General features: G+C 42.4%; 31 non-coding genes across 31 annotated transcripts; 28 read left to right on the top strand and 3 right to left on the bottom strand.

Annotated features, from left to right (window-relative positions):
• Positions 1-49,861: 49,861 nt before the first annotated feature.
• On the bottom strand, positions 49,862-49,934 carry trnak-cuu (transfer RNA lysine (anticodon CUU)). The gene has a single exon. It is a non-coding gene; the product is annotated as a tRNA-Lys (tRNA).
• Positions 49,935-53,912: 3,978 nt separating this feature from the next.
• Positions 53,913-53,985, bottom strand: trnak-cuu (transfer RNA lysine (anticodon CUU)). Its single transcript has one exon. It is a non-coding gene; the product is annotated as a tRNA-Lys (tRNA).
• Positions 53,986-57,664: 3,679 nt separating this feature from the next.
• On the top strand, positions 57,665-57,737 carry trnav-aac (transfer RNA valine (anticodon AAC)). The gene has a single exon. It is a non-coding gene; the product is annotated as a tRNA-Val (tRNA).
• Positions 57,738-61,745: 4,008 nt separating this feature from the next.
• trnav-aac (transfer RNA valine (anticodon AAC)) lies at positions 61,746-61,818 on the top strand. Its single transcript has one exon. It is a non-coding gene; the product is annotated as a tRNA-Val (tRNA).
• Positions 61,819-63,795: 1,977 nt separating this feature from the next.
• On the top strand, positions 63,796-63,868 carry trnav-aac (transfer RNA valine (anticodon AAC)). The gene has a single exon. It is a non-coding gene; the product is annotated as a tRNA-Val (tRNA).
• A 1,975-nt stretch (positions 63,869-65,843) lies between these two features.
• On the top strand, positions 65,844-65,917 carry trnav-aac (transfer RNA valine (anticodon AAC)). Its single transcript has one exon. It is a non-coding gene; the product is annotated as a tRNA-Val (tRNA).
• A 1,950-nt stretch (positions 65,918-67,867) lies between these two features.
• On the top strand, positions 67,868-67,940 carry trnav-aac (transfer RNA valine (anticodon AAC)). The gene has a single exon. It is a non-coding gene; the product is annotated as a tRNA-Val (tRNA).
• A 1,943-nt stretch (positions 67,941-69,883) lies between these two features.
• trnav-aac (transfer RNA valine (anticodon AAC)) lies at positions 69,884-69,956 on the top strand. The gene has a single exon. It is a non-coding gene; the product is annotated as a tRNA-Val (tRNA).
• A 1,977-nt stretch (positions 69,957-71,933) lies between these two features.
• On the top strand, positions 71,934-72,006 carry trnav-aac (transfer RNA valine (anticodon AAC)). Its single transcript has one exon. It is a non-coding gene; the product is annotated as a tRNA-Val (tRNA).
• A 1,977-nt stretch (positions 72,007-73,983) lies between these two features.
• On the top strand, positions 73,984-74,056 carry trnav-aac (transfer RNA valine (anticodon AAC)). The gene has a single exon. It is a non-coding gene; the product is annotated as a tRNA-Val (tRNA).
• A 1,977-nt stretch (positions 74,057-76,033) lies between these two features.
• trnav-aac (transfer RNA valine (anticodon AAC)) lies at positions 76,034-76,106 on the top strand. Its single transcript has one exon. It is a non-coding gene; the product is annotated as a tRNA-Val (tRNA).
• A 1,977-nt stretch (positions 76,107-78,083) lies between these two features.
• Positions 78,084-78,156, top strand: trnav-aac (transfer RNA valine (anticodon AAC)). Its single transcript has one exon. It is a non-coding gene; the product is annotated as a tRNA-Val (tRNA).
• A 1,977-nt stretch (positions 78,157-80,133) lies between these two features.
• trnav-aac (transfer RNA valine (anticodon AAC)) lies at positions 80,134-80,206 on the top strand. Its single transcript has one exon. It is a non-coding gene; the product is annotated as a tRNA-Val (tRNA).
• Positions 80,207-82,183: 1,977 nt separating this feature from the next.
• On the top strand, positions 82,184-82,256 carry trnav-aac (transfer RNA valine (anticodon AAC)). Its single transcript has one exon. It is a non-coding gene; the product is annotated as a tRNA-Val (tRNA).
• A 1,977-nt stretch (positions 82,257-84,233) lies between these two features.
• trnav-aac (transfer RNA valine (anticodon AAC)) lies at positions 84,234-84,306 on the top strand. Its single transcript has one exon. It is a non-coding gene; the product is annotated as a tRNA-Val (tRNA).
• Positions 84,307-86,288: 1,982 nt separating this feature from the next.
• trnav-aac (transfer RNA valine (anticodon AAC)) lies at positions 86,289-86,361 on the top strand. The gene has a single exon. It is a non-coding gene; the product is annotated as a tRNA-Val (tRNA).
• Positions 86,362-88,338: 1,977 nt separating this feature from the next.
• On the top strand, positions 88,339-88,411 carry trnav-aac (transfer RNA valine (anticodon AAC)). Its single transcript has one exon. It is a non-coding gene; the product is annotated as a tRNA-Val (tRNA).
• A 1,977-nt stretch (positions 88,412-90,388) lies between these two features.
• trnav-aac (transfer RNA valine (anticodon AAC)) lies at positions 90,389-90,461 on the top strand. Its single transcript has one exon. It is a non-coding gene; the product is annotated as a tRNA-Val (tRNA).
• A 1,977-nt stretch (positions 90,462-92,438) lies between these two features.
• On the top strand, positions 92,439-92,511 carry trnav-aac (transfer RNA valine (anticodon AAC)). Its single transcript has one exon. It is a non-coding gene; the product is annotated as a tRNA-Val (tRNA).
• Positions 92,512-94,488: 1,977 nt separating this feature from the next.
• trnav-aac (transfer RNA valine (anticodon AAC)) lies at positions 94,489-94,561 on the top strand. Its single transcript has one exon. It is a non-coding gene; the product is annotated as a tRNA-Val (tRNA).
• A 1,977-nt stretch (positions 94,562-96,538) lies between these two features.
• On the top strand, positions 96,539-96,611 carry trnav-aac (transfer RNA valine (anticodon AAC)). The gene has a single exon. It is a non-coding gene; the product is annotated as a tRNA-Val (tRNA).
• Positions 96,612-98,579: 1,968 nt separating this feature from the next.
• On the top strand, positions 98,580-98,652 carry trnav-aac (transfer RNA valine (anticodon AAC)). Its single transcript has one exon. It is a non-coding gene; the product is annotated as a tRNA-Val (tRNA).
• Positions 98,653-100,629: 1,977 nt separating this feature from the next.
• Positions 100,630-100,701, top strand: trnav-aac (transfer RNA valine (anticodon AAC)). Its single transcript has one exon. It is a non-coding gene; the product is annotated as a tRNA-Val (tRNA).
• Positions 100,702-102,678: 1,977 nt separating this feature from the next.
• On the top strand, positions 102,679-102,750 carry trnav-aac (transfer RNA valine (anticodon AAC)). The gene has a single exon. It is a non-coding gene; the product is annotated as a tRNA-Val (tRNA).
• A 2,308-nt stretch (positions 102,751-105,058) lies between these two features.
• On the top strand, positions 105,059-105,131 carry trnav-aac (transfer RNA valine (anticodon AAC)). Its single transcript has one exon. It is a non-coding gene; the product is annotated as a tRNA-Val (tRNA).
• A 1,977-nt stretch (positions 105,132-107,108) lies between these two features.
• trnav-aac (transfer RNA valine (anticodon AAC)) lies at positions 107,109-107,181 on the top strand. Its single transcript has one exon. It is a non-coding gene; the product is annotated as a tRNA-Val (tRNA).
• A 1,977-nt stretch (positions 107,182-109,158) lies between these two features.
• On the top strand, positions 109,159-109,231 carry trnav-aac (transfer RNA valine (anticodon AAC)). Its single transcript has one exon. It is a non-coding gene; the product is annotated as a tRNA-Val (tRNA).
• Positions 109,232-111,208: 1,977 nt separating this feature from the next.
• On the top strand, positions 111,209-111,280 carry trnav-aac (transfer RNA valine (anticodon AAC)). Its single transcript has one exon. It is a non-coding gene; the product is annotated as a tRNA-Val (tRNA).
• Positions 111,281-113,625: 2,345 nt separating this feature from the next.
• trnav-aac (transfer RNA valine (anticodon AAC)) lies at positions 113,626-113,698 on the top strand. The gene has a single exon. It is a non-coding gene; the product is annotated as a tRNA-Val (tRNA).
• Positions 113,699-115,675: 1,977 nt separating this feature from the next.
• On the top strand, positions 115,676-115,748 carry trnav-aac (transfer RNA valine (anticodon AAC)). The gene has a single exon. It is a non-coding gene; the product is annotated as a tRNA-Val (tRNA).
• Positions 115,749-138,620: 22,872 nt separating this feature from the next.
• On the bottom strand, positions 138,621-138,693 carry trnai-uau (transfer RNA isoleucine (anticodon UAU)). Its single transcript has one exon. It is a non-coding gene; the product is annotated as a tRNA-Ile (tRNA).
• Between the last annotated feature and the right edge of the window lie 5,486 nt (positions 138,694-144,179).

Genomic DNA, 144,179 nt, shown 5'->3' with positions numbered 1-144,179 from the left:
ATTCCTGCCATCCCATGTATCAGTCTGGTGAATCTTCGCTGCACTCCTCCCATGGCAAGAATGTCCTTCCTCAGGTAAGGCGACCAAAACTGCACACAATACTCAAGGTGTCGTCTCACCAAGGCCCTGTACAACTGTAGCAAGACATGCTTGTTCCTGTACTCGAACCCTCTTGCTACAAAGGCCAACATACCATTTGCCTTCTTAACCGCCTGCTGCACCTGCATGCTTACCTTCAGCGACTGGTGCACAAGAACACCCAGGTCTCTGTGCACTTCCCCTTCTCCCAATCTATTGCCATTCAAATAATAATCTGCCTTCCTGTTTTTGCCTCCAAAGTGGATAACCTCACATTTATCCACATTATAGTGCATTTGCCATGTTTCTGCCCAATCACCCAATCTGCCCAAATCGTACTGGAGTTTCACGACATCCTCCTCACAGCTTACCCTCCCACCCAGCTTTGTGTCATCTGCAAATTTGGAGATATTACATCCAATTCCCTCGTCCAGATCATTAATATATATTGTGAACAGCTGGGGTCCTCGGACCGATCCTTGCGGTACCCCACTAGTCACTGCCTGCCACTCGGAAAACGACCCATTTATTCCAACTCTTTGCTTTCTGTCCGCCAACCAGTTCTCTATCCAAGTCAATACCTTGACCCCAATCCGATGTGCCTTAATTTTGTACGCTAATCTCTTATGTGGGACCTTATCGAAATCCTTCTGAAAGTCCAAATACACCACATCCACTGGTTCTCCCTTATCTATTTTAACAGTTACATCCTCAAAAATTTCCAGTAGATTAGTCAAGCATGATTTACCTTTTGGAAATCCATGTTGACTTTGTCCGATCCTGTCACTGCTTTCCAAGTGCTCTGCTATTACATCTTTTATAATAGATTCCAGCATTTTCCCCACTACCGATGTCAGGCTTACCGGTCTATAATTCCCCGCTTTTTCTCTACCACCTTTTTTGAATAGCGGGGTAAAATTAGCTACCCTCCAATCCATCGGTACTGTTCCAGTGTCTATCGATTTCTGGAAGATGATCAGCAATGCATCTACAATTTCTAGGGCCACTTCCTTAAGTACCCTGGGATGTAAATTATCAGGCCCTGGGGATTTATCGGCCTTCAGTCCCATTAATTTTCCTAACACCATTTCCCTACAAATACTGATTTCTTTCAGCTCCACCCTTTCATCAGGCCCTATGTTCCCTGGCACCTCTGGGAGGTTATTTGTGTCCTCCTTTGTGAAGACAGAACCAAAGTATGAATTTAGTTGGTCTGCCATTTCTTTGTTTCCCATTATACATTCCCATGATTCTGACTGTTAGGGACCTACGCTTGACTTCACCAATCTTTTTCTCTTCACATATCTATATAAGCTTTTACAGTCAGTTTTTATGTTCCCTGATAGCTTACTCTCATATTCTATTTTCCCTTTCTTAATTAATCCCTTTGTCCTCCTTTGTTGAATCCTAAACTTCTCCCAATCCTCAGGATTACTGCTTTTTCTGGCCAATTTATATGTCGTCTCCTTGGATCTTATGCTATCCCTAATGTCCCTTGTTAGCCACGGTTGAGTCACCTTTTTTGTTTTATTTTTATGCCAAACTGGGATGAGCAAATTCTGTAGCTCATCCATTCGGTCTTTAAAGGTTTGCCATTGCCTATCCACCGTCAACCATTTGAGTGCCATTCCCCAATTAATCCTACCCAACTCGCTCCTCAGACCATCGTAGTTTCTTTTATTTAAATTGAGGACCCTAGTCTCTGAGTCAATTACTTCATTCTCCATCTTAATGAAGAATTCGATCATATTATGATCGCTCAGACCCAAGGGGCCTCGTACAACAAGATTGCTAATTAATCCTTTCTCGTTTCATAATACCCAGTCTAAGATGACCTGATCTCTGGTTGGTTCCTCGACATATTGGTCCATGAAACCATCCCGTAAACACTCCAGGAATTCCTCCTCCACAGTATTGTCACTAATTTGGTAGGCCCAATCTATATGTAGATTAAAGTCACCCATGATGACTGCTGTGCCCTGATTGCACGCTTCTTTAATTTCCCTTTTAATGCCATCCCCAACCTCTGCCTTACTGTTGGGAGGTCTATATACCACTCCCACTAATGTTTTTTTTCCCTTAGTTTTTCTCAATTATACCCATACAGATTCCACATCATCAGAGCTAATGTCCTTCATTACAATTGTATTAATCCCTTCTTTAACCAGTAATGCTACCCCACCTCCCTTTCCTTTTTGCCTATCTTTCCTGAATATCGAATACCCCTGGATGTTGAGTTCCCAGTCTTGGCCATCCTTGACCCACGTTTCCGTAATCCCAACCAAATCATATTTGTTTACCTCTATTTGCGCAGCCAATTCATCCACCTTATTACAAATGCTCCTCGCATTTCAGCTGTTTTACCAATGACCTTCCCTCCATCATAAGGTCAGAAGTGGGGATGTTTGCTGAAATTGCACACTGTTCAGCACCATTCGAGACTCGTCAGATACTGACGCAGTCCGTGTCCATATGCAGCAAGACCTGGACAACATTCAGACTTGGGCTGACAAGTGGCAAGTAACATTCACACCACACAAGTGCCAGGCAATGACCATCTCCAACAAGCGAGACTCTAACCATCTCCCCTTGACATTCAATGGCATTACCATCGCTGAATCCCCCACTATCAACATCCTGGGGGTTACCATTGATCAGGAACTGAACTGGACCAGCCATATAAATACTGTGGCTACAAGAGCAGGCCAGAGGCTACGAATTCTGCAGCGAGTGTCTCACCTCCTGACTCCCCAAAGCCTTTCCACCATCTACAAGGCACAAGTCAGGAGTGTGATGGAATACTCTCCACTTGCCTGGATGAGTGGAGCTCCAACAACACTCAAGAAGCTCGACACCATTCAGGATAAAGCAGCCCGCTTGATTGGCACTCCATCCACTACCTTCAACATTCACTCCCTCCATCACCAGCACACTGTGGCTGCAGTGTGTACCATCTACAAGATGCACTGCAGCAACTCACCAAAGCTCCTTCAACAGCACCTTCCAAACCCGTGACCTCTTCCACTTAGAAGGACAAGGGCAGCAGACGCATGGGAAGATCACCACCTACAAGTTCCCCTCCAAGCCACACACCATCCTGACTTGGACCTGTTTCACCGTTCCTTCACTGTCGCTGGGCCAAAATCCTGGAACTCCCTTCCTAACAGCATTGTGGGTGTACCATATGGACTGCAGCAGTTCAAGAAGGCGGCTCACCACCATCTTCTCAAGGGCAATTAGGGATGGGCACTAAATGCAGGCCTAGCCAGCGACGTCCACATCCCATCAACGTTCATCAGCAAACTCAGAAAGACAAATAAATAGAAAGATGTGTTTCTCAGCCCTGGTGGCAAAGGTGCAATGGATGTTAATCCAAATAAATCCCCCGTGAGATTCAGTTTGCATCGGCTTCCTTATAAAGTTTGTATTTGAAATGTGTGAGAAAAGCGTAAAATTATGAAAATATTCCGATGGCCCGTACAGGGATCGGACCTGCGACCTTGGCGTTATTAGCACCACGCTCTCACCAACTGAGCTTACCGGCCACAATGCGCTCGTGGGCAGGCTTGAACCCAGGCTGGGAAATATGTCATTCAGGCTTAGACTGGCTGACCAATTTACTGCACAAACTTTGAACACACCACGTCGCTTAAACATTGTTCCTATATACAACTGGGCAGTGTGTAAATCGAAAGTAACTGTAAAAGAGCTCTTTAATCTAACAAACCTCATTCTAAAAATGATTATCGCACCACCGCTGAACAGCCCCTCCCTCAGTCCCGGAATAAAAAGAGTCGGCGAGACCCCGACTCGATTCGAACCTGCAGCGAGCGGTTGGAGCAGGATCTAACGAGTAAAATGCGGCTTTTACTTGCATTTCCTTTGGGAGACGCCCGTGTGAGAATGGAAAATCTCCCCTGATTCGCTCCTCTTATAGTGAAGGAGGTGACTATGATTAAAAGCTGCCAAAACACGGGATCGAAACAGGGACCTTTAAAACGCTCTCCCAACTGAGCTATTTCGGCTTCACAGCAAATTAAATATTCTGTCATTCTTTCGGAGGATTTTCTAACCCCGGGAGGAATTGCCCCTCTCGCTCATTCCTCACTTCGGGCAATGTGACCCGACCAGCTCTCGGAGCTCAGGTTGTGTTAATGTAAAGCTGGAGTGTTGATAAAGATACAAAGCTGACACAGCACGGGGGACCTCACCGTGTTGTACACAGCGTGAAATGCAGTGAAATGTTCAAATAAAGTTACAGAGCAGAACACATGTGTAAAATTCCTTGTTCTTTTCTCCGCACTGATGGGTTGTGAAGGGAGAGACGGCCGAAGTCTCACTGAGCCGCTCTGATCACGAGACAAGGTGAAATTATATCAAATTCAATCTTCAGCAGCGACATGCTGGAGAGAGATCAGAGTCCCGAATCAAGAGTAATGTTCGGATACTAATGTTGAATCTCATTTATATCAAACTCTCCTTGAATTCTCTGCTGGGGGATTCAGAGGTGGGGATCGCCTGTGAAATCAGCTGAAAACATTGAAATGACAATGAAAGTTACATTTTTTAATTTGCACAAGTAAACAGAGTCTGGACAGTTGCTATCTTGCTCTCTGTGACCTGAGGTTTTATCTCGGTAATCTCTGGCTTTAGTATATGTTGTAATCAACTTTTCAGCCAGTGTCTGTGGCGCAATTGGTTAGCGCGTTTGGCTGTTAACCGAAACGTTGGTGGTTCGAGCTCCCCCAGAGGCAGTGCATTAACTTTTTCCAGTTTTTCAAAATGTGTATTTTGGCTGCAAGATCGTGGGTTAAACTGTAGCACTGGGTACAATATCGGTGAGTATGAGATTATCCACTGGGATCCAAGAAAGCCATTCCGTAACATTTTCTTAATGGTGACAGACTAATCGGAACATGAGGAGGCCATTCAGCCCCTCAGCCCTGTTCCTTCACTCAATTAGATCCTGGATAATCTGTATCTGAGCTGCATTGGCCCGCCTTGGTTCCATATCCAGTTTCACCAGTTCGGAATGGTCTCATTATTAGGTGCGCCTGGTGCCGCTCCTGGCCTGCTCTTCTACACATCTCACTGAGCCAGGTTTGGTCCCATGGTTTGAGGGTAATGGTGGAGTGATATGCCCGACGAGATTGTGGTTGAATACAATTATGCTGCTGCTGATGGCCCAGAATTGCACAGAGCAAATATACGTGTTTTAAGAGATTTTATTTTATTCATATTTAACCACAAAACTAATTAACTTTTTCATGTTAATTCATTTTTAATGGGGAATATTTTACAAAATGTTTCCGCCCCAACCTGGTGGAACCGGAGACACTCAATGTTTTCAAGGGGTGACTGGATAGGCACTAGAGGGAAATAAACTTGCAGGGCTACGGGGAGAGAGCGGGGAATGGGACTGACTGGGTTGCTCGACAGAGAGCCGGCACGGACTCGATGGGCCGAATGGCCTCCTTCTGTCCTGTTTTGACTCACTGATCTTGAGCCAAGCTGAAATGATGTCAAGTTAAATCTTCAGCAGCAGGTATGGTGCTGAGCCCCACACAGAACTGAAAATGCCCAGGCTCCATGCCCGGCCTGTTGTCTCTCAGTTTCTCACTCAGTGGGCTACTGAGCAATACAGGAAGGGCTCAGGCCTAATGAATATCTTAATGCTCAGGTTAAGTTATCACTGCCCAGGCACTCTCTGATTCCAGTCTTGCACACGTTGCTAAGTTTCAAATGTTGCATTTTTCTCACTGGCAATAAATTGATTGATAGCCGTGCTCTGATCAGCTAAGTTTGTTAGGGAGATGTAGTGGGAAAGAAGATACATGGAAGACTATTGATAACTGTGACTGTTCTGACACTGTGAGCTGCAGTTAAATGTAGGCAACATGTAAAGTGTCTTGTTCCAAATGTTGATAGAAAGGTCTAGTCATTTCCTGATGACTTTGAAACAGCAGGCATTGTGCAGCAGGCAAGGAAGTGTATTTTGTGAAATTCAGATTACTTCCATGCCAGGCAAACTTTTGGTACAAAATGACATTTTTCAGGTGAGAATACAAAAGACGTGTTCAGGAAACCACAGCACCAGTTGCGGGTAGGCATCCACTTGAAATCTATTTCCGTCTGTGCTTTTCTAAGAGAGAGAGAGAAAAACCTTGAGTATTGTGTGCCATTTTGGTCGCCTTATCTGAGGAAGGATGTTCTTGCCATGGAGAGTGCAGCAACGATTCACCAGACAGATACCTGGGATGGCAGGAAAGACGTATGAGGAGAGATTGGGTTGATTAGGCTTATATTCGCTAGAGTTAAGAAGAATGAGAGGGGATCTCATTGAAACTTATAAAATCTAACAGGACTAGACAAACTAGATGCAGGAAGCATGTTCCCGATGGCGGGGGATTCCAGAGCCAGTGGTCATAGACTAAGCATAGGGGGTAAGCCAATTAGGACTGAGATGAGGAGGAATTTCTTCACCCAGAGAGTGGTGAACCTATGGAATTCTCTGCCACACGGGGCAGTTGAGGCACATTCATTAAATATATTCAAGAAGGAGTTGGATATATTTCTTGAGGCTAAAGGGATCAAGGTATATGGGGAGAAAGCAGCGACAGGGTAATGAATTTGGATGATCAGCCATGATCTCATTAAATGACAGAGCGGGCTCGAGGGGCCGAATGGCCTACTCGTGCTCCGATCTTCTATGTTTCTATGAAACATACAGAGAGAAGCTGTCGGGGAATTGAATACTCACCGCTATACTATCAAGGACGTGGTAGAGGAAGTAGTTATGCAGTGTTTGTGACAAATGCTCAAACACACACAGACACAGACATGTGTCTCTTTGTGTGTGTATGTCTCAGATATCCATCTGAGTTTCATTGATTTACGGAGGCTTGCATTACATTGGAAGGCCATTCGGCCCATCGTGCCTGTGCTGTCTCTTTGAAAGAGAAGTCGTGCTTAGTCCCAAACCCCAGCGATTTGTGCGTAACCCTGTTAATCTCATTTGCTCTGTCCCTCTCTCCCTCCTCCGTGCCCCACACAAAAGGGAGAGGGAAACTATGCTAATGAGGAAATGTTGCAGGAAATTGTTATACATTTCTTCATATGCCAGTACATCTTTTAAAATTCATTTAGTTATTTTTTTCTGTTCAAAAAGGAGCATTTTAAGGTGATGTCCAACGGTTTATAATGGGGAATGTTAAATATCATCTGCCCTGTCGGGGAATTGAACCATCGGTCTCACGCATGACATCTTTCATAACCATATTAACATATAACAGAATCTGTCAGAGTAACAGTCCAGCTGTGAATAGAGTGAGAAAGAGACGGACATAGAAAGAGCAATAGACAGAGCGAGAGACAGATAGAGACAAAGAGAGAGCAACAGACACATAGAGCGAGAGCCTCGGTTTGAAGTCTCAGAGTGGTCCCAGGGATGAGAGACTTCAGTTATGTGGAGAGACTGGAGAAGCTGGGATTCTTTTCCTCAGACGGTTAAGAGGAAGTTTAATAGAGGTTTTCAAAATTTCAAGGGGTTTTGATAGAGTAAATAAGGAGACACTGTTTCCAGTGGCAGGAGGGTTGGTAACCAGAGGACACCAATTGAGGATAACTGTCAAAAGGACCAGAGGGGAGATGAGGAGAATTTTTTTACGCTGTGAGTTATTCTGATTGGGAATGCACTGCCTGAATGGGTGGTGGAAGCAGATTCAATAGTAACTTTCAAAAGGGGAATATTGATAAGGAGAAATTTGGAGGGCTGTGAGGAAAGAGCAGGTGAGTGGGACTAATTGGAGAGCTCTTTCAATGTAACAGTGCAGACTTGTTGGGCCGAATGGCCTCCTTCTGTGCCGTATCAATCTATGATTCTATGGTCTATGTCTCTCTCCACCCTTGTGTCAAAGGTGCAATGGATGTTCATCCAAATAATTCACCCGTGAGATACGGTTTGGATTTGTTCCCTTATAAATTTTATATTTCAAATGTTATGAAACACCGTAAAATGATAAAAATATTCTGATGGCCCATGCGGTGATCAAGCCGTTGCTGAAGAGTTCATTAGATTCTTTTCTCAAAATCAACAATATTACCGTCTCCACCATTATACTTTGTCTCAGCTTGGTCTCATCCTTAACTTCAGCTTGCCCACTTACCCCTCTGCTAAGCCTCGGTTCTGAGCAAATCACACAGCTGCCTTGATGGCAATCGGTTCACAAATCTCTGCTTCTTTTTCACACTGCTCATAGCAGCTTGTATTGCAGTCCTGCCAGGTAAAATGTGTATAATCTTCGCAAGGCAATGCTGCACGAAAGAAAAACAATTGTTAACTTTTTTCGAGAGTACGAAGTGCAATGCGTGCGTTTCAAGAAGCACTGCTTTCAATTTCAAATATTTTGCCAGCCGAATGCTGCTTGCAAAGAAAATGTTTAGCAATCTGCTGTGCAGTCAAACGAAGCACTGGACAACACACATATTTCTGCCCCGCTTATTTGGAACTGGGAATGAGAGGTTAAGTCTATCATCTGATGTCGAGAACAATAAATCAATCAGCACTGATTCAGGCAGCAAACGGTCCAGTAACCGTGGTTGATATGCAGATGTCAAGCTCGTATGTCCCAAATTTGCAGCAGCTGGGACAAGAATTTAGATTCCACCGAGATTTGAACTCGGATCACTGGATTCCGCAGTCCCGAGTGCTCACCATTACACCATGGAACCTTTGCTGAAGAATTTATTAGATTCTTTTCTCAAAATCAACAACATTACCATCTCCACCATTATACTTTGTCTCGGCCTGGTCTCATCCTTAACTTCAGCTTGCCCACTTGCCCCTCTGCTCAGCCTCGGTTCTGAGCAAATCACACAGCTGCCTTGATGGCTATCGGTTCACAAATCTCTGCTTCTTTTTTGCACTGTTCACAGCAGCTTGTATTGCAGTCCTGCCAGGTAAAATGAGTATACTCTTTGCAAGGCACTGCTGCACGAAAGAAAAGCTATTGTTAACTTTTTTCGAGAACACGAAGTGCAATGCCTACATTTCAAGAAGCACTGCTTTCAATTTCAACAATTATGCCAGCCGAATGCAGCTTGCAAAGAAAATGTTGAGCAATCTGCTTTGCAGTCAAACGACGCACTGGACAACACACATCTTTCTGCCCCGCTTATTTGGAACTGGGAATGAGAGGGCAAGCCTATCATCTGATGTCGAGAACAATAAATCAACCGTCATTGATTCAGGCAGCAAACGGTCCAGTAACAGTAGTTGGTATGCAGATGCCAAGCTCGTATGTCACAAATTTCCAGCAGCTGGGACAACAATAAATCAACCATCATTGATTCAGGCAGCAAACAATCCAGTAACCGTGGTTGGTATGCAGATGCCAAGCTTGTACTGTAAGTGTTGGGGGCTTCTTTAAACTGGTTTAAAGTAAATTTCCTGGTCTTGCAGCCTTTGCCTGCCATCAGGCCAATTCCAATAAAACCAATTTTAAAACAGCGGTACCGAATCGCTACCCCTCCTTTAGTTCTGAGTGGAGGAACTGATAATTAATGATATTAAAATGGAACATGTCGTTTGGATGAGAGAAAAAAATCAAGTTTTATTAACTAAATAAACTACAATCCAAAGAATAAACTATACCACACGAACACATTAATTACATTAAAACTATATAACAGGGGGGTTGCAGACGGCGAAAACAAGGGATAAGATAACTACAATGTTATTTAAACAAGCTTAGCAATTACCCTCAAATCAGCACCCCAAACTCCTGCTAGGTTACCTTGTTGAGGAGTCGGAACACCCTGCTCACCTTTGGTCCAGCGAAGTAAGAGAGAGAGATAGGTTCTCAGCTGCTATCTTTTTCCTGGTGAGGCCCCTGCTGTTCTGCCTTGCAAGGGCTGTGAGCAAAATTCCCCACCCAAAGGGTCCAATACACAAGAGAAAGCTGTGATTGGCTAACTCAAAGTGGTTAGACTGGGTTAATGTGCCTTCCGGAGCTCCCTGGGCTGAAACAAAAGAATGCAACAGCCTTTTTGTCCAGTGCTGGGTGATTTAAAACCCATTCAATTGTTAAACGTTTCCCATTCAAGGTACAAAAGTCTCTTTTGCAGTTTAGATGTATCCACTCGATATACAAACAAATGCTAATAGCATTCAATTGCGTTGTAAACAAAGCATTGTCCTTTGTCTTCAGCCATGTGGTGACCGCCAATTTTATCCCTGGAAATTTATAAGCACAACGCCCAGGGATTCCTTAATCAAAAAAAATTGATCTTCAGAACTGTAAATTATTGCGAATTCTTACAGTATGTCCCAAATTTCCAGCAGCTGGGACAACAAAAATACAGGCTTCATCGAAATTTGAACTCAGATCGCTGGATTCAGAGGCCAGAGTGCTCACCATTACACCATGGAACCGTTGCTGAACCAATCATTACATTATTTTCTCAAAATCAACAACATTACCGTCTCCACCATTATACTTTGTCTCGGCCTGGTCTCATCCTTAACTTCAGCTTGCACACTTGCCCCTCTGCTAAGCCTCGGTTCTGAGCAAATCACACAGCTGCCTTGATGGATATCTGTTCACAAATCTCTGCTTCTTTTTCACACTGCTCAGAGCAGATTGTATTGCAGTCCTGCCAGGTAAAATGTGTATAATCTTTGCAAGGCAATGCTGCACGAAAGAAAAGCAATTGTTAACTTTTTTCGTGAATACGAATGGCAATGCCTACGTTTCAAGAAGCACTGCTTTCAATTTCAACAATGAAGACAGCCGAATGCAGCTTGCAAAGAAAATGTTGAGCAATCTGCTGTGCAGTCAAACGAAGCACTGGACAACACACATCTTTCTGCCCCGCTTATTTGGAACTGAGAATGAGAGGTTGAGCCTATCATCTGATGTCGAGAACAATTAATCAACCGCCATTGATTCAGGCAGCAAACGGTCCAGTAACCGTGGTTGGTATGCAGATGCCACCTTGTATGTCCCCAATTTCCAGCAGCTGGGACAACAAGAATTCAGGTTCCACCGAGATTTGCACTCAGATCACTGGATTCAGAGCCCAGAGTGCTCACCATTACACCATGGAACGGTTGCTGAAGAATTAATTTGATTCTTTTCTCAAAATCAACAACATTACCGTCTCCACCATTATACTTTGTCTCGGCCTGGTCTCATCCTTAACTTCAGCTTGCCCACTTACCCCTCTGCTAAGCCTCGGTTCCGAGCAAATCACACAGCTGCCTTGATGGCTATCGGTTCACAAATCTCTGCTTCTTTTTCACACTGCTCATAGCAGCTTGTATTGCAGTCCTACCAGGTAAAATGTGTATAATCTTTGCAAGGCACTGCTGCACGAAAGAAAAGCAATTGTTAACTTTTGTCGAGAATACGAAGTGCAATGCCTACGTTTCAAGAAGCACTGCTTTCAATTTCAACAATTATGCCAGCCGAATGCAGCTTGCAAAGAAAATGTTGAGCAATCTGCTGTGCAGTCAAACGAAGCACTGGACAACACACATCTTTCTGCCCCGCTTACTTGGAACTGGGAATGAGAGGTTGAGCCTATCATCTGATGTCGAGAACAATAAATCAACCGTCATTGTGTAAGAATTCGCAATAATTTACAGTTCTGAGGATCAATTTTTTTGATTAAAGAATCCCTGGGCGTTGTGCATTTAAATTTCCAGGGATAAAAATGGCTGTCACCACATGGCCGAAGACAAAGGACAATGCTTTGTTTACAAAGCAATTGAATGCTATTAGCATTTGTTTGTATATCGAGTGGATACATCTAAACTGCAGAAGAGACTTTTGTACCTTGAATTGGAAACGTTTAACAATTGAATGGGTCTAAATCACTTAGCATTCTGGACAATAGGGCTGTTGCATTCTCTTTTGTTTCAGCCCAGGGAGCTCCAGAAGACACATTAACCCAGTCTAACCACTTTGAGTTAGCCAATCACAGCTTTCTCTTGTGTATTGGACTCTTTGGGCGGGGAATTTTGCACACAGCCCTTGCAGGGCAGAACAGCAGGACCTGACCAGGTATAAAGATAGCTGCTGAGAAGCTATCTCTCTCTCTTACTTCGCTGGATCACAGGTGAGCAGTGTTTCTGACTCCTCAACAAGGCAACCTAGCAGGTGTTAAGGGGTGGTGATTTAAGGGCTTTGCTAAGATCGTTTAAATAACATTGTAGCCATCGTATCCCTTGTTATCGCCATCTGCAACCCCCTGTTTTATAGTTTTACTGTAATTACTGTGTTCGTGCGGTATAGTTTGATATTTTGATTATAGTTTCTTTTAGTTAATAAAACTTGATTTTTTTCTCTCATCCAAACTCCGTGTCTGTTCTAATATCAATAATTATAAGCCCTGCAGTCAGAACTGGAAGGCGGGGTAGCGATTCGAAACCGCAGTTTTTAAATTGGTTTTATTGGAGTTGGTTGAGTGCAGGCATAGGCTGCAAGACCAGGAAAATTACTTTAATCCAGTTTAAAGAAGCCCCAACCCTTACAATGGCGACCACGGGCAGGACTGCAGGCCGTTTTTGATATGATGAGTGGTCTGGATCTAGAGAAAGCATCAGTTATTGTCTTTCTTGCTTTCAGTCTGTGGGCAGCCCTACGGAAGGTAGTGGCAGTGTGTAAGCTGACCTATCGGGGTATAGGTGGCTGGGATAGGAAGGGTGAGATGGGAGAGCAGGAGGAGTTTAAAGAGGCCAAGAATCGGGAGTCCCAGTTTGAGACATGCCAGGCATTTATAGAGCGCCTGGTGCAGGAAGTCACTGAGACCAGGGAAAGTGAGATGAGACTGCGGAAATAGAATGCCCGCCTCATCTCAGAAGTAAAAGAGAAGGAGGAAAGGTTTAGGGAAGTAAGGACAGCTTATAAGCTGGCCTGCGCCCAAAGGTTTAGTGAAACCATCCCACAGGCAGCATCCATAACGGGGCTGGATAGGCATTTAGAGATCCCAAGCCTGCAGCCCACAGCTCCGAGTTCTGAGGAGCCCTGGCAGCGAGGAGGGGTGGACAATGGGGTGGTAGGAGAATACCAGCAGGTCCCGCTAGGCAGGCGGGGACCAGGACCAGTGTACCCCCTCCAACAATGGAGGTGCGGTCCACCCGTGAGGAGTGAGCCTGAGAATAGGAATCCTCAGCCCACACCAAGTTCGAGTTCACAGGCAAGCACTGTGGCTTGTGTGGAGGGAGGAGCCATTCATGTTCAGAGTAAGCTGTTTAAGCCAGGGAACAGGGAAGGAGAGTTCTGGGACCCCTGTAGAGGAGGTCCAGTGGCAGAAATCCGGGACAAGGGAGGCACACAGGGGATAGTTTTGGCCCCAGAAAAAGAGCAGGTCCAAAATTTCCCAGTTAAAGCCACCTGGGTGAGGAAACATGAGTTTGCTGTCCATGCAAGTTCAAGTTCACCGCCTGTAAAGAGAGGCACTGTGGCCTGTTTAAAGGGGCCAGCTTCCCAGCCCGCTTCTAGAGTGGTCCCCCCCATGAAGTGGGACCCTGCGGGGGCAGGGATAGCAATCCCTCTTGCAGGATACATAGGGAGGGAGCTGACACCAGGTTTTAAACATGGGGAGGAAACTTTCCAGCCACCAGCAGCGGGTGGTGAGAGTATACCTGCCCCCAGCGCAGGAGTAGGCAGGGAAGAGCTGACAAACCCAGAGAGAGATTTGCACCGGCAGGCTGCCAGGTACATTATACAGTGCGGGCTATTTGGACATGGGGGAGAAGGTTCCCAGCCAGCTCGGGCTGTGACCCAAGCTCAGGGTCCGCCAGCCAATGTTTCCCCCAGAGAGACACCCCTCAGAAGGTCTCAGCGGGTGCCCCAGCCTAAGAAAGCATGGTCACGCACTTTACAGTGGAGTAGGGTGGTCTCCCGAGCCAGGGAGTAGCCAGAGAACAGAGGCCCACACTCAACAGCCATAAGCTGCGAGGGACCAGAGACAGGAGGCAGTCCAGTTTCGCTGCAGCCAGCAGCAATCTGTGACAGTGCCAGAGATTAGTCTGGCCGTTCGGAGATGGGCGGCATCTGTATTATAGCTATGTGTGTGTATATATCGTGCTTTTAAGGTGTATTTTAAGTTTTGTTGATTTAACTAGTTTTAAGTTAAAGTGCAAAGAGTTTAAGTTTACATGTGTGCCAAATGTTTGTATTTTTGGTTCGAGGTCGAGAGACCCGACCATGTCTCCAGCTAAGGCAGTAGTCAGTGAGACCTGGCTGCATGTCCCTTTTAAGTTTTTGCAGGAGATGGGAAAATAAAGCAGTCAGGTTCGCCCAGCCCAAGCTGGACATCGAATGAAGATACGGAATGTTGGGGATCATCCAGGAGACCCCGCAGCGATCTTCGGGAAAAACCGGACAGAGTCCAGAGGAATATACCTACTCCCCCTACGGGGAGGAGATGGCCTCAGCTGGGTGGGGCACGGCCCCCAACCCAGCACTATCCTGACCGAAGTTCACTTGCGGGAGACCTCGCTGTTGAGGAGTCATGATGGGGAAGCGTGGGCACCTGGTGATAGCGACGCGTTCCTCGGTGGTGGGTGGTGATGGCCCGGTAAAGATCGTATAGAGGAGGGGGAGACCCAAGAGTCACGTGGGTGCGGTCGGGAGAGGGAGGAACTCACCCGGGGGCCCACAGGCAAAGAGGATATGTGTGGCTGGGAAGGATTAGTGGGTGGCCGGATCAGTGTGGGCCCAGGGAGAGCCGCCACACAGCCACCCATCATTTTCTGCAGCCAGTGGAGGGAAGATGGGAGGGGGAGGGACTGGGAGTCATGAGATCCCATACACCCCAGTCTCGGACTGTGCCAAGTTAATTTTAAACGTGAGGAGTACCCCGCCTCCACAAAGCGACAAGGGAACCGTTCGGGGCTGGCGGAGCAGGCTGGTCGGTAAATCCATTCTGCCTGTTTTAAAGTTTAAGACGATCAAAGCGGGGTGGAAGGCACTTTTACTGCCCGAGTGAGAGGAGCAATGCCCACTCGAATCTCGTGACCCATCATCGGCACGTGATGATCGGGCTTCATTTAAGCATGTTGTTTAATGATTTTTTTGTATTTTGTGTTGCAGCCCCAAGTTGAGCAGAGGCGTAGGCTCCTCTCCGTGCTTGGGACCAGTTTGTGACAACTCCAAGTTGAGCAGAGGCGTAGGACCCTCTCCGTGCTTGGGATCATTTTGATTACATTGCGTAACTAAGATTGCAACATTTTGTAATAACTTATGATGAAAAAAAGTGACTGTAAGTTTCGTTTACACTGTATAATTTTACAAGCGTGTAGGGGTATGAGACCCCTTATTGAGAACTGAAGTATCTGTAAGATGCCCACCGTACCATAGTTTTTTTCTTGAATTTAAGGGGAATAGACGGGACGGGGATCAGTGGCAGGTAGCTATTAGGTAAATACAGGGGATGGTTGTTTGTGAGGGGTCAGAAATTATTGCTCATTTCTTCAAGAGGATACTACAAGCAAGCTGGAAGTATCCAAGGGCGGACTGTAAGAATTTGCAATAATTTACAGTTCTCAAGATCAATTTTTTTGATTAAAGAATCCCTGGGCGTTTTGCTTTTAAATTTCCAGGAATAAAAATGGCTGTCACTACATGGCCGAAGACAAAGGACAATGCTTTGTTTACAAAGCAATTGAATGCTATTAGCATTTGTTTGTATATCGAGTGGACACATCTAAACTGCAGGAGAGACTTTTGTACCTTGAATGGGAAACGTTGAACAATTGAATGGGTCTAAATCACTTAGCATTCTGGTCAATAGGGCTGTTGCATTCTCTTTTGTTTCAGCCCAGGGAGCTCCGGAAGACACATTAACCCAGTCTAACCACTTTGAGTTAGCCAATCACAGCTTTCTCTTGTGTATTGGACTCTTTGGGCGGGGAATTTTGCACACAGCCCTTGCAGGGCAGTACAGCAGTACCTGACCAGGTATAAAGATAGCTGCTGACAAGCTATCTGGCCTCTTACTTCGCTGGATCACAGGTGAGCAGAGTTTCTGACTCCTCAACAAGGCAACCTAGCAGGAGTTAAGTGGTGGTGATTTAAGGGTATTGCTAAGACTGTTTAAATAACATTGTAGCCATCGTATCCCTCGTTTTCGCCGTCTGCCACCCCCTGTTATATAGTTTTATTTACTGTAATTACTGTGTTCGTGTGGTATAGTTTGATATTTTGATTGTAGATCTTTTAGTTAATAAAACTTGATTTTTTTCTCTCATCCAAACTACGTGTCTGTTTTAATATCAATAATTATAAGCCCTGCAGTCAGAACTGGAAGGTGGGGTAGCGATTCGAAACCGCTGTTTTAAAATTGGTTTTATTGGAATTGGTCTAGGAGCAGGCAAAGGCTGCAAGACCAGGAAAATTACTTTAAACCAGTTTAAAGAAGCCCCAACCCTTACAATTGATTCAGGCAGCAAACCGTCCAGTAACCGTGGTTGGTATGCAGATGCCAAGCTTGTATGTCCCAAATTTCCAGCAGCTGGGACAACAAGAATTCAGGTTCCACGGAGATTTAAACTCGGATCGCTGGATTTAGTGTCCAGAGTGCTCACCATTACACCATGGAACCGTTGCTGAAGAGTTCATTAGATTCTTTTCTCAAAATCAACAACATTACCGTCTCCACCATTATACTTTGTCTCGGCCTGGTCTCATCCTTAATTCAGCTTGTCCACTTGCCCCTCTGCTAAGCCTCGGTTCTGAGCAAATCACACAGCTGCCTTGATGGCTATCGGTTCACAAATCTCTGCTTCTTTTTCACACTGCTCACAGCAGCTTGTATTGCAGTCCTGCTAGGTAAAATGTGTACAATCTTTGCAAGGTACTTGTGGTGTATGTGCCTTTAAGAGCCCCCTGTGTACTGTAATGCCGGTAATGGCCACTCGGGCTATATAAGCCTGTATATTGTCTTGTATCTGTTAGTTCACCTCCAGACTTTGTTCAGTAACCACCTGTGAAACCAAATACTGGCTTCCGTGTCTCCATTAACACACGGATACAACAGTGGTGACGAATTGGAAACGGACTTACCTGCAGTTCGGCAGCACCTCAAGGAGATCGAATCCTCAGACGAAAGTCGAAGAAAGGCAAGAAAGAAAAAAAAAAAAAAAAAATCTGTGGTTTCAGCAGCTAGCCCAGCTGGTGGCAGGTACTGCAATAATCCTTCCTGGGCGGCGGGCTGGGGCTCCATCGGCTGGTTCTGCAGCAGGGCCGAGCAGCGAATGCGGACGCAAACAGAGAGAGAGGGGGGGAGCACTCGGGAGACGGCCGGCGCTGCAAAGCAGGTCGGTGTTTGGACCAAGCAGAGGGAGGGAAATGTCCCAGAGAGTCTGGCGGGAACGAGTCTCCACCTGTAAATAAAAACCACGGAAAACAGCGTTGTCAGCAGCAGCAGCGGCGGGAAAGCGCGGGAAGCGCCATTTTTTTTCTGCAGGGAAGAAAGGAAAGGGCGGGAGGCGCCATTTTTTTTTCAGGATGCCTAAGGCTGGCAATATTAATGCTATCGATAACGATACAGAGGATTGGACCTCATATGTGGAAAGAGTGGAGGTATATTGCACAGCAAATGATATAGAAGATGATAAAAAGGCATCAGTACTTCTAAATCTAATGGGCGCAAGGACATACGGGCTGTTACGAACCTTAGTCACTCCAGCCAAACCAAAGGACAAGAATTTTAAGGACATTGTTGATACCCTACAGGAGCACTTAAACCCAACACTGCTGCTGATAGCGGAACGATTCAAATTCTTCAAGAGGAATCAGCACAAGAATCAAAGTAACGCTGATTACCTCACCGAATTAAGGAAGCTATCAAAGCACTGCCAATTCGGGACAGGACTGGTACATTCTCTTCGAGACAAATTCGTCTGCGGTCTCCTAAGTGAAGGAACACAGAAAAGGCTACTTTCTGAAAAAGATTTGACACTGCACAAGGCTTTCAGTATGGCTGTATCATACGAAGCAGCCGCAAGAGGAGCTGCAGAGATACAGCAAAAGCCACAGGACTTCGGCACCCATGAAATGACACAGGGTTTTGAGAGATGTTATCGCTGCGGCAGATCCACCCATGACCAGAGGGACTGCTGGTTCAAGGACAAAGCATGCAGGCAATGCGGAAAGATTGGACACATTGCACGTGTATGTCGATCTGGACACAAAAAAAATCCATGGACAGGAAAAAAGTCAATAAGGAAAAGTAAAGAAAGGTACAAATGATGATGGACAGTAGCTCCGAAGACCAGAAGAGCGATAGCAACTCCGGAAACAAGAGACTAATCAGTCTCAAATTACATAATGTAATTGCCAAAGAAGATTACCAGACGATTTGGGTTACCCTCACGATAGCGGTGTCCCCAGTTAAAATGGAGCTAGATACAGGATCAGCTCTGACCATCATAAGTCGACGGGATTACGAGCGGCTATTTCCGCATATACCTTTGAAAGACACATCCATTATCTTGATAACATATACGGGGTAGAAAGTATACCCCAAAGGGAAAATAAGGGTGCCTGTTGTATACAACGGCAAGGAAATACAGAAGTTGTATTTATACGTTCTGCAAGATGGTGATCCACTGCTGTTGGGACGTGAATGGATCAGGAAGATATGTTTAGACTGGCACTCCATTCAGGCACTGACGGTGACCAGTAAGAAAAAAAATGACGATGATGTCATACCTGAACGATTAAAAGACATCTTGGCCAACGCCAAGGAAGTGTTTCCACAGATACTAGGAACCTTGAAAGGCATCACCGCCTCAATAAAAGTGGAAGATGCGGCAATTCCCAAGTTTTTTAAGGCAAGGCCGGTGCCATACGCAATTCGGCCAGCAGTCGAGGCAGAGCTGGAGAATTTGGAAAAGGCAGGCGTATTATCCAAGATAGATTGGAGCGAGTGGGCAACACCCATCGTCCCGGTCATGAAGAAAACGTTGAATAATGATAAATCTGAAGAACAGAGAAAAATTCGCATCTGTGGGGACTTCAAGGTGACTGTAAACCCGGTCCTTCACATGGTACAGTATCCTCTTCCGAGGATAGAAGATATTTTTGCCTCACTATCCGGAGGGAAACGTTTTACCAAAATTGACTTGGCACAGGCATATCTACAGATGGAGGTTGAAGAGGCCTCTAAAAAGAATCTCACGATAAATACACACAAAGGCCTGTACCAGTACAATCGACTGGTTTTCGGAGTAGCATCAGCTCCAGCTATCTGGCAAACAGATATGGAGCAAGTCATCCAAGAGATTCCGGGGGCTCAATGCTACCTAGACGACATCCTTGTAACAGGAGAAAACGACAACGAGCACCTTGCCAATTTGGATCAGGTGCTCACTAGGCTGAGAGAACGGGGCCTATGAGCAAATCGCCCCAAGAGCGAATTTTTCCAGAAACAACTATCATATTGTGGCCACATAATTAACGAGGAAGGGTTGCATAAGTCACCTGAAAAAATTGAAGCTGTCATAAAAGCCCCAGCACCTGAAAATGTCTCACAATTAAGGTCGTTCCTGGGATTGATAAATTACTATCATAAATTTTTACCGAACTTGTCAACTCTTCTGCACCCTCTTAACGAACTGCTACAAACGGGAGTAATTTGGAAATGGAGCGAAGATTGGAAACGTGCCTTCCATAAATGCAAAGGCTTGATCACGTCCAAGGAAGTTTTGGCTCATTACAACCCATCACTGCCAATCAGACTGGCGTGCGATGCATCCCCTTATGGCATAGGAGCGGTATTATCGCATAGATTCCCTGATGGCTCGGAGCGGCCGACAGCTTTTGCGTCATGCTCATTGAACTCAGCTGAGCGTAACTATGCCCAGATCGACAGGGAAGCACTCAGCCTGGTATGGGGAGTGAAGAAATTCAACCATTACCTACACAGACACAAATTTACCTTGTTGACTGACCATCAACCCCTCATCTCCATATTCAACCCTAAAAAGGGTGTTCCCATTATGACAGTGCAAAGGCTACAGAGGTGGTCCCTTTTCCTTGGGGCACACCAATATGACATAGAATACAAAGGATCAAAACAGCATGGGAATGCTGACGGTTTATCGCGCCTACCATTGCCCATGGTAGAAGAGGCACCTACAGTAGACCCAGTGGAGATGTTCCACTCAACCATAGTGGAATGTCTACCAGTAACAAATTCTGCCATTGGAAAGGAAACGAGAAATGACCCGACTCTCTCACGAGTCTACGATTTAACGGTGAAGGGATGGCCAGCACATGGCGAACCACTGTTGCCAGCATTCTCGCAAAGAAGAGAACAGCTGTCAGTGTGCCGAGGAACCTTGATGTGTGGATCCAGAGTGGTGATTCCACCCAAACTCCAGGATAAAGTGCTAAAGGAGCTTCACGAGGGGCATCTGGGTGGAGTGAAAATGAAGAACCAAGCCAGAGCGTTTGTGTGGTGGCCAGGTATCGATAGAGACATCGATGAAGTGACCAAGAGCTGCCTAGGATGGCAGAAGGTCCAAAACGCCCCACCACAAGCCCCTCTACATCCATGGGAGAGGCCCTCATCTCCATGGCAAAGGGTACACATCGACTTTGCTGGTCCATTTATGGGCTCAATGTTCTTAATCACGGTTGATGCACACTCCAAATGGCCGGAGGTAATAAAGATGTCCTCCACCACCACGGAAAAAACCATCACAGTATTAAGGACCATATTTGCCAGGAATGGGCTGCCTGAACAGATCTGTTCTGATAATGGACCGCAATTTGTGTCCGAAGAATTCAGGAATTTCTTAAAAAACAATGGGGTTAAGCATTACACGTCCGCCCCATACCATCCCGCCACCAATGGATTGGCTGAAAGGTTTGTCCAGACCTTCAAGAAGGCCATAAAGGCCATGGGTAATGAAGACATAAAACTTCAGCATAAGGTAGATAACTTCTTGTTTGCATACAGGAATGCAACACATGTGGTTACAAACCAAACTCCCACTCTGATGTTCTTCAATAGAAGCCTAAGATGCCGGCTGGATTTGATCAAGCCAAACATCAGAAGGGACGTGGAGAACGGACAATTTCAAGGCATGAATGAAAGGCCAACTAGAACCTTCCAGATAGGTCAACAAGTTTTGGCCCGGGAGTACCGTACCGAGAAATGGCAGCCTGGAACTATTTGCACATGACTAGGACCACTGAAGTATACCGTGGACATTGGAGAAAGCATAATAAGGCGCCATGCTGACCAGATCATAGAGTCATCCGAAAAGGGACAACCTACACCACAACTCTATACGCCTAATGATGAAGCAGAGATACCCATAGTATCTACCTCCGATCCGGTGATACTGGAACCAGATGAACCTGACACTGGCATTCAAGCCGAATCAGCCTTGCCAAAAGAACCTACTACACCACCAGAAACTATTACACCACGGAGGCTTTATCCGGACCGAGTCAGGAAGCCTCCAGAGAGGCTGACTTATAATTGATTAACTGCAGCAAATGTGTAGATTATTGTTCATGTAACATATTAATTAATGATTACTTAAAATATTATGTACTGGTTGTCTAAAAGGGGAGGAATTGTGGTGTATGTGCCTTTAAGTGCCCCCTGTGTACTGTAATGCTGGTAATGGCCACTCGGGCTATATAAGCCTGTATATTGTCTTGTATCTGTTAGTTCACCTCCAGACTTTGTTCAGTAAACACCTGTGAAACCAACTCCTGCCTTCTGTGTCTCCATTAACACACGGATACAACAGCACTGCTGCACGAAAGAAAAGCAATTGTTAACTATTTTCGAGAATACGAAGTGCAATGCCTACGTTTCAAGAAGCACTGCTTTCAATTTCAACAATTATGCCAGCCGAATGCAGCTTGCAAAGAAAATGTTGAGCAATCTGCTGTGCAGTCAAACGAAGCACTGGACAGCACACATCTTTCATGCCCTGCTTATATTGGAACTGGGAATGAGAGGTTGAGCTTATCATCTGATGTCGAGAACAATAAACCAACCGTCATTGATTCAGGCAGCAAACGGTCCAGTAACCGTGGTTGGTATGCAGATGCCACCTTGTATGTCCCAAATTTCCAGCAGCTGGGAGAACAAGAATTCAGGTTATACCGAGATTTGAACTCGGATCACTGGATTCAAAGCACAGAGTGCTCACCATTACACCATGGAACCGTTGCTGGAGGATTCGTTAGATTCTTTTCTCAAAATCAACAACATTACCGTCTCCACCATTATACTTTGTCTCGGCCTGGTCTCATCCTTAACTTCAGCTTGCCCACTTACCCCTCCGCTAAGCCTCGGTTCTGAGCAAATCACACAGCTTCCTTGATGGCTATCGGTTCACAAATCTCTGCTTCTTTTTCACACTGCTCATATCATCTTGTATTGCAGTCCTGCCAGGTAAAATGTGTATAATCTTTGCAAGGCACTGCTGCACGAAGGAAAAGCAATTGTTAAATTCTTTCGAGAATATATCTAGCAACCGTAATTGTAATTGTAATTAGTTATAATTTAGTTGTTAAATGAATGTTATGTACTGTTTATCTAAAAGGGGAGGAATTGTTGTGTATGTACCTTTAAGGGAAAAACTGGTCTCAGACTGCAGAACCGGCAGTGACCACCCCTGTATAAAAGGCCCTAGCAGGCTTCTGTAGTTTCAGTTTCCATGTTGTTTCCATTCAGTAAAGACTTGTTATAATCAACTCCTGCAGTCCGTGTCTCAATTATACACAGACATAATAATCACAGGCACGGCTATCAATCAATTCATTGCCAGTATCAAAAATGCAATATTTGAAAGTTAGCAACGTGTGCAAGACTGGAATCAGAGACTCCGTGGCCCGTGCTAACTTGAGCATTAAGATGTTCATTAGCCCTTCCTGTATTGCTCAGTAGCCCACCTTGTGAGGAACTATGAACCACGGGCATTTTCAGTTCTGTGTGGGGCTCAGCACCGTACCTGCAGCTGAAGATTGAACTTGATTTGGCTCGTGATCAGTGCGGCTCAGCGAGACTTCGGCCAGGCTCTCCCTTCACATCCCATCAGTGTGGAGAAAAGAACAGGGAATTTTACACATGTTGAACATAGAAACATAGAAGATAGGAGCAGGAAAAGGACATTCGGCCTTTCGAGCCTGCTCCGCCATTCAATGAGATCATGGCTGATCATCCAAATTCAGTACCCTGTCCCTGCCTTCTCCCCATATCCCTTGATCCCTTTAGCCTCAAGAAATATATCCAACTCTTTCTTGAATATATTTAATGAACTGGCCTCCTCCGCCCTCTGTGGCAGAGAATTCCACAGGTTCACCACGCTCTGGGTGAAGAAATTCCTCCTCATTTCAGTCCTAAATGGCTTACCCCGTATCCTTAGACTATAACCCCTGGTTCTGGACTCCCCGGCCATCAGAAACATCCTTTCTGCATCTAGTCTGTCCAGACCTGACAGAATTTTATAGGTTTCGATGAGATCCCCTCTCAATCTTCTAAACTCCAGTGAGTATAAGCCCAATTGACACAATCTCTCCTCGTACGTCATTCCTGCCATCCCTGGTGAATCTTTGCTGCACTCCCTCCATGTCTCCCTACATGTGCTCGGTAAATTTATTTGGACATTTCATTGCATTTCACGCTGTGTCCAACACAGTGAGGTCCCCCGTGCTGTGTCAGCTTTGTATTTTTAGCAACACTCCAGCTTTACATTAACACAACCTGAGCTCCGAGATCTGGTCTGGTCATATTGCCCGAAGTGAGGAATGAGCGACAGGGGCAATGCCACCCGGGGTTAGAAAATGCTCCAAAAGAATGACAGAAAGCTATCTTTGAAGTGAAGCCGAAATAGCTCAGTTGAGAGAACGTTAGACTAAAGATCTAAAGGTCCCGGGTTTCAGGCAGGTTTTAGTTACTTTTTTCTCCTTCACTATAAGAGGAGCGAATCAGCAGAGATTTTACACGCCTGATGCCGCGTTTCCCAAACGAATGGGAGTGAAACCACATCGGACATGCTGGATCCAGCTCCAAGCGTCCGGTGCAGGTTTGAATCCGGTCGGGGTCTCGCCGTCTGCTTTTATGCCGGGACAGTTTTTGAGGGAGTGGCTGTGGTGCGATAATAAATTTTAGAATGAGGTTTGTTAGACCATAGAGCTCTCTTTCTGTTACTTTCGATTTACACACTGCCCAGTTGTATATACGAACAGTTAACAAAGTTTAAGCGATGTGGTCTGTTCAAAGTTTGTGCCGTAACTCGGTCACCCAGTGTGAGCCTGAAAGACAATCTCCCAGCCTGGGTTCGAGCCTGCCCAACAGAAGCATTGTGGCTGGTTAGCTCAGTTGGTGAGAGAGTGGTGCTAATAACGCCAAGGTCGCGGGTTCGGGCCGTCGGAATATTTTTATAATTTTACTCTTTTCCCGCACATTTAAAATACAAACTTTATAAGGAAGCCAATGCACACAGAATCTCACAGGGAATTTATTTGGATTAACATCCATTGCACCTTTGCCACCGGGGCTGAGAGACACATCTTTCTGGTTGTTTATCTTTCTGGGTTTGCTATTGAAAGTTGAACAGGCGGCCTGTTCCCGATAATGGTCACATGCAGGTAAGAGACAGACAGAGCGGCTCTGACCCCGCGAGATGGGCAAAAGGCTTCAGTTCAGGACAAATGCATCAATGAATTGTTTGCCCAGCATCGAGAGAGAAAACATCTAGAGAAAAATACAGGAGGAAATCGATTTCAAGTGGATGCCTACCCGCACTTGGTGCCGTGCTTTCACGAACACGTCTTTTGTGTGCTCATCTACAAAGTGTCATTTGTGCGAACATTTTGCCTGGCGTGAAAGGATCTGAATTGCAAAGGAGCAGGCAGGAAACACTGCATTGCTGTGCTTGCTGGCAGGCAACCTGCTGCAGCTTCCATGGTGGTCTAGTGGTTGGATTTGATACTTTCACTGCTTGTGGCCCGGGTTTGATTCCCACTCAGGAAACAGTGCATTTGGGGCTGTTTGAATTGCTACCATACAACGCACCCTTACAGAGCAATGCTCGCCCCTGATTCAACTTTCTCAAAGTCAGCAGGAATTGGTTTCTGTCAACTTTTAGACTGGCTGACTTTAAATGTTGCCAACATTTAACTGCAGCTCACAGTTTCAGGGCAGTCAAGGTTTTTATCAGTCTTCCGTGTATCTTCTTATGTACTGCATCTCCCTAACAAACTTACCTTATCACAGGCACGGCTATCAATCAATTCATTGCCAGTATGAAAAATGCACTATTTGAAACTTAGCAACGTGTGCAAGACTGGAATCAGAGAGTCCGTGGCCCGTGATAACTTGAGCATTAAGATGTTCATTAGCCCTTCCTGTATTGCTCAGTAGCCCACTGTGTGAGGAACTAAGAACCACGGGCATTTTCAGTTCTGTGTGGGGCTCAGCACCCTACCTGCTGCTGAAGATTGAACTTGATTTGGCTCGTGATCAGTGCGGCTCAGCGGGACTTCGGCCCGTCTCTCCCTTCACAACCCATCAGTGTGGAGAAAAGAACAGGGAATTTTACACATGTGTTGTGCTCTGTAGCTTTATTTGAACATGTCATTGCATTTCACGCTGTGTCCAACACGGTGAGGTCCCCCGTGCTGTATCAGCTTTGTGTCTTTATCAACACTCCAGCTTTACATTAACACAACCTGAGCTCCGAGATCTGGTCTGGTCACATTGCCCGAAGTGAGGAATGAGCGAGAGGGGCAATGCCGCCCCGGGTTAGAGAATGCTCCAAAAGAACGACAGAATACTGCATTTGATGTGATCCGGAAATAGCTCAGTTGGGCGAGCGTTAGACTGAAGATCTAAAGATCCCAGGTTTCGGCAAGTTGTAGTTACTTTTTGTGTCCTTCACGACAAGACGAGGAAATCAGGAGAGATTTTATGCGCCTGATGCCACGCTTCCCAAAGGAATGGGAGTGAAACCACATCGGACATGCTGGATGCGGCTCCGACCGTCCGCTGCAGGTTCGAATCCAGTCGGGGTCCTGCCGTCTGCTTTTATACCGGGTCAGAGTTTGAGGGAGGGGCTGTGGTGCGATAATACATTTTAGGATGAGGTTTGTTAGACCATAGAGCTCTCTTTCTATTACTTTCGATTTTCACACTGCCCAGTTGTATATACGAACAGCTAACAATGTTTAAGCGATGTGGTGTGTTCAATGTTTGTGCCGTAACTCGGTCACCCAGTGTAAGCCTAAAAGACAATCTTCCAGCCTGGCTTCAAGCCTGACCAACCAGAGCATTGCGGTCGGTTAGCTCAGCTGGTGAGAGCGTGGTGATACTAAAGGCAAAGTCGCAGGTTCCATTCCCGTGCGGACTATCTGAAATTTTTTATAATTTTACGCTTTTCCCGCACCTTTAAAATACAAACATTATAAGGAAGCCAATGCACACAAATTCTCACGGGGGATTTATTTGGATTAACATCCATTGCACCTTTGCCACCGGGGCTGGAGACTTGCTGCAGCTTCCCTGGTGGTCTAGTGGTTAGGATTCGGCGCTCTCACTGCTGCAGCCCGGGTTCAATTCCTGGTCAGAGAACAGTGTGTTTTGGGGCTGTTTGAATTGCCACCATACAAAGCACACTTACAGAATTAATGCTCTCCCCTGATTCAGCTTTCCACACCACTGCTCAACACCACTCTTCATACAGCGATACAAAATGAATTTCCTTGACTTCTGTAAAATGCGTGCTGTTTCAGAGTCAGCAGGAATTGATTTCTGTCATCATTAAGACTGATTGATTGAAACTTTAAACACTGTCAGGACAGTCACGGTTTTTGTCAGTCTTCCGTGAATCTTCTTGCCCACTGCATCTCCCTAACACACTTACCTTATCACAGGCACGACTATCAATCAATTCGTTGCCAGTTTGAAAAATGCATCATTTGAAACTTAGCAACGTGTGCAAGACTGGAATCAGAGAGTCTGTGGGCCATGAAAACTTAACCTGAGCATTAAGATGTTCATTAGCCCTTCCTGTATTGCTCAGAACCCCACTGAGTGAGGAACGAAGAGACCACAGGCCGGGCATGGAGCTTAGTCATTTTCAGGTCTGTGTGGGGCTCAGCACCATACCTGCAGCTGAAGATTGAACTTGATTTCAGTTTGGCACTTGATCAGTGCGGTGAGAGCGCCGAATCCTAACCAGTAGACCAGCAGGGAAGCTGCAGCAAGCCTCCTGCCAGCAAGCACAGCAACACAGTCTTTCCTGCTTGCTCCTTTGAATTTCGTGCCAGGCAAACTGTTGGAATGAGGTTTGTTAGCTTAAAGAGCTCTTTTACCTGCCCAGCTTCATTCCCTAAAACTAAGTCCAGAACCGCCCCCTCCCTTGTTGGGCACGGATGTTGCTTTCCACTTATCAGCCCGACTGAATGTTGTCCAGGATTTCCATCATGCGGGCACAGACTGCTTCATTATCTGAGGAGTTGTGAATTGAACTGAGCATCCCAACTTCTGACCTTACAACGGAGGGAAGGTCTTTGATGAAGCAGCTGAATATGTTGGGCCTAGAACACTGCCCTGAGGTACTCCTGCAGCGATGTCCTGGAGCTGAGATGATTGGCCTCCACCAACCACAACCATCGTAATTTGATCTAGGTGTAAATCCTGCTAGTTGAGAGAGCCCCTGTGATTCCCATTGACTTCAATTTTCCGAAGGCTCCTTGATGCCACAGTCGGTCAAATGATGCAATGATATCAAGGGCAGTCACCTTCAACTCAACATTGGAATTGAGCTCTTTAGTCGATGGTACAACAGAGGCTGTAATGAGGTCTGAAGCTGAGCGGTCCTGGGGGAATCCAATTTGAGAATATGGGAGCAGGTAATTGGTGTGTAAGCCACACCATCCATCACTTGTGGTGATGATTGAGAGTGGAGTGATTCGGCAGTAATTGTCCGCTTTACATTTGTCCCACTTCTTGTGGCCAGGATATACCTGGGCAATTTTCCACTTTGTCGGGTAGATACCAGTGTTTTAGCTGTACTAGAACAGCTTCCCCGAGGCGTGGCTATTTCTGGAGCACAAGCTTATAGTGCTGCAGACGGAGTGTTGTCGGAGCACATTGCATTTGCTGTAACTAATGAGCTCAACTGTTTCTTAATATCGCTTGGAATTAATCGAATTGAATGATGACTGGCTTCTCTCAGGATGGTTACAGACACTTCAGCTTTGTCTTTTGCATTCATTCATCTTTTCTGTTTATTTACTCCATCTAATCATTTTCTTGATTTTAAAACCCTCTGTCAAATTTCCTCTTAGTCGTCTATGCTCTAAGGAGAACAGCTCCAGCTTCTCTGGTCTATCCGCGTAACGGCAATCGTTCATCACTGGAACCAATGAAGTAAATCTCTTCTGTGCTCTCTTCAAATCCTTCATGCCCTTCTGAAAGTGCGGCGCCCAGAATAGGACTCAATACTCCACCTGCTGCCAAACTAGTATTTTATATTGGTTATCCACAACTTCATGCCATTTGGACATTATGCTTCTATTTATATAGACAAGGATCATACATGGTTTATTAACAGCGTTCAAAAGCTGTTCTGCCATCTTCAACGAATTGTTCACAAACACCCCCAGTTATGTCTGTCCGTTAACCCTTTTAAAATTATTCAATTTAGCTTGTAATCTCGTCTTATTCTTCCTACCAAATCATATCAACTCACAATTTTCAGTGTTGAATTTCATCTAAATGTGTCCGCCCATTACAACAGCCTGTCTATGTCCTCCTTTTTTAAAATTCGTTCATGGGATGTGGGCGTCGCTGGAAAGGCCAGCATTTGTTTTCCATTCCTAATTGCCTTTGGGAAGGTGGTGGCGAGCCGTCTTCTTCAACCGCTGCAGTCCGTGTTGTGAAGGTAGTCCCATTGTGCTGTTAGGGATGGAGTTCCAGGATTTTAACCCAGCGACTATGAAGGATGGTGTGTGACTTGGAGGGGAACTTGGAGGTGGTGCTGTTCCCATGCACCTGCTGCCCTTGTCCTTCTAGGTGGAAGAATTCACGGGTTTGGGAGGTGCTGCCGAAAAAGCCTTGGCGAGTTGCTGCAGTGCATCTTGTAGATGGTACTCACTGCAGCCATGGTGCACCGGTGGTGGAGGGAGTGAATGTTTAAGGTGGTGAATGGGGTGCCAATGAAGCAAGCTGCTTTGTCCTGGATGGTGTCTAGATTCTTGCGTATTGTTGGAGCTGCACTCATCCAGGCAAGTGGAGATTATTCCATCACACATCTTGTCTGTCCCTTGTAGATGGTGGAAAGTGTTTGGGGAGTAGGGAGGTGAGACACTCGCCGCAGAATACCAACCCTCTGACCTTCTCTTCTTGATACACTATTTATGTGGCTGGTACAGTTAAGTTTATGTTCAATGGTGACCCCCAGGATACATATGCTGGGGAATTCGCCGATGGTAATACCGTTAATTGTCATGGAACGGTGGTTAGACTCTCGGTTGTTGGAGATAGTAATTGCCTCGCACTTCTGCGGCGCAAATGTTACCTGTCACATATCAGCCCAATCCTGAATGCCGCCCTGGTCATGTTGCATGCGGGCTTGGACTGCTTCTTTATCTGAGAAGTTGTGAATTGCGCTGAACACTGTGCAGTTATCATCGAACATCCCCATTTCTGACCTTATCTTGAAGGGAGGGTCATTGATGAAGCAGCTGAATATGTATGGGCCTAGGACACTACCATGAGGAAATCCTGCAGCGATGTCCTGGGCTGTGATGATTGAACTTCAACCACCACGAATTGAAGTCTCTTACTCTCTTCCTCACTGTTACATGTTTCGTATCCTCTGCAAATTTCAAAATTTTGTCTATACCCCCAAATCCATGTCGTTAATGTATGCCAAGCACAGCAGTGGTCCGAGTAGTGAACCCTAGGGAACACCAATTTACACCTCTATACATTCTGCAATAACAGCCATTCACCACAAATCGCTGTTTTCTATCCCTTTGCCCCCCTTTATATCCATGCTGCTACTCCCCCTTTTGTTGCATGGGTTTCAAATTTGCTCAGATGCCTAATATATGGAGCATTATCAAACGACATTTTAAAGTCAATATTCACAATAACACAATCACTGCCCTCACCCACCCTCTCTGTTATCTCAGCAAAAAACTCAATCATGTATCCCACATAACTCTCTTGCGCAAAAATCATTTGACGCTGGGTCAATTGTTAATTTTAAATCTGATATTGATAGATTTATGTTACCCAAAGTAATCAAGGGACATGGGGCAAAGCCCGGTAAATGGAGTTAGGTAATAGATCAGCCGTGATCCCCTTGAATGGCACGAGGGGCTGAATGGCTACTACTACTGTTCCTATGTTGCTATGCTCCTGTGTTCCTAACAGGTTTATTGGGGATCGCCAGCTTATATTTCTGAGGTTATGACGGATTACTGGGTCGACAGCCAATATATCTGTGATTAGGAGGGTTTATTGTGACCAACTGCCTATATATATATGGGTTTATCGTAATTTACTGCAAGCTACAGCCGTTATATCTGGGGTTATCAGGGTTCACTTAGATTACCAGCTATATTATTGAGTTTTTCGGGATTTACTGGGATCAACAGCCTATATATTTTGCTGTCCATAGTTTATTAGAATTGCCAGCTTACATGTTCAGTATTTATTGGGAAAGTGTTCCTGTGTAACAGCCTCTGTCTGTAGCATAACACATTCTGCCGAGTCTCCGAGATAACCAGGGCCTCACAATAAGATATATTTAGGTGCAACCTCCAGAATGATAAATGCTTATTGAGATCAGTGACTTCTAGATAAGGTGGCTCTTACAGAGCACGGTTCAGTGAAGTGCACATCGTTCAATGAACATCGTTATATTTTTAAGCAATGCGAGGAGCTCACGGGTTTCTAAGTCATTGAGCTAAAGACAATCCATTCAGCTGCCAGTTCTGCATCCCTTTTCTCATTATCAGTGATTACCCACCAATGCAAGACTGCCGCATCTACACTCTACCCCTGAACATCGGCCTCTCTTAAATTTCTCTCATCTGCCTACCGCTCTTTGACCCCATTCCAACTCGGTGTCGTACCACCAGCTTAATCAGAAAACAATTCCATATCTACCACTGGCACATCTCCCGCCTTAATTTTGACCACATCCCAACCACCACTGAAAAATTCATCCGTGTCTTTTCATCTCCGATCTCAAGACTTCCAATAATCTTCCAGGCGGCCCCCCATCATCTACCATCCATGAAATTAAGAGCATTCTTATATCTGCAACCCATATCATAGCACAGACCAAGGCACACTGCCTAGCACCTCCGTCATTGCTAAACTGTATTCTGGTATGCAAACGTCTCAAATTTATAATTCATATTATTGTATTTATCTCCATCATTGCCCTATAGACTATTCAGGTGCTGCAACTTTCCCCATAAATTTCCCATTCTATACTACCCGTCTGCTGTCCACTCCCTTTCCTTTCAGCTATCTGGGATTCACGTATGAAATTCTCTCATTAACAACAACAGCAGCAACAACTTGTATTTACATAGCGCCATAAACGTGGAACAATGTCACAAGGCGCTTCACAGGAACGGAATCACACAGAATTTGACACCCAGTAACATAAAGAGATAGTAGGACACAAGACTAAAAGCTTGGTCAAAAGTTAGAATTTAAGGGGCGTTTTATGAGGAGAGAGTGGTAGAGATTCGAAGGTTTACGGAGCGATTTGTGGAGCCTAGGGCTTAAACGTACTCTTGGCACCTCCCTCTGACCGTTTAATACATTGCTTAACAAACCACCCACTTTGACTGAGAATATGGTCAGTTCTCTTATTTCCTCCTTCTTTGCTATGAGGTGTCCCTCTTGTCTGGTGGAAGCATCGAGAGAGCGTTTTCTCCATTAAATGTGATATATAAAAAATAAGGTATTTTTGCTGATGAAATATGAATTCCTAGAATGAATATCGTATCATGGCCGTTTGCACAGATTAGTCAGTCCCACAATGCAATGGTTAATATTATATGGTAGTGGTGATTCAGTGCTGGTCAGTGAGATGGCGTGGCAAGTGCATGGGCTGAATTAGAATCAACAGGTGCGCTTCAATGTGATAGATGGCCAGTTAAAAGGGTAGTGCTGAGCTCAACAGGCAACTCAGTGCTGGTCAGTGGGAAGGAGGGGATAGAGGGCTGAATGGTACAAGGTTAAACAATTGACTCATTACAGGTCAGTGAGATGGGGTTAGTGGTACCGATATTACAGGCTCAATTGGCGAGTCAGTGTAGGTTACTGAGATAGATCGGGTACTGGAACTGCAGGTATGAGGCTCAGTGAATGAGTCAATGCTGGTCAGTGAGTTAGAGCGAGGGTGGGCTAAATAGGTGAATTAATGCTGGTCATTAAGATGGAGGGGTAGTGTAAAGGGCAGTACTGGCCACAACAGGCAAAAAAATGTTGGTCAGTGAAATCGAGGGAGTAGTGCGAAGTGCAGTCCGAGGGTCTATAGGTGAATCAATGTTGGTTAGTGAGATGGAGATGTACTGGAACAGTAGGTGCTTTTAGGTTCAGTGGGTGAATAGCTGCAGATGATTGAGATGAACACCGAGTAAAGGAACTAGCCTTAGGCGCGTCAGAATGCTGAAGGTATATTGAATTGACCTGTACTGTACTATAAAACCCACTGCTCAGTGAAGGGGTCAAGTTGTGGTTATATATTTGGTGAACTAATTGATACCCCACAGGCCAAAGAGACAATTGCACGAGCAGAACTGAAAGGCGACTGTTGGTCTTTCATGGTAAGAAATGGGTAAAACACAGGGCATCAGTGAGTAGACGGAGTGAGTGGCAGAGTGCCGCTTTTGCAGCTAAACCATATCACCAGGTCGGAAGTTGCTGAAGGTGTGGGTGGCACGCTTGTTCAGATAATCTCCGTCCAATATCAAAAAAGCACTAAAATGTGGCGGTAATATGGTGGAGAACAAACGCTTGATCAGCTGGTCTCAAATCCCTCTCCCTGTTAATTAATCAAAAATATTACACCTTATATCAATCAATAATAAACGGTCTCTAGCATTTCTGTATTTAAATCTGGTCAGTGCTTGCTCCAAAGTTGCCTACATTACAACAGTGAGTACAGTTTCTGTCTTTCTTTCTTGCTTTCTTACATTTATTTTTCTTTCTTTATAACTATTTTTCTTTCTTTCTGCACAACATACATATTGGCCCAGTAATTCCTCTCTCAACGCGTGAGTACGGACGGGGTCCTCACGTGTGTGCCCGGAGGAATTGCCAGTTTTCAGCATGCACAGTGCATGCAGGGAAAACCGGCATTTCCTCTCCTCTGACCCAAGGGGTTAAGAGGCTGAACGCGTGCGACTACACAGGCAGCGCGTGCGACTTGGATTTCCTTTATTTTTAGAGAGTTGCGCAAGTGTAAAACCTCCGGTTTTTACACATTGAAAAACCACACGTAAGTACTTAGTTTTACAGGTAAGTGGTCTATTAATACAATTTATTAAAAAAATTTCCACAGGTTTAACATTTTTAAAGAATTTACAGTAAGGTAAATTTAGTTTTAGCCCCGATTTTTTATATAATAATTTTTTTCAAATTTTAAAATTATTGTTTAAAATAGTTTTTTTACAGTTATTTATGGTTCATTTAAGTAGTGCAATGCTTTTTTTAAATTTTCTTTCAAGTTTAAGTAGTGTTTTGGGGCCAGGAGTTTTCATGAGTTTGACAGCTCTTACTTTCAAACTCATGAATGAACTTTTGCAACCTCCATTGGTTGTCCTGTGCTCACGTGATCCCAGCTGGCTCATTGCACTAAGTATGCCGCTGGGTCACACACGCACAGCGGGTCAGTGAGAAGAAATGCAATGCGGGCCAGGATTGAAATGTCAGCGCGCCGGGTAAGTGCACATCGGGGGCTTGCACGCGAGGCAAGCTCCCGATCCTAATTTCAGGGCCATTGTGATGGATGTCATCAACTGGAATAGATATGTTCTGCGGTGAATGGATTTTATGTTAGATGGGGCCCAGAATAAATGCTCAGGCTATGTTTTATAAATTCTTAGAACAGAAGGAGAATGCTGCAGTGCTGGAAATCTGAAATAAGGGCAGAACATGCAGTAAACAGTCAACAGGTCAGGCAGCATCTGTGGAAACTGCAGCGCAGGGACTGGAGGGTGTGCTGCACACTAGGATTAACATTATTATTTAAGTTCATAAGTTTCCTTTGTTTAGCTTTGTGCTAATGTTCTTTGTTAGTTTTTACCTCTAAAAAGGCGCAATTGTGTTTTTTTGTTTGACACTGGGACATCCCGGTCTTTCCTTGTAGCTTTACTAAGGAAAGGCATCTATGGAAGTTCTTGTTAGAATTCTAAGACTTGTATGAATATATGAATGTGCAGCCTGTCTCCTGACCTTATGGGTTTGAATGGATTGGGAATTCCGCTCTTCTTGTTAACATTCTTGTTCTGAAATTTGCTGGCGTCATCTGTTTGTTCAATGACTGCAATTAAACCCAATCAGCAGGGGAGCCGACTTTCTGACTGGATGGAATTTCTCTTCAATAAATAAGGGGCTTTTTTTTCAACGTGTCAATTGGAGAATCGCTCCCAGCATCACAACCAACCATCGAATCATCGAATCTAACAGAAAGGGATAAAATGTCTCTTGGTTTTCTAATCAAGCTCAAGATTCTGTGGGTGATTAATGAGATACAAATGATTTATTACCCCTTCCTGGCTGCAGTCGGTGTCCCAGGTAAGTTACTACCTGGGTCAGGTACTTCAGGAACTGGAGAATAAAAGTATGTGACATCTTATTCTGTGTGGGCAGCTCTTTGTTTTATTACTTTCCTTATATGACAGCAGTAACTACACTTCAAATTACTGCTCAGGCAGTATAGCACTATTGGATGTCCGGAGGTTGTGAAAGATCCGATAGAAATGAGAACTCTTCTTTCTTTCCAACTTTCATTCATTCTTTCTTTCTTTCTTTCTTTCCTTCTTTCTGTCTTTCTTTCCAACTTTCTTTCTTTCTTTCTTTCTTTCTTTCACTCTTCCTTTCTTTTACTTTTTCCATTCTTTCCTTTTATAGATTTCCAACTTTCTTTATGTTGTGTGTTTAATGTTGACTCACGTTTCTTTTATTGTTGTCAAAGAAAATCTTGCAATTTTCACCAAATTTTTCCTTCATTCTTTATTTCTTCCTTTTCTTTTTGTTTTCTCTCTTTATTTTTTCTTTCATACTTAATTCCTCCCTTCCTTCATTGCTTCCTTCCTTATTTCTTTCTTTCTTTCTAACTCTCTTTCCTTTTTGCTTTCTTCCTTATTTTCTTGTGTTCTTTCTTTCTTATTTCATTCACTCTTTCTTCCTTTCTTTCCTTTCCTTCACTTTTTCCCATCTTTCCTTCTGTTGTAGATTTCCAGCTGTGTTGATGCTGTGTGTTTAATGCTGACCCAGGTTCCTTTTATTGTGGTGAAGAAACTTTAGCAATGCTCGCAAACTATTTCCTTCCTTCTTTCTTTCTTTCTTTCTTTCTTTCTTTCTTTCTTTCTGTCCTTATTCTGTTCTTTATTTCATTCATTTGCTCTTTACCTTTTATCTCACTTAATTTCATTTTTTTGTTTGGTTCTTTCATTTTTTCATTCTTTCTGTCTTTCACTCTTACCTTATTCCGTTCTTTATTTAATTCTTTCACTCTTTCTCTCCTCCTTACTTAATTTATTTGTTTCTTTCTTTTAACCTTTCTTTCTTTTTTCTTTCTGTCTTTCTTTCTTTCTTCCATTCTTTATTTCATTCTTTTGTTCTTTCTCTTTCTTCTTATTTAATTTATTTTTATTTCTTCTATCCTTTCTTATGCCTTGCTTTCTTTTCATTCTTTATTCCTTCCTTTATTACATTCTATCCCTCTTTCTCTCTCTTCTTTCTTAATTTCTTTCATTCTTTCTCCTTTCCTTCCTGCATTTCTTTCTTCATTTCGTTCTTTCTTTCTTTCTTTCTTTCTCTCTTTCTTAATTTATTTCTTCTTTCCTTCCTTTCTTTCTTCCTTTTTATTTTTTTCTTCATTTCTCTCTTTCTCTTTCACTCTTTCTTCCTTTCTCTCTTATTTTCTTTCTTTTCCTTCTTCCTTTCTTCGTTTTTTGGTACTTTTCCTCTATTTTTCCCTTTCTTTATACATTATTACTCTCTTTCTCTCTTTCTTCTTTATTGCTTTATTTTCATCTTTCTATTTTTCTCTGGTGTTTGTGTTTTATAATGGCACAGGCTCCACTGATGTGAACTCGCAATCACTGGTTCAATGCAATGACTGGTGCGTCCTAACTTGTCACAATAGTTACATTTCAGCCAATCGCTTTAAGACCCCATTGTTCTTTCAGTCTACAGCAGGAGACATGTCCTGCGATTATTTTCTTTCCTTGCTGTAAATACTGAGTCAGAATGTCAGATGATAAATTGCTTTATGACCTCACACAGTCTTCGGATTCTGCAGGATACTTTCATTTATTTTGTTGTACAAATCAATCCTAACAGATAAATCAGAAATGCATCGATGATCCAATATGATTCAGCTGTCTCACTTTCCAACGTTACCTGCTCTATGTCAGTGTCACAGTTTCTGAAATGTTACGATAGAATAGTAAGATTGATTTACTGTTTATTATTACTCAACTCATTTAATGATTTAATTTGAGTAATTAATTAGCATTATTAATTAATCCCATGCATCCGTGGTAAAGTTCTTCATATCTCTGTGTAGGACACTTGCCATTTTGGTACTGTTCATCGTATCTCTCATTTGTATCCACAATGTTTGAAAGGGGAATGTTTTGCGATTGAACCCACTCGATCAATGATTGTGTCATGCTCTGTTCATTAATTGCAAATCGACTGATTTCACAGCATCTGAGGGAGAGAACAAGATTAACATTATTTGTCTAGAATTAAGCTCTTTGCTGAAATCTCAAGATGGTGTGTTATATTATCATTCATATTATGCCTCAATTTACAAGAAATGAGCATTGTTACAAATGTTACATGTAATTCAATTCCAAAACCTACCATGAACTACACTAAATGTTAATTTTTTGCCTTTGTAGATTTAGTGACTCTGTATATACAATTACCGAGCATGGAGCGTAGTGTGACTGTAACTCGTCTGAACCAATGATTGACCATTGGTAATCCAGGAGCAGAGGATCTGACTGTGCCTCACGTCTCACATCCAAAACAAGCAGGGATACTGTATTTAATATGTCAGGCCAGTAGCAGAAAAGTGGAAGAAATACATTACAAGCATTGAATGGGAAGGTTTGATTTCTGAAATTATACTCAAGCGCTCAATGGTTTGAACAAAATTGACCACAGTAAGTGCATGAGCAAAGAGTGGGTGTCGCTAGCTACCTGTTCCATTCAGAGTGCTCCTACTAATCACCTACTCCTCTTACTCCCATGCCCTTTTTCGCATCACCCCACCTCAGGACATTTAGTTCAAATATAACACCACTACAACAAACTCACACACACGCTGCAATGCAACTTTCAAAATGTCCCAACTGTTGCAAGTGAGGCTCCCAATTCCCAATTGGATGCATTTGTATATATACTAAACTCTAGTTTCTGTTTTTAACCTTGGTTTGTTTAACAAATGCGATGCAGACTTTTCATCCTCTCGAGCCATTCAAATAGATACTGGATGAGTTTTAGCTTCGCTCCATCGACCAGCCTTGGTTCCATATGCCTAAACACCATTGTCTATCAATAATCTATCACTTTCAATTTGATATTTTACTTGAGCCACAACCTGAAAAGCATTTTTGGGGAGAGAGGTCCCGATTTATACTTCCCTTCTTGTAAGAACATAAGAAAATAAGAAGTAAGAGCAGGAGATGGCCATACGGCCCCTCGAGCCTGCTCGGCCATTCTATATGATCATGGCTGATCATCGACCTCGACTCAACTTTCCCTCCAGATCTCCATATTCCTTGATTCTCCTTGGATCCAAAAATCTATCTCAGCCTGGAGTAAAGAAGTGCTTCCTTGAACCCTTGAACGGCCTAGCTTTAATTTTAGTGACTCCGCCAAAAGAGATATTAGGTTACCCCTATATACTCTATCAAATCCTATAATCATCTTAAATGGATCACCCGTAATATTATATACTCCAGGGAATACATTACTAGCCTGTGTAATTTGATCACGTTGTGTCACTTAAATGACGATTCATCGCTGGCACGCCGAGTACAACCCCTGTCTCCAGGATGCCCTATCACAGGTAGAATAATCACGATCCATCACTGGATGCAAAGCCAAGCTGCACATTTTCGAAGCGTTTCAGGTAATTGTGAAGAACGTTAATGTCCCTGTTATATAACGGACTGTTACTTCCATGCAAACACGAAAAACTACTGTTAATGCCCCGTGTCTTGTGAATGATTATCGTATTTTATTGCTGCACACAGTTAACGTGGTGACGATTGCGATCCTGTCTCGGGGAAAGTGTGGACTCTCCAAATGTGTCACTCACTACCTGGTGGCCATGGCAGCGGCAGATCTACTGGTCGTGATCATCGATCTGATACTGAGGCAGATTCCTATTGTTTATCGGAAAGAATTTTTGTTTTTGAGGGAAACTAGAGTGTGTAATATTCACGCCGTCCTGCTTTATGCCACCACAGACTGTTCTGTCTGGTTCACAGTCACTTTCACTTTTGATCGATTCGTGGCCATTTGTTGTCAGAAGGTGAAATCTAATTATTGCACCGAGAAAATGGCGTCTGTGATTCTAGGCACAGTGACTGTGCTGAGCTGTTTGAAGAACATTTTCGGGAATTTTCTATATACAAGTCAGTATTGGCTTTCTAACACTCCCTGGTTTTGCCACGTTACCCTTGTTGTATCACGTTCACTGGTCTGGGCCGTGGTTGAATTAATGAATTATATCTTAACGCCATTCAAGCCGTTTCTTTTGATTCTACTGTTCAATGCTTTAACAGTCAGGCACGTTTTAGTGGCCAGCAGAGCCCGCAGAAGACTCCGGGCTCGGAGCAGTGGCGAGAGTCCCAGTGACCCAGAGATGGAGAGCCAAAGGAAATGCACGATTGTACTGTTCGTTACATCAGGGAATTTCATACTGTTATGGGTGGTGTTTATGGTCTGTTCTATACTGAGGCGGTTGGATTACTTGGGATATCCTGCCCCTCTGCCCACATTTGTACCTGAAATCGGCTTCATGCTCCAGCTCCTGAGTTGCTGCACCAACACTTTTATTTATGCTGTGACCCAGAGGGAATTTTGAGAGGAATTGAGGAGAGGAGTGAAGTATCCCCTCGCAATGATGAACAAATTAAATAGATGAGAAGGGCTAACACTTTCTAACAATATCCTGTATTTTTGTTTCATGTGTAGATTTCACTGGGTTCCATTTGGCCTTTATATTTTCGGAAACATTTCACAATCTGGTCCAGTGTTAAAACGGAAGTTAATATCATAGTTCGGGACCTTCTCGCCTTTTTGCGCAAGGACAGGACCTGGACACAAGCTATCTACAGCTGTGGTTTTAGCAGGTACTCGCCCAGGAGTGGGTAGCTGCTTTACTCAGTCTCATGCTGAGGTCGCAGTACAAGGGTGTTTTGGGAATGAGTCCTTGTTGTGACTGATTCCAAAAAATAGACAAATCGTGTGAAATTTCCCGACATTCAGACCGGGTTTAGATCCTCAGAGTTGACAGCTTTATCCGATCTGTGCTAGTCTGTAAAGGAAGACTTGTTTTAAAAATAAAGATCAGAAAAATTTAAGGCAGCAGGATGGTTGCGATATATATTAATCTCTGCCTCGTCACTGGGAAAGATATTGAAAAGGAATCAATCTATATTAAATTCCAGTCAACCCCGTGCGTTCGTCTAAGCCTGTTCTTCATTTTGTACATTTCCGGGCAGGTGCCGTTCTGATTAAAGTGAACATATTGCATCCCATTCAGTGTTATGTATATTTTACCTGTTGTTGAATGAAACAGAATGTGACCTGAAATAAATGACATTTTGCCCAGTGATAATTTCGTCCACATATAGAGTTCTTGCCAAATTAGTTGGGAATAATGGCCCGCATTTTCCAATCCCTACGGGTGTGTACGAGCTGTGTACACACCTGTCGGGAGCTCATAAGTGCCGGATTCACGCATGTGAAGCTCATGCCCTGAAAACCGGCCCTTCCGATCTGTCAAGCATCCTCTCGGCTGATCATGCACCTGCAGAAGAGAAGGGCCACTGTGGGCAGAGCGTTCCGCTTTCTGCAATATCTCCGCCCGCTGAAATCTCTTTAAAATGTTTTGCCTGGTAAAAGGAGGCGTAAGGCCTGCTTTTACCAGCAAAGAGTTTAAAAAAGTAAAAATATTTTTTTACACTCATTTATCATTTAAAATACATTTCAAAAAGGTAAGTTTATTTTAACCCCGTAAAATATATATATCTTTTTGAAATAATTACATTTTTGTTTAAAATATTTAATTTAATGTAATTTTAAATAATTTTAAAAACGTGATTTAAAAAAATATATATTTATTGTTCTGATATATTTTTTCATTGATGCCCATTCATAATTTTGACAGGTCTAAGCTGAGAGACCTGTCAAATATATGAAGGGGGATTCCCTTCTTTCATTGGTTCCTCATGGCGCACATGATCCCAGGGACGCTTGCGAACCGCCTGTGCCCGTGGGAGACCTGGGCCCTACGCATTTCGTAGAGCAGAGGCTCAGGAGTGGAACTGTCCGGACCTCCGGAGCCCTCAGGTAAGGGCGCATGCAGGAATCCTCTGATTGGAAAATACGGGCCGACATTGCTTAACAACTGGGTTCCTGTGCAGCACACTCCTTGGTCCCAGTATGGGAAACTACCGTGTCCCGTACTGCACATTCAGTGTTACCATTACAGCACTTCCCCATTCCCAATACCGCATACTCCCTGATTCCGAGGCTGCACACTCCCGGATACCGTTACAGCACATTCCCTGGTCACATTACTGCACATTTCCCGCTCCTGCTACAGCAGCAATAGAAAACTGCTTGTAGTTCTCATCCGGAAAAAGCAAGTTACCGGATTTCTTAAGGAAGTGACTAATTTAACTGAACAGCAGTAGACACCTGCAGCAGACCCGAGTTGGCTAGAGTTTGCAAATTTAGATAAGCGTCATACTCTCTGTAAAATGTATATAATGTCTGTGTATTCATTAAACTACTGTTAACACATTATCATGAAATCTTTTTAAATTTTCATTAAAAAAATCTCTCCAGAATAAACTCATTCCACCATCCCTGTTGTTATTTGTGCCGAATCTCAAATATCGGTGTTGGCATCAATAGTCCAGCAAGACTTGCGACTGTGCCTGTTATTATACCTGTCTATGCTGAATAGCTACATACCCGGTGTGTTGAATGGGTTAATACCCAGTGTGTTAAATGGTTATTACCCAGTGTGTTAAATGGTTATTACCCAGTGTGTTAAATGGGTTAATACCCAGTGTGTTAAATGGGTTAATACCCGGCGTGTTAAATGGGTTAATATCAGGTGTGTTAAATGGGTTAATATCCAGTGTGTTAACTGGGTTAATGTCGGTTGTGTTAAATCGGTTAATACCCGGTGTGTTAAATGGGTTAATACCAGGAGTGTTAAATGAGTTGATACCCGGTGTGTTAAATGGGTTAATACCAGGAGTGTTAAATGGGTTGATACCAGGTGTGTGAAATGGGTTCATACCAGGTGTGTGAAATGGGTTGATACCCGGTGTGTTAAATGGGTTAATACCCGGTGTGTTAAATGAGTTGATACCCGGTGTGTGAAATGGGTTAATACCAGGAGTGTTAAATGGGTTAATACCAGGTGTGTTAAATGGGTTGATACCCGGTGTGTTAAATGGGTTATTACCAGGAGTGTTAAATGGGTTAATACTAGGTGCGTTAAATGGGTTGATACCCGATGTGTTAAATGGGTTATTACCAGGTGTGTTAAATGGGTTAATACTAGGTGCGTTAAATGGGTTGATACCCGCTTTACAATAGCAGACTGTGGAAAGTAAATGAGACAGACTCACTGTTCAGAAAATAATTTCCCAGAATGCCATAATCGAGCTCAGAAGTGTAACCTGTCCCGGTCCTTTCAGCATCCCTGTTCTTCCTGCCAGTGGCTTCTAAGCCAGGGCTCAGAGGAAGGAGCAGTGGAACCCGGGAGAACTAACATAAATATGGGGGATAAGTATTAAGGTAACGATGTAAGATTATATAAAAAACTGGAACTGTGTATCAGGAGATAGTCACACCAATTAGATTAATTAATTCAGATGTAGTCCGTGGCCAGGGGCAGGATGGTGTGACTAGAAGTGAGGCAGGTACGGGGATCCAGGAGGTAGTGTTGGAGGAGCCGCAGCCCTTGCACTTGTCCAACAGGTTCAAGGCTCTTACTCCCTGTGAGGATGGGAACAGGGACTGCGGGGAGGATGAGAAACCTGGCCACAGCACCGTGGAGCGGGGGACCATTCAAGTGGGGGGAGTTAAAAGAAATGTTGTAGTGGTGGGGGATAGTATCGTTAGGGGGATAGATAGAGTTCTCTGCAGCCGAGAGCGAGAGTCCCGAAGGCTGTGTTGCCTGCCCAGTGCCAGGGTTAAGGACATCTCCTCTGGACTGGAGAGAAACTTGGAGTCGGAAGGGGAGGATCCAGTTGTCGTGGTCCATGTTGGTACCAACGACATAGATAGGACAAGGAAGGAGGTTCTGCTGAGGGAGTTTGAGCAGCTAGGGGCCAAATTAAAAAGCAGAACAACAAGGGTAATAATCTCTGGATTACTACCTGAGCCACGAGCGAATTTGGCTAGGACAAATATAATTAGAGAGTTAAATGCGTGGCTCAAAGACTGGTGTGGGAGAAATGGGTTTTGATTCCTGGGACACTGGCACCAGTACTGGGGCAGGAGGGAGCTGTTCCGTTGGGACGGGCTTCACTTGGCCAGTGCTGGGACTAGAGTCCTGGCGGATCATATAACTAGGGCTGTAGAGAAGGCTTTAAACTAACTAGTGGGGGGGAGGTTCCTAGAGAGCAAATAATACAAATGACAACAGAGAAGGTCATAGACCTAGGTAGCAGTGGGGAAATTAAAAACCAGAGCATGTCAGGAAGGGGCAGAAGGTATGGAGTAAAAGGTAAAGTAATAAAAAGGGCAAAAGCAGGAACTAAGTGTCACAAAACATCTTTGAAAGTTCTCTATCTGAATGCACGTAGCATTCGTAACAAAATAGACGAGTTAATGGCACAAATAACTACATATGGGTATGATGTTGTGGCCATTACAGAAACATGGCTGCAGGGTGACAATGCCTGGGAATTAAACATACCAGGTTATTTAACGATCAGGAAGGACAGGCAGGAAGGAAGGGGAGGTGGGGTGGCAATGTTAATAAAGGAAGGAATCACTGTAATACAGAGAAATGATATTGGGTCAAAAGATCAGGACAATGAAACAGTTTGGGTGGAGGTAAGGAATAATAAGGGAAAAAAAACACTAGTGGGCGTAGTCTATAGGCCTCCGAACTGTGGCAACTCTGTTGGACGGAATATCAATCAGCAAATAGTTGAGGCTTGTAATAAGGGAGCATCTATAATTTTGGGGGATTTTAACTATCATATTAATTGGAGAAATCAAATTGGGCAGGGCTGCCTTGAGGATGAGTTCATTGAGTGTATTAGGGATGGGTTTCTTGAGCAGTATGTAACTGAACCGACCAGGGGGCAAGCAACCTTAGATCTGGTCCTGTGTAACGAGACAGGATTAATTAAAAATGTCCTAGTAAAGGTTCCCCTTGGAATGAGTGAGCATAACATGGTTGAATTCCATATTCAATTAGAGGGTGAGAAGGTTGGATCTCAAACAAGCATGCTAAGCTTGAATAAAGGAGACTATGAAGGTATGAGAGCGGAATTGAGTAGAGTGGATTGGGAAAATAGATTAAAGGGTAAGACGATACATGATCAGTGGTGTACATTTAAGGAGTTATTTTACAACTTCCAAAAAATATATATTTCACTGAGAAGAAAAGGGTGTAAAAGAAAAGACAGCCATCCGTGGCTAAGTAAAGAAATTAAGGATAGTATTCAACTAAAAACAAGGGCATATAAGGTAGCCAAATCTAGTGGGAGGATAGAGAATTGGGAAAACTTTAAAAGACAGCAAAAAATAACAAAAAGATTGATTAAGGAAGGGAAGATAGATTATGAAAGTAAATTAGCAAACAATATAAAAACAGATAGTAAGAGTTTTTATAGTTATATAAAAAGAAAAAGGGTGGCTAATGTAAATGTTGGTCCCTTAGAGGATAAGACCGGGAAATTAATTGTGGGAAATATGGAGATGGCAAAAACACTGAATGAATATTTTGTATCAGTCTTTACAGTAGAGGACACTAAGAATATCCCAACGCTGGACAAACAGGGGGCTATAGGGGGGGAGGAGCTAAACACGATCAAAATCACTAAGGAAGTGATACTCAGTAAATTAATGGGACTCAAGGCGGATAAATCACCTGGACCTGATGGCTTACATTCTAGGGTCTTGAGGGAAGTGGCGGTAGGGATTGTGGAAGCATTGGTAATAATTTTCCAAAACTCCCTGGACTCAGCAAAGGTCCCGGCAGACTTGAAAACTGCTAATGTAACACCCTTATTTAAAAAGGGCAGTAGACAGAAGGCTGGAAATTATAGTTAGCCTAACATCTGTGGTAGGTAAAATTTTGGAGTCCATTATTAAGGAGACAGTAACAGGACATTTGGATAAACATAATTTAATAGGACAAAGTCAGCATGGTTTTATGAGGGGGAAGTCATGTTTGACAAATTTGCTGAAGTTCTTTGAGGAAGTAACATATAGGGTGGATAAAGGGGAACCAGTGGACATAATGTATTTAGACATCCAAAAGGCATTTGACAAGGTGCCACACATAAGATTATTGCTTAAGATAGAAAATCACGGGATTGGGGGTAATATTCTGGCATGGATAGAGGATTGGCTATCTAAGAGAAGGCAGAGAGTTGGGATAAATGGTTCATTCTCAGACTGGCAATCAGTAACTAGTGGTGTTCCGCAGGGGTCAGTGCTGGGTCCCCAACTCTTCACAATCTATATTAACGATTTGGAGGAGGGGACTGAGTGTAACATATCAAAGTTTGCAGATGATACTAAGATGGGAGGGAAAGTAATGAGTGAGGAGGACATAAAAAACCTGCAAGGGGACATAGACAGGTTAAATAAGTGGGCAGAGATTTTACAGATGGAATACAATACTAGAAAGTGTGAGGTTATGCACTTTGGCAGGAAAAATCGTAGAGCAAGTTATTATCTTAATGGCCAGAAACTGGAAAGTACTGAAGTACAAAGGGATCTGGGGGTCCTGGTGCACGAAACTCAAAAGGTTAGTATGCAGGTGCAGCAAGTGATTAAGAAGGCCGATGTAATGTTGGCTTTCATTGCTAGGGGGATAGAATATAAAAATAGGGAGGTATTGCTTCAGTTGTACAAGGTACTGGCGAGACCGCACCTGGAATACTGCATACGGTTTTGGTGTCTATACTTAAGAAAAGACATACTTGCTCTCGAGTCAGTACAAATAAGGTTCACTCGTTTAATCCCGGGGATGAGGGGATGGACATATGAGGAGAGGTTGAGTAGATTGGGACTCTACTCATTGGAGTTCAGAAGAATGAGAGGCGATCTTATTGAAACATATAAGATTGTGAAGGGGTTGGATCGGGTGGATGCGGGGAGGATGTTCCCGATGATGGGCGAAACTAGAACTAGGGGGCATAGTCTTAGAATAAGGGGTTGCTCTTTCAAAACTGAGATGAGGAGGAACTACTTCAGTCAGAGGGTGGTAGGTCCATGGAATATGCTGCCCCAAAAAGCTGTAGAAGCTACATCATTACATAAATTTAAAACAGAAATAGACAGTTTCCTAGAAGTAAAGGGAATTAAGGGTTACGGGGAGCAGGCAGGAATTTGGACATGAGTCTAGGTTCGGATCGGTCATGGCCCTGTGGGTAGCGGAGCGGGCCCACGGGCCGTGTAGCCTGATCCTGCTCCTATTTCGTGTGTCTAATTCTGTTAGATTCAGGAGATGGTTCTGTGATTGTAGATTGGCAGTTAGGATCAGATCAGCCATGATCTTATTGAATGGCGGAGCAGGCTCGAGGGGCCGATTGGCCTACTCCTGCTCCTATTTCTTTTGTTCTTATGTTCTTATGTTCACTGAACCGTGCTCTCTAAGAGATACTTTATCCAGAAGTCACTGATCCCAATAAGCATTTATCATTCTGGAGGTTGCACCTAAATCAATCTTATGCAGAGCCGCTGGTGATCTCGGAGACTCATCAGAATGTGTTATGCTACAGACAGAGGCTGTTACACAGGAACATTTTACCAATAAATACTGGACATGTAAGCTGGCAATTCTAATAAACCCTGGAAAGCAAAATATATAGGCTGTTGATCCCAGTAAATCCCGACAAACCCAATAATATAGCTGGTAATCCAAGTGAACCCAGATAAACCCAGATATCTTGGCTGGAGTTTACAGTAAATTACGATTAATCCATATATATATATAGGCAATTGTTCTCAATGAGCCCTCATAATCACAGATATATTGTCTGTCGATTCTAGTAATCTGTCATAAACCCAGAAATATAAGCAGGCGATCCCGAATAAACCTGTTTGGAGCACAGGAGCATAGCAACAGTAGTAGTAGCCATTCAGCCCCTCGAGCCATTCAAGGGGATCACGGCTGATCTATTGCCTAACTCCATTCACCTGGCTTTGCCCCATATCCCTTGATAACTTTGGGTAACTGAAATCTAATAATATCAGATTTTAAATTAACAATTGACCCCACATCAAATGTTTTTTGTGGAAGAGAGCTTTATGAGATATTGTATTGAGTGTTTTGCTGAGGTAACAGAGAGGGTGGGTGAGGGCAGTGCATTTGCTATTGTGTATATGGACAATACAAATCTTTTGATAAAGCTCCATATATTAGGCATGTGAGACAATTTGAAGCCCATGCAATAAAAGGGGAAGTAGCATCATGTATATAAAGGCGGCGAAGGGATAGAAAGCAGCGAGTTGTGGTGAATGGCTGTTATTGCGTAATGTATAGAGGTGAAAATTGGTGTTCCCTCGGGTTAACTACACGGGCCACTGCTGTGCTTGGCATACATTAACGTCATGGACATGGGGGTATAGGCCCAATTTTGAAAATTGCAGAGGATACGAAATATGTAAGAGTGAAGAAGATAGTAAGAGACTTCAATTCGTGGTGATTGAAGGTCAATCATCACAGCCCAGGACATCGCTGCAGGATATCCTCATGGTAGTACCCTAGGCCCAACCATCTTCAGCTGCTTCATCAATGACCCTCCCTTCAAGATAATGTCAGAAATGCGGATGTTTGATGATAACTGCACAGTGTTCAGCGCAATTCACAACTTCTCAGATAAGAAGAAAGCAGTCCAAGCCCGCATGCAACATGACCTGGATGGCATTCAGGATTGGGCTGATATGTGGCAGGTAACATTCGTGCCACAGAAGTGCCAGGCAATTACTACCTCCAACAACCGAGAGTCTAACCACCGTCCCATGATATTTACCAGTATTACCATCGCCGAATCTCCTACCATCAGCATCCTGGGGGTCACCATTGACCAGAAACTTAACTGTACCAGCCACATAAATACTGTGGCAACAACAGCAGGTCAGAGGGTCGGTATTCTGCGGCGTGTGTCGCACCTCCTGACTCCCCAAAGACTTTCCACCATCTACAAGGGACAAACAAGGAGTGTGATGGAATACTCTCCACTTGCCGGGATGAGAGCAGCACAAACAACACGCAAGAATCTCGACACCATCCAGGACAAAGCAGCTCGTTTATTGGCACCCTATTCACCATCTTAAACATTCACTCCCTCCGCTACCAGTGCATGGTGGCTGCAGTGTGTACCATCTATAAGATGCTTTGCAGCAACCGCTAAGGCTTCTTCGGCAGCACCTCCCAAACCCGCGACCTATTCCACCTAGAAGGACAAGGGCAGCAGGTGCATGGGAACAGCACCACCTCCAAGTTCCCCTACAAGTCACACACCGTCCTGCATCGTCGCTGTGTTAATATCCTGGAACTCCATCCCTAACAGCACAATGGGACTACCTTCACATCACGGACTGCAGTGGTTGAAGAAGGTGGCTTGCCACCACCTTCCCAAAGGTAATTAGGAATGGAAAATAAATGCTGGTCTTTCCAGCGACGCCCACAGCCCATGAAAGAATTTTTAAAAATGATGACATAGACAGGCTGTTGTAATGGGCGGACACATTTAGATGAAATTCAATGCTGAAAATTGTGAGTTGATATGATTACAAGCTAAATTGAATAATTTTAGAAGGGTTAACGGACAGATATCACTGGGGGAGTTTGTGAACAATTCGTTGAAGATGGCAGAACAGCTTTAGAACGCTGTTAATAAACCATGTGTGATCCTTGTTTATATAAAAAGAAACATGAAGTCCAAACGGCATGAAGTTGTGGATAACCATAATATAATATACTAGTTGGGCTGCAGCTGGAGTATTGAGTCCTATTCTGGGCGCCGCACTTTCAGAAGGACATGAAGGATTTGAAGAGAGCACAGAAGATATTTACTTCATTGGTTCCAGTAATAAACGATTGCCGTTACGTGGATAGACCAGAGAAGCTGGAGCTGTTCTCCTTAGAGCATAGACGGCTAAGAGGAAATTTGACAGAGGGTTTTAAAATCAAGAAAACGATTAGATACAGTAAATAAACAGAAAAGATGGATGAATACAAAAGACAAAGCTGAAGTGTCTGTAACCATCCTGAGAGAAGCCAGACTTCATTCAATTCGATTAATTCCAAGCGATATTAAGAAACAGCTGAGCTGATTAGTTACAGCAAATGCAATGAGCTCCGACAACACTCCGTCTGCAGCACTCAAAGCGTGTGCTCCAGAACTAGCCACGCCTCGGGGAAGCGGTTGTGTTAAGAGATTGAGTAAACTAGGCCTGTAATCTCTTGAATTCGGAAGAATGAGAGGGGATCTCATGAAGCATGCAAAATTATTACACGGTTTGATCGGTTGGATGCTGGGAGAATGATTCCCTTGGCTGGGGAGTCTAGAACCAGCGGACACAGCCTCAGGATAAAGGTTAGGCCATTCAGGACTGAGAGAAGACATTTCTTCACACAGAAAGTGGTGAATCTTTGGAATTCTCTTCCCCAGAGTGCTGTGGAGGCTCAGTTATTGGGTATATTCAAAACAGAAGTGGGTAGATTTCTGACTGGTAAGGGCATCAAGGGATATGGCGATAGGGCCGGTGAGTGGAATTGAGGCAGGAGATCAGCCATGATCTCATTGAATCCCCTGCACTGCTTAAAAATCTGTTCCATTACCTTTTTTTTTATAGTTCTGACGAAAGGTTATCGACCTGAAACGTTACCTCTGTTGCTCTCTTCGCAGATGCTGCCTGACCTGCTGAGTATCTCCAGCATTTTCTGTTTCAATTCATATTTCCAGCATCTGCAGTATTTTCTCAGTTCGCATTTCTTTCATTGTGCAAAACAAGGATATCGCTTAATTAATGACGCTTTGAAAGCAACATAAAAGTTTAACAAAATAACTACCGCCCAACGTGGGGCTCGAACCCACGACCCTGAGATTAAGAGTCTCATGCTCTACCGACTGAGCTAGCCGGGCCTGTTGCAGCAACATTGCTTTGTCGCTGATTGCAGTCAGGAACCTTGTGGCTCCGGCCGGTCACAACAGCATGTCTGAGCCGCGTTTCTGCAAACTACGAAACAAGTTCTCCAGAAGCCCGAGGCGTATAAGGACCTCAAGCAGCAAAATCCCTTTCATTAACCACAGGGGTTCAGGCAAATTTCTGATCACAAATCGCTTTAGTCCTTGTCAATATCGCTTGTCTATTTCCCGGAGATTCCCGATTCTGTCTGTCTCTCTGGCTCTGTTTATTGTGTCTGTGGCCACCTGCGGGTAGATTTTGAACGAATTACCTGTGTTTGTGTCTGCTTGTTACTTTAAACAAATGAGGGCATCAGGCGCTTCTGTGCATGACACTGAGGAATCAGGAGAAGGCAGGAGGAATGAAACAGTGTTTGTGGAACGAGTATATATACAAACTACGAACATCCGTGGTTATGTTGTGGACCTCATGGTGCAACGGCAGCACATCTGACTCCAGATCAGAAAGTTCTGCGTGTTCAAATCTAATCGATCTCCCAACTGAACTATTTCAGCGTTGTATAGGTGGTAATTCAAACAGCCCCAAAACGCTCTGTTTCCTCACCGGGAATCGAACCCGGGCCGCGGCGGTAAAAGTGCCTGAATCCTAACCACTGGACTACCAGAAAAGCTGCAGCAAGTCTCCTGCCAGCAAGCACAGCAACGCAGTGTTTCCTGCCTGCTCCTTTGCAATTCAGATCCATTCGCGCCAGGCAAACTGTTCGGACAAAATGATATTTTTAACATGAGAACACAAAAGACGTGTTCGCGAAAGCACGGCACCAAGTGCGGGTAGGCATCCACTTGAAATCGATTTCCTTCAGTGGCTTTCTCTGGATGTTGTCTCTCTCGGTGCCGGCGAACATTTCATTGATGCATTTGTCCTGAACTGAAGCCTTTTGCCCATCTCGCGAGGTCAGAGCTGCTCTGTCTGTCTATTACCTGCCTGTTACCCTTATCGGGAACAGGCCGCCTTTTCAACGTTCAACAGCAAACCCAGAAAGACAAATAAACAGAAAGATGTGTCTCTCAGCCCCGGTGGCAAAGGTGCAATGGATGTTAATCCAAATAAATCCCCCGTGAGTCTGTGTGCATTGGCTTCCTTATAAAGTTTGTATTTGAAATGTGCGGGAAAAGTGTAAAATTATGAAAACATCCTGATGGCCAGTACGGGGATCAAACTCGCGACCTTGTCGTTATTAACACCAGGCTTTCACCAACTGGGCTAACCGCCCACAATGCTCTTGTTGGCCAGGCTCGCACCCAGGCTGCGAGATTGTCTTTCAGCCTCACACTGGGTGACCGAGTTACTGCACAATCATTGAACACACCACATCGGTTAAACATTGTTAACTGTTCGTATATACAACTGGGCAGAGTGTAAATCGAAACTAACAGAAAGACAGCTCTATGGTCTAACAAACCTCATTCTAAAATTTATTATCGCACCACAGCCCCTCCCACAAACACTGCTCCGGTATAAGAGCAGACGGCGGGACCCCGACTGGATTCGCACCTGCAGCGGACGGTTGGAGCCGGATCCAGCATGTCCGATGTGGTTTCACTCCAATTCGTTTGGGAAACGCGGCATCAGGAGCGTAACATTTCTCCTCATTCACTCCTCTTGTAGTGAAGGAGACAGAAAGTAACTAAAACCTACCGAAACCCGGGACCTTTAGATCTTCAGTCTAACGCTCTCCCAACTGAGCTATTTCGGCTTCACATCAAAAGCAGTATACTGTTGTTCTTTTGGAGGTTTTTCTATCCCCGGGTGGAATTGCCCCTCTCGCTCATTCCTCACTTCGGGCAATGTGACCCGACCAGATCTCGGAGCTCAGGTTGTGTTAATGTAAAGCTGCAGTGTTGATAAAGATACAATGCTGACACAGCACGGGGGACCTCACTGTGTTGGACACAGCGTGAAATGCAATGACATGTTCAAATAAAGTTACAGAGCACAACACATGTGTAAAATTCCCTGTTCTTTTCTCCACACTGATGGGTTGTGAAGGGAGAGACGGGCCGAAGTCTCACTGAGCCGCACTGATCACGAGCCAAATCAAGTTCAATCTTCAGGTATGGTGCTGAGCCCGACACAGAAGTGAAAATGCCCGTTGTTCTTAGTTCCTCACGGAGTGGGCTACTGAGCAATACAGGAAGGGCTAATGAACATCTTAATGCTCAAGTTATCACGGGCCACGGACTCTCTGATTACAGGCTTGCACACGTTTGTATGTTTCAAAATTTGCATTTTTCACACTGGCAATGAATTAATCGATAGCCGTGCCTGTGATAAGCTAAGTTTGTTGGGAGGTGCAGTGGGCAAGAAGATACACGGAAGACTGATGAAAACCGTGACTGCCCTGACACTGTGAGCTGCAGTTAAGTGTTGGCAACATTTAAAGTCAGCCAGTCTAAATTTGACAGAAATCAATTCCTGCTGACTTTGAAACAGCACGCATTTTACAGAAATCAAGGATGTATATTTTGTATCGCTGTATGAAGAGTGATGTTGAGCAGCGGTGTGGAAAGTTGAATCAGGGGCGGAGCATTGCTCCGTAAGGGTGCGTTGCATGGTGGCAATTCAAACAGCCCCAAAACGCACTGTTCCCTGACACGGGAATCGAACCCAGGCCACGGCGGTGAAAGCGCCGAATCCTAACCACTAGACCACCAGGGAAGCTGCTGCCAGCCTTCTGGCAGCAAGCACATCAACACAGCTTTTCATGCCTGCCCCTTTGCAATTCAGATCCTTTCGCGCCAGGCAAACTGTTCGGACAAAATTATATTTTTTACATGAGAACACAACAGACGTGTTCGCGAAAGCTCGGCACCAAGTGCGGGTAGGCATCCACTTGAAATCGATTCCCTCCTGTGTTTTTCTCTGGATGTTGTCTCTCTCGGTGCGGGGCGAACAAATCATTGATGCATTTGTACTTCATTGGTTCCAGTGATGAACGATTGCCGTTACGTGGATAGACCAGAGAAGTTGGAGCTGTTCTCCTTAGAGCATAGACGGCTAAGAGGAAATTTGACAGAGGGTTTTAAAATCAAGAAAACGATTAGATAGAGTAAATAAACAGAAAAGATGGATGAATACAAAAGACAAAGCTGAAGTGTCTGTAACCATCCTGAGAGAAGCCAGACTTCATTCAATTCGATTAATTCCAAGCGATATTAAGAAACAGCTGAGCTGATTCGTTACAGCAAATGCAATGAGCTCCGACAACACTCCGTCTGCAGCACTAAAAGCGTGTGCTCCAGAACTAGCCACGCCTCGGGGAAGCGGTTGTGTTAAGAGATTGAGTAAACTAGGCCTGTAATCTCTTGAATTCGGAAGAATGAGAGGGGATCTCATGAAGCATGCAAAATTATTACACGGTTTGATCGGTTGGATGCTGGGAGAATGATTCCCTTGGCTGGGGAGTCTAGAACCAGTGGACACAGCCTCAGGATAAAGGTTAGGCCATTCAGGACTGAGAGAAGACATTTCTTCACACAGAAAGTGGTGAATCTTTGGAATTCTCTTCCCCAGAGTGCTGTGGAGGCTCAGTTATTGGGTATATTCAAAACAGAAGTGGGTAGATTTCTGACTGGTAAGGGCATCAAGGAATATGGCGATAGGGCCGGTGAGTGGAATTGAGGCAGGAGATCAGCCATGATCTCATTGAATCCCCTGCACTGCTTAAAAATCTGTTCCATTACCTTTTTTTTTATAGTTCTGACGAAAGGTTATCGACCTGAAACGTTACCTCTGTTTCTCTCTTCGCAGATGCTGCCTGACCTGCTGAGTATCTCCAGCATTTTCTGTTTCAATTCATATTTCCAGCATCTGCAGTATTTTCTCAGTTCGCATTTCTTTCATTGTGCAAAACAAGGATATCGCTTAATTAATGACGCTTTGAAAGCAACATAAAAGTTTAACAAAATAACTACCGCCCAACGTGGGGCTCGAACCCACGACCCTGAGATTAAGAGTCTCATGCTCTACCGACTGAGCTAGCCGGGCCTGTTGAAGCAACATTGCTTTGTCGCTGATTGCAGTCAGGAACCTTGTGGCTCCGGCCCGGTCACAACAGCATGTCTGAGCCGCGTTTCTGCAAACTATGAAACAAGTTCTCCAGAAGCCCAAGGCGTATAAGGAACTCAAGCAGCAAAATCCCTTTCATTAACCACAGGGGTTCAGGCAAATTTCTGATCACAAATCGCTTTAGTCCTTCTCAATATCGCTTGTCTATTTCCCGGAGATTCCCGATTCTGTCTGTCTCTCGGCTCTGTTTATTGTGTCTGTGGCCACCTGCGGGTAGATTTTGAACGAATTACCTGTGTTTGTGTCTGCTTGTTACTTTAAACAAATGAGGGCATCAGGCGCTTCTGTGCATGACACTGAGGAATCAGGAGAAGGCAGGAGGAATGAAACAGTGTTTGTGGAACGAGTATATATACAAACTACGAACATCCGTGGTTATGTTGTGGACCTCATGGTGCAACGGTAGCGCATCTGACTCCAGATCAGAAAGTCTGCGTGTTCAAATCTAATCGATCTCCCAACTGAGCTATTTCAGCGTTGTATGGTGGCTATTCAAACAGCCCCAAAACGCACTGTTTCCTTACCGGGAATCGAACCCGGGCCGCGGCGGTAAAAGTGCCTGGAATCCTAACCACTAGACTACCAGAAAAGCTGCAGCAAGTCTCCTGCCAGCAAACACAGCAATGCAGTGTTTCCTGCTTGCTCCTTTGCAATTCAGATCCTTTCGCGCCAGGCAAACTGTTCGGACAAAATGATATTTTTAACATGAGAACACAAAAGACGTGTTCGCGAAAGCACGGCACCAAGTGCGGGTAGGCATCCACTTGAAATCGATTTCCTTCAGTGGTTTTCTCTGGATGTTGTCTCTTTCGGTGCCGGCGAACATTTCATTGATGCATTTGTCCTGAACTGAAGCCTTTTGCCCTTCTCGCGGGGTCAGAGCTGCTCTGTCTGTCTATTACCTTACTGTTAACCTTATCGGGAACAGGCCACCTGTTCAACGTTCAACAGCAAACCCAGAAAGACAAATAAACAGAAAGATGTGTCTCTCAGCCCCGGTGGCAAAGGTGCAATGGATGTTAATCCAAATAAATCCCCCGTGAGTCTGTGTGCATTGGCTTCCTTATAAAGTTTGTATTTGAAATGTGCGGGAAAAGTGTAAAATTATGAAAACATCCTGATGGCCAGTACGGGGATCAAACTCGCGACCTTGTCGTTATTAACACCAGGCTTTCACCAACTGGGCTAACCGGCCACAATGCTCTTGTTGGCCAGGCTCGCACCCAGGCTGCGAGATTGTCTTTCAGCCTCACACTGGGTGACCGAGTTACTGCTCAATCATTGAACACACCACATCGGTTAAACATTGTTAACTGTTCGTATATACAACTGGGCAGAGTGTAAATCGAAACTAACAGAAAGACAGCTCTATGGTCTAACAAACCTCATTCTAAAATTTATTATCGCACCACAGCCCCTCCCACAAACACTGCTCCGGTATAAGAGCAGACGGCGGGACCCCGACTGAATTCGCACCTGCAGCGGACGGTTGGAGCCGGATCCAGCATGTCCGATGTGGTTTCACTCCCATTCGTTTGGGAAACGCGGCATCAGGAGCGTAAAATTTCTCCTCATTCACTCCTCTTGTAGTGAAGGAGACAGAAAGTAACTAAAACCGACCGAAACCCGGGACCTTTAGATCTTCAGTCTAACGCTCTCCCAACTGAGCTATTTCGGCTTCACATCAAAAGCAGTATACTGTTGTTCTTTTGGAGGTTTTTCTATCCCCGGGTAGAATTGCCCCTCTCGCTCATTCCTCACTTCGGGCAATGTGACCGGACCAGATCTCAGAGCTCAGGTTGTGTTAATGTAAAGCTGCAGTGTTGATAAAGATACAATGCTGACACAGCACGGGGGACCTCACTCTGTTGGACACAGCGTGAAATGCAATGACATGTTCAAATAAAGTTACAGAGCACAACACATGTGTAAAATTCCCTGTTCTTTTCTCCACACTGATGGGTTGTGAAGGGAGAGACGGGCCGAAGTCTCACTGAGCCGCACTGATCACGAGCCAAATCAAGTTCAATCTTCAGGTATGGTGCTGAGCCCGACACAGAAGTGAAAATGCCCGTGGTTGTGGGTTGATTAATGATAATAGAAACAAATATGAAGTGTCTCACAGACTTCAATGATTCCTTAATACCGTTGGTTGTCTAAAAGCTATCAATCGCAGGTTAAAATGAGCAATTCATGATGCATCTTTGAAAGAGCTATCCAATCAGTCCCACTCCGCTGCTCTTCCCCCATAGCCCTGCTGACACTCCTGCCAGCGGAAACTGTTTCCCCCATAATTTTGATCACCTCTATTAAATCTCCCCTGACCAGTGATTAATGGAGTTCAACGCGGGCAAGTATCAGATCATCCAATTGGGGCCGAGCAAAGATCAGTCGGTGTGTGGTCTGAAAACATCATGTGGGAGAATAGTTTTTTTCTGTGAAGTAGCCGGTCCCGTTAAATTTTACAAATGTTGCCCCAGATCGCTGCTCTCTCAAGCAATGAACATTTTAAACCATTCTCCTAAAATGCAATGTATTAAATAAGATATGGGTTAACAGTTCAGGAGATGCAAAGAGCAAAATAAATGAATGAAGTTTCGACTGTCCCTCAGTAACCACATTATTATGACTTTCATTCCGCAAAATAAAGTTACCGGTTAATTAATGGTGATTAAAGCAGTTCTTATTTATTCACCTTAGATGCATGTAATTAATTTAATAAAATTACATCGCATTCATGAATAACAAACGGTGGTCTCAAAATTTCTTCCCTAACCGGGAATCGAACCCAGCTCCCGATACTGATAGGAATAAATTATTGAATCATTTAATGGTGACTCGAAAAATATCACACTAGTAAATTAAAATCACTGCTTTAATGTGTTTCGTTGTTGAAGGGGATTGAAAAAAGCCCAGACTGCGCCCGCGGTGAGACAGAGTTCGAACTTACAAAGAAGTTGGTGCTGTGAAGTAACAGCTGGGCGAAAGCTGACACCGATTAAAGGACGAGAAACCGCTCAATATAAAGGATGAGCTCACAAACGTTAATTTCTGTATTCTGTGTAAAAGGACTCCCAAATTCTTGAATATACTCAATGACTGAGCATCCACTGCCCTCTGAGGTTGAAAATTGCAAAGATTCACAAGCCTCTGAGTGAAGAAATGTCTCCTCATCTGAGTCTCAAATGGCCGGCCCCTTATCCTGAGACTCTGCCACCTAGTTCGAGACTCTCCAGCCAGGGGAAGCAACCTCTCATCTTCTACCGTTTCAAGCCCTCCAAGAAAATTGTACCTTTCAATGACAACACATCTCGTACTTCTGAACTCCCGAGATTATAGGCCCAATCTACTCAATCTCTCCTCATAGGACAATCCAATCATCATTGAAAACAATCAGATTTGATTCCCAGTCAGGGATTTCAGTTCTGACAAAGACAATTGAAGTCTGTGAGAATCTTATTAATTGTATTAAAACCAACAAAAATGTGTGTTGCACACTGAAGGAAATTGTAACATGTTTGCTGGGTGACAGTCAAACTTTAATAACTTTCTTCATAGATTCATAGATTTATAGCCAAAGGCGACGCCTTTATACAGCGTTTCCGTAGTGTAGTGGTTATCACGTTCGCCTAACACGCGAAAAGTCGCCGGTTCGAAACCGGGCGGCAACATTTTGTAAATCATGTTCATTTATGTCGTAGAAAAATGGATCAATTCTCATTTGTTATGCAATGTAACAAAGTCCTGTTACATTTGTGTTATTCTGTACAGTTCTGCACACACACTGAACACTACGGTGTCGCTCGCTCACTTCCGTTTCCGGACCTGACCGTGCAGACAGCCCCTCTCAAAGCTGCACATTCCGGCTGCTTTCAGTTGAATTGTGAAAAAATATTCAAGGATCCTGCAGCTTTACCTCGGTTCACAACAGCAGATCTAAGCCGCGTTTCTGCAATCTACAAACCATGTTTTCCAGAATTCCAAGGTGTATACGGAACTCAAACATTAAACTTCCCTTCATTAACCACAGGGGTTCAGGCAATTTTCTCTGATTCTATAAAACGTTATTAAAGTTTCACTGTCATCCGTAAAACATGTTAACAATTCCTGCAGTGTGCAACAAAATGTTGTGGATGGATTATTGATAATAGAAACAATTATGAAGTGTCTCACAGACTTCAATGATCCCTTAATGCCGTTGGTTAACTAAAATCCATCAATCGCAGGTTAAAATAAGCAATTCATGATGCATCTTTGAACGAGCTATCCAGTCAGTCCCACTCCGCAGGTCGTCCCCCATAGCCCTGCTGACACTCCTGCCAGTGGAAACTTTTTCCCCCATAATTTTGATCACCTCTATTAAATCTCCCCTGACCAGTGATTAATGGAGTTCAACGCGGGCAAGTGTCAGATCATCCACTTGGGGCCGAGCAAAGATTGGTCAGTGTGTGGTCTGAAAACATCATATGAGAGAATAGGTTTTTTCTGTGAAAGAGCCGGTCCCGATAAATTTTACAAATCTTGCCCCAGGTCGCTGATCTCTCAAGCAATGAAGATTTTAAACGATTCTCCTAAAATGCAATGTGTAAAATGAGATATGGGTTAACATTTCAGGAGATGCAAAGAGCAAAATAAATGAATGAAGTTTCGACTGTCCCTCAGGAACCATATTATCATGTCTTTCATTCTGCAAAATAAAGTTACCGGTTAATTAATGGTGATTATAGCAGTTCTTATTTATTCACATTAGATGCATGTAATTAATTTAATAAAATTACATCGCATTCATGAATAAGAAACGGTGGTATCAAAATTTCTTCTCTAACCGTGAATCGAACACAGCTCGCAGCACTGATAGGAATTCGTTATTGAATTATTGAATGGTGCCTCGAAAAATGTCACGCTGCGAAATTAAAATCACTGCTTTAATGTGTTTCGGTGTTGAAGGGGATTGAAAAAAGCCCAGACTGCGCCCGCGGTGAGACAGAGTTCGAACTTACAAAGAAGTTAGTGCTGCGAAGTAACCGCTGAGCGAAAGCTGACACCGATTAAAGGATTAGAAACCGCTCAATATAAAGGATGAGCTCACAAACGTTAATTTCTGTATTCTGTGTAAAAGGACTCCCAAATCCTTGAATATACTCAATGACTGAGCATCCACTGCCCTCTGAGGTTGAGAATTGCAAAGATTCACAAGCCTCTGAGTGAAGAAATGTCTCCTCATCTGACTCTCAAATGGCTGACCCCTTATCCTGAGACTCTGCCCCCTAGTTCTAGACTCTCCAGCCAGGGGAAACAACCTCTCAGCTTCTACCCTTTCAAGCCCTCCATGAAAATTGAACCTTTCAATGAGAACTCCTCTCGTTCTTCTGAACTCCAGAGATTATAGGCCCAATCTACTCAATCTCTCCTCATAGGACAATCCTATCATCATTGAAAACAATCAGGTTTGATTCCCAGTCAGGGATTTCAGTTCTGACAAAAATCATTGAATCTGTGAGAATCTTAATAATTGTATTAAAACCAACAAAAATGTGTGTTGCACACTGAAGGAAATTGTAACATGTTTGCTGGGTGGCAGTCAAACTTTAAAAACTTTCTTCATAGATTCATAGATGTCTAGCAAAAGGCGACTGTTTGATCCAGCGTTTTCGTAGTGTAGTGGTTATCACGTTCGCCTAACACGCAACCGGGCGGAAATATTTTGTAAATCATGTTCATTTAAATCGTAGAAAAATGGATCAATTCCCATTTGTTATGCAAAGTAACAAAGTCCTGTTACATTTGTGTTATTCTGTACAGTTGTGCACACACACAGAACACTACGGTGTCGCTCGCTCACTTCCGTTTCCAGCCCTGGCCGTGCAGACAGCCCCTCTCAAAGCTACACAATCCGGCTGCTTTCAGTTGAATTGTGAAAGATTATTCAAGGATCCTGCAGCTTTACTTCGGTTCACAACAGCAGATCGAAGCCGCGTTGCTGCAAACAACAAACCATGTTTTCCAGGATTACAAGGTGTATACGGAACTCAACCATTAAAATTCCCTTCATTAACCTCAGGGGTTCAGGTAATTTTCTATGATTCTATAACAAGTTATTAAAGTTTGACTGTCGTCCGGTATACATGTTAGCAATTCCTGCAGTGTGCAACAAAATGTTGTGGGTTGATTAATGATTATAGAAACAATTATGAAGTGTCTCACAGACTTCAATGATTCCTTAATACCGTTGGTTGACTAAAAGCTATCAATCGCAGGTTAAAATGAGCTATTCATGATGCATCTTTGAAAGAGCTATCCAATCAGTCCCACTCCGCTGCTCTTCCCCCATAGCCCTGCTGACACTCCTGCCAGTGGAAACTGTTTCCCCCATAATTTTGATCACCTCTATTAAATCTCCCCTGACCAGTGATTAATGGAGTTCAACGCGGGCAAGTATCAGATCATCCACTTGGGGCCGAGCAAAGATCAGTCAGTGTGTGGTCTGAAAACATCATGTGAGAGAATAGTTTTTTTCTGTGAAGTAGCCGGCCCCGTTAAATTTTACAAATGTTGCCCCAGATCGCTGCTCTCTCAAGCAATGAACATTTTAAACCATTCTCCTAAAATGCAATGTGTAAAATGAGATATGAGTTATCAGTTCAGGAGATGCAAAGAGCAAAATAAATGAATGAAGTTTCGACTGTCCCTCAGTAGCCATATTATCATGCCTTTCATTCTGCAAAATAAAGTTGCCGGTTAATTAATGGTGATTAAAGCAGTTCTTATTTATTCACATTAGATGCATGTAATTAATTTAATAAAATTACATCGCATTCATGAATAAGAAACGGTGATATCAAAATGTCTTCCCTAACCGGGAATCGAACCCAGCTCGCGACACTGATAGGAATACGTTATTGAATCATTTAATGGTGCCTCAAAAAATATCACACTGCTAAATTAAAATCACTGCTTTAATGTGTTTCGGTGTTGAAGGGGATTGAAAAAAGCCCAGACTGCGCCCGCGGTGAGACAGAGTTCGAACTTACAAAGAAGTTGGTGCTGTGAAGTAACAGCTGGGCGAAAGCTGACACCGATTAAAGGACGAGAAACCGCTCAATATAAAGGATGAGCTCACAAACGTTAATTTCTGTATTCTGTGTAAAAGGACTCCCAAATTCTTGAATATACTCAATGACTGAGCATCTACTGCCCTCTGAGGGTGAAAATTGCAAAGATTCACAAGCCTCTGAGTGAAGAAATGTCTCCTCATCTGAGACTCAAATGGCCGGCCCCTTATCCTGAGACTCTGCCTCCTAGTTCGAGACTCTCCAGCCAGGGGAAGCAACCTCTCATCTTCTACCGTTTCAAGCCCTCCAAGAAAATTGTACCTTTCAATGACAACACATCTCGTACTTCTGAACTCCAGAGATTATAGGCCCAATCTACTCAATCTCTCCTCATAGGACAATCCAATCATCATTGAAAACAATCAGGTTTGATTCCCAGTCAGGGATTTCAGTTCTGACAAAGACAATTGAAGTCTGTGAGAATCTTATTAATTGTATTAAAACGAACAAAAATGTGTGTTGCACACTGAAGGAAATTGTAACATGTTTGCTGGGTGACAGTCAAACTTAAATAACTTTCTTCATAGATTCATAGATTTATTGCCAAAGGCGACTGTTTTATCCAGCGTTTCCGTAGTGTAGTGGTTATCACGTTCGCCTAACACGCGAAAGGTCCCCGGTTCGAAACCGGGCGGAAACATTTTGTAAATCATGTTCATTTAAATCGTAGAAAAATGGATCAATTCGCATTTGTTATGCAATGTAACAAAGTCCTGTTACATTTGTGTTATTCTGTACAGTTGTACACACACACAGAACACTACGGTTTCGCTCGCTCACTTCCGTTTCCAGCCCTGACCGTGCAGACAGCCCCTCTCAAAGTTGCACATTCCGGCTGCTTTCAGTTGAATTGTGAAAGATTATTCAAGGATCCTGCAGCTTTACCTCGGTTCACAACAGCAGATCTAAGCCCCGTTTCTGCAAACTACAAACCATGTTTTCCAGAATTCCAAGGTGTATACGGAACTCAACCATTAAAATTCCCTTCATTAACCACAGGGGTTCAGGCAATTTTCTATGATTCTATAAAAAGTTATTGAAGTTTGACTGTCATCCGGTATACGTGTTAGCAATTCCTGCAGTGTGCAACAAAATGTTGTGGGTTGATTAATGATAATAGAAACAGTTATGAAGTGTCTCACAGACTTCAATGATCCCTTAATACCGTTGGTTAACTAAAATCTATCAATTGCAGGTTAAAATGAGGAATTCATTTTGCAACTTTGAAAGAGCTATCCAATCAGTCCCACTCCGCTGCTCTTCCCCCATAGCCCTGCTGACACTCCTGCCAGTGGAAACGGTTTCCCCCTTAATTTTGATCACCTCTATTAAATCTCCCCTGACCAGTGAATAATGGAGCTCAACGCGGGCAAGTGTCAGATCATTCACTTGGGGCCTAGCAAAGATCAGTCAGTGTGTTGTCTGAAAACATCATGTGAGAGAATCGGTTTTTTCTGTGAAATAGCCGGTCCCGTTAAATTTTACAAATGTTGCCCCAGATCGCTGCTCTCTCAAGCAATGAACATTTTAAACCATTCTCCTGAAATGCAATGTGTAAAATGAGATATGGGTTAACAGTTCAGGAGATGCAAAGAGCAAAATAAATGAATGAAGTTTCGACTGTCCCTCAGTAACCATATTATTATGTCTTTCATTCCGCAAAATAAAGTTACCGGTTAATTAATGGTGATTAAAGCAGTTCTTATTTATTCACATTAGATGCATGTAATTAATTTAATAAAATTACATCGCATTCATGAATAAGAAACGGTGATATCAAAATTTCTTCCCTAACCGTGAATCGAACCCAGCCTGCAACACTGATAGGAATAAATTATTGAATCATTTAATGGTGCCTCGAAAAATATCACACTACTAAATTAAAATCACTGCTTTAATGTGTTTCGGTGTTGAAGGGGATTGAAAAAAGCCCAGACTGCGCCCGCGGTGAGACAGAGTTCGAACTTACAAAGAAGTTGGTGCTGTGAAGTAACAGCTGGGCGAAAGCTGACACCGATTGAAGGACGAGAAACCGCTCAATATAAAGGATGAGCTCACAAACGTTAATTTCTGTATTCTGTGTAAAAGGACTCCCAAATTCTTGAATATACTCAATGACTGAGCATCCACTGCCCTCTGAGGTTGAGAATTGCAGAGATTCACAAGCCTCTGAGTGAAGAAATGTCTCCTCATCTGAGTCTCAAATGGCCGGCCCCTTATCCTAAGACTCTGCCTCCTAGTTCGAGACTCTCCAGCCAGGGGAAACAACCTCTCATCTTCTACCGTTTCATGCCCTCCAAGAAAATTGTACCTTTCAATGACAACACATCTCGTACTTCTGAACTCCAGAGATTATAGGCCCAATCTACTCAATCTCTCCTCATAGGACAATCCAATAATCATTGAAAACAATCAGGTTTGATTCCCAGTCAGGGATTTCAGTTCTGACAAAGACAATTGAAGTCTGTGAGAATCTTATTAATTGTATTAAAACGAACAAAAATGTGTGTTGCACACTGAAGGAAATTGTAACATGTTTGCTGGGTGACAGTCAAACTTAAATAACTTTCTTCATAGATTCATAGATTTATTGCCAAAGGCGACTGTTTTATCCGGCGTTTCCGTAGTGTAGTGGTTATCACGTTCGCCTAACACGCGAAAGGTCCCCGGTTCAAAACTGCGCGGAAACGTTTTGTAAATCATGTTCATTTAAATCGTAGAAAAATGGATCAATTCGCATTTGTTATGCAATGTAACAAAGTCCTGTTCCATTTGTGTTATTCTGTACAGTTGTACACACACACAGAACACTACGGTTTCGCTCGCTCACTTCCGTTTCCAGCCCTGACCGTGCAGACAGCCCCTCTCAAAGTTGCACATTCCGGCTGCTTTCAGTTGAATTGTGAAAGATTATTCAAGGATCCTGCAGCTTTACCTCGGTTCACAACAGCAGATCTAAGCCCCGTTTCTGCAAACTACAAACCATGTTTTCCAGAATTCCAAGGTGTATACGGAACTCAACCATTAAAATTCCCTTCATTAACCACAGGGGTTCAGGCAATTTTCTATGATTCTATAAAAAGTTATTGAAGTTTGACTGTCATCCGGTATACATGTTAGCAATTCCTGCAGTGTGCAACAAAATGTTGTGGGTTGATTAATGATAATAGAAACAGTTATGAAGTGTCTCACAGACTTCAATGATCCCTTAATACCGTTGGTTAACTAAAATCTATCAATTGCAGGTTAAAATGAGGAATTCATTTTGCAACTTTGAAAGAGCTATGCAATCAGTCCCACTCCGCTGCTCTTCCCCATAGCCCTGCTGACACTCCTGCCAGTGGAAACGGTTTCCCCCTTAATTTTGATCACCTCTATTAAATCTCCCCTGACCAGTGAATAATGGAGCTCAACGCGGGCAAGTGTCAGATCATCCACTTGGGGCCTAGCAAAGATCAGTCAGTGTGTGGTCTGAAAACATCATGTGAGAGAATCGGTTTTTTCTGTGAAATAGCCGGTCCCGTTAAATTTTACAAATGTTGCCCCAGATCGCTGCTCTCTCAAGCAATGAACATTTTAAACCATTCTCCTGAAATGCAATGTGTAAAATGAGATATGGGTTAACAGTTCAGGAGATGCAAAGAGCAAAATAAATGAATGAAGTTTCGACTGTCCCTCAGTAACCATATTATTATGTCTTTCATTCCGCAAAATAAATTTACCGGTTAATTAATGGTGATTAAAGCAGTTCTTATTTATTCACATTAGATGCATGTAATTAATTTAATAAAATTACATCGCATTCATGAATAAGAAACGGTGATATCAAAATTTCTTCCCTAACCGGGAATCGAACCCAGCTCGCGATACTGATAGGAATACGTTATTGAATCATTTAATGGTGCCTCAAAAAATATCACACTGCTAAATTAAAATCACTGCTTTAATGTGTTTCGGTGTTGAAGGGGATTGAAAAAAGCCCAGACTGCGCCGCGGTGAGACAGAGTTCGAACTTACAAAGAAGTTGGTGCTGTGAAGTAACAGCTGGGCGAAAGCTGACACCGATTGAAGGACGAGAAACCGCTCAATATAAAGGATGAGCTCACAAACGTTAATTTCTGTATTCTGTGTAAAAGGACTCCCAAATTCTTGAATATACTCAATGACTGAGCATCCACTGCCCTCTGAGGTTGAGAATTGCAAAGATTCACAAGCCTCTGAGTGAAGAAATGTCTCCTCATCTGAGTCTCAAATGGCCGGCCCCTTATCCTGAGACTCTGCCTCCTAGTTCGAGACTCTCCAGCCAGGGGAAACAACCTCTCATCTTCTACCGTTTCATGCCCTCCAAGAAAATTGTACCTTTCAATGACAACACATCTCGTACTTCTGAACTCCAGAGATTATAGGCCCAATCTACTCAATCTCTCCTCATAGGACAATCCAATCATCATTGAAAACAATCAGGTTTGATTCCCAGTCAGGGATTTCAGTTCTGACAAAGACAATTGAAGTCTGTGAGAATCTTATTAATTGTATTAAAACGAACAAAAATGTGTGTTGCACACTGAAGGAAATTGTAACATGTTTGCTGGGTGACAGTCAAACTTAAATAACTTTCTTCATAGATTCATAGATTTATTGCCAAAGGCGAGTGTTTTATCCAGCATTTCCGTAGTGTAGTGGTTATCACTGTTCGCCTAACATGCGAAAAGTCCCCGGTTCGAAACCGGGCGGAAACATTTTGTAAATCATGTTCATTTAAATCGTAGAAAAATGGATCAATTCGCATTTGTTATGCAATGTAACAAAGTCCTGTTACATTTGTGTTATTCTGTACAGTTCTACACACACACAGAACACTACGGTTTCACTCGCTCACTTCCGTTTCCAGCCCTGACCGTGCAGACAGCCCTTCTCAAAGTTGCACATTCCGGCTGCTTTCAGTTGAATTGTGAAAGATTATTCAAGGATCCTGCAGCTTTACCTCGGTTCACAACAGCAGATCTAAGCCCCGTTTCTGCAAACTACAAACCATGTTTTCCAGAATTCCAAGGTGTATACGGAACTCAACCATTAAAATTCCCTTCATTAACCACAGGGGTTCAGGCAATTTTCTATGATTCTATAAAAAGTTATTGAAGTTTGACTGTCATCCGGTATACATGTTAGCAATTCCTGCAGTGTGCAACAAAATGTTGTGGGTTGATTAATGATAATAGAAACAGTTATGAAGTGTCTCACAGACTTCAATGATCCCTTAATACCGTTGGTTAACTAAAATCTATCAATTGCAGGTTAAAATGAGGAATTCATATTGCATCTTTGAAAGAGCTATCCAATCAGTCCCACTCCGCTGCTCTTCCCCCATAGCCCTGCTGACACTCCTGCCAGTGGAAACGGTTTCCCCCTTAATTTTGATCACCTCTGTGAAATCTCCCCTGACCAGTGAATAATGGATCTCAACGCGGGCAAGTGTCAGATCATCCACTTGGGGCCTGAAAACATCATGTGAGAGAATCGGTTTTTTCTGTGAAATAGCCGGTCCCGTTAAATTTTACAAATGTTGCCCCAGATCGCTGCTCTCTCAAGCAATGAACATTTTAAACCATTCTCCTGAAATGCAATGTGTAAAATGAGATATGGGTTAACAGTTCAGGAGATGCAAAGAGCAAAATAAATGAATGAAGTTTCGACTGTCCCTCAGTAACCATATTATTATGTCTTTCATTCCGCAAAATAAAGTTACCGGTTAATTAATGGTGATTAAAGCAGTTCTTATTTATTCACATTAGATGCATGTAATTAATTTAATAAAATTACATCGCATTCATGAATAAGAAACGGTGATATCAAAATTTCTTCCCTAACCGGGAATCGAACCCAGCCTGCAAAACTGATAGGAATAAATTATTGAATCATTTAATGGTGCCTCGAAAAATATCACACTACGAAATTAAAATCACTGCTTTAATGTGTTTCGGTGTTGAAGGGGATTGAAAAAAGCCCAGACTGCGCCCGCGGTGAGACAGAGTTCGAACTTACAAAGAAGTTGGTGCTGTGAAGTAACAGCTGGGCGAAAGCTGACACCGATTGAAGGACGAGAAACCGCTCAATATAAAGGATGAGCTCACAAACGTTAATTTCTGTATTCTGTGTAAAAGGACTCCCAAATTCTTGAATATACTCATGACTGAGCATCCACTGCCCTCTGAGGTTGAGAATTGCAAAGATTCACAAGCCGCTGAGTGAAGAAATGTCTCCTCATCTGAGTCTCAAATGGCCGGCCCCTTATCCTGAGACTCTGCCTCCTAGTTCGAGACTCTCCAGCCAGGGGAAACAACCTCTCATCTTCTACCGTTTCATGCCCTCCAAGAAAATTGTACCTTTCAATGACAACACATCTCGTACTTCTGAACTCCAGAGATTATAGGCCCAATCTACTCAATCTCTCCTGATAGGACAATCCAATCATCATTGAAAACAATCAGGTTTGATTCCCAGTCAGGGATTTCAGTTCTGACAAAGACAATTGAAGTCTGTGAGAATCTTATTAATTGTATTAAAACGAACAAAAATGTGTGTTGCACACTGAAGGAAATTGTAACATGTTTGCTGGGTGACAGTCAAACTTAAATAACTTCCTTCATAGATTCATAGATTTATTGCCAAAGGCGACTGTTTTATCCGGCGTTTCCGTAGTGTAGTGGTTATCACGTTCGCCTAACACGCGAAAAATCCCCGGTTCGAAACCGGGCAGAAACATTTTGTAATTCATGTTCATATAAATCGTAGAAAAATGGATCAATTCGCATTTGTTATGCAATGTAACAAAGTCCTGTTACATTTGTGTTATTCTGTACAGTTGTACACACACACAGAACACGACGGTTTCGCTCGCTCACTTCCGTTTCCAGCCCTGACCGTGCAGACAGCCCCTCTCAAAGTTGCACATTCCGGCTGCTTTCAGTTGAATTGTGAAAGATTATTCAAGGATCCTGCAGCTTTACCTCGGTTCACAACAGCAGATCTAAGCCCCGTTTCTGCAAACTACAAACCATGTTTTCCAGAATTCCAAGGTGTATACGGAACTCAACCATTAAAATTCCCTTCATTAACCACAGGGGTTCAGGCAATTTTCTATGATTCTATAAATGTTAGCAATTCCTGCAGTGTGCAACAAAATGTTGTGGGTTGATTAATGATAATAGAAACAGTTATGAAGTGTCTCACAGACTTCAATGATCCCTTAATACCGTTGGTTAACGAAAATCTATCAATTGCAGGTTAAAATGAGGAATTCATATTGCATCTTTGAAAGAGCTATCCAATCAGTCCCACTCCGCTGCTCTTCCCCCATAGCCCTGCTGACACTCCTGCCAGTGGAAACGGTTTCCCCCTTAATTTTGATCACATCCATTAAATCTTCCCTGACCAGTGAATAATGGAGCTCAACGCGGGCAAGTGTCAGATCATCCACTTGGGGCCTAGCAAAGATCAGTCAGTGTGTGGTCTGAAAACATCATGTGAGAGAATCGTTTTTTTCTGTGAAATAGCCGGTCCCGTTAAATTTTACAAATGTTGCCCAAGATCGCTGCTCTCTCAAGCAATGAACATTTTAAACCATTCTCCTGAAATGCAATGTGTAAAATGAGATATGGGTTAACAGTTCAGGAGATGCAAAGAGCAAAATAAATGAATGAAGTTTCGACTGTCCCTCAGTAACCATATTATTACGTCTTTCATTCCGCAAAATAAAGTTACCGGTTAATTAATGGTGATTAAAGCAGTTCTTATTTATTCACATTAGATGCATGTAATTAATTTAATAAAATTACATCGCATTCATGAATAAGAAACGGTGATGTCAAAATTTCTTCCCTAACCGTGAATCGAACCTTGCCTGCAACACTGATAGGAATAAATTATTGAATCATTTAATGGTGCCTCGAAAAATATCACACTACTAAATTAAAATCACTGCTTTAATGTGTTTCGGTGTTGAAGGGGATTGAAAAAAGCCCAGACTGCGCCGGCGGTGAGACAGAGTTCGAACTTACAAAGAAGTTGGTGCTGTGAAGTAACAGCTGGGCGAAAGCTGACACCGATTGAAGGACGAGAAACCGCTCAATATAAAGGATGAGCTCACAAACGTTAATTTCTGTATTCTTTGTAAAAGGACTCCCAAATTCTTGAATATACTCAATGACTGAGCATCCACTGCCCTCTGAGGTTGAGAATTGCAAAGATTCACAAGCCTCTGAGTGAAGAAATGTCTCCTCATCTGAGTCTCAAATGGCCGGCCCCTTATCCTGAGACTCTGCCTCATAGTTCGAGACTCTCCAGCCAGGGGAAACAACCTCTCATCTTCTACCGTTTCATGCCCTCCAAGAAAATTGTACCTTTCAATGACAACACATCTCGTACTTCTGAACTCCAGAGATTATAGGCCCAATCTACTCAATCTCTCCTCATAGGACAATCCAATCATCATTGAAAACAATCAGGTTTGATTCCCAGTCAGGGATTTCAGTTCTGACAAAGACAATTGAAGTCTGTGAGAATCTTATTAATTGTATTAAAACGAACAAAAATGTGTGTTGCACACTGAAGGAAATTGTAACATGTTTGCTGGGTGACAGTCAAACTTAAATAGCTTTCTTCATAGATTCATAGATTTATTGCCAAAGGCGACTGTTTTATCCGGCGTTTCCGTAGTGTAGTGGTTATCACATTCGCCTAACACGCGAAAGGTCCCCGGTTCGAAACCGGGCGGAAACATTTTGTAAATCATGTTCATTTAAATCGTAGAAAAATGGATCAATTCGCATTTGTTATGCAATGTAACAAAGTCCTATTACATTTGTGTTATTCTGTACAGTTGTACACACACACAGAACACTACGGTTTCGCTCGCTCACTTCCGTTTCCAGCCCTGACCGTGCAGACAGCCCCTCTCAAAGTTGCACATTCCGGCTGCTTTCAGTTGAATTGTGAAAGATTATTCAAGGATCCTGCAGCTTTACCTCGGTTCACAACAGCAGATCTAAGCCCCGTTTCTGCAAACTACAAACCATGTTTTCCAGAATTCCAAGGTGTATACGGAACTCAACCATTAAAATTCCCTTCATTAACCACAGGGGTTCAGGCAATTTTCTATGATTCTATAAAAAGTTATTGAAGTTTGACTGTCATCCGGTATACATGTTAGCAATTCCTGCAGTGTGCAACAAAATGTTGTGGGTTGATTAATGATAATAGAAACAGTTATGAAGTGTCTCACAGACTTCAATGATCCCTTAATACCGTTGGTTAACTAAAATCTATCAATTGCAGGTTAAAATGAGGAATTCATATTGCATCTTTGAAAGAGCTATCCAATCAGTCCCACTCCGCTGCTCTTCCCCCATAGCCCTGCTGAAACTCCTGCCAGTGGAAACGGTTTCCCCCTTAATTTTGATCACCTCTATTAAATCTCCCCTGACCAGTGAATAATGGAGCTCAACGCGGGCAAGTGTCAGATCATCCACTTGGGGCCTAGCAAAGATCAGTCAGTGTGTGGTCTGAAAACATCATGTGAGAGAATCGGTTTTTTCTGTGAAATAGCCGGTCCCGTTAAATTTTACAAATGTTGCCCCAGATCGCTGCTCTCTCAAGCAATGAACATTTTGAACCATTCTCCTGAAATGCAATGTGTAAAATGAGATATGGGTTAACAGTTCAGGAGACGCAAAGAGCAAAATAAATGAATGAAGTTTCGACTGTCCCTCAGTAACCATATTATTACGTCTTTCATTCCGCAAAATAAAGTTACCGGTTAATTAATGGTGATTAAAGCAGTTCTTATTTATTCACATTAGATGCATGTAATTAATTTAATAAAATTACATCGCATTCATGAATAAGAAACGGTGATATCAAAATGTCTTCCCTAACCGTGAATCGAACCCAGCCTGCAACACTGATAGGAATAAATTATTGAATCATTTAATGGTGCCTCGAAAAATATCACACTACTAAATTAAAATCACTGCTATAATGTGTTTCGGTGTTGAAGGGGAATGAAAAAAGCCCAGACTGCGCCCGCGGCGAGACAGAGTTCGAACTTACAAAGAAGTTGGTGCTGCGAAGTAACCGCCAAGCGAAAGCTGACAACGATTAAAGAAGGAGACAGCGCTCAATATAAAGGAAGAGCTCACAAACGTTAACTTTCTGTATTCTGTGTAAAAGGACTCTCAAATCCTTGAATATACTCAATGACTGAGCATCCACTGCCCTCTGAGGTTGAGAATTGCAAAGATCACAAGCCTCTGAGTGAAGAAATGTCTCCTCATCTGAGTCTCAAATAGCCGGCCCCTCATCCTCAGACTCTGCCCCACAGTTCTAGACTCTCCAGCCAGGGGAAACAACCTCTCAGCTTTTATCCTTTCAAGCCCTCCAAGAAAATTATACCTTTCAATGAGAACACCTCTCGTTCTTCTGAACTCCAGAGATTATAGGCCCAATCTGCTCAATCTCTCCTCATAGGACAATCCTATCATCATTGAAAACAATCAGGTTTGATTCCCAGTCAGGGATTTCAGTTCTGACAAAGACCATTGAAGTCTGTGAGAATCTTAATAATTGTATTAAAACCAACAAAAATGTGTGTTGCACACTGAAGGAAATTGTAACATGTTTGCTGGGTGACAGTCAAACTTTAATAACTTTCGTCAGAGATTCATAGATTTATAACAAAAGGCGACTGATTTCTCCAGCGTTTCCGTAGTGTAGTGGTTATCACGTTCGCTTAACACGCGAAAAGTCCCCGGTTCGAAACCGGGAGGAAACATTTTGTAAATCATGTTCATTTAAATCGTAGAAAAATGGATCAATTCCCATTTGTTATGCAAAGTAACAAAGTCCTGTTACATTTGTGTTATTCTGTACAGTTATACACACACACAGAACACTACGGTGTCGCTCGCTCACTTCCGTTTCCAGCCCTGACCGTGCAGACAGCCCCTCTCAAAGCTACACAATCCGGCTGCTTTCAGTTGAATTGTGAAAGATTATTCAAGGATCCTGCAGCTTTACTTCGGTTCACAACAGCAGATCGAAGCCGCGTTGCTGCAACCAACAAACCATGTTTTCCAGAATTCCAAGGTGTATACGGAACTCAACCATTAAAATTCCCTTCATTAACCTCAGGGGTTCAGGTAATTTTCTATGATTCTATAACAAGTTATTAAAGTTTGACTGTCATCCGGTATACATGTTAGCAATTCCTGCAGTGTGCAACAAAATGTTGTGGGTTGATTAATGATAATAGAAACAATTATGAAGTGTCTCACAGACTTCAATGATTCCTTAATACCGTTGGTTGACTAAAAGCTATCAATCGCAGGTTAAAATGAGCAATTCATGATGCATCTTTGAAAGAGCTATCCAATCAGTCCCACTCCGCTGCTCTTCCCCCATAGCCCTGCTGACACTCCTGCCAGTGGAAACTGTTTCCCCCATAATTTTGATCACCTCTATTAAATCTCCCCTGACCAGTGATTAATGGAGTTCAACGCGGGCAAGTATCAGATCATCCACTTGGGGCCGAGCAAAGATCGGTCAGTGTGTGGTCTGAAAACATCATGTGAGAGAATATGTTTTTTCTGTGAAGTAGCCGGTCCCGTTAAATTTTACAAATGTTGCCCCAGATCGCTGCTCTCTCAAGCAATGAACATTTTAAACCATTCTCCTAAAATGCAATGTGTAAAATGAGATATGAGTTATCAGTTCAGGAGATGCAAAGAGCAAAATAAATGAATGAAGTTTCGACTGTCCCTCAGTAACCATATTATCATGTCTTTCATTCTGCAAAATAAAGTTACCGGTTAATTAATGGTGATTAAAGCAGTTCTTATTTATTCACATTAGATGCATGCAATTAATTTAATAAAATTGCATCGCATTCATGAATAAGAAACGGTGATATCAAAATTTCTTACCTAACCGGGAATCGAACCCAGCTCGCGATACTGATAGGAATACGTTATTGAGTCATTTAATGGTGCCTCAAAAAATATCACACTGCTAAATTAAAATCACTGCTTTAATGTGTGTCGGTGTTGAAGGTGATTGAAAAAAGCCCAGACTGCGCCCGCGGTGAGACAGAGTTCGAACTTACAAAGAAGTTGGTGTTGTGAAGTAACAGCTGGGCGAAAGCTGACACCGATTGAAGGACGAGAAACCGCTCAATATAAAGGATGAGCTCACAAACGTTAATTTCTGTATTCTGTGTAAAAGGACTCCCAAATTCTTGAATATACTCAATGACTGAGCATCCACTGCCCTCTGAGGTTGAGAATTGCAAAGATTCACAAGCCTCTGAGTGAAGAAATGTCTCCTCATCTGAGTCTCAAATGGCCGGCCACTTATCCTGAGACTCTGCCTCCTAGTTCCAGACTCTCCAGCCAGGGGAAACAACCTCTCATCTTCTACCGTTTCAAGCCCTCCAAGAAAATTGTACCTTTCAATGACAACACATCTCGTACTTCTGAACTCCAGAGATTATAGGCCCAATCTACTCAATCTCTCCTCATAGGACAATCCAATCATCATTGAAAACAATCAGGTTTGATTCCCAGTCAGGGATTTCAGTTCTGACAAAGACAATTGAAGTCTGTGAGAATATTATTAATTGTATTAAAACGAACAAAAATGTGTGTTGCACACTGAAGGAAATTGTAACATGTTTGCTGGGTGACAGTCAAACTTAAATAACTTTCTTCACAGATTCATAGATTTATAGCCAAAGGCGACTGTTTTATCCAGCGTTTCCGTAGTGTAGTGGTTATCACGTTCGCCTAACACGCGAAAGGTCCCCGGTTCGAAACCGGGCGGAAACATTTTGTAAATCATGTTCATTTAAATCGTAGAAAAATGGATCAATTCGCATTTGTTATGCAATGTAACAAAGTCCTGTTACATTTGTGTTATTCTGTACAGTTGTACACACACACAGAACACTACGGTTTCGCTCGCTCACTTCCGTTTCCAGCCCTGACCGTGCAGACAGCCCCTCTCAAAGTTGCACATTCCGGCTGCTTTCAGTTGAATTGTGAAAGATTATTCAAGGATGCTGCAGCTTTACCTCGGTTCACAACAGCAGATCTAAGCCCCGTTTCTGCAAACTACAAACCATGTTTTCCAGAATTCCAAGGTGTATACGGAACTCAACCATTAAAATTCCCTTCATTAACCACAGGGGTTCAGGCAATTTTCTATGATTCTATAAAAAGTTATTGAAGTTTGACTGTCATCCGGTATACATGTTAGCAATTCCTGCAGTGTGCAACAAAATGTTGTGGGTTGATTAATGATAATAGAAACAGTTATGAAGTGTCTCACAGACTTCAATGATCCCTTAATACCGTTGGTTAACTAAAATCTATCAATTGCAGGTTAAAATGAGGAATTCATTTTGCATCTTTGAAAGAGCTATCCAATCAGTCCCACTCCGCTGCTCTTCCCCCATAGCCCTGCTGACACTCCTGCCAGTGGAAACGGTTTCCTCCTTAATTTTGATCACCTCTATTAAGTCTCCCCTGACCAGTGAATAATGGAGCTCAACGCGGGCAAGTGTCAGATCATCCACTTGGGGCCTAGCAAAGATCAGTCAGTGTGTGGTCTGAAAACATCATGTGAGAGAATCGGTTTTTTCTGTGAAATAGCCGGTCCCGTTAAATTTTACAAATGTTGCCCCAGATCGCTGCTCTCTCAAGCAATGAACATTTTAAACCATTCTCCTGAAATGCAATGTGTAAAATGAGATATGGGTTAACAGTTCAGGAGATGCAAAGAGCAAAATAAATGAATGAAGTTTCGACTGTCCCTCAGTAACCATATTATTATGTCTTTCATTCCGCAAAATAAAGTTACCGGTTAATTAATGGTGATTAAAGCAGTTCTTATTTATTCACATTAGATGCATGTAATTAATTTAATAAAATTACATCGCATTCATGAATAAGAAACGGTGATATCAAAATTTCTTCCCTAACCGTGAATCGAACCCAGCCTGCAACACTGATAGGAATAAATTATTGAATCATTTAATGGTGCCTCGAAAAATATCACACTACTAAATTAAAATCACTGCTTTAATGTGTTTCGGTGTTGAAGGGGATTGAAAAAAGCCCAGACTGCGCCCGCGGTGAGACAGAGTTCGAACTTACAAAGAAGTTGGTGCTGCGAAGTAACCGCCAAGCGAAAGTTGACAACGATTAAAGAAGGAGACAGCGCTCAATATAAAGGAAGAGCTCACAAAAGTTAACTTTCTGTATTCTATGTAAAAGGACTCTCAAATCCTTGAATATACTCAATGACTGAGCATCCACTGCCCTCTGAGGTTGAGAATTGCAAAGTTCACAAGCCTCTGAGTGAAGAAATGTCTCCTCATCTGAGTCTCAAATAGCCGGCCCCAAATCCTCAGACTCTGCCCCCCAGTTCTAGACTCTCCAGCCAGGGGAAACAACCTCTCAGCTTCTATCCTTTCAAGCCCTCCAAGAAAATTGTACCTTTCAATGACAACACATCTCGTACTTCTGAACTCCAGAGATTATAGGCCCAATCTACTCAATCTCTCCTCATAGGACAATCCAATCATCATTGAAAACAATCAGGTTTGATTCCCAGTCAGGGATTTCAGTTCTGACAAAGACAATTGAAGTCTGTGAGAATCTTATTAATTGTATTAAAACGAACAAAAATGTGTGTTGCACACTGAAGGAAATTGTATCATGTTTGCTGGGTGACAGTCAAACTTAAATAACTTTCTTCATAGATTCATAGATTTATAGCCAAAGGCGACTGTTTTATCCAGCGTTTCCGTAGTGTAGTGGTTATCACGTTCGCCTAACACGCGAAAGGTCCCCGGTTCGAAACCGGGCGGAAACATTTTGTAAATCATGTTCATTTAAATCGTAGAAAAATGGATCAATTCGCATTTGTTATGCAATGTAACAAAGTCCTGTTACATTTGTGTTATTCTGTACAGTTGTACACACACACAGAACACTACGGTTTCGCTCGCTCACTTCCGTTTCCAGCCCTGACCGTGCAGACAGCCCCTCTCAAAGTTGCACATTCCGGCTGCTTTCAGTTGAATTGTGAAAGATTATTCAAGGATCCTGCAGCTTTACCTCGGTTCACAACAGCAGATCTAAGCCCCGTTTCTGCAAACTACAAACCATGTTTTCCAGAATTCCAAGGTGTATACGGAACTCAACCATTAAAATTCCCTTCATTAACCACAGGGGTTCAGGCAATTTTCTATGATTCTATAAAAAGTTATTGAAGTTTGACTGTCATCCGGTATACATGTTAGCAATTCCTGCAGTGTGCAACAAAATGTTGTGGGTTGATTAATGATAATAGAAACAGTTATGAAGTGTCTCACAGACTTCAATGATCCCTTAATACCGTTGGTTAACTAAAATCTATCAATTGCAGGTTAAAATGAGGAATTCATATTGCATCTTTGAAAGAGCTATCCAATCAGTCCCACTCCGCTGCTCTTCCCCCATAGCCCTGCTGACACTCCTGCCAGTGGAAACGGTTTCCCCCTTAATTTTGATCACCTCTATTAAATCTCCCCTGACCAGTGAATAATGGAGCTCAACGCGGGCAAGTGTCAGATCATCCACTTGGGGCCTAGCAAAGATCAGTCAGTGTGTGGTCTGAAAACATCATGTGAGAGAATCGGTTTTTTCTGTGAAATAGCCGGTCCCGTTAAATTTTACAAATGTTGCCCCAGATCGCTGCTCTCTCAAGCAATGAACATTTTAAACCATTCTCCTGAAATGCAATGTGTAAAATGAGATATGGGTTAACAGTTCAGGAGATGCAAAGAGCAAAATAAATGAATGAAGTTTCGACTGTCCCTCAGTAACCATATTATTATGTCTTTCATTCCGCAAAATAAAGTTACCGGTTAATTAATGGTGATTAAAGCAGTTCTTATTTATTCACATTAGATGCATGTAATTAATTTAATAAAATTACATCGCATTCATGAATAAGAAACGGTGATATCAAAATTTCTTCCCTAACCGTGAATCGAACCCAGCCTGCAACACTGATAGGAATAAATTATTGAATCATTTAATGGTGCCTCGAAAAATATCACACTACTAAATTAAAATCACTGCTTTAATGTGTTTCGGTGTTGAAGGGGATTGAAAAAAGCCCAGACTGCGCCCGCGGTGAGACAGAGTTCGAACTTACAAAGAAGTTGGTGCTGCGAAGTAACCGCCAAGCGAAAGCTGACAACGATTAAAGAAGGAGACAGCGCTCAATATAAAGGAAGAGCTCACAAAAGTTAACTTTCTGTATTCTATGTAAAAGGACTCTCAAATCCTTGAATATACTCAATGACTGAGCATCCACTGCCCTCTGACGTTGAGAATTGCAAAGATCACAAGCCTCTGAGTGAAGAAATGTCTCCTCATCTGAGTCTCAAATAGCCGGCCCCTAATCCTCAGACTCTGCCCCCCAGTTCTAGACTCTCCAGCCAGGGGAAACAACCTCTCAGCTTCTATCCTTTCAAGCCCTCCAAGAAAATTGTACCTTTCAATGACAACACATCTCGTACTTCTGAACTCCAGAGATTATAGGCCCAATCTACTCAATCTCTCCTCATAGGACAATCCAATCATCATTGAATACAATCAGGTTTGATTCCCAGTCAGGGATTTCAGTTCTGACAAAGACAATTGAAGTCTGTGAGATTCTTATTAATTGTATTAAAACGAACAAAAATGTGTGTTGCACACTGAAGGAAATTGTAACATGTTTGCTGGGTGACAGTCAAACTTAAATAACTTTCTTCATAGATTCATAGATTTATAGCCAAAGGCGACTGTTTTATCCAGCGTTTCCGTAGTGTAGTGGTTATCACGTTCGCCTAACACGCGAAAGGTCCCCGGTTCGAAACCGGGCGGAAACATTTTGTAAATCACGTTCACTTAAATCGTAGAAAAATGGATCAATTCGCATTTTTTATGCAATGTAACAAAGTCCTGTTACATTTGTGTTATTCTGTACAGTTGTACACACACACAGAACACTACGGTTTCGCTCGCTCACTTCCGTTTCCAGCCCTGACCGTGCAGACAGCCCCTCTCAAAGTTGCACATTCCGGCTGCTTTCAGTTGAATTGTGAAAGATTATTCAAGGATCCTGCAGCTTTACCTCGGTTCACAACAGCAGATCTAAGCCCCGTTTCTGCAAACTACAAACCATGTTTTCCAGAATTCCAAGGTGTATACGGAACTCAACCATTAAAATTCCCTTCATTAACCACAGGGGTTCAGGCAATTTTCTATGATTCTATAAAAAGTTATTGAAGTTTGACTGTCATCCGGTATACATGTTAGCAATTCCTGCAGTGTGCAACAAAATGTTGTGGGTTGATTAATGATAATAGAAACAGTTATGAAGTGTCTCACAGACTTCAATGATCCCTTAATACCGTTGGTTAACTAAAATCTATCAATTGCAGGTTAAAATGAGGAATTCATATTGCATCTTTGAAAGAGCTATCCAATCAGTCCCACTCCGCTGCTCTTCCCCCATAGCCCTGCTGACACTCCTGCCAGTGGAAACGGTTTCCCCCTTAATTTTGATCACCTCTATTAAATCTCCCCTGACCAGTGAATAATGGAGCTCAACGCGGGCAAGTGTCAGATCATCCACTTGGGGCCTAGCAAAGATCAGTCAGTGTGTGGTCTGAAAACATCATGTGAGAGAATCGGTTTTTTCTGTGAAATAGCCGGTCCCGTTAAATTTTACAAATGTTGCCCCAGATCGCTGCTCTCTCAAGCAATGAACATTTTAAACCATTCTCCTGAAATGCAATGTGTAAAATGAGATATGGGTTAACAGTTCAGGAGATGCAAAGAGCAAAATAAATGAATGAAGTTTCGACTGTCCCTCAGTAACCATATTATTATGTCTTTCATTCCGCAAAATAAAGTTACCGGTTAATTAATGGTGATTAAAGCAGTTCTTATTTATTCACATTAGATGCATGTAATTAATTTAATAAAATTACATCGCATTCATGAATAAGAAACGGTGATATCAAAATTTCTTCCCTAACCGTGAATCGAACCCAGCCTGCAACACTGATAGGAATAAATTATTGAATCATTTAATGGTGCCTCGAAAAATATCACACTACTAAATTAAAATCACTGCTTTAATGTGTTTCGGTGTTGAAGGGGATTGAAAAAAGCCCAGACTGCGCCCGCGGTGAGACAGAGTTCGAACTTACAAAGAAGTTGGTGCTGCGAAGTAACCGCCAAGCGAAAGCTGACAACGATTAAAGAAGGAGACAGCGCTCAATATAAAGGAAGAGCTCACAAAAGTTAACTTTCTGTATTCTATGTAAAAGGACTCTCAAATGCTTGAATATACTCAATGACTGAGCATCCACTGCCCTCTGAGGTTGAGAATTGCAAAGATCACAAGCCTCTGAGTGAAGAAATGTCTCCTCATCTGAGTCTCAAATAGCCGGCCCCTAATCCTCAGACTCTGCCCCCCAGTTCTAGACTCTCCAGCCAGGGGAAACAACCTCTCAGCTTCTATCCTTTCAAGCCCTCCAAGAACATTGTACCTTTCAATGACAACACATCTCGTACTTCTGAACTCCAGAGATTATAGGCCCAATCTACTCAATCTCTCCTCATAGGACAATCCAATCATCATTGAAAACAATCAGGTTTGATTCCCAGTCAGGGATTTCAGTTCTGACAAAGACAATTGAAGTCTGTGAGAATCTTATTAATTGTATTAAAACGAACAAAAATGTGTGTTGCACACTGAAGGAAATTGTAACATGTTTGCTGGGTGACAGTCAAACTTAAATAACTTTCTTCATAGATTCATAGATTTATAGCCAAAGGCGACTGTTTTATCCAGCGTTTCCGTAGTGTAGTGGTTATCACGTTCGCCTAACACGCGAAAGGTCCCCGGTTCGAAACCGGGCGGAAACATTTTGTAAATCATGTTCATTTAAATCGTAGAAAAATGGATCAATTCGCATTTGTTATGCAATGTAACAAAGTCCTGTTACATTTGTGTTATTCTGTACAGTTGTACACACACACAGAACACTACGGTTTCGCTCGCTCACTTCCGTTTCCAGCCCTGACCGTGCAGACAGCCCCTCTCAAAGTTGCACATTCCGGCTGCTTTCAGTTGAATTGTGAAAGATTATTCAAGGATCCTGCAGCTTTACCTCGGTTCACAACAGCAGATCTAAGCCCCGTTTCTGCAAACTACAAACCATGTTTTCCAGAATTCCAAGGTGTATACGGAACTCAACCATTAAAATTCCCTTCATTAACCACAGGGGTTCAGGCAATTTTCTATGATTCTATAAAAAGTTATTGAAGTTTGACTGTCATCCGGTATACATGTTAGCAATTCCTGCAGTGTGCAACAAAATGTTGTGGGTTGATTAATGATAATAGAAACAGTTATGAAGTGTCTCACAGACTTCAATGATCCCTTAATACCGTTGGTTAACTAAAATCTATCAATTGCAGGTTAAAATGAGGAATTCATATTGCATCTTTGAAAGAGCTATCCAATCAGTCCCACTCCGCTGCTCTTCCCCCATAGCCCTGCTGACACTCCTGCCAGTGGAAACGGTTTCCCCCTTAATTTTGATCACCTCTATTAAATCTCCCCTGACCAGTGAATAATGGAGCTCAACGCGGGCAAGTGTCAGATCATCCACTTGGGGCCTAGCAAAGATCAGTCAGTGTGTGGTCTGAAAACATCATGTGAGAGAATCGGTTTTTTCTGTGAAATAGCCGGTCCCGTTAAATTTTACAAATGTTGCCCCAGATCGCTGCTCTCTCAAGCAATGAACATTTTAAACCATTCTCCTGAAATGCAATGTGTAAAATGAGATATGGGTTAACAGTTCAGGAGATGCAAAGAGCAAAATAAATGAATGAAGTTTCGACTGTCCCTCAGTAACCATATTATTATGTCTTTCATTCCGCAAAATAAAGTTACCGGTTAATTAATGGTGATTAAAGCAGTTCTTATTTATTCACATTAGATGCATGTAATTAATTTAATAAAATTACATCGCATTCATGAATAAGAAACGGTGATATCAAAATTTCTTCCCTAACCGTGAATCGAACCCAGCCTGCAACACTGATAGGAATAAATTATTGAATCATTTAATGGTGCCTCGAAAAATATCACACTACTAAATTAAAATCACTGCTTTAATGTGTTTCGGTGTTGAAGGGGATTGAAAAAAGCCCAGACTGCGCCCGCGGTGAGACAGAGTTCGAACTTACAAAGAAGTTGGTGCTGCGAAGTAACCGCCAAGCGAAAGCTGACAACGATTAAAGAGGGAGACAGCGCTCAATATAAAGGAAGAGCTCACAAAAGTTAACTTTCTGTATTCTATGTAAAAGGACTCTCAAATCCTTGAATATACTCAATGACTGAGCATCCACTGCCCTCTGAGGTTGAGAATTGCAAAGATCACAAGCCTCTGAGTGAAGAAATGTCTCCTCATCTGAGTCTCAAATAGCCGGCCCCTAATCCTCAGACTCTGCCCCCCAGTTCTAGACTCTCCAGCCAGGGGAAACAACCTCTCAGCTTCTATCCTTTCAAGCCCTCCAAGAAAATTGTACCTTTCAATGACAACACATCTCGTACTTCTGAACTCCAGAGATTATAGGCCCAATCTACTCAATCTCTCCTCATAGGACAATCCAATCATCATTGAATACAATCAGGTTTGATTCCCAGTCAGGGATTTCAGTTCTGACAAAGACAATTGAAGTCTGTGAGAATCTTATTAATTGTATTAAAACGAACAAAAATGTGTGTTGCACACTGAAGGAAATTGTAACATGTTTGCTGGGTGACAGTCAAACTTAAATAACTTTCTTCATAGATTCATAGATTTATAGCCAAAGGCGACTGCTTTATCCAGCGTTTCCGTAGTGTAGTGGTTATCACGTTCGCCTAACACGCGAAAGGTCCCCGGTTCGAAACCGGGCGGAAACATTTTGTAAATCATGTTCATTTAAATCGTAGAAAAATGGATCAATTCGCATTTGTTATGCAATGTAACAAAGTCCTGTTACATTTGTGTTATTCTGTACAGTTGTACACACACACAGAACACTACGGTTTCGCTCGCTCACTTCCGTTTCCAGCCCTGACCGTGCAGACAGCCCCTCTCAAAGTTGCACATTCCGGCTGCTTTCAGTTGAATTGTGAAAGATTATTCAAGGATCCTGCAGCTTTACCTCGGTTCACAACAGCAGATCTAAGCCCCGTTTCTGCAAACTACAAACCATGTTTTCCAGAATTCCAAGGTGTATACGGAACTCAACCATTAAAATTCCCTTCATTAACCACAGGGGTTCAGGCAATTTTCTATGATTCTATAAAAAGTTATTGAAGTTTGACTGTCATCCGGTATACATGTTAGCAATTCCTGCAGTGTGCAACAAAATGTTGTGGGTTGATTAATGATAATAGAAACAGTTATGAAGTGTCTCACAGACTTCAATGATCCCTTAATACCGTTGGTTAACTAAAATCTATCAATTGCAGGTTAAAATGAGGAATTCATATTGCATCTTTGAAAGAGCTATCCAATCAGTCCCACTCTGCTGCTCTTCCCCCATAGCCCTGCTGAAACTCCTGCCAGTGGAAACGGTTTCCCCCTTAATTTTGATCACCTCTATTAAATCTCCCCTGACCAGTGAATAATGGAGCTCAACGCGGGCAAGTGTCAGATCATCCACTTGGGGCCTAGCAAAGATCAGTCAGTGTGTGGTCTGAAAACATCATGTGAGAGAATCGGTTTTTTCTGTGAAATAGCCGGTCCCGTTAAATTTTACAAATGTTGCCCCAGATCGCTGCTCTCTCAAGCAATGAACATTTTAAACCATTCTCCTGAAATGCAATGTGTAAAATGAGATATGGGTTAACAGTTCAGGAGATGCAATGAGCAAAATAAATGAATGAAGTTTCGACTGTCCCTCAGTAACCATATTATTATGTCTTTCATTCCGCAAAATAAAGTTACCGGTTAATTAATGGTGATTAAAGCAGTTCTTATTTATTCACATTAGATGCATGTAATTAATTTAATAAAATTACATCGCATTCATGAATAAGAAACGGTGATATCAAAATTTCTTCCCTAACCGTGAATCGAACCCAGCCTGCAACACTGATAGGAATAAATTATTGAATCATTTAATGGTGCCTCGAAAAATATCACACTACTAAATTAAAATCACTGCTTTAATGTGTTTCGGTGTTGAAGGGGATTGAAAAAAGCCCAGACTGCGCCCGCGGTGAGACAGAGTTCGAACTTACAAAGAAGTTGGTGCTGCGAAGTAACCGCCAAGCGAAAGCTGACAACGATTAAAGAAGGAGACAGCGCTCAATATAAAGGAAGAGCTCACAAAAGTTAACTTTCTGTATTCTATGTAAAAGGACTCTCAAATCCTTGAATATACTCAATGACTGAGCATCCACTGCCCTCTGAGGTTGAGAATTGCAAAGATCACAAGCCTCTGAGTGAAGAAATGTCTCCTCATCTGAGTCTCAAATAGCCGGCCCCTAATCCTCAGACTCTGCCCCCCAGTTCTAGACTCTCCAGCCAGGGGAAACAACCTCTCAGCTTCTGTCCTTTCAAGCCCTCCAAGAATATTGTACCTTTCAATGACAACACATCTCGTACTTCTGAACTCCAGAGATTATAGGCCCAATCTACTCAATCTCTCCTCATAGGACAATCCAATCATCATTGAAAACAATCAGGTTTGATTCCCAGTCAGGGATTTCAGTTCTGACAAAGACAATTGAAGTCTGTGAGAATCTTATTAATTGTATTAAAACGAACAAAAATGTGTGTTGCACACTGAAGGAAATTGTAACATGTTTGCTGGGTGACAGTCAAACTTAAATAACTTTCTTCATAGATTCATAGATTTATAGCCAAAGGCGACTGTTTTATCCAGCGTTTCCGTAGTGTAGTGGTTATCATGTTCGCCTAACACGCGAAAAGTCCCCGGTTCGAAACCGGGCGGAAGCATTTTGTAAATCATGTTCATTTAAATCGTAGAAAAATGGATCAATTCGCATTTGTTATGCAATGTAACAAAGTCCTGTTACATTTGTGTTATTCTGTACAGTTGTACACACACACAGAACACTACGGTTTCGCTCGCTCACTTCCGTTTCCAGCCCTGACCGTGCAGACAGCCCCTCTCAAAGTTGCACATTCCGGCTGCTTTCAGTTGAATTGTGAAAGATTATTCAAGGATCCTGCAGCTTTACCTCGGTTCACAACAGCAGATCTAAGCCCCGTTTCTGCAAACTACAAACCACGTTTTCCATAATTCCAAGGTGTATACGGAACTCAACCATTAAAATTCCCTTCATTAACCACAGGGGTTCAGGCAATTTTCTATGATTCTATAAAAAGTTATTGAAGTTTGACTGTCATCATGTTAGCAATTCCTGCAGTGTGCAACAAAATGTTGTGGGTTGATTAATGATAATGATTAATGATAATAGAAACAGTTATGAAGTGTCTCACAGACTTCAATGATCCCTTAATACCGTTGGTTAACTAAAATCTATCAATTGCAGGTTAAAATGAGGAATTCATATTGCATCTTTGAAAGAGCTATCCAATCAGTCCCACTCCGCTGCTCTTCCCCCATAGCCCTGCTGACACTCCTGCCAGTGGAAACGGTTTCCCCCTTAATTTTGATCACCTCTATTAAATCTCCCCTGACCAGTGAATAATACAGCTCAACGCGGGCAAGTGTCAGATCATCCACTTGGGGCCTAGCAAAGATCAGTCAGTGTGTGGTCTGAAAACATCATGTGAGAGAATCGGTTTTTTCTGTGAAATAGCCGGTCCCGTTAAATTTTACAAATGTTGCCCCAGATCGCTGCTCTCTCAAGCAATGAACATTTTAAACCATTCTCCTGAAATGCAATGTGTAAAATGAGATATGGGTTAACAGTTCAGGAGATGCAAAGAGCAAAATAAATGAATGAATTTTCGACTGTCCCTCAGTAACCATATTATTATGTCTTTCATTCCGCAAAATAAAGTTACCGGTTAATTAATGGTGATTAAAGCAGTTCTTATTTATTCACATTAGATGCATGTAATTAATTTAATAAAATTACATCGCATTCATGAATAAGAAACGGTGATATCAAAATTTCTTCCCTAACCGTGAATCGAACCCAGCCTGCAACACTGATAGGAATAAATTATTGAATCATTTAATGGTGCCTCGAAAAATATCACACTACTAAATTAAAATCACTGCTTTAATGTGTTTCGGTGTTGAAGGGGATTGAAAAAAGCCCAGACTGCGCCTGCGGTGAGACAGAGTTCGAACTTACAAAGAAGTTGGTGCTGCGAAGTAACCGCCAAGCGAAAGCTGACAACGATTAAAGAAGGAGACAGCGCTCAATATAAAGGAAGAGCTCACAAAAGTTAACTTTCTGTATTCTATGTAAAAGGACTCTCAAATCCTTGAATATACTCAATGACTGAGCATCCACTGCCCTCTGAGGTTGAGAATTGCAAAGATCACAAGCCTCTGAGTGAAGAAATGTCTCCTCATCTGAGTCTCAAATAGCCGGCCCCTAATCCTCAGACTCTGCCCCCCAGTTCTAGACTCTCCAGCCAGGGGAAACAACCTCTCAGCTTCTATCCTTTCAAGCCCTCCAAGAAAATTGTACCTTTCAATGACAACACATCTCGTACTTCTGAACTCCAGAGATTATAGGCCCAATCTACTCAATCTCTCCTCATAGGACAATCCAATCATCATTGAAAACAATCAGGTTTGATTCCCAGTCAGGGATTTCAGTTCTGACAAAGACAATTGAAGTCTGTGAGAATCTTATTAATTGTATTAAAACGAACAAAAATGTGTGTTGCACACTGAAGGAAATTGTAACATGTTTGCTGGGTGACAGTCAAACTTAAATAACTTTCTTCATAGATTCATAGATTTATAGCCAAAGGCGACTGTTTTATCCAGCGTTTCCGTAGTGTAGTGGTTATCACGTTCGCCTAACACGCGAAAGGTCCCCGGTTCGAAACCGGGCGGAAACATTTTGTAAATCATGTTCATTTAAATCGTAGAAAAATGGATCAATTCGCATTTGTTATGCAATGTAACAAAGTCCTGTTACATTTGTGTTATTCTGTACAGTTGTACACACACACAGAACACTACGGTTTCGCTCGCTCACTTCCGTTTCCAGCCCTGACCGTGCAGACAGCCCCTCTCAAAGTTGCACATTCCGGCTGCTTTCAGTTGAATTGTGAAAGATTATTCAAGGATCCTGCAGCTTTACCTCGGTTCACAACAGCAGATCTAAGCCCCGTTTCTGCAAACTACAAACCATGTTTTCCAGAATTCCAAGGTGTATACGGAACTCAACCATTAAAATTCCCTTCATTAACCACAGGGGTTCAGGCAATTTTCTATGATTCTATAAAAAGTTATTGAAGTTTGACTGTCATCCGGTATACATGTTAGCAATTCCTGCAGTGTGCAACAAAATGTTGTGGGTTGATTAATGATAATAGAAACAGTTATGAAGTGTCTCACAGACTTCAATGATCCCTTAATACCGTTGGTTAACTAAAATCTATCAATTGCAGGTTAAAATGAGGAATTCATATTGCATCTTTGAAAGAGCTATCCAATCAGTCCCACTCCGCTGCTCTTCCCCCATAGCCCTGCTGACACTCCTGCCAGTGGAAACGGTTTCCCCCTTAATTTTGATCACCTCTATTAAATCTCCCCTGACCAGTGAATAATACAGCTCAACGCGGGCAAGTGTCAGATCATCCACTTGGGGCCTAGCAAAGATCAGTCAGTGTGTGGTCTGAAAACATCATGTGAGAGAATCGGATTTTTCTGTGAAATAGCCGGTCCCGTTAAATTTTACAAATGTTGCCCCAGATCGCTGCTCTCTCAAGCAATGAACATTTTAAACCATTCTCCTGAAATGAAATGTGTAAAATGAGATATGGGTTAACAGTTCAGGAGATGCAAAGAGCAAAATAAATGAATGAAGTTTCGACTGTCCCTCAGTAACCATATTATTATGTCTTTCATTCCGCAAAATAAAGTTACCGGTTAATTAATGGTGATTAAAGCAGTTCTTATTTATTCACATTAGATGCATGTAATTAATTTAATAAAATTACATCGCATTCATGAATAAGAAACGGTGATATCAAAATTTCTTCCCTAACCGTGAATCGAACCCAGCCTGCAACACTGATAGGAATAAATTATTGAATCATTTAATGGTGCCTCGAAAAATATCACACTACTAAATTAAAATCACTGCTATAATGTGTTTCGGTGTTGAAGGGGATTGAAAAAAGCCCAGACTGCGCCCGCGGTGAGACAGAGTTCGAACTTTCAAAGAAGTTGGTGCTGCGAAGTAACCGCCAAGCGAAAGCTGACAACGATTAAAGAAGGAGACAGCGCTCAATATAAAGGAAGAGCTCACAAAAGTTAACTTTCTGTATTCTATGTAAAAGGACTCTCAAATGCTTGAATATACTCAATGACTGAGCATCCACTGCCCTCTGAGGTTGAGAATTGCAAAGATCACAAGCCTCTGAGTGAAGAAATGTCTCCTCATCTGAGTCTCAAATAGCCGGCCCCTAATCCTCAGACTCTGCCCCCCAGTTCTAGACTCTCCAGCCAGGGGAAACAACCTCTCAGCTTCTATCCTTTCAAGCCCTCCAAGAAAATTGTACCTTTCAATGACAACACATCTCGTACTTCTGAACTCCAGAGATTATAGGCCCAATCTACTCAATCTCTCCTCATAGGACAATCCAATCATCATTGAAAACAATCAGGTTTGATTCCCAGTCAGGGATTTCAGTTCTGACAAAGACAATTGAAGTCTGTGAGAATCTTATTAATTGTATTAAAACGAACAAAAATGTGTGTTGCACACTGAAGGAAATTGTAACATGTTTGCTGGGTGACAGTCAAACTTAAATAACTTTCTTCATAGATTCATAGATTTATAGCCAAAGGCGACTGTTTTATCCAGCGTTTCCGTAGTGTAGTGGTTATCACGTTCGCCTAACACGCGAAAGGTCCCCGGTTCGAAACCGGGCGGAAACATTTTGTAAATCATGTTCATTTAAATCGTAGAAAAATGGATCAATTCGCATTTGTTATGCAATGTAACAAAGTCCTGTTACATTTGTGTTATTCTGTACAGTTGTACACACACACAGAACACTACGGTTTCGCTCGCTCACTTCCGTTTCCAGCCCTGACCGTGCAGACAGCCCCTCTCAAAGTTGCACATTCCGGCTGCTTTCAGTTGAATTGTGAAAGATTATTCAAGGATCCTGCAGCTTTACCTCGGTTCACAACAGCAGATCTAAGCCCCGTTTCTGCAAACTACAAACCATGTTTTCCAGAATTCCAAGGTGTATACGGAACTCAACCATTAAAATTCCCTTCATTAACCACAGGGGTTCAGGCAATTTTCTATGATTCTATAAAAAGTTATTGAAGTTTGACTGTCATCCGGTATACATGTTAGCAATTCCTGCAGTGTGCAACAAAATGTTGTGGGTTGATTAATGATAATAGAAACAGTTATGAAGTGTCTCACAGACTTCAATGATCCCTTAATACCGTTGGTTAACTAAAATCTATCAATTGCAGGTTAAAATGAGGAATTCATATTGCATCTTTGAAAGAGCTATCCAATCAGTCCCACTCCGCTGCTCTTCCCCCATAGCCCTGCTGACACTCCTGCCAGTGGAAACGGTTTCCCCCTTAATTTTGATCACCTCTATTAAATCTCCCCTGACCAGTGAATAATGGAGCTCAACGCGGGCAAGTGTCAGATCATCCACTTGGGGCCTAGCAAAGATCAGTCAGTGTGTGGTCTGAAAACATCATGTGAGAGAATCGGTTTTTTCTGTGAAATATCCGGTCCCGTTAAATTTTACAAATGTTGCCCCAGATCGCTGCTCTCTCAAGCAATGAACATTTTAAACCATTCTCCTGAAATGCAATGTGTAAAATGAGATATGGGTTAACAGTTCAGGAGATGCAAAGAGCAAAATAAATGAATGAAGTTTCGACTGTCCCTCAGTAACCATATTATTATGTCTTTCATTCCGCAAAATAAAGTTACCGGTTAATTAATGGTGATTAAAGCAGTTCTTATTTATTCACATTAGATGCATGTAATTAATTTAATAAAATTACATCGCATTCATGAATAAGAAACGGTGATATCAAAATTTCTTCCCTAACCGTGAATCGAACCCAGCCTGCAACACTGATAGGAATAAATTATTGAATCATTTAATGGTGCCTCGAAAAATATCACACTACTAAATTAAAATCACTGCTTTAATGTGTTTCGGTGTTGAAGGGGATTGAAAAAAGCCCAGACTGCGCCCGCGGTGAGACAGAGTTCGAACTTACAAAGAAGTTGGTGCTGCGAAGTAACCGCCAAGCGAAAGCTGACAACGATTAAAGAAGGAGACAGCGCTCAATATAAAGGAAGAGCTCACAAAAGTTAACTTTCTGTATTCTATGTAAAAGGACTCTCAAATGCTTGAATATACTCAATGACTGAGCATCCACTGCCCTCTGAGGTTGAGAATTGCAAAGATCACAAGCCTCTGAGTGAAGAAATGTCTCCTCATCTGAGTCTCAAATAGCCGGCCCCTAATCCTCAGACTCTGCCCCCCAGTTCTAGACTCTCCAGCCAGGGGAAACAACCTCTCAGCTTCTATCCTTTCAAGCCCTCCAAGAAAATTGTACCTTTCAATGACAACACATCTCGTACTTCTGAACTCCAGAGATTATAGGCCCAATCTACTCAATCTCTCCTCATAGGACAATCCAATCATCATTGAAAACAATCAGGTTTGATTCCCAGTCAGGGATTTCAGTTCTGACAAAGACAATTGAAGTCTGTGAGAATCTTATTAATTGTATTAAAACGAACAAAAATGTGTGTTGCACACTGAAGGAAATTGTAACATGTTTGCTGGGTGACAGTCAAACTTAAATAACTTTCTTCATAGATTCATAGATTTATAGCCAAAGGCGACTGCTTTATCCAGCGTTTCCGTAGTGTAGTGGTTATCACGTTCGCCTAACACGCGAAAGGTCCCCGGTTCGAAACCGGGCGGAAACATTTTGTAAATCATGTTCATTTAAATCGTAGAAAAATGGATCAATTCGCATTTGTTATGCAATGTAACAAAGTCCTGTTACATTTGTGTTATTCTGTACAGTTGTACACACACACAGAACACTACGGTTTCGCTCGCTCACTTCCGTTTCCAGCCCTGACCGTGCAGACAGCCCCTCTCAAAGTTGCACATTCCGGCTGCTTTCAGTTGAATTGTGAAAGATTATTCAAGGATCCTGCAGCTTTACCTCGGTTCACAACAGCAGATCTAAGCCCCGTTTCTGCAAACTACAAACCATGTTTTCCAGAATTCCAAGGTGTATACGGAACTCAACCATTAAAATTCCCTTCATTAACCACAGGGGTTCAGGCAATTTTCTATGATTCTATAAAAAGTTATTGAAGTTTGACTGTCATCCGGTATACATGTTAGCAATTCCTGCAGTGTGCAACAAAATGTTGTGGGTTGATTAATGATAATAGAAACAGTTATGAAGTGTCTCACAGACTTCAATGATCCCTTAATACCGTTGGTTAACTAAAATCTATCAATTGCAGGTTAAAATGAGGAATTCATATTGCATCTTTGAAAGAGCTATCCAATCAGTCCCACTCCGCTGCTCTTCCCCCATAGCCCTGCTGACACTCCTGCCAGTGGAAACGGTTTCCCCCTTAATTTTGATCACCTCTATTAAATCTCCCCTGACCAGTGAATAATTGAGCTCAACGCGGGCAAGTGTCAGATCATCCACTTGGGGCCTAGCAAAGATCAGTCAGTGTGTGGTCTGAAAACATCATGTGAGAGAATCGGATTTTTCTGTGAAATAGCCGGTCCCGTTAAATTTTACAAATGTTGCCCCAGATCGCTGCTCTCTCAAGCAATGAACATTTTAAACCATTCTCCTGAAATGAAATGTGTAAAATGAGATATGGGTTAACAGTTCAGGAGATGCAAAGAGCAAAATAAATGAATGAAGTTTCGACTGTCCCTCAGTAACCATATTATTATGTCTTTCATTCCGCAAAATAAAGTTACCGGTTAATTAATGGTGATTAAAGCAGTTCTTATTTATTCACATTAGATGCATGTAATTAATTTAATAAAATTACATCGCATTCATGAATAAGAAACGGTGATATCAAAATTTCTTCCCTAACCGTGAATCGAACCCAGCCTGCAACACTGATAGGAATAAATTATTGAATCATTTAATGGTGCCTCGAAAAATATCACACTACTAAATTAAAATCACTGCTATAATGTGTTTCGGTGTTGAAGGGGATTGAAAAAAGCCCAGACTGCGCCCGCGGTGAGACAGAGTTCGAACTTTCAAAGAAGTTGGTGCTGCGAAGTAACCGCCAAGCGAAAGCTGACAACGATTAAAGAAGGAGACAGCGCTCAATATAAAGGAAGAGCTCACAAAAGTTAACTTTCTGTATTCTATGTAAAAGGACTCTCAAATGCTTGAATATACTCAATGACTGAGCATCCACTGCCCTCTGAGGTTGAGAATTGCAAAGATCACAAGCCTCTGAGTGAAGAAATGTCTCCTCATCTGAGTCTCAAATAGCCGGCCCCTAATCCTCAGACTCTGCCCCCCAGTTCTAGACTCTCCAGCCAGGGGAAACAACCTCTCAGCTTCTATCCTTTCAAGCCCTCCAAGAAAATTGTACCTTTCAATGACAACACATCTCGTACTTCTGAACTCCAGAGATTATAGGCCCAATCTACTCAATCTCTCCTCATAGGACAATCCAATCATCATTGAAAACAATCAGGTTTGATTCCCAGTCAGGGATTTCAGTTCTGACAAAGACAATTGAAGTCTGTGAGAATCTTATTAATTGTATTAAAACGAACAAAAATGTGTGTTGCACACTGAAGGAAATTGTAACATGTTTGCTGGGTGACAGTCAAACTTAAATAACTTTCTTCATAGATTCATAGATTTATAGCCAAAGGCGACTGTTTTATCCAGCGTTTCCGTAGTGTAGTGGTTATCACGTTCGCCTAACACGCGAAAGGTCCCCGGTTCGAAACCGGGCGGAAACATTTTGTAAATCATGTTCATTTAAATCGTAGAAAAATGGATCAATTCGCATTTGTTATGCAATGTAACAAAGTCCTGTTACATTTGTGTTATTCTGTACAGTTGTACACACACACAGAACACTACGGTTTCGCTCGCTCACTTCCGTTTCCAGCCCTGACCGTGCAGACAGCCCCTCTCAAAGTTGCACATTCCGGCTGCTTTCAGTTGAATTGTGAAAGATTATTCAAGGATCCTGCAGCTTTACCTCGGTTCACAACAGCAGATCTAAGCCCCGTTTCTGCAAACTACAAACCATGTTTTCCAGAATTCCAAGGTGTATACGGAACTCAACCATTAAAATTCCCTTCATTAACCACAGGGGTTCAGGCAATTTTCTATGATTCTATAAAAAGTTATTGAAGTTTGACTGTCATCCGGTATACATGTTAGCAATTCCTGCAGTGTGCAACAAAATGTTGTGGGTTGATTAATGATAATAGAAACAGTTATGAAGTGTCTCACAGACTTCAATGATCCCTTAATACCGTTGGTTAACTAAAATCTATCAATTGCAGGTTAAAATGAGGAATTCATATTGCATCTTTGAAAGAGCTATCCAATCAGTCCCACTCCGCTGCTCTTCCCCCATAGCCCTGCTGACACTCCTGCCAGTGGAAACGGTTTCCCCCTTAATTTTGATCACCTCTATTAAATCTCCCCTGACCAGTGAATAATGGAGCTCAACGCGGGCAAGTGTCAGATCATCCACTTGGGGCCTAGCAAAGATCAGTCAGTGTGTGGTCTGAAAACATCATGTGAGAGAATCGGTTTTTTCTGTGAAATATCCGGTCCCGTTAAATTTTACAAATGTTGCCCCAGATCGCTGCTCTCTCAAGCAATGAACATTTTAAACCATTCTCCTGAAATGCAATGTGTAAAATGAGATATGGGTTAACAGTTCAGGAGATGCAAAGAGCAAAATAAATGAATGAAGTTTCGACTGTCCCTCAGTAACCATATTATTATGTCTTTCATTCCGCAAAATAAAGTTACCGGTTAATTAATGGTGATTAAAGCAGTTCTTATTTATTCACATTAGATGCATGTAATTAATTTAATAAAATTACATCGCATTCATGAATAAGAAACGGTGATATCAAAATTTCTTCCCTAACCGTGAATCGAACCCAGCCTGCAACACTGATAGGAATAAATTATTGAATCATTTAATGGTGCCTCGAAAAATATCACACTACTAAATTAAAATCACTGCTTTAATGTGTTTCGGTGTTGAAGGGGATTGAAAAAAGCCCAGACTGCGCCCGCGGTGAGACAGAGTTCGAACTTACAAAGAAGTTGGTGCTGCGAAGTAACCGCCAAGCGAAAGCTGACAACGATTAAAGAAGGAGACAGCGCTCAATATAAAGGAAGAGCTCACAAAAGTTAACTTTCTGTATTCTATGTAAAAGGACTCTCAAATGCTTGAATATACTCAATGACTGAGCATCCACTGCCCTCTGAGGTTGAGAATTGCAAAGATCACAAGCCTCTGAGTGAAGAAATGTCTCCTCATCTGAGTCTCAAATAGCCGGCCCCTAATCCTCAGACTCTGCCCCCCAGTTCTAGACTCTCCAGCCAGGGGAAACAACCTCTCAGCTTCTATCCTTTCAAGCCCTCCAAGAAAATTGTACCTTTCAATGACAACACATCTCGTACTTCTGAACTCCAGAGATTATAGGCCCAATCTACTCAATCTCTCCTCATAGGACAATCCAATCATCATTGAAAACAATCAGGTTTGATTCCCAGTCAGGGATTTCAGTTCTGACAAAGACAATTGAAGTCTGTGAGAATCTTATTAATTGTATTAAAACGAACAAAAATGTGTGTTGCACACTGAAGGAAATTGTAACATGTTTGCTGGGTGACAGTCAAACTTAAATAACTTTCTTCATAGATTCATAGATTTATAGCCAAAGGCGACTGCTTTATCCAGCGTTTCCGTAGTGTAGTGGTTATCACGTTCGCCTAACACGCGAAAGGTCCCCGGTTCGAAACCGGGCGGAAACATTTTGTAAATCATGTTCATTTAAATCGTAGAAAAATGGATCAATTCGCATTTGTTATGCAATGTAACAAAGTCCTGTTACATTTGTGTTATTCTGTACAGTTGTACACACACACAGAACACTACGGTTTCGCTCGCTCACTTCCGTTTCCAGCCCTGACCGTGCAGACAGCCCCTCTCAAAGTTGCACATTCCGGCTGCTTTCAGTTGAATTGTGAAAGATTATTCAAGGATCCTGCAGCTTTACCTCGGTTCACAACAGCAGATCTAAGCCCCGTTTCTGCAAACTACAAACCATGTTTTCCAGAATTCCAAGGTGTATACGGAACTCAACCATTAAAATTCCCTTCATTAACCACAGGGGTTCAGGCAATTTTCTATGATTCTATAAAAAGTTATTGAAGTTTGACTGTCATCCGGTATACATGTTAGCAATTCCTGCAGTGTGCAACAAAATGTTGTGGGTTGATTAATGATAATAGAAACAGTTATGAAGTGTCTCACAGACTTCAATGATCCCTTAATACCGTTGGTTAACTAAAATCTATCAATTGCAGGTTAAAATGAGGAATTCATATTGCATCTTTGAAAGAGCTATCCAATCATTCCCACTCCGCTGCTCTTCCCCCATAGCCCTGCTGACACTCCTGCCAGTGGAAACGGTTTCCCCCTTAATTTTGATCACCTCTATTAAATCTCCCCTGACCAGTGAATAATTGAGCTCAACGCGGGCAAGTGTCAGATCATCCACTTGGGGCCTAGCAAAGATCAGTCAGTGTGTGGTCTGAAAACATCATGTGAGAGAATCGGTTTTTTCTGTGAAATAGCCGGTCCCGTTAAATTTTACAAATGTTGCCCCAGATCGCTGCTCTCTCAAGCAATGAACATTTTAAACCATTCTCCTGAAATGCAATGTGTAAAATGAGATATGGGTTAACAGTTCAGGAGATGCAAAGAGCAAAATAAATGAATGAAGTTTCGACTGTCCCTCAGTAACCATATTATTATGTCTTTCATTCCGCAAAATAAAGTTACCGGTTAATTAATGGTGATTAAAGCAGTTCTTATTTATTCACATTAGATGCATGTAATTAATTTAATAAAATTACATCGCATTCATGAATAAGAAACGGTGATATCAAAATTTCTTCCCTAACCGTGAATCGAACCCAGCCTGCAACACTGATAGGAATAAATTATTGAATCATTTAATGGTGCCTCGAAAAATATCACACTACTAAATTAAAATCACTGCTATAATGTGTTTCGGTGTTGAAGGGGATTGAAAAAAGCCCAGACTGCGCCCGCGGTGAGACAGAGTTCGAACTTTCAAAGAAGTTGGTGCTGCGAAGTAACCGCCAAGCGAAAGCTGACAACGATTAAAGAAGGAGACAGCGCTCAATATAAAGGAAGAGCTCACAAAAGTTAACTTTCTGTATTCTATGTAAAAGGACTCTCAAATGCTTGAATATACTCAATGACTGAGCATCCACTGCCCTCTGAGGTTGAGAATTGCAAAGATCACAAGCCTCTGAGTGAAGAAATGTCTCCTCATCTGAGTCTCAAATAGCCGGCCCCTAATCCTCAGACTCTGCCCCCCAGTTCTAGACTCTCCAGCCAGGGGAAACAACCTCTCAGCTTCTATCCTTTCAAGCCCTCCAAGAAAATTGTACCTTTCAATGACAACACATCTCGTACTTCTGAACTCCAGAGATTATAGGCCCAATCTACTCAATCTCTCCTCATAGGACAATCCAATCATCATTGAAAACAATCAGGTTTGATTCCCAGTCAGGGATTTCAGTTCTGACAAAGACAATTGAAGTCTGTGAGAATCTTATTAATTGTATTAAAACGAACAAAAATGTGTGTTGCACACTGAAGGAAATTGTAACATGTTTGCTGGGTGACAGTCAAACTTAAATAACTTTCTTCATAGATTCATAGATTTATAGCCAAAGGCGACTGTTTTATCCAGCGTTTCCGTAGTGTAGTGGTTATCACGTTCGCCTAACACGCGAAAGGTCCCCGGTTCGAAACCGGGCGGAAACATTTTGTAAATCATGTTCATTTAAATCGTAGAAAAATGGATCAATTCGCATTTGTTATGCAATGTAACAAAGTCCTGTTACATTTGTGTTATTCTGTACAGTTGTACACACACACAGAACACTACGGTTTCGCTCGCTCACTTCCGTTTCCAGCCCTGACCGTGCAGACAGCCCCTCTCAAAGTTGCACATTCCGGCTGCTTTCAGTTGAATTGTGAAAGATTATTCAAGGATCCTGCAGCTTTACCTCGGTTCACAACAGCAGATCTAAGCCACGTTTCTGCAAACTACAAACCATGTTTTCCAGAATTCCAAGGTGTATACGGAACTCAACCATTAAAATTCCCTTCATTAACCACAGGGGTTCAGGCAATTTTCTATGATTCTATAAAAAGTTATTGAAGTTTGACTGTCATCCGGTATACATGTTAGCAATTCCTGCAGTGTGCAACAAAATGTTGTGGGTTGATTAATGATAATAGAAACAGTTATGAAGTGTCTCACAGACTTCAATGATCCCTTAGTACCGTTGGTTAACTTAAATCTATCAATTGCAGGTTAAAATGAGGAATTCATATTGCATCTTTGAAAGAGCTATCCAATCAGTCCCACTCCGCTGCTCTTCCCCCATAGCCCTGCTGACACTCCTGCCAGTGGAAACGGTTTCCCCCTTAATTTTGATCACCTCTATTAAATCTCCCCTGACCAGTGAATAATGGAGCTCAACGCGGGCAAGTGTCAGATCATCCACTTGGGGCCTAGCAAAGATCAGTCAGTATGTGGTCTGAAAACATCATGTGAGAGAATCGGTTTTTTCTGTGAAATAGCCGGTCCCGTTAAATTTTACAAATGTTGCCCCAGATCGCTGCTCTCTCAAGCAATGAACATTTTAAACCATTCTCCTGAAATGCAATGTGTAAAATGAGATATGGGTTAACAGTTCAGGAGATGCAAAGAGCAAAATAAATGAATGAAGTTTCGACTGTCCCTCAGTAACCATATTATTATGTCTTTCATTCCGCAAAATAAAGTTACCGGTTAATTAATGGTGATTAAAGCAGTTCTTATTTATTCACATTAGATGCATGTAATTAATTTAATAAAATTACATCGCATTCATGAATAAGAAACGGTGATATCAAAATTTCTTCCCTAACCGTGAATCGAACCCAGCCTGCAACACTGATAGGAATAAATTATTGAATCATTTAATGGTGCCTCGAAAAATATCACACTACTAAATTAAAATCACTGCTATAATGTGTTTCGTTGTTGAAGGGGATTGAAAAAAGCCCAGACTGTGCCCGCGGTGAGACAGAGTTCGAACTTACAAAGAAGTTGGTGCTGCGAAGTAACCGCCAAGCGAAAGCTGACAACGATTAAAGAAAGAGACAGCGCTCAATATAAAGGAAGAGCTCACAAACGTTAACTTTCTGTATTCTATGTAAAAGGACTCTCAAATCCTTGAATATACTCAATGACTGAGCATCCACTGCCCTCTGAGGTTGAGAATTGCAAAGATCACAAGCCTGTGAGTGAAGAAATGTCTCCTCATCTGAGTCTCAAATAGCCGGCCCCTTATCCTCAGACTCTGCCCCCCAGTTCTAGACTCTCCAGCCAGGGGAAACAACCTCTCAGCTTCTACCCTTTCAAGCCCTCCAAGAAAATTATACCTTTCAATGAGAACACCTCTCGTTCTTCTGAACTCCAAAGATTATAGGCTCAATCTCTCCTCATAGGACAACCCTATCATCATTGAAAACAATCAGGTTTGATTCCCAGTCAGGGATTTCAGTTCTGACAAAGACCATTGAAGTCTGTGAGAATCTTAATAATTGTATTAAAACCAACAAAAATGTGTGTTGCACACTGAAGGAAATTGTAACATGTTTGCCGGGTGACAGTCAAACTTTAATAACTTTCGTCAGAGATTCATAGATTTATAACAAAAGGCGACGGCTTTATCCAGCGTTTCCGTAGTGTAGTGGTTATCACGTTCGCCTAACACGCGAAAAATCACCGGTTCGAAACCGGGCGGAAACATTTTGTAAATCATGTTCATTTAAATCGTAGAAAAATGGATCAATTCCCATTTGTTATGCAAAGTAACAAAGTCCTGTTACATTTGTGTTATTCTGTACAGTTATGCACACACACAGAACACTACGGTGTCGCTCGCTCACTTCCGTTTCCAGCCCTGGCCGTGCAGACATCCCCTCTCAAAGCTACACAATCCGGCTGCTTTCAGTTGAATTGTGAAAGATTATTCAAGGATCCTGCAGCTTTACTTCGGTTCACAACAGCAGATCGAAGCCGCGTTGCTGCAAACAACAAACCATGTTTTCCAGAATTCCAAGGTGTATACGGAACTCAACCATTAAAATTCCCTTCATTAACCTCAGGGGTTCAGGTAATTTTCTATGATTCTATAACAAGTTATTGAAGTTTGACTGTCATCCGGTATACATGTTAGCAATTCCTGCAGTGTGCAACAAAATGTTGTGGGTTGATTAATGATAATAGAAACAATTATGAAGTGTCTCACAGACCTCAATGATTCCTTAATACCGTTGTTTGACTAAAAGCTATCAATCGCAGGTTAAAATGAGCAATTCATGATGCATCTTTGAAAGAGCTATCCAATCAGTCCCACTCCGCTGCTCTTCCCCCATAGCCCTGCTGACACTCCTGCCAGTGGAAACTGTTTCCCCCATAATTTTGATCACCTCTATTAAATCTCCCCTGACCAGTGATTAATGGAGTTCAACGCGGGCAAGTATCAGATCATCCACTTGGGGCCGAGCAAAGATCGGTCAGTGTGTGGTCTGAAAACATCATGTGAGAGAATAGTTTTTTTCTGTGTAGTAGCCGGTCCCGTTAAATTTTACAAATGTTGCCCCAGATCGCTGCTCTCTCAAGCAATGAACATTTTAAACCATTCTCCTGAAATGCAATGTGTAAAATGAGATATGGGTTAACAGTTCAGGAGATGCAAAGAGCAAAATAAATGAATGAAGTTTCGACTGTCCCTCAGTAACCATATTATTATGTCTTTCATTCCGCAAAATAAAGTTACCGGTTAATTAATGGTGATTAAAGCAGTTCTTATTTATTCACATTAGATGCATGTAATTAATTTAATAAAATTACATCGCATTCATGAATAAGAAACGGTGATATCAAAATTTCTTCCCTAACCGTGAATCGAACCCAGCCTGCAACACTGATAGGAATAAATTATTGAATCATTTAATGGTGCCTCGAAAAATATCACACTACTAAATTAAAATCACTGCTTTAATGTGTTTCGGTGTTGAAGGGGATTGAAAAAAGCCCAGACTGCGCCCGCGGTGAGACAGAGTTCGAACTTACAAAGAAGTTGGTGCTGCGAAGTAACCGCCAAGCGAAAGCTGACAACGATTAAAGAAGGAGACAGCGCTCAATATAAAGGAAGAGCTCACAAAAGTTAACTTTCTGTATTCTATGTAAAAGGACTCTCAAATCCTTGAATATACTCAATGACTGAGCATCCACTGCCCTCTGAGGTTGAGAATTGCAAAGATCACAAGCCTCTGAGTGAAGAAATTTCTCCTCATCTGAGTCTCAAATAGCCGGCCCCTAATCCTCAGACTCTGCCCCCCAGTTCTAGACTCTCCAGCCAGGGGAAACAACCTCTCAGCTTCTATCCTTTCAAGCCCTCCAAGAAAATTGTACCTTTCAATGACAACACATCTCGTACTTCTGAACTCCAGAGATTATAGGCCCAATCTACTCAATCTCTCCTCATAGGACAATCCAATCATCATTGAAAACAATCAGGTTTGATTCCCAGTCAGGGATTTCAGTTCTGACAAAGACAATTGAAGTCTGTGAGAATCTTATTAATTGTATTAAAACGAACAAAAATGTGTGTTGCACACTGAAGGATATTGTAACATGTTTGCTGGGTGACAGTCAAACTTAAATAACTTTCTTCATAGATTCATAGATTTATAGCCAAAGGCGACTGTTTTATCCAGCGTTTCCGTAGTGTAGTGGTTATCACGTTCGCCTAACACGCGAAAGGTCCTGGTTCGAAACCGAGCAGAAACATTTTGTAAATCATGTTCATTTAAATCGTAGAAAAATGGATCAATTCGCATTTGTTATGCAATGTAACAAAGTCCTGTTACATTTGTGTTATTCTGTACAGTTGTACACACACACAGAACACTACGGTTTCGCTCGCTCACTTCCGTTTCCAGCCCTGACCGTGCAGACAGCCCCTCTCAAAGTTGCACATTCCGGCTGCTTTCAGTTGAATTGTGAAAGATTATTCAAGGATCCTGCAGCTTTACCTCGGTTCACAACAGCAGATCTAAGCCACGTTTCTGCAAACTACAAACCATGTTTTCCAGAATTCCAAGGTGTATACGGAACTCAACCATTAAAATTCCCTTCATTAACCACAGGGGTTCAGGCAATTTTCTATGATTCTATAAAAAGTTATTGAAGTTTGACTGTCATCCGGTATACATGTTAGCAATTCATGCAGTGTAGAACAAAATGTTGTGGGTTGATTAATGATAATAGAAACAGTTATGAAGTGTCTCACAGACTTCAATGATCCCTTAGTACCGTTGGTTAACTTAAATCTATCAATTGCAGGTTAAAATGAGGAATTCATATTGCATCTTTGAAAGAGCTATCCAATCAGTCCCACTCCGCTGCTCTTCCCCCATAGCCCTGCTGACACTCCTGCCAGTGGAAACGGTTTCCCCCTTAATTTTGATCACCTCTATTAAATCTCCCCTGACCAGTGAATAATGGAGCTCAACGCGGGCAAGTGTCAGATCATCCACTTGGGGCCTAGCAAAGATCAGTCAGTATGTGGTCTGAAAACATCATGTGAGAGAATCGGTTTTTTCTGTGAAATAGCCGGTCCCGTTAAATTTTACAAATGTTGCCCCAGATCGCTGCTCTCTCAAGCAATGAACATTTTAAACCATTCTCCTGAAATGCAATGTGTAAAATGAGATATGGGTTAACAGTTCAGGAGATGCAAAGAGCAAAATAAATGAATGAAGTTTCGACTGTCCCTCAGTAACCATATTATTATGTCTTTCATTCCGCAAAATAAAGTTACCGGTTAATTAATGGTGATTAAAGCAGTTCTTATTTATTCACATTAGATGCATGTAATTAATTTAATAAAATTACATCGCATTCATGAATAAGAAACGGTGATATCAAAATTTCTTCCCTAACCGTGAATCGAACCCAGCCTGCAACACTGATAGGAATAAATTATTGAATCATTTAATGGTGCCTCGAAAAATATCACACTACTAAATTAAAATCACTGCTTTAATGTGTTTCGGTGTTGAAGGGGATTGAAAAAAGCCCAGACTGCGCCCGCGGTGAGACAGAGTTCGAACTTACAAAGAAGTTGGTGCTGCGAAGTAACCGCCAAGCGAAAGCTGACAACGATTAAAGAAGGAGACAGCGCTCAATATAAAGGAAGAGCTCACAAAAGTTAACTTTCTGTATTCTATGTAAAAGGACTCTCAAATGCTTGAATATACTCAATGACTGAGCATCCACTGCCCTCTGAGGTTGAGAATTGCAAAGATCACAAGCCTCTGAGTGAAGAAATGTCTCCTCATCTGAGTCTCAAATAGCCGGCCCCTAATCCTCAGACTCTGCCCCCCAGTTCTAGACTCTCCAGCCAGGGGAAACAACCTCTCAGCTTCTATCCTTTCAAGCCCTCCAAGAAAATTGTACCTTTCAATGACAACACATCTCGTACTTCTGAACTCCAGAGATTATAGGCCCAATCTACTCAATCTCTCCTCATAGGACAATCCAATCATCATTGAAAACAATCAGGTTTGATTCCCAGTCAGGGATTTCAGTTCTGACAAAGACAATTGAAGTCTGTGAGAATCTTATTAATTGTATTAAAACGAACAAAAATGTGTGTTGCACACTGAAGGAAATTGTAACATGTTTGCTGGGTGACAGTCAAACTTAAATAACTTTCTTCATAGATTCATAGATTTATAGCCAAAGGCGACTGTTTTATTCAGCGTTTCCGTAGTGTAGTGGTTATCACGTTCGCCTAACACGCGAAAGGTCCTGGTTCGAAACCGAGCAGAAACATTTTGTAAATCATGTTCATTTAAATCGTAGAAAAATGGATCAATTCGCATTTGTTATGCAATGTAACAAAGTCCTGTTACATTTGTGTTATTCTGTACAGTTGTACACACACACAGAACACTACGGTTTCGCTCGCTCACTTCCGTTTCCAGCCCTGACCGTGCAGACAGCCCCTCTCAAAGTTGCACATTCCGGCTGCTTTCAGTTGAATTGTGAAAGATTATTCAAGGATCCTGCAGCTTTACCTCGGTTCACAACAGCAGATCTAAGCCACGTTTCTGCAAACTACAAACCATGTTTTCCAGAATTCCAAGGTGTATACGGAACTCAACCATTAAAATTCCCTTCATTAACCACAGGGGTTCAGGCAATTTTCTATGATTCTATAAAAAGTTATTGAAGTTTGACTGTCATCCGGTATACATGTTAGCAATTCCTGCAGTGTGCAACAAAATGTTGTGGGTTGATTAATGATAATAGAAACAGTTATGAAGTGTCTCACAGACTTCAATGATCCCTTAGTACCGTTGGTTAACTTAAATCTATCAATTGCAGGTTAAAATGAGGAATTCATATTGCATCTTTGAAAGAGCTATCCAATCAGTCCCACTCCGCTGCTCTTCCCCCATAGCCCTGCTGACACTCCTGCCAGTGGAAACGGTTTCCCCCTTAATTTTGATCACCTCTATTAAATCTCCCCTGACCAGTGAATAATGGAGCTCAACGCGGGCAAGTGTCAGATCATCCACTTGGGGCCTAGCAAAGATCAGTCAGTGTGTGGTCTGAAAACATCATGTGAGAGAATCGGTTTTTTCTGTGAAATAGCCGGTCCCGTTAAATTTTACAAATGTTGCCCCAGATCGCTGCTCTCTCAAGCAATGAACATTTTAAACCATTCTCCTGAAATGCAATGTGTAAAATGAGATATGGGTTAACAGTTCAGGAGATGCAAAGAGCAAAATAAATGAATGAAGTTTCGACTGTCCCTCAGTAACCATATTATTATGTCTTTCATTCCGCAAAATAAAGTTACCGGTTAATTAATGGTGATTAAAGCAGTTCTTATTTATTCACATTAGATGCATGTAATTAATTTAATAAAATTACATCGCATTCATGAATAAGAAACGGTGATATCAAAATTTCTTCCCTAACCAGGGGCAGCACGGTGGCATAGTGGTTAGCACTGTTGCCTCACAGCGCCCGAGACCTGGGTTCGAATCCGGCATCGGGTGACTGTCTGTGTGGAGTTTGCACATTCTCCCCGTGTTTGCGTGGGTTTCCTCCGGGTGCTCCGGTTTCCTCCCACAGTCCAAAGATGTGCGGGTTAGGTTGATTGGCTATGATAAATTGACCCTTAGTGTTAGGGGGATTAAATACGTGGGGTTACGGGGATAGGGTGGGATATGTGTTGGTGTAGGGGTTACAGGGATCGGGTGGGATATGTGTCGGTGCAGGCTCGATGGGCCGAAATGGCCTCTATCTGCACTGTGGGGTTTCTGTGATTCTGTGAACCGTGAATCGAACCCAGCCTGCAACACTGATAGGAATAAATTATTGAATCATTTAATGGTGCCTCGAAAAATATCACACTACTAAATTAAAATCACTGCTATAATGTGTTTCGTTGTTGAAGGGGATTGAAAAAAGCCCAGACTGTGCCCGCGGTGAGACAGAGTTCGAACTTACAAAGAAGTTGGTGCTGCGAAGTAACCGCCAAGCGAAAGCTGACAACGATTAAAGAAAGAGACAGCGCTCAATATAAAGGAAGAGCTCACAAACGTTAACTTTCTGTATTCTATGTAAAAGGACTCTCAAATCCTTGAATATACTCAATGACTGAGCATCCACTGCCCTCTGAGGTTGAGAATTGCAAAGATCACAAGCCTGTGAGTGAAGAAATGTCTCCTCATCTGAGTCTCAAATAGCCGGCCCCTTATCCTTAGACTCTCCAGCCAGGGGAAACAACCTCTCAGCTTCTACCCTTTCAAGCCCTCCAAGAAAATTATACCTTTCAATGAGAACACCTCTCGTTCTTCTGAACTCCAAAGATTATAGGCTCAATCTCTCCTCATAGGACAACCCTATCATCATTGAAAACAATCAGGTTTGATTCCCAGTCAGGGATTTCAGTTCTGACAAAGACCATTGAAGTCTGTGAGAATCTTAATAATTGTATTAAAACCAACAAAAATGTGTGTTGCACACTGAAGGAAATTGTAACATGTTTGCCGGGTGACAGTCAAACTTTAATAACTTTCGTCAGAGATTCATAGATTTATAACAAAAGGCGACGGCTTTATCCAGCGTTTCCGTAGTGTAGTGGTTATCACGTTCGCCTAACACGCGAAAAATCACCGGTTCGAAACCGGGCGGAAACATTTTGTAAATCATGTTCATTTAAATCGTAGAAAAATGGATCAATTCCCATTTGTTATGCAAAGTAACAAAGTCCTGTTACATTTGTGTTATTCTGTACAGTTATGCACACACACAGAACACTACGGTGTCGCTCGCTCACTTCCGTTTCCAGCCCTGGCCGTGCAGACATCCCCTCTCAAAGCTACACAATCCGGCTGCTTTCAGTTGAATTGTGAAAGATTATTCAAGGATCCTGCAGCTTTACTTCGGTTCACAACAGCAGATCGAAGCCGCGTTGCTGCAAACAACAAACCATGTTTTCCAGAATTCCAAGGTGTATACGGAACTCAACCATTAAAATTCCCTTCATTAACCTCAGGGGTTCAGGTAATTTTCGATGATTCTATAACAAGTTATTGAAGTTTGACTGTCATCCGGTATACATGTTAGCAATTCCTGCAGTGTGCAACAAAATGTTGTGGGTTGATTAATGATAATAGAAACAATTATGAAGTGTCTCACAGACCTCAATGATTCCTTAATACCGTTGTTTGACTAAAAGCTATCAATCGCAGGTTAAAATGAGCAATTCATGATGCATCTTTGAAAGAGCTATCCAATCAGTCCCACTCCGCTGCTCTTCCCCCATAGCCCTGCTGACACTCCTGCCAGTGGAAACTGTTTCCCCCATAATTTTGATCACCTCTATTAAATCTCCCCTGACCAGTGATTAATGGAGTTCAACGCGGGCAAGTATCAGATCATCCACTTGGGGCCGAGCAAAGATCGGTCAGTGTGTGGTCTGAAAACATCATGTGAGAGAATAGTTTTTTTCTGTGTAGTAGCCGGTCCCGTTAAATTTTACAAATGTTGCCCCAGATCGCTGCTCTCTCAAGCAATGAACATTTTAAACCATTCTCCTGAAATGCAATGTGTAAAATGAGATATGGGTTAACAGTTCAGGAGATGCAAAGAGCAAAATAAATGAATGAAGTTTCGACTGTCCCTCAGTAACCATATTATTATGTCTTTCATTCCGCAAAATAAAGTTACCGGTTAATTAATGGTGATTAAAGCAGTTCTTATTTATTCACATTAGATGCATGTAATTAATTTAATAAAATTACATCGCATTCATGAATAAGAAACGGTGATATCAAAATTTCTTCCCTAACCGTGAATCGAACCCAGCCTGCAACACTGATAGGAATAAATTATTGAATCATTTAATGGTGCCTCGAAAAATATCACACTACTAAATTAAAATCACTGCTTTAATGTGTTTCGGTGTTGAAGGGGATTGAAAAAAGCCCAGACTGCGCCCGCGGTGAGACAGAGTTCGAACTTACAAAGAAGTTGGTGCTGCGAAGTAACCGCCAAGCGAAAGCTGACAACGATTAAAGAAGGAGACAGCGCTCAATATAAAGGAAGAGCTCACAAAAGTTAACTTTCTGTATTCTATGTAAAAGGACTCTCAAATCCTTGAATATACTCAATGACTGAGCATCCACTGCCCTCTGAGGTTGAGAATTGCAAAGATCACAAGCCTCTGAGTGAAGAAATTTCTCCTCATCTGAGTCTCAAATAGCCGGCCCCTAATCCTCAGACTCTGCCCCCCAGTTCTAGACTCTCCAGCCAGGGGAAACAACCTCTCAGCTTCTATCCTTTCAAGCCCTCCAAGAAAATTGTACCTTTCAATGACAACACATCTCGTACTTCTGAACTCCAGAGATTATAGGCCCAATCTACTCAATCTCTCCTCATAGGACAATCCAATCATCATTGAAAACAATCAGGTTTGATTCCCAGTCAGGGATTTCAGTTCTGACAAAGACAATTGAAGTCTGTGAGAATCTTATTAATTGTATTAAAACGAACAAAAATGTGTGTTGCACACTGAAGGAAATTGTAACATGTTTGCTGGGTGACAGTCAAACTTAAATAACTTTCTTCATAGATTCATAGATTTATAGCCAAAGGCGACTGTTTTATCCAGCGTTTCCGTAGTGTAGTGGTTATCACGTTCGCCTAACACGCGAAAGGTCCCCGGTTCGAAACCGGGCGGAAACATTTTGTAAATCATGTTCATTTAAATCGTAGAAAAATGGATCAATTCGCATTTGTTATGCAATGTAACAAAGTCCTGTTACATTTGTGTTATTCTGTACAGTTGTACACACACACAGAACACTACGGTTTCGCTCGCTCACTTCCGTTTCCAGCCCTGACCGTGCAGACAGCCCCTCTCAAAGTTGCACATTCCGGCTGCTTTCAGTTGAATTGTGAAAGATTATTCAAGGATCCTGCAGCTTTACCTCGGTTCACAACAGCAGATCTAAGCCCCGTTTCTGCAAACTACAAACCATGTTTTCCAGAATTCCAAGGTGTATACGGAACTCAATCATTAAAATTCCCTTCATTAACCACAGGGGTTCAGGCAATTTTCTATGATTCTATAAAAAGTTATTGAAGTTTGACTGTCATCCGGTATACATGTTAGCAATTCCTGCAGTGTGCAACAAAATGTTGTGGGTTGATTAATGATAATAGAAACAGTTATGAAGTGTCTCACAGACTTCAATGATCCCTTAATACCGTTGGTTAACTAAAATCTATCAATTGCAGGTTAAAATGAGGAATTCATATTGCATCTTTGAAAGAGCTATCCAATCAGTCCCACTCCGCTGCTCTTCCCCCATAGCCCTGCTGACACTCCTGCCAGTGGAAACGGTTTCCCCCTTAATTTTGATCACCTCTATTAAATCTCCCCTGACCAGTGAATAATGGAGCTCAACGCGGGCAAGTGTCAGATCATCCACTTGGGGCCTAGCAAAGATCAGTCAGTGTGTGGTCTGAAAACATCATGTGAGAGAATCGGTTTTTTCTGTGAAATATCCGGTCCCGTTAAATTTTACAAATGTTGCCCCAGATCGCTGCTCTCTCAAGCAATGAACATTTTAAACCATTCTCCTGAAATGCAATGTGTAAAATGAGATATGGGTTAACAGTTCAGGAGATGCAAAGAGCAAAATAAATGAATGAAGTTTCGACTGTCCCTCAGTAACCATATTATTATGTCTTTCATTCCGCAAAATAAAGTTACCGGTTAATTAATGGTGATTAAAGCAGTTCTTATTTATTCACATTAGATGCATGTAATTAATTTAATAAAATTACATCGCATTCATGAATAAGAAACGGTGATATCAAAATTTCTTCCCTAACCGTGAATCGAACCCAGCCTGCAACACTGATAGGAATAAATTATTGAATCATTTAATGGTGCCTCGAAAAATATCACACTACTAAATTAAAATCACTGCTTTAATGTGTTTCGGTGTTGAAGGGGATTGAAAAAAGCCCAGACTGCGCCCGCGGTGAGACAGAGTTCGAACTTACAAAGAAGTTGGTGCTGCGAAGTAACCGCCAAGCGAAAGCTGACAACGATTAAAGAAGGAGACAGCGCTCAATATAAAGGAAGAGCTCACAAAAGTTAACTTTCTGTATTCTATGTAAAAGGACTCTCAAATCCTTGAATATACTCAATGACTGAGCATCCACTGCCCTCTGAGGTTGAGAATTGCAAAGATCACAAGCCTCTGAGTGAAGAAATTTCTCCTCATCTGAGTCTCAAATAGCCGGCCCCTAATCCTCAGACTCTGCCCCCCAGTTCTAGACTCTCCAGCCAGGGGAAACAACCTCTCAGCTTCTATCCTTTCAAGCCCTCCAAGAAAATTGTACCTTTCAATGACAACACATCTCGTACTTCTGAACTCCAGAGATTATAGGCCCAATCTACTCAATCTCTCCTCATAGGACAATCCAATCATCATTGAAAACAATCAGGTTTGATTCCCAGTCAGGGATTTCAGTTCTGACAAAGACAATTGAAGTCTGTGAGAATCTTATTAATTGTATTAAAACGAACAAAAATGTGTGTTGCACACTGAAGGAAATTGTAACATGTTTGCTGGGTGACAGTCAAACTTAAATAACTTTCTTCATAGATTCATAGATTTATAGCCAAAGGCGACTGCTTTATCCAGCGTTTCCGTAGTGTAGTGGTTATCACGTTCGCCTAACACGCGAAAGGTCCCCGGTTCGAAACCGGGCGGAAACATTTTGTAAATCATGTTCATTTAAATCGTAGAAAAATGGATCAATTCGCATTTGTTATGCAATGTAACAAAGTCCTGTTACATTTGTGTTATTCTGTACAGTTGTACACACACACAGAACACTACGGTTTCGCTCGCTCACTTCCGTTTCCAGCCCTGACCGTGCAGACAGCCCCTCTCAAAGTTGCACATTCCGGCTGCTTTCAGTTGAATTGTGAAAGATTATTCAAGGATCCTGCAGCTTTACCTCGGTTCACAACAGCAGATCTAAGCCCCGTTTCTGCAAACTACAAACCATGTTTTCCAGAATTCCAAGGTGTATACGGAACTCAACCATTAAAATTCCCTTCATTAACCACAGGGGTTCAGGCAATTTTCTATGATTCTATAAAAAGTTATTGAAGTTTGACTGTCATCCGGTATACATGTTAGCAATTCCTGCAGTGTGCAACAAAATGTTGTGGGTTGATTAATGATAATAGAAACAGTTATGAAGTGTCTCACAGACTTCAATGATCCCTTAATACCGTTGGTTAACTAAAATCTATCAATTGCAGGTTAAAATGAGGAATTCATATTGCATCTTTGAAAGAGCTATCCAATCATTCCCACTCCGCTGCTCTTCCCCCATAGCCCTGCTGACACTCCTGCCAGTGGAAACGGTTTCCCCCTTAATTTTGATCACCTCTATTAAATCTCCCCTGACCAGTGAATAATGGAGCTCAACGCGGGCAAGTGTCAGATCATCCACTTGGGGCCTAGCAAAGATCAGTCAGTGTGTGGTCTGAAAACATCATGTGAGAGAATCGGTTTTTTCTGTGAAATAGCCGGTCCCGTTAAATTTTACAAATGTTGCCCCAGATCGCTGCTCTCTCAAGCAATGAACATTTTAAACCATTCTCCTGAAATGCAATGTGTAAAATGAGATATGGGTTAACAGTTCAGGAGATGCAAAGAGCAAAATAAATGAATGAAGTTTCGACTGTCCCTCAGTAACAATATTATTATGTCTTTCATTCCGCAAAATAAAGTTACCGGTTAATTAATGGTGATTAAAGCAGTTCTTATTTATTCACATTAGATGCATGTAATTAATTTAATAAAATTACATCGCATTCATGAATAAGAAACGGTGATATCAAAATTTCTTCCCTAACCGTGAATCGAACCCAGCCTGCAACACTGATAGGAATAAATTATTGAATCATTTAATGGTGCCTCGAAAAATATCACACTACTAAATTAAAATCACTGCTATAATGTGTTTCGGTGTTGAAGGGGATTGAAAAAAGCCCAGACTGCGCCCGCGGTGAGACAGAGTTCGAACTTTCAAAGAAGTTGGTGCTGCGAAGTAACCGCCAAGCGAAAGCTGACAACGATTAAAGAAGGAGACAGCGCTCAATATAAAGGAAGAGCTCACAAAAGTTAACTTTCTGTATTCTATGTAAAAGGACTCTCAAATGCTTGAATATACTCAATGACTGAGCATCCACTGCCCTCTGAGGTTGAGAATTGCAAAGATCACAAGCCTCTGAGTGAAGAAATGTCTCCTCATCTGAGTCTCAAATAGCCGGCCCCTAATCCTCAGACTCTGCCCCCCAGTTCTAGACTCTCCAGCCAGGGGAAACAACCTCTCAGCTTCTATCCTTTCAAGCCCTCCAAGAAAATTGTACCTTTCAATGACAACACATCTCGTACTTCTGAACTCCAGAGATTATAGGCCCAATCTACTCAATCTCTCCTCATAGGACAATCCAATCATCATTGAAAACAATCAGGTTTGATTCCCAGTCAGGGATTTCAGTTCTGACAAAGACAATTGAAGTCTGTGAGAATCTTATTAATTGTATTAAAACGAACAAAAATGTGTGTTGCACACTGAAGGAAATTGTAACATGTTTGCTGGGTGACAGTCAAACTTAAATAACTTTCTTCATAGATTCATAGATTTATAGCCAAAGGCGACTGTTTTATCCAGCGTTTCCGTAGTGTAGTGGTTATCACGTTCGCCTAACACGCGAAAGGTCCTGGTTCGAAACCGAGCAGAAACATTTTGTAAATCATGTTCATTTAAATCGTAGAAAAATGGATCAATTCGCATTTGTTATGCAATGTAACAAAGTCCTGTTACATTTGTGTTATTCTGTACAGTTGTACACACACACAGAACACTACGGTTTCGCTCGCTCACTTCCGTTTCCAGCCCTGACCGTGCAGACAGCCCCTCTCAAAGTTGCACATTCCGGCTGCTTTCAGTTGAATTGTGAAAGATTATTCAAGGATCCTGCAGCTTTACCTCGGTTCACAACAGCAGATCTAAGCCACGTTTCTGCAAACTACAAACCATGTTTTCCAGAATTCCAAGGTGTATACGGAACTCAACCATTAAAATTCCCTTCATTAACCACAGGGGTTCAGGCAATTTTCTATGATTCTATAAAAAGTTATTGAAGTTTGACTGTCATCCGGTATACATGTTAGCAATTCCTGCAGTGTGCAACAAAATGTTGTGGGTTGATTAATGATAATAGAAACAGTTATGAAGTGTCTCACAGACTTCAATGATCCCTTAGTACCGTTGGTTAACTTAAATCTATCAATTGCAGGTTAAAATGAGGAATTCATATTGCATCTTTGAAAGAGCTATCCAATCAGTCCCACTCCGCTGCTCTTCCCCCATAGCCCTGCTGACACTCCTGCCAGTGGAAACGGTTTCCCCCTTAATTTTGATCACCTCTATTAAATCTCCCCTGACCAGTGAATAATGGAGCTCAACGCGGGCAAGTGTCAGATCATCCACTTGGGGCCTAGCAAAGATCAGTCAGTGTGTGGTCTGAAAACATCATGTGAGAGAATCGGTTTTTTCTGTGAAATAGCCGGTCCCGTTAAATTTTACAAATGTTGCCCCAGATCGCTGCTCTCTCAAGCAATGAACATTTTAAACCATTCTCCTGAAATGCAATGTGTAAAATGAGATATGGGTTAACAGTTCAGGAGATGCAAAGAGCAAAATAAATGAATGAAGTTTCGACTGTCCCTCAGTAACCATATTATTATGTCTTTCATTCCGCAAAATAAAGTTACCGGTTAATTAATGGTGATTAAAGCAGTTCTTATTTATTCACATTAGATGCATGTAATTAATTTAATAAAATTACATCGCATTCATGAATAAGAAACGGTGATATCAAAATTTCTTCCCTAACCAGGGGCAGCACGGTGGCATAGTGGTTAGCACTGTTGCCTCACAGCGCCCGAGACCTGGGTTCGAATCCGGCATCGGGTGACTGTCTGTGTGGAGTTTGCACATTCTCCCCGTGTTTGCGTGGGTTTCCTCCGGGTGCTCCGGTTTCCTCCCACAGTCCAAAGATGTGCGGGTTAGGTTGATTGGCTATGATAAATTGACCCTTAGTGTTAGGGGGATTAAATACGTGGGGTTACGGGGATAGGGTGGGATATGTGTTGGTGTAGGGGTTACAGGGATCGGGTGGGATATGTGTCGGTGCAGGCTCGATGGGCCGAAATGGCCTCTATCTGCACTGTGGGGTTTCTGTGATTTCTGTGATTCTGTGATTCTGTGAACCGTGAATCGAACCCAGCCTGCAACACTGATAGGAATAAATTATTGAATCATTTAATGGTGCCTCGAAAAATATCACACTACTAAATTAAAATCACTGCTATAATGTGTTTCGTTGTTGAAGGGGATTGAAAAAAGCCCAGACTGTGCCCGCGGTGAGACAGAGTTCGAACTTACAAAGAAGTTGGTGCTGCGAAGTAACCGCCAAGCGAAAGCTGACAACGATTAAAGAAAGAGACAGCGCTCAATATAAAGGAAGAGCTCACAAACGTTAACTTTCTGTATTCTATGTAAAAGGACTCTCAAATCCTTGAATATACTCAATGACTGAGCATCCACTGCCCTCTGAGGTTGAGAATTGCAAAGATCACAAGCCTGTGAGTGAAGAAATGTCTCCTCATCTGAGTCTCAAATAGCCGGCCCCTTATCCTCAGACTCTGCCCCCCAGTTCTAGACTCTCCAGCCAGGGGAAACAACCTCTCAGCTTCTACCCTTTCAAGCCCTCCAAGAAAATTATACCTTTCAATGAGAACACCTCTCGTTCTTCTGAACTCCAAAGATTATAGGCTCAATCTCTCCTCATAGGACAACCCTATCATCATTGAAAACAATCAGGTTTGATTCCCAGTCAGGGATTTCAGTTCTGACAAAGACCATTGAAGTCTGTGAGAATCTTAATAATTGTATTAAAACCAACAAAAATGTGTGTTGCACACTGAAGGAAATTGTAACATGTTTGCCGGGTGACAGTCAAACTTTAATAACTTTCGTCAGAGATTCATAGATTTATAACAAAAGGCGACGGCTTTATCCAGCGTTTCCGTAGTGTAGTGGTTATCACGTTCGCCTAACACGCGAAAAATCACCGGTTCGAAACCGGGCGGAAACATTTTGTAAATCATGTTCATTTAAATCGTAGAAAAATGGATCAATTCCCATTTGTTATGCAAAGTAACAAAGTCCTGTTACATTTGTGTTATTCTGTACAGTTATGCACACACACAGAACACTACGGTGTCGCTCGCTCACTTCCGTTTCCAGCCCTGGCCGTGCAGACATCCCCTCTCAAAGCTACACAATCCGGCTGCTTTCAGTTGAATTGTGAAAGATTATTCAAGGATCCTGCAGCTTTACTTCGGTTCACAACAGCAGATCGAAGCCGCGTTGCTGCAAACAACAAACCATGTTTTCCAGAATTCCAAGGTGTATACGGAACTCAACCATTAAAATTCCCTTCATTAACCTCAGGGGTTCAGGTAATTTTCTATGATTCTATAACATGTTATTGAAGTTTGACTGTCATCCGGTATACATGTTAGCAATTCCTGCAGTGTGCAACAAAATGTTGTGGGTTGATTAATGATAATAGAAACAATTATGAAGTGTCTCACAGACCTCAATGATTCCTTAATACCGTTGGTTGACTAAAAGCTATCAATCGCAGGTTAAAATGAGCAATTCATGATGCATCTTTGAAAGAGCTATCCAATCAGTCCCACTCCGCTGCTCTTCCCCCATAGCCCTGCTGACACTCCTGCCAGTGGAAACTGTTTCCCCCATAATTTTGATCACCTCTATTAAATCTCCCCTGACCAGTGATTAATGGAGTTCAACGCGGGCAAGTATCAGATCATCCACTTGGGGCCGAGCAAAGATCGGTCAGTGTGTGGTCTGAAAACATCATGTGAGAGAATAGTTTTTTTCTGTGTAGTAGCCGGTCCCGTTAAATTTTACAAATGTTGCCCCAGATCGCTGCTCTCTCAAGCAATGAACATTTTAAACCATTCTCCTAAAATGCAATGTGTAAAATGAGATATGAGTTATCAGTTCAGGAGATGCAAAGAGCAAAATAAATGAATGAAGTTTCGACTGTCCCTCAGTAGCCATATTATCATGTCCTTCATTCTGCAAAATAAAGTTACCAGTTAATTAATGGTGATTAAAGCAGTTCTTATTTATTCACATTAGATGCATGTAATTAATTAAATAAAATTACATCGCATTCATGAATAAGAAACGGTGATATCAAAATTTCTTCCCTAAACGGGAATCGAACCCAGCTCGCGATACTGATAGGAATACGTTATTGAATCATTTAATGATGCCTCAAAAAATATCACACTGCTAAATTAAAATCACTGCTTTAATGCGTTTCGGTGTTGAAGGGGATTGAAAAAAGCCCAGACTGCGCCCGCGGTGAGACAGAGTTCGAACTTACAAAGAAGTTGGTGCTGTGAAGTAACAGCTGGGTGAAGGCTGACACCGATTAAAGGACGAGAAACCGCTCAATATAAAGGATGAGCTCACAAACGTTAATTTCTGTATTCTGTGTAAAAGGACACCCAAATTCTAGAATATACTCAATGACTGAGCATCCACTGCCCTCTGAGGTTGAAAATTGCAAAGATTCACAAGCCTCTGAGTGAAGAAATGTCTCCTCATCTGAGTCTCAAATGGCCGGCCCCTTATCCTGAGACTCTGCCTCCTAGTTCGAGACTCTCCAGCCAGGGGAAACAACCTCTCATCTTCTACCGTTTCAAGCCCTCCAAGAAAATTGTACCTTTCAATGACAACACATCTCGTACCTCTGAACTCCAGAGATTGTAGGCCCAATCTACTCAATCTCTCCTCATAGGACAATCCAATCATCATTGAAAACAATGAGGTTTGATTCCCAGTCAGGGATTTCAGTTCTGACAAAGACAATTGAAGTCTGTGAGAATCTTATTAATTGTATTAAAACCAACAAAAATGTGTGTTGCACACTGAAGGAAATTGTAACATGTTTGCTGGGTGACAGTCAAACTTTAATAACTTTCTTCATAGATTCATAGATTTACAGCCAAAGGCGACGGCTTTATACAGCGTTTCCGTAGTGTAGTGGTTATCACGTTCGCCTAACACGCGAAAAGTCTCCGGTTCGAAACCGGACGGCAACATTTTGTAAATCATGTTCATTTATGTCGCAGAAAAATGGATCAATTCGCATTTGTTATGCAATGTAACAAAGTCCTGTTACATTTGTGTTATTCTGTACAGTTCTGCACACACACAGAACACTACGGTGTCGCTCGCTCACTTCCGTTTCCGGACCTGACCGTGCAGACAACCCCTCTCAAAGCTGCACATTCCGGCTGCTTTCAGTTGAATTGTGAAAGATTATTCAAGGATCCTGCAGCTTTACCTCGGTTCAGAACAGCAGATCTAAGCCGCGTTTCTGCAAACTACAAACCATGTTTTCCAGAATTCCAAGGTGTATACGGAACTCAAACATTAAACTTCCCTTCATTAACCACAGGGGTTCAGGCAATTTTCTCTGATTCTATAAAACGTTATTAAAGTTTGACTGTCATCCGTTATATATGTTAACAATTCCTGCAGTGTGCAACAAAATGTTGTGGGTGGATTGTTGATAATAGAAACAATTATGAAGTGTCTCACAGACTTCAATGATCCCTTAATAACGTTGTTTAACTAAAATCTATCAATCGCAGGTTAAAATGAGCAATTCATGATGCATCTTTGAAAGAGCTATCCAATCAGTCCCACTCCGCAGGTCGTCCCCCATAGCCCTGCTGACACTCCTGCCAGTGGAAACTTTTTCCCCCATAATTTTGATCACCTCTATTAAATCTCCCCTGACCAGTGATTAATGGAGTTCAACGCGGGCAAGTGTCAGATCATCCACTTGGGGCCGAGCAAAGATTGGTCAGTGTGTGGTCTGAAAACATCATGTGAGAGAATAGGTTTTTTCTGTGAAACAGCCGGTCCCGATAAATTTTACAAATCTTGCCCCAGATCGCTGATCTCTCAAGCAATGAAGATTTTAAACTATTCTCCTAAAATGCAATGTGTAAAATGAGATATGGGTTAACAGTTCAGGAGATGCAAAGAGCAAAATAAATGAATGAAGTTTCGACTGTCCCTCAGTAACCATATTACCATGTCTTTCATTCTGCAAAATAAAGTTACCGGTTAATTAATGATGATTATAGCAGTTCTTATTTATTCACATTAGATGCATGTAATTAATTTAATAAAATTACGTCGCATTCATGAATAAGAAACGGTGGTATCAAAATTTCTTCTCTAACCGGGAATCGAACCCTGCTCGCAACACTGATAGGAATATGTTATTGAATCATTTACTGGTGCCTCGAAAAATGTCACACTGCTAAATTAAAATCACTGCTATAATGTATTTCGGTGTTGAAGGGGATTGAAAAAAGCCCAGACTGCGCCCGCGGTGAGACAGAGTTCGAAATTACAAAGAAGTTGGTGCTGCGAAGTAACCGCTGAGCGAAAGCTGACACCGATTGAAGGACGAGAAACCGCTCAATATAAAGGATGAGTTCACAAACGTTAATTTCTGTATTCTGTGTAAAAGGACTCTCAAATCCTTGAATATACTCAATGACTGAGCATCCACTGCCCTCTGAGGTTGAGAATTGCAAAGATTCACAAGCCTCTGATTGAAGAAATGTCTCCTCATCTGAGTCTCAAATGGCCGGCCCCTTATCCTGAGACTCTGCCCCCTAGTTCTAGACTCTCCAGCCAGGGGAAACAACCTCTCAGCTTCTACCCTTTCAAGCCCTCCAAGAAAATTGTACCTTTCAATGAGAACACCTCTCGTTCTTCTAAACTCCAGAGATTATAGGCCCAATCTACTCAATCTCTCCTCATAGGACCTCCTATCATCATTGAAAACAATCAGGTTTGATTCCCAGTCAGGGATTTGAGTTCTGACGAAGACAATTGAAGTCTGTGAGAATCTTAATAATTGTATTAAAACCAACAAAAATGTGTGTTGCACACTGAAGGAAATTGTAACATGTTTGCTGGTTGGCAGTGAAACTTTAAAAACTTTCTTCATAGATTCATAGATGTATAACAAAAGGCGACTGCTTTACTTAGCGTTTCCGTAGTGTACTGGTTATCACTTTCGCCTAATCAAACGAAACGGTCGCCGGTTCGAAACCGGGCAGAAACGTTTTGTAAATCATCTTCATTTAAATCGTAGAAAAATGGATCAATTCGCATTTGTTATGCAAAGTAACAAAGTCCTGTTACATTTGTGTTGTTCTGTACAGTTATGCACACACACAGAACATCTACGGTGTCGCTCGCTCACTTCCGTTTCCAGCCCTGACCGTGCAGACAGCCCCTCTCAAAGCTACACAATCCGGCTGCTTTCAGTTGAATTGTGAAAGGTTATTCAAGGATCCTGCAGCTTTACTTCGGTTCACAACAACAGATCGAAGCCGCGTTGCTGCAAACAACAAACCATGTTTTCCAGAATTCCAAGGTGTATTCGGAACTCAACCATTAAAATTCCCTTCATTAACCACAGGGGTTCAGGTAATTTTCTATGATTCTATAACAAGTTATTGAAGTTTGACTGTCATCCGGTATACATGTTAGCAATTCCTGCAGTGTGCAACAAAATGTTGTGGGTAGATTAATGATAATAGAAACAATTATGAAGTGTCTCACAGACTTCAATGATCCCTTAATAACGTTGGTTAACTAAAATCTATCAATCGCAGGTTAAAATGAGCAATTCATGTTGCATCTTTGAAAGAGCTATCCAATCAGTCCCACTCCGCTGCTCTTCCCCCATAGCCCTGCTGACACTCCTGCCAGTGGAAACGGTTTCCCCCTTAATTTTGATCACCTCTATTAAATCTCCCCTGACCAGTGATTAATGGAGTTAAACCGGGCAAGTGTCAGATCATCCACTTGGGGCCTAGCAAAGATTGGTCAGTGTGTGGTCTGAAAACATCATGTGAGAGAATAGGTTTTTTCTGTGAAATAGCCGGTCCCGATAAATTTTACAAATCTTGCCCCAGATCGCTGCTCTCTCAAGCAATGAACATTTTAAACCATTCTCCTAAAATGCAATGTGTAAAATGAGATATGGGTTAACAGTTCAGGAGATGCAAAGAGCAAAATAAATGAATGAAGTTTCGACTGTCCCTCAGTAACCATATTATCATGTCTTTCATTCTGCAAAATAAAGTTATCGGTTAATTAATGGTGATTATAGCAGTTCTTATTTATTCGCATTAGATGCATGTAATTAATTTAATAAAATTACATCGCATTCATGAATAAGAAACGGTGATATCAAAATTTCTTCTCTAACCGGGAATCGAACCCAGCTCGCAACACTGATAGGAGTACGTTATTGAATCATTTAATGGTGCCTCGAAATATGCAACACTGCTAAATTAAAATCACTGCTTTAATGTGTTTCGGTAATGTGTTTCGGTGTTGAAGGGGATTGAAAAAAGCCCAGACTGCGCCCGCGGTGAGACAGAGATCGAACTTACAAAGAAGTTGGTGCTGCGAAGTAACCGCTGAGCGAAAGCTGACACCGATTAAAGGACGAGAAACCGCTCAATATAAAGTTGAGCTCACAAACGTTATTTTCTGTATTCTGTGTAAAAGGACTCCCAAATCCTTGAATATACTCAATGACTGAGCATCCACTGCCCTAAGAGGTTGAGAATTGCAAAGATTCACAAGCCTCTGAGTGAAGAAATGTCTCCTCATCTGAGTCTCAAATGGCCGGCCTGTTATCCTGAGCCTCTGCCTCCTAGTTCTAGACTCTCCAGCCAGGGGAAACAACCTCTCAACCTGTACCGTTTCAAGCCCTCCAAGAAAATTGCACCTTTCAATGACAACACATCTCGTTCTTCTGAACTCCAGAGATTATCGGCCCAATCTACTCAATCTCCCCTCATAGGACAATCCAATCATCATTGAAAACAATCAGGTTTGATTCCCAGTCAGGGATTTTAGTTCTGACAAAAACAATTGAAGTCTGTGAGAATCTTAATAATTGTAATAAAACGAACAAAAATATGTGTTGCACACTGAAGGAAATTGTAACATGTTTGCTGGGTGACAGACAAACTTTAATAACTTTCTTCATAGATTCATAGATTTATAGTAAAAGGCAACTGTGTTACCAAGCGTTTCCGTAGTGTAGTGGTTATCACGTTCGCATTACACGCGGAAGGTACCCTGTTTGAAACCAGGCGGAAACATTTTGTAAATCATCTTCATTTAAATCGGAGAAAAATGGATCAATTCGCATTTCTTATGCAATGTAACAAAGTCCTTTTACATTTGTGTTATTCTGTACAGTTGTGCACACACACAGAACACTACGGTTTCGCTCGCTCACTTCCGTTTCCAGCCCTGACCGTGCAGACAGCCCCTCTCAAAGCTGCACATTCTGGCTGCTTTCAGTTGAATTGTGAAAGATTATTCAAGGGTCGTGCAGCTTTACCTTGGTTCACAACAGCAGATCTAAGCCGCGTTTCTGCAAACTACAAACCATGTTTTCCAGAATTCCAAGGTGTATACGGAACTCAACCATTAAAATTCCCTTCATTAACCACAGGGGTTCAGGCAATTTTCTATGATTCTATAAAAAGTTATTAAAGTTTGACTGTCATCCGGTATACATGTTAGCAATTCCTGCAGTGCGCAACAAAATGTTGTGGGTTGATTAATGATTATAGAATCAATGATGAAGTGTCTCACAGACTTCAATGATCCCTTAATACCGTTGGTTAACTAAAATCTATCAACATACACTTAAAATTCGGTTAGGTAAATTTTGTCAAGGTTTAAAATTTTAAGTTTTACATTTATATTTCAAAACATTCAATTTGAATTTTAAATCATAGATTCATAGAATCATAGATTGATACGGCACAGAAGGAGGCCATGCAGCCCATTGAGTCTGCGCTGGCACTTTGAAAGAGCTCTTCAAATAATCCCACTCCCCTGATGTTTCACACAGAATCACACAGAAACCCCACAATGCAGATAGAGGCCATTTCGGCCCATCGAGCCTGCACCGACACATGTCCCACCCGATTCCCGTAACCCCTACACGAACACATATCCCACCCTATCCCCGTAACCCCACGTATTTAATCCCCCTAACACTAAGGGTCAATTTTCATAGCCAATCAACCTAACCTGCACACCTGCAAATTTCTCCTTTACAATGATTTATTCAATTCTCTTTTGAAAGTTACTATTGTGTCTGCTCCACCGCCCTTTCAGGCAGCGCATTCCCGATCACAACAACTGGCTGCGGTAAAAAAAACTCCTCATCTCCCCTCTGGTACCTTTTGCCGGTTAGGTTCAATCGGTGTCCTCCAGTTACCGACCCTACTGCCACTGGAAACAGATTATCCTTATTTACTCTTATCAAAACATCTTGTAAATTTACAGACCTCGATTAAATTTCCTCTTAAACTTCTGCGGAAAAACAATTGCAGCTTCTCAGTCGCTCAACATAACTGAAGTCAACTCATCCCTGGGGCCACTCGCTCTTTGTGCTTGTCTCTCTTTTTTGTCTCTATCTGTCACTCTCTTTGTCCCTGCCTCTCTCTTTGTCCCTGTCTGTCTCTTTGTCCCTGCCTCTCTCTTTCTCACTGTCACTCTCTTTGTCTCTGCCTCCCTCTTTGTCCCTGTCTCTCTATCTGTCTGTCTGTCTCTTTCTCACTCTGTTCACAGTTAGCTTCTAGTTCTGATCAAACACTGTAGATTTTAGTTCCACGTTAGCATAGTGGTGAGCATTCCCACTTCTCACGCGGGTGACCGGGGTTCAATTCCCCGATGGGTAGGTTTTTTTTTTTAACGAACGCCATTTTTTAATTTCTTCCCAGTTCCTTGAAATGCTCCTTGGAAAAGTTGAACTGAAAAAGTTCAAGTGAAATAATTTTAAAAGATTTATCGACATAAGAAGAACTGTATAAAAACTTCCTGCACCTGTTCCTCATTGGAATCGTGCTCGCCCTCTATTTCCCTCTCACTGTTGTGTGGGGCAGAGAGGAGTCATAACGGCACAGAATGAGACCATTGAATGCTTAATTAACTTCATTTATTTTGAACATGTGACCATTTTTCTTACTTCCGTGGTGTGAAATGTTATTTATTTGGAGATTTCTATTATGCTTATGGGATTCAGTACATAAAGCATCGTAGGAATCCCCTGTGTGATTGGTTGGCCTGGCCAATGGATGCTGCCGAACCGTGAGCGCCAATGGTATCCGTGGGCCTTTATGCTTGCGTACGCCAGCAGGCCCAAGACCGCAAGAGTGCGAAGCTCCGGAGACACCAGTTAATTGGGATCTGTTTCTCGGTTCGGAGGCGTAAGCCGGCGCCAAACCTCCGATCGCAATTTCAAGGCCCATCGTATTTTTGGAGGCTGGTTTAAAATGTTTATTACTTACGACATCAGGAATCTGGGGCAAATTTTGTTCAATATAACCGGGCCGGTTATTGCGCAGAATAAAAATGTTCCACTCGAACATATCCACCCGGGCTCGATTTGGGAACTGTTCATGTAGGAGGGGAACATGATCGTCGCTGCACTACGGAAGCCGGAGCGTTAGTGTCCACGGAAAAGCGAATCAGCAGCGAGCATAAAATCTGATGGTGATCATTTTCAGATTCAATGCAGTCAGCCATTAAATAAAGAGAATAATTTTACAGTGAAAAGATTTGGAAGTATTACTCGCATCTGTGCCTTTAGTTAAAGTTCGTGGCGTCTGACTCCCGCTCATGTCTCTGAATAAGAAAGGAGAGGCTTGACATTGACCAGACTGCACTGCGCCTGGTGTTTGTGAACTCATCCTTTATGTTGAACGGTTTCTCATTCATTGACTGGCGTCAGCATCAGCTCAGCGATTACTTCGCAACACCAACTTAATTCTAAGCTCGAAACTCTCTCACCGCGGGCGTTGCATAGTGATTTTATCGTCATTTTCAATCCCCTTCTTCTGCACCGAAACAAATTGTAGCCGTGATTTTAAATCAATACTGCGTGATTCGTAGCGATCACCTTTAAATGATTCAGAAAACCAGTCCTTTCACCTCCGTAACACGGGATCGATTCCTGGTAAGAAAAGTAACTTTTATAACACAGTTTTAAAATCAAAATCTGATGAAATTGACTACATTCAGCTGATGGGAAAAATTAGAATTGTTTTAATTACCATTAATTAACCGATAACTTTCTTTTGCAAAATGAATGAATTAATAGCTTTGCACCATTTAAAAAATACTCTGTTTGTCTATTCTTCCTACCACAGTGAAAAACCTCACATTTCCCTACATTATACACCGTCTGCCGCCTTATTGCCCGCCCAATCACTTAATCTGTCTATATCCCATTGTAGGCTTTTTGTGTCCTCACAGCTTACTTTCCCACCTAGCTTTGTATCATCAGAAAACTTGGATACATTTCACCCTGTCCCTTCATCTAAGTCAGTAATATAGACTGTAAATAGCTGAAGCATGCGCACTTGATCCTTGCGGCACCCGACTCGTTACAGCCTGCCAATCTGAAAATGACCCGTTTATCCCTAATCTCTGTTTTCTGTCCGTGAACCAATCCTCTATTCTTGCTAATACATTACCTCCAGTCCCATGAGCCCTTATCTTGTGTAACAACCTGTTACGTGGTGCCTTATCGAATGCCTTTTGGAAATCCAAATATGCTGCCTCCACTGGTTCCCCTTATAGTTCCAATTAATGCCTGAAGCAGAACATCCCGTTGTGCCAATGGAGCCTGTTTGTCAGACAAGGCTACATGTAAGGAAGGAGTGTGGTAAGGGGATAAGTGAAGTGATACTTTGGTAACAAGGTCGGGTAATAAAAATAAAAGTGCTGGAAACACTCAGCAGGTCAGGCAGCATCTGTGGAGAGAGAAGCAGAGTTAACGTTTCAGGTCGAAAATCTTCCATCAGAAGGTGGCCAGTTGTGTTAGGTTAAACTATTAAACGTGCAAATTGTCACGTAGTAGAGGTAAGGAAAAGATATCAAAAGTTTGGAACAGATACTTTAGCATTCGATAAAAGTTTGAGCAACTTGTATATTGAACTCGGAACTATAAAGTGTTGGAGTTCCGCGGCTAAAATTCGCAAAGATTTGTTTAAAAGCTGTTGTTAATTGTACTTCTAATTGTTGCAGGATTAATAAATCTGACAATTATTGTTGCGAACACTTTTACTGCTCTGCGCGTTTCCCAGCTGTGCTCGGAGCGCCGTCCCCTTCAGTCCATCGCTCACAGGGTCTGTTCCATTCAGCGTTTCTATTCTCTGGACCTTGGTGAAATTTCATAGATTGAAAGCGATGCGTCTCAACCCCGAGCTCGTCACCGACTCGCTAACCGCTGCACAGCGACCACACTCTGCTCCCGTGAGATGGAGGCCCAGGAGCTGTTTCAAGCTCGAGTGCAGTTACAAGCAGAACTCATTCAAAGAAAGTCCAAGTCATTGAGGCGCCTGATTCTTTGCACCTTCCCAACGTGTTGAGATTCATGTGGGGGGGGTTTGGGCATGCCTTTCCCCACATTGCAACACTTCAAAGGTTATAAAGCGCTTTGGGACGTCCTGAGTTCGGTGAAAAGCTCTGTATCAATGCCAGTGTTTTTTTTTTGCAGAAGTTCGAACAGCAAGTTCATAATTCGCGGGCAAAGTAAGTGCTCGTCCGGGATTTGAACCGGGGACCTCTCGCAAGTTTCAAACCAATAACCCCGAGCGAGAATCATACCTCTAAAGCAACGAGCCAACTGATAGATAATACTGGAAATAAGAGCTAACCATTGTAAAATCATTTTTTCTGTGTGGTTTTACTTGATGATCAGAGCACTTGAGACCGAGACAATGACTTTGCCTTTTGGACCTGTCTTCTCAAGCGCCGCCCGGTCCCAGACCTACAGTTAATGAGCTGTGGTTCAGATATTGGATGGGATAAAAATTGATAAAGAGGAGGTACTAGAAAGGCTGGCTGTAAACCTTTTGTTTATATTCTCTTCTGGACGCCGGTTTGCTGCAGCTCTCTTTTTCCCATTACATACTGAAAACCAAGGAGCCGACTGGTTAAAAGTAGTGGAGATAAGAGGTAACTATTGTAAAAAACATTTTGTGTATGTGGCTATTCTTGATGAGCAGAGCACTTGAAACCGAGACAGTGACTTTGCCTTTTGGACCTGTCTTCTGAAGCGCCGCCCGGTCCCAGGCCTACAGTTATTGAGCTGTGGTTGAGATATTGGATGTGATAACAATTGTTAAAGAAGAGGTACCAGGAAAGCTCGCTATATTTATGTCCATAAGTCACCAGGACCAGATGAAATGCATCCTAGGATGCTCAGGGAAGCACAGGTGGAAATTGTGAAGTTACTGGCCACAATCTTCCAATACTCATTGGATACGGCGGTGGTGCCAGACGTCTGGAGAATTGCAAATGTTACACCCTTGTTCAAAAAGGAGTATAAGGTTCAACCCAGCAACAAAGGCCAGTCAGCTTAACGTCGGTAGTCAGGAAGCTTTTAGATAGGATAATCCTGGACAAAATGACCGGTCACTTGGACAAGTATGGATGAATTAACGAAAGCCTGCACGGATTTGTTAAAGGCAAATCGTCTTTTACCAACTTGATTAAATTATTTGATGAGGTGAAAGAAAGGGTTGATGAGGGAAATGCGGTTGATGTGGTGAACATGGACTTCCAAAAGGCACTTGATAAAGTGCCGCATAACAGGCTTGCCAGCAAAGTTGAAGCCCATGGAATAAGAGGGACAGTGGCAGCATGGATGTGAAATTGGCTAAGAGACAGGAAACAGAGTAGTGGTGAACGGTTATTTCTCTGACTGGAGGAAAGTGTTCCCCAGGGGTCGGTACTAGGACCACGGCTCATCTTGACATATATTAATTATTTGGAGTTAGGTGTCCAGGGCACAATTTCAAAACTTGCTGATAATACAAAACTTGGAAGTATAGTGAGCAGTGAGGAGTGTAGTGATAGACTCCAAGTGGACATGGACAGGCAGGTGGAATGGGCGGACATGTGGCAGATGAAGTTAAATGCAGAAATCTGTGAAGTGATACATTTTGGTTGGAAGAATGAGGAGAGGCAATATAAATTAACGGATACATTTCCAAAGTGAGTGCAGGAACAGAGGGACCTGGGGGTATATGTGCACAAATCATTGAAGGTGGCAGGACAGGTTGAGAAATCAGTTTAAAAAGCTTATGGAACCCGGGGCTTTACAAATAGAGGCATAGAGCACAAAAGCAAGGAAGTTATGATGAACCTTTATAAAACACTGGTTCAGCCACAACTGCAGTATTCATGTTCCAGAAAATGTTATTCTGTGCAATAACCGGTCCTGTTAAATTGAACAAAAGTTGCACCAGACTCCTGGTGACATAAGCAATGAACATTTTAAACCAGACTCCTGAAATACATTGGCCTGGAAATTGCGATCGGGGGCTCGCCGCCGGCTAAGGCCTCGGAATCGAAAAACAAATCCGGATTACCTGGTGTCTCCGGAGCTTCGGACTCTTGCCGCCCTGGGCCTGCTGGCGTCCGCCTGCATAAACGCCCATGGATCCCAGGGGCGCACACGGTTCGCAAGCATCCCTGAGATCACATGGGCCAGACCAACCAATCAAAAAGGGGGGTTCCTATGAGGGTAATTGGGATTCCATTTATGTACAGAAACCCCATAACATAGTCGACATCTCCAAATAAATAACATTTCACACCACGGAAATAAAAATAAATGATGACTTGTTCAAACTTAATGAAATTAATTAAACATTTAAAATACAGTTTTTAATTTTATGAAATATATATTTGAACATTTTAAAGCGGGCCAGAGTTTACCTAAACTAATTTAAAATGTATGTATGTGTATATCATTAAAAAAAAATATTTTAACATTTATTTTCACCCGTGCACTGGCAAAAGAAGGTCTTACGCCTGCTATTAGGCTGGATAGCCCTTTCGACCAACGTGGACACGAAGGGCCGAATGGCCTCTTTCTGTGCCGTAAATTTCTATGATTCTATTACCAGGTGTAAGGGTTTCCTGGGCATCCGCTGGGCAGTAGTTAGCCCAACTCTGCACCAGCAAAAGTGATGTTATAGCGGATGCGGTGGCTCTGTCCCAGCGAAACTTGACAGATCACAAGTTCTGGGCTTTCGGGCGTGCGGAAACCTGGAACTTGCGGGGTGGTTCTGAAGGCGTACGAGAGCCTACGCTGTGCATTCGCTGTCGGAAGCACCGTAAAATCCGAGCCATGGTGTAAAATGAGATATGCATAGCAGTTCATCACATAGAAAGCACAATACACGTTATTGAAGTACCTTTAGCATTTAATTCATTCTGCAAATTAAGATTATCGGTTAATTAATGGTAATTAAAACATTTGTTCACATTAGATACATGTAAGTAATTTTAACAAGTTAGTTTAAATTAAAGACTGTTACAAAAATTGCTTCTCTGACCAGGAATTGAACCCGGGCCGCGAGAGCGCCGAATCCAAACCACTAAACTACCAGGTAACACGGAAGAATAATGCGATAATTGCAAATAGAATGGGTCACTCCGTATTGGATACAAATTCGTTTTGATTGTTTACATCAAAAAGCAATTCATGACACTGCGGCTTACAAATCTAGTTACATGTACCTGAAGCTATGATAAATTGACCCTTAGTGTTAGGGGGATTAAACACGTGGGGTTACGGGGATAGGGTGGGATATGTGTTGGTGCAGGCTCGATGGGCCGAAATGGCCTCTATCTGCACTGTGGGGTTTCTGTGATTCTGTGATTCTGTGATTTATTGGGGTGTATTTATCTTCATTCGAAACCTCAGTAAAATGCTCCAACCTCTTCTGTTTCCCTCATACCGGCTGTGCAACAGCCACAACTCAAATGTAACCTCACACGGCGCGCTGGCGTCTTCCAGTTCTATATCTGTATATAGAGAATTAATGACGAAAGGTCATCGATCTAAAGATTACACATACATGTAAAAATATTTATAGCATTCTGGACTCAACATCGAGTTCAACAATTTCAGACCATAACCTCTGCTCCTATTTTTTCAGATGGCAGCTGTTGATGATTCTGCCATTCCCATTTACACCTCCTCTGGTCCCATCTCTCCTTCCTTTACTTGTCCCATTGCCATCTCCTTTTGCCTCGCACCTTCATCCCTTTTGTCATCTAATCTCTCCTGCCTTCCACCTTATCACTAATATTGCCTCTTGCTGTTTCCTCCTCTCCCCAATTTGCCTAAAATCTGTTTCATCTCTAACTTCTCCCAGTTCTGACGAAAGGTCATCGACCTGAAACGTTAACTCTGTTTCTCTCTCCACAGATGCTGCCTGACTTGCTGAGTATTTCTAGAATTTTCTGTTTTTATGTCAGATTCCCAGCCTCTGCAGTATTTCGCTATTGCATACTTTACTCCAAATAGACTCACATGCATTGATAAATATTGTGACGGTGCAATGCAACGTTCCCTAGTGGGTAGGATTCAGCGTTCTCTTGGATTTGATTCCAGGTCAGGGGAGTAACAGTTTTTAATTCGAGACCTGATTTAAATGAATTACATGACTTTCATGTGGAATAAAGAATAATTGGTTTAAACATCATTTATTAATCCATAAAGTTATTTTGTGGAATTTCAATCATTTAATTAGCCCTCAGCATGTGATGAACCTTTATCCCGAGCTCATTGTATTTTAGGAGCCTTGGTGTAAAATGTTGAGTGTTTATGACACGGACCCAGCCCCAGAATCGCCACTGTGAAAGTAGGAAACTGCTCGAAATACACAACAGGGCGGGCAGTTTGTGAAAAACAATTAAACTTTTGGCGTGTAGACTTTTCACAGAAATGGAACCAGCTTCGTGTGACAATATGAGCTGTGACTGTGTGTACATGGGTGGCATGTTTCTATATCAAGTGAGTGTTTGTGTTCTGATGCGATCCTTTGCATGTCATTGAGTCATAGAGTCATAGCGGCACAGAAGGAGGCCATTCGGCCCTTCGAGTCCGTGCCGGCTCTCTGTGTTGCAATCCAGTCAGTCCCATTCCCCCCGCTCGATCCCCGTAGCCCTGAAGGTTTATTTCCCTCAAGTACTTATCCAGTCTCCCCTTGTGTGTCAGTTGTACATTTAATTTCTTGACTTTTATCATATGCATCAGGTTGTCAATATATAAATACCTGTGTTTGAAAGAGAGATTCTTCTAAATGGATTTTAGGTGTATCAGTGAGCTGGTGATGAATAAATGTGATTGTATCTGTGTGTTATTTCTCAATGTATTTGTGTGTATCTGTGTTCTGTATAAATGTATTTGCGTGGCATTTAAAAGGAATACAGACATAAAGAGCCAGAACATGCTTATTGAATGAGACAGATTCCCCCAAATAAATAAATCAATAACACAGATGCATGGAAATCTTGGATAAGTGCCTGAAGGAAATAAAATGTGCAGGGCTACGGGGAGAGGGCGGGGGAGTGGGACTAGCTGAAGGGCTCTTGCAGAGAGCCGGCACGGGCTGGACGGGCCGAATGGCCTCCTTCTGTGCTGTATCCATTCTCTGATTCTATGATGTAGATCTATCTGTAAGTGGTGAAAGGCGACTACAGTGATTCACCGCCACCTCGGTGATGGGCAATAAATGCTGGCCTTGCCAGCGAGACCTGCATCCCAGGAACGAATATAAAAAATATATCTAATACCAGTACTCATTGTTGTGAGTTAACAAATAAGATATTAATTGTCCAGACTGATATGAGCTGTAAAAGAATAGTGACCCCGACGTGATTTGAACACGCAGCCTTCTGATCTGGAGTTGCGCCAGGAGGTCTAGACAGCGTTTGCTCTGTATATATGAACTTGAATGATACTTCTGTATATATGAACTTGAATAGAGAGGTATCATACCTGGTTCCTGCTGGACGAATGACACTCACCTGCTTTCGATTCTGAATCAAGGAATTTATGTTGACACAAGATTTGGGAACAGTAAATTACAGAAAGATAATTCAAGTCTGTGAGACGAGTGATAATTGCTTTAATCTTGGTTAATAAATCCATTACTATCTGTTACAGATTTCGGTTACAGACGCTCTTTGCGTGACATTTGTTCCGCGTTTAATTTTGCAAACTGGGTGAGATCGCTGATCGCGGGGAGACAGTGGGAGCTTCAGCAGCCCCACTGTCAGGATGTGGAAGGATTCACGTTAGGGGTGTGCGGGGGGAATCAGTGACATTTTTTGTAAAGGGCAGCGGGGGAGAAGCTCTGAGAGCATTCAGTGTGGGACAGAAGCTGTTTAAATTGAGGCAGCACATTGCCGATCAGCACAGAGGGAGTTAACTGATTCAGTGCCCCTCTGCTGCTGCTACAGAGCCGGTGATTTCCACATTGTAGCGGTTATCAGATTCGAGCCCGCGTGGAAATAAATATGTTTTAAACTTGCTGTGGCGAACAAACAGAGGCGAATTTATTCTCCTGTCAAAAGGGCCACAGCGGCTTCTACCTTGTTCTTTAATTGCTCTTTATTTCACTTCACTGAGTTAGATATATTTCTTATGGCTAAAGGGATCAAGGAATATGGGGAGAAGGCAGGGACAGGGCAACGAATTTGGATGATCAGCCATGATCTCATTGAATGACGGAGCAGGCTCGACAGACCGAATGGCCTACTCCTGCTCCTACCTTCTATGTTTCTCTGTTTCTATGAATAGATAACTTTGAGTGAGAGAAAACTGATCCAGAAATATAATCCATTAATCTGCAGGGTGGCCGTCAGTAAGAAGCCATTTCTCTCTGGATCCGGTAGCGGTTCTGGTTTCAGGCTCAAGATTGCCGGTACTGTCGATAGATTTTTGTTGAGTAAGTGTATTAAGGGATAAGGAACCAAAGCGGGTAGCTGGAGTGAAGATACAGACTAGCCCTGATCTAATTCAATGACGGAACAGGCTCGAGGGGCTGAATGGCCTCCTCCTGTTCCTATGGAGTCGCTGCAATGCAATGCACTCGATGCTGGACGGTTTCTGGTGTGTAATAGTTATCGCATTCCGCTAACACACGAAAACTCAATGGTTCGAAAGTGGGTAGAGGCAATTTAATGCCTTTTCTCCATTCAAGCTTACTAAATATGAAAACAGGAATAATTTACGTGTTTTTACAAATAACACACGCACTGTCAGGCGAATTATACCTTTCAAATGGCAGCGTTACAGTGAGTGAAGTAATTCTCAATAATATGTCCCATATAGGACACAGTTTGGGTTGCGGTACTGTAAGCAGGGTTTGGGGAAATTTGGCATGATTTAGGGAATCTCCCCCTCGCGTGTCGCTACATTAAAGAGGTTCAGAATGTGGAAGCAAAACAACACAGATTAATAGGAAAACATAGGGTGAGCGACGGGATTCAAAGTGCAGTTTCAATCGGTCTGTCTGGGTGTCCTTTCAATAACTAACAAAGAAAGCGCGTCTCCAAAAATGTCCCACACCATGTTATGATTCAGGAAACTGAGACGGGGGTAGAAATAAGAAAAAAAACAGAGTGATATAGAGAAGAGTAAGAGAGAAGGGGAAAAATACTGTTTCCACGGAGAACTAATGCAGAGACCCCTCTGCTGCGCCTTGGGTGGCCTCCTGCAGCCCGGATAAATTAACATCCTAACAGCTCATTAACTGTACGAGTGGGACCGGGCGGCGCTTCAGAAGTCAGGGCGAAAAGGCAAAGACACTGTGTCGGTCTCAAGTGCTTTGCTCATCAAGAATAGCCACACACACAAAATGGTTTTAGCATGGTTACCTCTTATCTGCATTACCGCCAATCAGTCGGCTCTTTGGTCTAGGGGGTATGATTCTCGCTGCTTGAAACTTGCGAGATATTGTGGGTTGAAATCCTGGACGTGCACTACTTTTGTCCACGGATTTTGAACTTGCAGTTGAAACTATTGCAAAGAAAGTCTCCCATTGACACAGCGCTTTTCACGAGCTCAGGACAGCCCAAAGCGCTTTACAACCATTGCAGTATCTTTGAAGTGTTGTAAGGTGGGGAAAGATGTGCCCAAATTCCCCCCACGTGAATCTCAACTCTTTGGGAAGGAGTTTGGTGGAAAGACTCTGGCTCCTCAATGACTTGGACTTTCTTTGAATGAGTTCTGCCTGTAACTGCACTCGAGCTTGAAACAGCTTCTGGGCCTCCATCATACGGGAGCAGAGTGTGGTCGCTGTGCAACGGTTAGCGAGTCGGGGACGAGCTCGGGGGTGAGACACGTCGCTTTCACACTATGAAATTTCACCAAGGGTCAGAGAATAGACGCGCTGAATGGAACAGTCCCTGTGAGCGATGGATTGAAGGGGACGGCGCACCGAGCACAGCTGGAGAACGCGCAGTGCAGCCAAAGTGTTCGCAACATTAAATATCAGAGTTATTAATCCTGCAATAATTAGACATATAATTAACAACAGCATTTAGACAAATTCTTGCGAATTTTAACCGGAGAACTCAAATACGTTATAGTTCCGATCTCGATATACAAGTTAATCAAACCTGTATCGGATTCTAAAGTATCTGTTCCAAACGTTACTTTTACATCCTTTCCTCGCCTCTTCTACGCGGCCCCTCAAACTATTACAGCTGTTCAAATGGATGCATCACCTCACCTAATATCAGTTCTCGAACTGATACACTATCTCAAATTAATACACCTAAGAAAAATATAGCACCTCAAACTAATACAGCACCTCAAACCAATTCAGCTCCTCAAACTAATGCAGCACCTCAAACTAATCGAGCACCTCAAACAAATACAGGTCAAACTAATATGGCACATCAAATTATTATAGCACCTCAACCAATACACCTCAAAATAATACACTACCTCCAACTAATACAAATTCTCAATATAATACTCGATGTCATAATAATACAACACCTCAAGCTAATACACTGTGTCAAAATAATACAACACCTCAAAATAATACAGCCCCTCAAAATAATATCGCGGCTCAAACTAATGCAACAGCTCAAAATCATACACCTCAAAATAGCACACTACATCAAACGAATACAAAACCTCAAACGAATACAGCAACTCAAACTAATACAGCCCCTCAAACTAATAAAGCACCTCAAACTAATACAGCACCTCAAAATAGTACACTACATCAAACGAATACAAAACCTCAAACGAATACAGCAACTCAAACTAATACAGCCCCTAACTAATAAAGCACCTCAAACTAATACAGCACCTCAAACTAATACAGCGCCTCAAACTAATACAGCGCCTCAAACTAATAGAGCATCTGAAACTAATACAGCACCTCAAACTAATACAGCACCTCAATCTAATACAGCACCTCAAACTAATACAGCGCCTCAAACTAATGCAGCACCTGAAACTAATAAAGTACCTCAAACTAATACAGCAACTCAAAATAATAAAGCACATCAAACTAATACAGGATGTCAAAATAATACAGCGCCTCAAACTAATACAGCACCTCAATCTGATACAGCACTTCAATCTAATACAGAGCCTCAAACTAATACAGCACCTCAAATGAATACGGCGCCTCAAACTAATACAGCACCTCAAACTAATACAGCACCTCAAACTAATACAGAGCCTCAAACTAATACAGTGCCTCAAACTAATACAGCACCTCAATCTAATACAGCACCTCAAATGAATATGGCGCCTCAAACTAATACAACACCTCAAACTAATACAGCGCCTCAAACTAATGCAGCATCTCAAACTAATACAGCCCCTCAAACCAATACAGCACCTCAAACTAATACAACACCTCAAACTAATACAGTGCCTCAAACTAATACAGCGCCTCAAACTAATACAGCGCCTCAAATTAATACAGCACCTCAAACTAATACAGCACCTCACACTAATACAACACCTCAAACTAATACATCGGCTCAAACTAATACAGCACCTGAAACTAACACAGCCCCTCAAACTAATACAGGGCATCAAACAAATGTAGCACCTCAAGTCATAGAAAGATAGAGGATAGGAGCAGGAGTAGGCCATTCGGCCCCTCGATCCTGTTCCTTCATTCAATGAGATCATGGCTGATCATCCAAATTGAGTACCCTGTCCCTGCCTTCTCCCCATATCCCTTGATCCCTTTAGCCTTAAGAAATATATCTAACTCCTTCCTGAATATATTTAATAAATTGGCCTCAACTGCCTTCTGTGGTAGAGAATTCCACAGGTTCACCACTCTCTGGGTGAAGAAATTCCTCCTCATCTCAGTCCTAAATGGCTTACCCCTTATCCTTAGACTGTGACCCCTGGTTCTGGAGTCTCCCACCATCGGGAAAATCCTTACTGCATCTAGTCTGTCTATTCATGTTAGAATTTTTTAAGCTTCAATGAAATCCCCTCTCATTCTTCTAAACTCCAGCGAGTATAAGCCCAATCGACCCAATCTCTCCTCATACGTCATTCCTGCCATCACAGGTTAATCAATAGAGCATGTAAAACTAATACAGCACCTCAAACTAATACGGCACCTCAAACTAATACGGCACCTCAAACTAAAACAGCACCTCAAACTAATACAGCACCTCAAACTAATACAGCACCTCAAACTAATGCAGCCCCTCAAACTAATACAGCACCTCAAACTAATACAGCGCCTCAAACTAATACAGCGCCTCAAACTAATATGGCACCTCCAACTAATACAGCACCTCAAACTAATACAGCACCTCAAACTAATACAGACCCTCAAACTAATACAGCGCCTCAAACTAGTACAGCAATGCAAACTAATACAGACCCTCAAACTAATACAGCACCTCAAACTAAAAGATCACCTCAATCTAATACAGCCCCTCAAAATAATACAGCACCTCAAACTAATACAGCCCCTCCAACTAATACGGCACCTCAAACTAATACAGCACCTCAAACTAAAAGAGCACCTCAAACTAATGCAGCACTGCAAACTAATACAGCACCTCAAACTAATACAGCACCTGAAACCAATACAGCACCTCAAACTAATACAGCACCTCAAAGTAATACCGCACCTCAAACTAATACAGCACCTCAATCTAATACAGCATCTCAAACTAATACAGCACCTCAAAGTAATACAGCACCTCAAACCAATACAGCGGGTCAATGTAATAAAGCACCTCAAATTAATACAGCATCTCAAACTAATACAGCACCTCAGACTAATACAGCGCCTCAAACTAATACATCACCTCAAACTAATACGGCACCTCAAACTACTACATCACCTGAAACTAATACAGCACTTCAAACTAATATGGCACCTCAAACTAATACAGCACCTCAAACTAATACAGCACCTGAAACTAATACATCACCTCAAACTAATACAGCACCTCAAACTAATACAGCACCTCAAACTAATACAGCACCTCAAACTAATACAGCACCTCAAACCTAAAGAATGTCAGAAGTGGGATCTGAACCCACACCTCCAGGGGAGACCGCTTGACCATCCTGAATTCTAAACGTTATGTCGGGGCACCTGCAAGTTGATTCTGAACGAATATCTGTGATCGTGTCTTGTCCGCTTATTTAACTGATGCCATCAGGCTCTTCTCTCCCTGACTCTGCGGAAACAGTGAGACAGAATTTCGAGCAAGCGTCTGGTTATTGTGAAACAGCAAAGAAAATATTAAATCCGGATTTATCCAAAAAAGTTGTGACCCGACCTGATTTGAACACACAGCTAACGTTGCGCCATGAGGTCGACAACAACAAGCGTGGATGTTTATATATATAAACGATCCTCAATAAAAGGGCTTTAAAATCCCACTCCCACTCGGTGTCAGACAGCTGCAGGAGCAGCGCTTACCTGTCACTCACCAGACGTCTTTTGTTAAACTGTGTTTTTTTTTCACGGGAAAGCATCATTAATTAACCGAAAATTATCTTTTGCACAGCTAAAGGAATACTATCGGAGCGAGAATCGATTCTTCAATCATTTATTCTGTGCTTTGCATGTTAACTGTTACCCATATCTCATTTTACACACTGTGCTTTAGGAAACTGGTTTAAAATGTTCATTGCTGATGACACCAGGAATCTGGGCCAACATTTTGTCAAATTGAACAGGACCGGTTATTTCTACCGTGCATAGAAAATAGAATCAGCAGTGAATATCAACTCCAATGGTGCTGACTTTCAGATTTAACGCAGTCAGATTTGCAATCAAGTGAAATAATTTCACAGTGAAAAGATTGTAAGTGTTACTCGCATTTGTGCCTTTAATTAAAGTTTGTGGCGTCTGACTCCCGTTCATGTCTCTTCTTCCTCCGTTGAATAAAACAGGAGGGGCTGGACGTTGACCAGACTGCACTGCCCCTGACATCTGTGAGCTCATCCTTTATATTGAGTGGTTTCTCGCCCTTTGATCGGCTGCAGTGTGGCGGTTACCGTGTTCGCCTCACACGCGATGGATCCTCGGTGAATCAGTTTACTCTCACTCAAAGTTATCTATTTAGTGAATTGAAATAAGAGCAATTAAAGGATAAGTGAGCAGTCACTGCAGCCCTTTTGGTTAGAGAATGAACTCCGAAGCAAGCTTAAGCATAATGCTCTCGCCAGGGATCGAACCGGGAACCATACCGCAAGCAAAGCGAACGTGATAACCACTACACTAAGGGAACCGCTACCTAAGGACTTCGAACAGAGGGGAACTGACCAGTGAAGCAACTCTCTGCTGATTGGTTCACCTTAAACAGCATCACTCATGTAAAGGATGAGCTCACTAATATCAGGCGCAGTGCAGTCTGGTTAACGTCAAAACCCTCCTTTCTTATTAAACAGAGGAAGAAGAGACATGAACCGGAGTCAGACGGCACAAAATTTAATTAAAGCCACAAATACGATTAACACTTACTTACAATCGTTTCACTGATAAAATCTTTCACTTGACGTAAAAGCTGACTACGTTGAATCTGAAAATGAGCACCGTGGGACATTTTGTTCACTACTGATTCTATTCTCTCTGATCAGCTGTGCAGCAGTGTCCGTAGTGTATCGGTTATCACGCTCCTCTCACCCGCGAAAAGTCCACGGTTCGAGCGCAAGTAAACACAATACATTCGCAAAAATGTTATTCTGTTCAGTGAATAGTCCTGTTAATTTTAGCAAAAGTTGCCCCAGATTTCTGCTTTCATAAGCAATTAATATTTTAAACGAGATTCCTAAAATGCAATGTGTAAAATGAGATATGGTTAACAGTTGATTACTTACAAAGGGCAAAATGCGTTATTGAAGTGTGCATCGCCTTTCTTTCATTCTGTAAATTATGGTAATCGGATATTTAATGGTGATTGCAAAAGATTCAACTGCAGGTTGAATAGTGGCCGGCGACAGGAGCGCTCGTTTGGGATTTGGGGCTTCACTGAAATTTATTCAAACAACCGAAGCGAAAAATCGATCCCCGAGAACGCCGGTTCAAACCTAGCCAGGTGAGGAGCTAACCATTGCAAAGCCATTTTGTGTGTGTGGCTATTCTTGATGACCAGAGCACTGGAGACCGAGACAGTGACTTTGCCTTTTCGACCTGTCTTCTGAAGCGCCGCCCGGTCCCACTGCTACAGTTAATGAGCTGTTAGGATGTTAATGTATCCGGGCTGCAGGATGGCGCTCCAGGCGCAGCAGAGGAGTCTCTGCATTAGTTCTCCGTGGAAACGGTAATTTCCCCTTCGCTCTTCCTCCTCTCTGTATCCCTGTGCTTTTATGCCTCTATTTCTCCCCCGGCTCAGTTTCCGGAATCATAACACAGTGTGGGGCATTTTTGGAGACGCGTTTTCTTTGTTTCTTATTGAATGGACACTCAGACTGAGCGATTGAAACTGCACTTTGAATCCCGTCGCTGACCCTGTGTTTTCCTATTAATCTGTGTTGTTTTGCTTCCACATTCTCAATGAGAAAGTCCCCAGCCTCAATTTTTAAATAAAATAAGGCCCACCTCGTCAAATTGCGACACGCGCGGTGGAGATTCCCTAAATCAGCGCCAACTTTCCCCAAATCCTCCTTACAGTACCGCAACTCAAACTGTGTCCTATATGGGAAATACCATTGAGAATTACATCACTCACTGTAACACTGCCATTTGAATGGCATAATTCGCCTGTCAATGCGTGTTTTATTTATACTGAACCAATCATGCAAACTATTTCAATTTTCATATTTACTATACTTGAATGGAGAAAATACTTTAAATTGCCTCTGCCCACTTTTGGAGCATTGAGTTTTCGGAAAGCGATCACCATTACACACCGGAAACCCTCCAACACTCGAGTACATTGCATTGTAGCGACTCAATAGGCACAGGAGGAGGCCATTCAGCAACCTCGATCCTGTTGCGCCATTCAATTGGATCAGGGTTGATCTGTATCTTCATTTCATCTACCCGCTTTGTTTCCTTAACCCGTAATAACCTTACCCAACAAAAAGTTATCGCCAGTAGCGGCAATCTTGAGCCTGAATCCAGCTGCACTCCCGGATCCGGACAGAAAAGGCTTCTCACTGACGGCCACCCTGCAGATCAATGAATTACATTTCTGAACTTCAGGGATTCGGAGATTCCAGAGTTTAAAAGGGAACAAACGATGAAATGGGCCTCACTGTGGATCAGTTTTCTCTCACTCAGAGGTATCTGACTAGTGAAATTAAATAAAGAACAATGGAGGAGCCGCTGTAGCCCTATTGACAGGAGAATAAACTAGCCATGCATCTCTCACGTTTCCCAATTCTAACAGAAGTGTAATCGACTTGAAACGTTCACTCTGTTTCTTTATCCACATATACTGCCTGACCTGTTGAGAAGTTCCACCATTTTCCGTTTCTATTTGAGATTTACAGCATTTGCAATAATTTTCTTTTGTCACTTAAAATAAACCGGTTGGTTGTTCATCCACAGCAGCATTAAACATAATGTTCCCACCCGGGCTCGAACCGGAGACTTTTCGCGTATAAAGCGAACGTGATAACCACTACACTACGGGAACTGCTGGATCCGTATCTCCAACAGAGGGGAACTGACCAGTGAAGCCCCTCTGTGCTGATTGGTTCAGCTGAAACAGCATCAGTCAACATAAAGGAGGAGCTCACAAATATCAGGCGCAGTGCAGTCTGGTCAACGTCAGCCCCTCCTTTGTTATTCAACAGAGGAAGAAGAGACATGAGCGGGAGTCAAACGTCACAAACTTTTATTAAAGCTACAAATACGAGTAACACATACTTCCAAATCGTTTCACTGAAAACTTCTTTCATTGATGAAAAAGCTGACTGCGTTGAATCTGAAAATGTGCACTGGGCGATATTTTGTTCACTACTGATTCCATTATCTGTGGGCTATGCCGCAGTGGTTGGTGTAATGTACATGTTATCATGTTCGCCTCGCACGCGAATTGTCCCGGGTTCGAGCCCGGGCGGGAAACATTTACATTCGCCAGGATTTCGTTACGTGCAGTGAACGATCCTGTTCGCTTTAAATAAAGTTGCGCCAAATTTCTGCTTTCATAAGCAATTAGCAATTTAATCGAGATTCCAAAAATACAATGTGTAAAATGAGATATGGTTAACAGTTGATAACTTACCAAGGGGAAAATGCGTCATTGAAGAGCGTTTACGCCTTTTTTGCATTCTGTAAATTATGGTAATCGGTTATTAAAGGGTGATTGCAAAAGATTCAACTGCAAGTTGAATAGTGGCCGGCGACACGAGTGCTCGTTTGGGATTTGAACCGTGGGCTTCTCGGAAATTTAAATGAAACACCGAAGCGAAATTCGGACGACCGAGAATGCCGCTTCAAAGCCTAGCCAGGTGAGGAGCTAACCATTGTAAAGCCATCGTGTGTGTGTCGCTATTCTTGATGAGCAGAGCACTTTAGACCGAAACAGCGACTTTGCCTTTTCGGCCTGTCTTCTGAAGCGCCGCCCGGTCCCACTCCTACAGTTAATGAGCTGTTAGGATGTTAATGTATCCGGGCTGCAGGAGGCCGCTCCAGGCGCAGCAGAGGAGTCCCTGCATTAGTTCTCCTTGGAAACAGTATTTTCCCCTTCGCTCTTCCTCTTCTCTATATCCCTGTGCAGTTTCCTGAATCATAACAGGGTGGGGACATTTTTAGAGACGCGCTTTTTTTTATTATTTATTGAAAGGACAGCCAGACAGACCGATTGAAACTGCAATTTGAATCCTGTCGCCGACCTTGTGTTTTCCTATTAATCTGTGTTGTTCTGCTTTCCTCATTCTCAATGAGAAAGTCCCCAGCCTCAATTTTTAAATAAAATAATGCCCAGCTCGTCAAATAGCGACACGCGAGTGGGAGATTCCCTAAATCAGCGCCAACTTTCCCCAAATCCTCCTTACAGTACCGCAACCCAAACTGTGTCCTTTTTGGGAAATATGATTGAGAATTACTTCACTCATTGTAACGCTGCCATTTGAATGGCATAATTCGCCTGTCAATGCGCATTTTATTTATACTGAACCAAGCATGCAAATTATTCCAGTTTTCATAATCACTAAACTTGAATGGAGAAAAGGCATTAAATGGCCTCTACCCACTTTCGAACCATTGAGTTTTCGTGCGTTAGCGGAATGCGATAACCACAACACACCGGAAACCCTCCAGCACTCGGGTGCATTGTATTGCATTGACTCCATAGGAGGAGGAGGAGGCCATTCAGCCCCTCGAGCCTGTTGCGCCATTCAATTAAATCAGAGCTGATCTGTATCTTCGCTCCATCTACCCGCTTTGGTTACGTAACCCTGAATACGCTTACCCAACAAAAATCTATCGACAGTACCGGCAATCTTCAGCCGGAAGCCATCTCCTCTCCCGGATCCAGACAGAAACGGTTTCTTACTGACTGCCACCCTGCAGATTCATGGATTACATTTCTGAACTTCAGCGATTCGGAGACTCCAGTGTTTAAAAGAGAACATAAGATGAAATGGGTCTCACTGTGGATCGGTTTTCTCTCACTCGAAGTTATCTATTCAGTGAAGTGAAATAAAGAACAATTAAAGAACAAGTGAGAAGCCGTTGTGGCCCTTTTGACAGGAGGATAAATTCGCCTCTGGTTGCTCGCCAAACCTCGAACGTGACAACCGCTACACTGCGGACACACCGGCTCTATAGCAGCAGCAGAGGTGACCTGACTCAGTGAACTCCCTCTGTGCTGATCGGCAATGTGTTGCCTCACTTTAAACAACTTCTGTCCCACACTGAAAGCTCTCAGTCCTTCTTCTCCGCTGCCCTTTACAAAAAATGTCACTGATTCCCCCCGCACACCCCTAACGTGTTCTCTTCCGCACCCAAACAGTGGGGCCGCTCAGCCTCCCCCTGCCTGATCGCGATCAGCCATGTCACCCAGTTTGTAATATTAAACCCAGAACAAGCGCCCCGCAAAGAGAGTCTGTAACCTAAATCTGTAACAGAAAGTACTGGGTTTATTAACGGTGATGCAAGCAATTATAACTCGTCTCACAGACTAGAATTACTTTTATACAGTGAACTGTAGCCAAATCTTTTGTCACGCTGAATTCCTTGATTAAGAATCATAACCGGGTGAGTTCTAGTCGACCACCAGGGACCAGCTATGATTCTTGTATATATCAACCTGAATATGATGGGGAGCTGTCTAGACCTCGTGTCGCAACGGTAGTGCGCCTGATCCCGAGGCTGCGTGTTCAAATGACGTCGGGGTCATGGTTGCTTTGCAGCTCATATGAGTCTGGATAATTAATATATTAATGGTTGTCTCTCAACAATGAGAACTTGAATTAGATGTATTTTATTAGATTGGTTTCTGGGATGTAGGTCTCGCTGGCAAGGCCAGCATTTATTGCCCATCCCTGAGGTGCTGGTCAGCCACTGTAGTCGCCTTTCACCACTTACAGAACTACATCATAGAATCAGAGAATGGATACAGCATAGAAAGAGGCCATTCGACCCGTCCAGCCCGTGCCGGCTCTCTGCAAGAGCCCTTCAGCTAGTCCCACTCCCCCGCCCTTTCCCCGTAGGCCTGCACACTTTATTCCTTCAGTTACTTATCCAATATTTACATGTATCGGTATTATTTATTCATTTAATTGGGTGAAGCTGTCTCATTCAAAAATATGTTCTGGCTATTTATTTCTGTCTTACTTTTAAATTACACGCAAATGACTTTATGCAGAACACCGATACACACAAATACATTGATCAATAACACATAGATACATTCACATTTATTCATCACCAGCGCAATGATACACCCAAAATCCATTTAGAAGAATCACAGTTTCAAACACAGATATTTATATATTAATATCCTGAAGTATGTTATAAAAATAAAGAAAATAAATGTACAACTGACTCCAGTATTTTTACATGTATGTGTAACCTTTAGGTCGATGACCTTTCACCATTAATTCTCTATATACATATATAGAACTGGAAGATGCCAGCGCGCCGTGTGAGATTACATTTGATTTGTGGCTGTTGTACAGCCGGTATGATGGAAATAGAAGAGGTTCGAGCACTTTAATGAGGTTTCCAATGAAGATAGATGCACCCCAATAAATGGCAAAATATTTCAGATATAATGTCAATAGGTCTATAAGCCGCAGAGTCATGAAATGCTTTACATGTAAACACGCAAAATTAATTTGTGTCCAATACAGATTGACTCATTCTAATTACGATTATTGCGTCACTTTACTTCAGTGTTCCCTGGCAGTCTCAAGATTAAAATTCGGCACTCTTACTGTCCGGGTTCAATTCCCGGTCAGGGAAGTCATTTTTATAACAGTTTTTTATTAAATTAAACTAATTTTGTTTCAACTCTAACACGCATCTAACCTGGAAAATTGTCTTAATTATTATTAACTAACCGATAATCTTAATTTACAGAATGACATAAATGCTAAAGGTACTTCACTAACATATATTGTGCTTTCCCTGTGATGAACTGTTATGCATATCTTATTTTACACCATTGCCCGGATTTTACGGTGCTTCCTACAGTGAATGCACAGCATAGGCTATTGTACGCCTTCAGAACGACTACACAAGTGCCAGGTATCCGCACGCCCAGAATTTGAGATCTGTCAAGTTTCGCTTTGACAGATTCACCGCATCCGCTACAACATCACTTTTGCTGTCACAGAGTTGGGCTAACTACTGTCCAGCGAATGCCCAGGAAACCCTTACACCTGATAATAGCAGGCATAAGGCTTTCTTTTACCATTGGAAGGGTTAAAATCAATATTAAAATATATTTTTAAAGTGATATAAACATACACTTACATTTAAAATTCGTTTAGGTAAATTTTGTTACGTTTTAAAATGTTACATTTATATTTCAAAACATACAATTTGAATTTTAAATCATAGATTCATAGAATCATAGATGATACGGCACAGAAGGAGGCCATGCAGCCCATTGAGTCTGCACTGGCACTTTGAAAGAGCTCTTCAAATAGTCCCACTCCCCTGCTTTTCCACATAGTCCTGCAAATTTCTCCTTTACAATTATTTATTCAATTCACTTTGGAAAGTTACTATTGCGTCTGCTCCACCACTCTTTCAGGCATCGCATTCCCAAGCACAACAACTGGCTGCGGTAAAAAGAAACTCATCTCCCCTCTGGTACTTTTGCCGGTTAGGTTCAATTAGTCTCCTCCAGTTACCGACCCTCCTGCCACTGGAAACAGATTCTCCTTATTTACTCTTATCAAAACATCTTGTAAATTTAAAAACCTCGATTAAATTTCCTCTTAACCTTCTGCAGGAAACAATTCCAGCTTCTCAGTCTCTCAACATAACTGAAGTCAGCTCATCCCTGGGACCATTCGCTCTTTGTGCTTGTCTCTCTTTCTTTGTCTCTATCTGTCTCTCTCTTTGTCTCTGCCTCTCTCTTTGTCCCTGTCTCTCTCTCTGTCTGTCTGTCCCTTCTGTCTCTTTCTCACTCTGTTCACAGGTCCATTCTAGTTCTGATCAAACACTGCAGATTTAATTTCCTCATTGGTACAGTGGTGAGTATCCTCGCCTGTCCCGCAGGCGACCGGGGTTCAATTCCCCGACGAAGAGGATTTTTTTTTTTAACAACCCCAGTTTTAAACTTCTTCCCAGCTCCTTGAAATGCTCCTTTGAAAAGTTCAAGTGAAATAATTTTAAAAGATTTCCTGGCATATGAAGAACTGTATAAAAACTTCCTACACCTGTTCCTCGTTGGAATCGTGCTCGCCCTCTATTTCCCTCTCACTGTTCTGTGGGACAGAGAGGAGTCATAACGGCACAGAATGAGACCATTGAATGCTTAATTAAATTCATTTATTTTGAACATGTGACCATTTATTCTTACTTCCGTGGTGTGAAATGTTATTTATTTGGAGATTTCTATTATGCTTATCGGATTCCGTACATAAAACATCATAGGAATCCCCCTGTTAGATTGGTTGGCCTGGCCAACGTGAATCCAGGGATGCTGCCGAACCGTGAGCG

The sequence above is a fragment of the Somniosus microcephalus genome, unplaced genomic scaffold (assembly GCF_052327205.1).
Source record: "Somniosus microcephalus isolate GS21.2 unplaced genomic scaffold, FLI_Smic_1.0 unresolved_chr4, whole genome shotgun sequence".
NCBI lineage: Eukaryota > Metazoa > Chordata > Chondrichthyes > Squaliformes > Somniosidae > Somniosus > Somniosus microcephalus.
Note: the sequence above shows the minus strand (reverse complement) of the source record. Positions and strands in the feature narration are given on the sequence as shown.